Source organism: Galendromus occidentalis, unplaced genomic scaffold (assembly GCF_000255335.2).
Source record: "Galendromus occidentalis unplaced genomic scaffold, Mocc_1.1 scf7180000077500, whole genome shotgun sequence".
NCBI lineage: Eukaryota > Metazoa > Arthropoda > Arachnida > Mesostigmata > Phytoseiidae > Galendromus > Galendromus occidentalis.
The window spans coordinates 687,273-828,600 of NW_003805488.1; the positions used below are offsets into that span (position 1 = coordinate 687,273).

Genomic DNA, 141,328 nt, shown 5'->3' on the forward strand with positions numbered 1-141,328 from the left:
ACTTATTGAGGTCCCCGTCGCGTGACTTTTCTCTTCGGAATCTCCTGAGCTTTCCCAGGTCTCCCTCCTCAAGTGTTCTGTCAGCGCCTCGCGAGGTCCGCGTGGGAGTTTCCACGCCCCACTTTTCCCCTTTCACGGCTTTCAATTACTCCCCTTTATACGGACCGTTTTTTCGGCAAGCTTTCCATTTCATTCGCCTTCCGCACCCGTCATCAAGTTCTATCGTCTTTCCTTCGGCTTGCCTTGATGAGCTTCCGAAGGAGGAAATCGCGGAGAGCGCCCGCGGATGAACCGTTAGCGCATCTTGTAGCCCCTTGACCTGGATCACCCACCCAACTTGTCATCCAGCTCCAATTCGCCCGGAGCCGGAACTCGGAAGAGATTTCCAAAAACGTCATGAGACAGGGGTGACATCCCTATGGAAGACCTCGGGTGCGTTCGGAAAGTGCCGGGTCAGATCGATGCTCCGCGTGCCTCAAACCACCTCGTCGAGAATCGGGTTGAGATCGTTGAGATTGAGAAAGGGGGAGTCTCCAAGTCAGGTGGAGACATCCATGACTAGGAGCTGATATTGCGCTCAAGTTTCGTTCGGGGACTCCTCAGCTCAACGCCAGCCGTTACCCAAACCCCAGCAGACAGAGCGGAAGAAGAGGATGTGTCAATCAATATCCTCGTGAATCCACACGCTATTCCACGTGCGCCGTAACAATGGGGCGAGAGCCTACGGAGCCAGAATCACAAAATGGAACCCGTTGAAAGATAAAGGGCTCCCTATCTAGGGTTTCTCTCATCAAACCTGTTGATCCCGTCGAAGTGATGGAACATGGCGAGCGGGTTCCGAAAGTAACAGCGAGCCGTGTCCCCCGCTGCCGAGATAAGCTGGAAGCTCCTGTCGAGTGAGTGCAGCGCTGCACGGCAGAATGCACCTCGTATCAGTCGCTCATGTTCATGCGCTTTTGTTAATAAGTACGTTGTGGAGACGACTGGTCGTCCTTCGGATTTCTTCATCCGGAATAACTCGACCCCTGCCGACGAACAACTCAACCCTGAGGCAACCTTGACCTTCGCTGCTGAGTGAGTTGATTCGGCCGCGGTGGTCGACGAGACCGCTTTCGCTGCGGATTCGGCCGTCGTTATCGTGGATGTTGCCGCCCGGATGCGATTATTATCATTGATGTCGGTACCCCGAATATCGCGCTTGTTCACAGAGCGCTTTTTCGAGCAGGAAAATCGCTCGATGGCCATCTCTTGATAGTCGGTGCTCTCGTCTGAGCTCGCTTGTTGGCGTTGTATCGAATTGCCATTGTTGCGGACAAAAAGCTGCTGCTTTTCATGGAAGCGAGTCGGACATCTGAGCTCTGGTGAATCCGTCGTTGGAAGCGACGAGAGAAGTTGACCAGGAACGTAGTTCGACGCTCCCGAGGAGCATCCCACGCCACCGCTTCTCTTGAAGGGACTTCAGATTACATTTCTCACTCGGTCGTCGGAAGACCTCATTCATGAGGCCTGACAATGGGCAATCAGCTATAGTGAAGCACAAGATTGTTGAATCTCGTCAACTCATCAGAATGCACTCTTTGCCAAATGTTGATCGAAGTCCCGGCACAATTCTTCTCGATCGATTCGGTTTGTGAAAAATGCCCGCGGACAAACGCCGGTCGGGACCTCCGATTGAAGCTTCGTGGGACCGCGCTATGATGATTTATTCAAGCATCCGGATTCAGCCATCAAATTTTCCCGAGGGACCGCAAAGAGTGCGTCCAGCCTCCTGCGAGGGATTTGAACCGTGGCTCATGCGCAAATCTTCCGCGGAAATCCACACGAGCGAAGAGATTCGATTCGATTTTTATCGATAATCGGCGATGATTCGAACGAGCAGGATGACGATTGTTTTGAGAAATCTCGACCGCAATCATCACGGAAGGGGGGAGAAAGGATACGGAGCCTGTCTTGCGGCTCCGGGATCGGGTATAGAGCAACGTACGTGTCTCGCAACGATGAGCTAAGAGCCGACGGAGGCGATTCCTCGCATCTCGATATAAGAAGTCGTTCTAGGCCGATCATTCGCTCGCTGCGGATCTATCATGTTTCCTCAGATGCTCGTTTTTCCCTGGTACGGTCTCACGTGGAGTGGGACCGAGCCGAGCGGGGCTTCGACTACGTCGAGGAACATGGGTCTTCGTAGTTGTTCTATAAATTATCCGTTTGGACGCGCCGACAGCCGAATAGCCCCGACACGACCGAAGCTAACGGACACCTCCCTCCGTCCCCGGACCACGAGCTCCAATGTGGTCTTGTGGATGGCCAATAAACGACAACGGCTGCTCTGTAGTGGCAACGACCGCGATAGTCATGGTTCCAGATGATGAGCTGTCCTCGTTCTCGCAGGAAAGACACAATTCCGGTAACTCTAGACGTCGGCATAGAATTTCACGCTCGTCGCCTCCGTGCGGAGCGGCAGACTTTCAGTCACCGCGTAGGCTTGTCTCCGATCGAAAACGCGGCTGCGCCGTAGGTGATAGTCGCACGTGGCTGCTCGGATAGGAGCGACACGACGTCAGCCACGACAAGGTGTGATGACGGCTCGAAGGAACAGCGACGGCATGAGGTGGCATGGCGAATCGAGAGGATCATCCCTCGTTGTTTACCCAACGGATACAAAATCTGATTTCATTGACGTACGCTGGCGGCATCGGCGCAGCTCCGAGGGATTTCGGCCATCGTGAGCAAAGCCCACGGAAGAATGGCGACGTAAACGCCTCCGCCGTCAATGCAACACCCTCAGGAACAGACTTCATTCACAATCACTGCTCGCGTAGCAGTAGGCCCGACAGTGAAGCTCCGCTCCATCTATTCCGGCGAGCGGGAATAGTGAATACAGGTGCCGTCGCGTCTTGTTCTCTGTCGACGAGTGCGCTCGACATCCGTCAGAGAGACAGACTCGAGGGAAGGCGAGCCGTTTTGTAATTTGTCCCGCGCGAAGATTGAAACGCGGCGGAAAACGGGCTGCCGGCTCAAGCAAATGCACCCTCGCGTGGGCAACAGGTCATTCTTCATAAGCCCCTCTGGAGAACTCGGCCGCGTCGCTGGAGGGCAAAGCGCTCCAGAGCAAATCGGCGCGTCCCGCCGAACGTATACGGCGGCCAACGTAGAGAAAACTTGATGGATGGGGCTGCAAATCGACCCGTGATTCCAGCAGGCCGCCGAGTCAGGCCTACACCGTACGGGAATTGCAGCATTATACGCATCGTGGAAGAAGAGGAAAAAACAAGCCAGACTGAGCGATAATCGTGACGTCGACATCCAACGATTGGAATTTCTGATGGAATACTTGCCGGTGACGTCAGAAGCGAACTTGCTGACACCGCTGTCCCGGCTTACCGGGCTGGAAGTCTCTCTTCCCTCACTCGGTGAACTGATCTGCCTCCTTCAATCGTGCTACTCATCTAGACCACGCTCCCGCTCCCCCGGCGCTCGCCGCCGTCGCTCTCGATCGGTGAAGAACGAATGACCTGCGCGACTAATTTGAGTTCGTTCGAGCGAGCGGAAAGACCGTCCCGTCGACGCGGATGCCTACGAACGCGACCGAGGATCGTGGTAGGTAGGTAGACAAGCGGAGGGAAGGCGGAGGAGCGCGGCTCGGTCGCTTGACCCTCGTCTCATGCAGGAGCGTTGTTGCCGTCGAGACGACGTGCGGCGGCGCAGCGGGGACTATTTCGTCCACGATGCCTCCCACGCTCCGAGCTCTCGAAGAGTTTCGCTATCATGTCACGACAGCAGCTCCTTGTTCGTCCCGGTCGTTGGGACAAAATGTCACACAGGAGCAGTCAGGCATTCCTCGATGAGTTGCGTCGCTTAGTCGCTGCAGGCTCCGCTCTAGTCTCTCAATCTCATCAGCAGGGTTTCGTCGCTGTCAAGAGAGGATTTCAGAAGCTGACGCAGAGCGAGACTTCGGCTCAGAGCCCGTCTACGGCTCGATGCGCCGCGACGACTCCTTCAAACAAGCCTTGGTATGCAGCTGATGATATAAATAAATACCTCCGCAGATTAGCTATCCCGCACGTGATGCTAAGCGGGACCAACGAATAATTGAGCCTCAGCGTTGGCCAGACAAATAATTCGTGGAGGGAGCGTGCTTTCCTTGATTCCACGGAAAGTAATTGTTCCACTCCAATCCTCTTCCCTTCGGGAAGAATTTTTCCTGGAGGAGCGAAACGATCCGAAACCGCTACGAGGAATTTTTCGGAGCTTCCCAGAGAAATCTCGCTCTTTCAGACGAGAAGACGCTGCTATTAAGCTCCAGCGTATGATACCCATAAGGTAGGTGATACGTCCCATGCAAGCCAAGTCGAAGACTTCGGTATGGAAATCGATACGACCTCTCAATGGCCTGGTGTTGTAAAACTCGACGTTCTGCCCCGTCAAGCATGAGAGACCTCGTGGCGGGGCACAATTAGCGTACTTAGGGAAGACAAAAGCGTTGTCCATGATTTTTCCCAGGCCTCTGCGTATCGAGTGCCTTCGACCCGTCGGAAGCGCTGCTGGAGAGATCGATTGAGCCGCAGGCGTCTCTTGCCGAACCAGACGGCGCGCCGGTGCTCCAGAAGCAAGTTTCACAACCATTCATGAAACCTGCCGACATTTTGGAGAGGACCGTGCTCGTCAGCGACAGATTGTGACTGGATATAATACGTCCTTTAAAAATAGATCCCGGGAGTGTCTTCTAGATCTCTTCGTATTCACTGATCGTGAGACTGACTGAGCGGTTTCTGACCGTCTCGATGCGTGCTTGATCCTGCTCATCCTCGATTGGTGGTCTGTCGTTGAGTTCCTGGTTGGACTCAAGGGCAGTATTTTTCTCGCGAATATATCTGTTGGTAATCAGTCATTGATAAACTTCCGCCTGCGAGAGTGGGCCTAGTCTAGGTGAGCCTGAGAACCCAACGAGCCCCACCGACAGTTGCGGGTTTTCCCGTCGCCTCGAATAATCCGAGTACTGGGAGGAAGGCTCGTAGGGAGAGAATTAGATGAGGATTCGCTGACGGAAACAAGACTACAGCGAGGCGGATTCGTTGGTTACCCCGAACGGGAAGCGGACGATATAAATAAACACCAGTCATCGGGTTATGACCGAGAATGTGGCTCACGACAATTAGAGAGTAATTGTGTTGGAGGAGCGCGTCGCAAGCGAGGCGACTGCCGAATGGTCTGGGTGCCACTCCGAGGCGTACAGATTCCGTATGTGACGTCACAAACTGCTCGTTCTCGGGGCCGGCGGGGGTTTCTCCGACAATGAGGCCATTCCCATCGGCAGACGATCATTATCATGAATGCTATGGACAGGCACTGGCTTTTAATGGCGTCGGCCACCTTCTCAGAGAACCGATCGTGGAAATTTTTCGGAAACAATATAACAGTGGTGATCTATGAATTCTAAATCGTCTGGCTGGGATGAGCGAGCAGCATTCCGATGGTGTGGAATGCGTGGAACGATAAGCGGTGTTTCACATTTCGGGTGAGGATTTCGCGGAAATACCGCCGAGCCGAGGAGGCAGAGAGTCTCTAACGGGCTGACTGTGTTTGACGAGCGTTCAACCCGCTCCGAATGGACTCACACAATCGTGGAAATATTCCCGTGATTTCCTAGCTCCGTACGCTCTCGCGGGCGCGAGCGGGGAATTCGACGCCTGCACCGGTTATTTTCACGGCATGGCATTCGGCCTGCCGTTCCGCCTGTCTCTGCGCGACAGTTCCGCCACATCACCTCTGTGACCGCACAAAAGAACACCTGAATGATCGAAATCCGCGAGGAGCGTGGAGTCGAGTCCCGGGAGACAGCTTGCCAGCTGCATCTAGAGGGGGCACCTCTGAGAGAGGTTGAGAATGTTTTCCGCCGATAAAAATTAAACATTATCCCCTAGGGACAGAACCGATGCGTCTAACGGCGAAATGCGTCGCTCTCGTTGACTCCTCGGCCTGACGTGAGATTGTCGGAAGAATATCCGGGCGCGAAATGCGGGTTGCCTAGGAGTAGACCAAGGGACCCCGAGCGTGGTGCGTTTGCTTAGCTTTCACTGAATGAATTCTACGAAAAAAGAGAACGGCTTCGCTTCATCATGATTTACCTACTAGAGTTTCATGCTTTCCAGACTCATCGGACTCGGCGACGACCGTCGGGGGAATTGACCCTGCACGCTGGCAACAGAGGGTATCTGAGTGGAAACGACCGCGTCGGAGTGTTTATCCAGCGACGGTCTCGCAAATTGGAAGACGAAGACCCGAGCGCGACCTCAGCTTGAATAAAAGAAAGTCCTCTATGATTCATTAGCTTGGTTTCATTCTCTGCGTCCGCGACGACTCAGAGACGGTCCGGCAGAGTTCTTTCAAGGAGTTCTGACCTGTGTTTGACACTGTTCGCCGATCAAGATCAGCCCAATGAGATTCTGCAGCTTACACGATCAAGAAACCATCGGGCGTATCTGGGAGGCGAGGGGGGGGGATGGCCTACGGGGTCCCCTTCTCCATCGAGGATCTCAATGGAATGCTCGGATTGATAGTCTGCGGAAATCGTGGAGTTCGCATTTCTTCTAGTTCTCCTGCCCGCATCTCCCTGTTGGGAGCAAGAGCGGGTTCGAGAACTCCGGGTGTGACGACGGAATTCAAGAACTCCGACGACAAAGGACTACGTCGATTCTTTGAGGAAATTCTGCGAAGCTTCCTCGTCGCATATAAGACAAACCCGTTTTTCGAGGCCGGGACGAAAACAAGTCGTCTGGAGTTACAGGAAGGAGATCCCACGCACGCCTCCAGAGTTTCGGGTACGAGACGCAGGAAGAGAAAATTGATTGGGAGGACAAGGATGAAGCTGGTTGTTATTTGAGACTAAGTGCTCAAACATCCAAGGCGCTGAAGCCGTTGTTGTCGCAGCGGATGCGCTAGCCGCAACATGATCACTGTAGAATTGTCAGCTCGCGGGCTGATTTACGGGTTGGTGGTTTACAATTACAAATGAGTTCTCTCCTGAACGAATTGCTGTCAACAGTCCCAAGCGGAACAAGCAAAGCCTCCGTGCGTGCCGGTATCCTAGGTCCTGCGAAGCTCCGATAGAGGAATAGTATTCAGTCCGTTTAAGCAAACAAAAGAATATCTATATACTAGGTATTCCGAGGGGATAGGAGAAAAGTCGTAACGTCCGGAAGGCCGTAGAGACACCGCAATCACACGAGAGAACGGCGCGTATGCTTTCGGGACACCTCCTGTGCTCGACGGTCGACCGAATGAATGGCCCGGTTGATGAGGCGGCATCAGAGGGTATGAATCGAGCAGGTCTACGACGTCACGGGTTGAGTAATCAGGGAAATCTTGGATGACATCCCAAACTCCGGGCACGGGTCAGGGAGGACCGAGGGAGACAAGACATGCTGAAAAATGAATGGGGGATATCTCTCCGCTCATTGAATGCGTATTTACGATTCGGGGATATAGGCCTGCCTGAGGCGTGTATCGCACGCTACAATGCACGCACAAGCCGATGGTTAGATGGTGAGCTGGCAGATTACATTCCGGTCATCCTCGGCATCAGAGCGTAGGGGTGAAGTCGATTTCCGTTCCACAAAGACCGCGTGAAGCTAAAGAATTGTGAGATCCACCGCGGCTTCACTTCGAGGTCGACCCTGAAGCACAGACTCGGAAACACGAAAACATTGAATTCACATCCGAACTCGACCGAAACTTTCCCTCCTTTTCTCAGCTCCATCAGACCTTGTCGCGTCGACGACATTGCAGCGATCAGCCTCGGTGCGGCGGAATCGTTCGCCGCTCGACAAATCGTAATTGATAAGAACCAACAGGAAACCTAATGGTTGCGTCTGTCGCCGGTCGGTCAGCGGGTACTGTATGGGTCAACAAGCGGACCCGAATGCCGCCAGGCTTCTCTCGCTCTCATCGGGCATGAGGGAAAATGGAATATGCACCGAGGAGCTTCCCCGCTCTCCCCTGTCCCCCTCGTAGGCTCGTATTGTTTGGTCAGAAGCATGCTGCGCTGTTCTCCTCGATCGCTCCGAATCTAGACGAGTTGGTGAGTTTCTCGCCCTTCAGTCAGCGCCTTATCGAGGAGTTCCTCTCTGGATCACTGGATCTCCCAAAAAGGCTTAAGATCGAGCCCGCTACGAGCCGACGACCGGTCGCGCGTCGCTGTTAGTCCCCAACGGTACTCGAAACGAAGTTTGCATTGAGAGCTCCTGCGAGCGTTGCGCTCGGGAGTCGATAATAAGCGGTTCTCGAGCTTGGATGGCTTAATTGACGACAGGACGACTCTCATAAAAACTCACAAGATGCTTCAAAGAGAATACGGAATTAGAACATACGGTCCGCACGGGGCATGTCCAACAGGTTTCCCATCCGCCTCCGCAGATGTCGTCGATTCGGTCATTGAGTTTTTCTCCATTTGTGGGACGCTCGCTCCCCCGGAGTCGTCCTGATTCACATGTAGGCTAGTTGCAAAACTCCCCGAGGAGATCCGGGTCCAGATCAGGAACATTCGATAAATCGGAGAACCTCGGCTGCTTCACGGAACCGCTTCGGAACCCTAAGCCGCTGCTGACTGCGTCAAATTGAACGAGTCCGTAGAACACGTGGCTTGCTCGAGGAAGCAGCAATTTCGGGAGCCTATTCTTCCTGAAATGAGCTCGCGTTCACACAGGGTATAGACGTATAGAGAACCCGGGACAGGAAACTTGAAGGTCCCAAGGTTCCGCTGATCTGCACCCAGCTGGCTGAGAGGCTCGGACAGTGAATCGACTCCGTTCATGTCCTTCAGGGCAAGAAGTCGTCGAGGTACGAAGGTCACGATACGCTGTAGCCCCCGCTATGGCCGAATTAATCGACTTTTCATACGCCATGAAAGAACACCACGGACCAGAATCGGAATAGGACGAACGAAGCGAACTCGCAGTAGAATCGGCTTTCGCGAAAGTGAAGAAGATGAATTTACTCGCACTCCCTCGATTAATTCGCCTGGCGAGCGCATCAAGTCTGTTGTGAGTGCGCAGTCAACGAGAAAGAGAATTCTCAGTGCGCGTGAGATGTCATCAGCTGCCAGCCAGAACACCCACCCACCCAATCAATCTCAACGGAGGCGGATCGCTGATTCCGAATGGTAATAATACCTCTTCTCCTTCGATTGCCCTCGACGGCGCCGACGACTCCGGCGGCAGCAGCAGCAGCTATGAAACTGTGGCTCGGGATCCGGTCCCTGCCACTCATTCAGAGTCCGTAGACTCAATTTTCACTCCACTCTTGCATAAACGGGAGGCGTCCGCGGCGGAGCCGTGAGGAGGAGCGGGAGTTAGGCGGCAGTCGCGAACGATTTCGACTCGTTCCTCCCCTCGACAGCCTCGCCGTGCCTCCCGGAGGCCATCTCAATTTAAGGCATGATATATTTACCATCAGCTTCCCGAAGGAGTGAAACCGACCGGGACTGAATGCACAGCTCCCCGTAATGGACAGATGTTTTTCAGATGAACCCAAGAAGGGACGGGGGATTCACGGATTCTGACTCGGTGGGAAGACCTCGTCGAGATTAATCCGAACCTATGTACTTTCTGATTTAAGAGCACTCCGAGTCGACGGGTCTCCTATGCGGGGTTTCCCAGTGTTGGACGAAAATTCTCAACTTCGTCACAGGCGCGCAAATAAGTATCCAATCGTAGAAAATATGTCTAAAAATAAATTCGACCCTCCCCCCCTCTGGGAAGCACCGCTTGGGGACAGAGGTTGACGTGATCTCTATACTCGTGCCTCGAAGGGAGGTTGTCGTCGTCTCCGCTGCCGCCGCCACGGATCGAGGTCACTACGCTTCAAGTGCTTTGTATCGTGCCGCGTTGACGTTCTCCAGCAAAGAGACCGCGCGAGTATTTAATAGCAGGCGAGTTCCGTTAGTTAAGCCAAAATTGCTACCTCCTCCACACATTCGGGTTCGCGAAATTCTGGCTGTCCTCTGCCCAAAACAGCCTCCAGGACCTCTCCGCGACACTGCCCTCGGTTTTGTGACAAACAAGCGGGCGAGGGAAGATAATGTACTGTGCACGTGGAAATCTCCCTGCCGCGTGCCCGGGATACATAGATATACATAGCAAGATAGGTTTTCGAGAAGCGGTTCGACTCAAGAGGGAGAGAGTGCCCCCGCACGATATTCCCAAGAACGAGGCCAAAGAAGAGCCCCAGGCCCTGACAACAAGACGGGTTCCGAAAACGAACACTCTATCCGACACTGTCGTCAGCGATATGACCTTCCTGTCGATCTTGAGAATGTCGTCATGGACCCCACCCATGTTCTGCGTTACGCTCTGAAGGAAACCGTACTTGTCGACGCCGCGGAACGGTCAACTTGATCGCGCGACCGTCGCTGCGGCCGTCACGCGATGTTGGACCGTACCGGCCACAATGCTGGGAGCGTGTCACCCGATAGACCTCGGTTTATGCCGTCGACATAGAATCGGGTCTATTCTCACCGGACTTATTTATTTTCCTTGTATGCTTAGTGGGCTATAATCGCTTCGGGACCTTCTTCTTTCTCTGCCCCAATCTTGCGGTAGGGTGGAGCCGCACGTTCGGCGGCTACTTGAGCAATTATGGAAATGTCCAGGGCGGGTACGGAGAGACGTCGGTCGGGGGGAGACTTTCCGGAGATCGCTTCGAATATTAACTGTTTCATCAAGGTCCGTTCAGATATCTCATTATCGTGAAGCGATAGTCTATTGTAGGCACCCACGCTCAGCTTTCACTCATTCTGGGCTCGGGCGATCATCGAATGTTTGAAAAAATGTTCGCCTGACTCGGAGCGTAGTTCCGGGAGAACTTCCGCGGCTCTCGATGTTTTTGAAACCCCGCAGCCTGATCGACGCTGGAGAGAATCCCCGCAAATTGTCTCGAGTCAGTCAGGGAGAAGCGCGGAACTAAAAAGCAACTGCGCATTTCGCGAGCTAGTGTCGTATTCGGTGCTTGACCGCGATTCGAGCTCCGCCTTGTGTTGCACGGAGCCTCGGCGACGCGGGACTACCTATCTTCCCAATCTGCCTTCGTACGGACTCGAACGCCGAGGCACTCGCGATCCTCGTTCGTCTTGCTGACGCTCTGCCACCGTGGTTTTGGCCGTGAGACTCGCAGCTCGTAGACTACGATACAATTTTCTATACGATCCGAGAGCGTGCGAATCTCTACCGAGAGACCTCCGACGCAGCATCACCCAGGGACGAAAGCCGCTGACATGAGCATGATATAGAGGTGTCGGGACTCTTCTAGACGAATATTTGAGATGAAGATGATAGAAGGGGAGCGCAACGCCGGATTGAATGACTGCTCTCTTAGCTGCTCAGAAGGGATTCACCCATCGACTTCTGACGTGAGAAAACGCGGGGAATGCGTGTCAGGTGAGCCTCCGGGAAAACATCCCGAGAGCCGGTTACCCCGCTAGGAATCCAAGTTTGCATGGGAGGGAACTGAGCTTCGCGTGCCCTCAATGTTAGACGTGTCAATCGAGTTCTGATCCTACGTGACGTTTTTCCCTCCGAGAATCCAATGACCATGTGCAGCATCTGGGAGTCTCTTGGATCCATCGCGAGCAGCGTCTGCGAGGAGTCGCTGGCGATTACATCCCCTAGGTCTAGCATCTGGACATTTACTAGAGATTGCTCCCCTTTGCCGTGTCTCGAGGAACATAAGCGCGACTTCCCAGCGGAAGAATTATCAGTGTCGGCATACCGAGGGAACTATTCTAGAGGACAACGTAATTCATGACTCACAAGTTTAGATCTAATCCTGTAGGTATCGAGCGAGTTGATTCCTTTGCCAAGTCGATTGGTGGTGCTCAAAAGGAACTCCCTCCTGAGTTTGGCTTTTTCTTCAGGGCTCCGGACGATGGTCCCGTAGCGGCCGAAATCTTCTTCACGAGGCACGCCATCGATCTCAGCGGTCGGATCCTGGAAAACCAGTTCGCCCCCCTCGTCGTCCTCATGGAAGTAGCCGATGCCACCCAGGCCGACATTCGCGGGTGCGCGGGGTGTTTTTTGACCCGGAAGTACCTGGAACGAGTTCTTTCATCGAAGTGTTGGAAATTGAGAAAAATCGGAAGAGGAATCACGTGGATACCACAGAGCCCTCCGATTTGATCCGCGAACGAGCACGCCCCGAGTTCACTGGGGAGGCTTGCAGTGTGCTCGAAGCCCCATCTACGGGAAACTATTACTTGAAGCGCACGTTGAGATCGTTGAGGTCCGCGGTGTTTTCTGATTCGGCTCCACAGGATGAAACCATACGCTGCTCGCGTTCCGTCTCTATCCGCTTGTATATTCTCTCACATGCCATCATCCGCCTCCAACGAGAACATTTAAAACGAAAGCAGATCGCCAGAAGGACTTCGTACGTCACCCGACAAGAAATACGTCGACGGAGACCCGTGGGGCATTGATGCTGCTCCTCTTCACTTGATCCTGTAGCGTAACGCACACAACGACACTGCTCTTCTCGATTTCCCAGACACTGGAGCGCCTCTTTCCAGAGGAGTCGATCCGAGGACCCAGTCGGTCGAAACTCTCGGCACGAAATCGTGAAGGAGCGCAGAGACACTTATCGTACCCACAACCGTCTCCGATGTGCAATATGCGTGTCTCGCCAGAAGGAACTACTCAGCATGGGGACTTATTAAAAGCTGCTCGAATCTTTCGCTGATTCCCCCTTCTCGAGTGCACGGAGCGCAGTGGTCTGCGAAGTGGATGAGCACGTGATGTTTGTTTATAAATGTTTCCGACTGGTGGGAGTCGTCGCGGACTCCAGCTGAGAGTACAACGGAACAACCAGTGAGTCCCGAAACTCATATGAGGCAAACTCGATACGGACCAATCGTCGCTTGCTCCGACTCTTAATTACTTTTTATATTGCACCTTCGAATCGCCTTTGATCCCGGCCGGAAGGCCCGGATTCCGGAGGATATGCTTCGCCCCGGGCTTGATTGTTTCAGTCCGAATAATGGGAGCCGAGAGTTGCATGGTGCAGAAAAGGCGAACCGGGGGTTCGATCGAACAATCGATCACGTAGGCGTCCGTGACCACGAGTTAGACGACGACATTTACTCAAGTCACACGTTTACACTTAATTGATTGAGTTAGTTTGAAGTGGGCGTGGCATGGAAAGATTATTCACGGCTGCTGCTCCCCATCGACTCAAATCTTCGCACGGCTCTGAGGAGCTAGTGATAATGAGAAGAAATATCAACGAATCGCTCACCTGGTATTTGGTGTCGGCGGTTAAGGACAGGGAATCGGGCGGCGGCCGCTTGCTTTTCGTTTTCGTGAGGAGCATCCGGCCGAACGGCAGCGAAGCCTTCGGGCCTTGACGCGGGGGTGTCGCATGCCAAAACTGGAGGAATTTAGGAGCGAACGCGTATTCAAGAGTGTTGACAAACGATGGAAGTTGCTTGATATTGGCGTCTTCGGCGGCGTGGCGGATGATGCGTCGGGTGTGGCGCCACATAGCTCGCAGTTCGAGGCAGGTCGGTTCACGTTCAGCGGTAGTGGTCACAGTTCCCCATGGGGGAATTTGTTCTTTTCCTGCTCGTGACGATGATCCGGCACTGCTGCTCGGGGCTTGTTGGTTCACCTGAATGTTTCCATACTGTGCTTTCGCCGCCACCGAGAACATGACCACAACGCGCCAAAGCTGCTCGAGTTTCATCCTGCAAAGGAAAACCATCGGCTCTGAGTGAGGCGATGGACAAGGGGGGTATTCCCTAGCCTTTTCGTTATTTGAGTAGAAATAACTCTGACTCCGGTAAGTCCAGTCCGAAACCTTCAGGCTCTAGAGCCGCTCGATGAGAGGATCCGATTACCCGTATCGTCCATCGATCAGAAAATAATATTATGGGTACAATTGATACCTCGGTTCGCTGTTGCGCCACGCTATCTTTCGTCTATCGTTTGCCAAAAGATTTTCCTTTGCCGCGCTCGTCTGTCGTTCCCAGGGCCTAACGCGCCTCTCTATCGAGAATTCGCGCCGATTTACGAGAAGCCTCCTCGAGCGTTTCTCCAATGAGTCAATGGATCCGTTTTATCGGAACTTTGGGGAAGATAGTCGACACCTGTTGCATGGGCGGAGCGACGTACCCATGGACAACAGCCGAAAAAAGCACTACCCTGTTCGCTATCACAGTCTCGGCATTCGGAGACCCTGCGGATATCGCTAAACCAGTCCAACATTGGACCTAAGCAATTGGTTGAGTTCTGTCCCGCACGGAACCTCCAAATATTCTCTCATCCTACATCTTGAAGATCTGAAGAATCACCCCCAGGGTCGCCATTGGGGTTATCGGGCAGATACATCATGTCGTTTATGCCTGCTCGGTGTCTGAAATATTCTATGAGAGGGTTTCACGGGATCGCTCTACGAGATCCGAGCTCGAGCTCACCCGGAGGAGAGACGGCCTCGGCAGCATGAGTTTTTTTTTTCTGTGTGCACGCTAACGCGCCTGTGGATAATTCTACATTCTCAACACTACAGCATCCAACTCACTACAATCAAGGCGCCAGGGTGTAGATGTTGAATGGCTGCAGAGGAGAACAGACGGGGGCAGAATTGTTTTTTTTTCTCGTTCTGTGGGACAGGAATGTTCTCATGTGCTCGTGAAGTTTTCCCGGAGCGTCTCTGGAATCTCCTATTCCTCTCATTCAGCTCGAGAGTTCGTTCGCCTTCTTCTCGCCTCCAACACAAGAGAAATGGAGGATAGATAGAATAAGAGAAATAAGTGGTGGAGCGAGTCAAAGGTGAGGCACCTGAAAGAGTTCATCGGGCTCGAATGGAATGTCGTTCGTGGAACTAAGACCCGTCGAATCGTTCTTCTCGATGACTCCGGAGTGTCGACCCACACTCTTCGAGTGTCGAGCGGATGTTCTGATGAACGCTAGGCCGCCGACGAGGAGCTCGGACCCTTCCCGAACGCGACTCCTGGATTCAGCGTCTGCGTTCAACTGACAAACTTGTTAAGTACGACGACAGCATCCCTGAGTCGATGCAAGAGAATTTCAATCCAAATAATTGTCCCTCTCAGAAATGTTATGTCCATGACTCATCTACCGCGCACCACAGGCTCCATGCCTGCCAGCGGTGACTCATTCGGACGTGAGGTCCTCGATACCCGAAACCGATCCCTTGCGACCTCCACCGCGAGGAATGGCACAGGGTGCCCATTACGCCCCACGTGTACAGAATGTATAATTCATTCGAACCTCTGGTTGGCCTTTCGAGCTTCGAATGAGAGACCGCGGTTCAACAAGAGATGATTGCGAAGAAGGCTACCGACCAACGGGGGCAGACACTAGTCAGTGGCCGTAAGCCGGTTGGCTGGATTGGGATCGGGGTTGTGAGCATGCCTCATCGACTAGAATGTTGAGGAGATCAGTGGAACTCGATCTCTGATCTTGTTTCGGTGGCCAAAAAAGTGAACACTGCTCGAGCAAGTCAACTCTTCTAGCAAGGAAGAATGCCGAAGAGATTATCGACTATTCTGGGACAGCGTCGTACGCAGACCAATAAAGTTTGCAGATGAGACGATTTCTGGCGAAGGTGTATTCCGGGGATATAGGGACAGGGAGCAGGATATCTCCGAGAGGTAGAGGTTCCCGCCCAACAGCGCTTCCCTGCTCTCGTGTGAATGAGATTTTTTCCCACGATGGAACGAGTACTTGGACGGCGCGACGGTCAAAAAAAGTTTTTGACTCAGCAGAATTTCCTCCCAGTCCACCTCTGCAGACGAAGCTTTGATTTGATTTGGCTGACTTAATTAACTGTGATTTGGAGTGGGGTTTCCCTGATGCGACATCCCTCACCAGTCGTACGGGCAACCGACACATCATTGGATCAGAATAAACGTTTGCTGACTATTCCCGAGTTCTCTACTCTCTAACCCTTAATTTTCGGGGATTAGGATTCCGGAGCTATGGAAGCGAGAGCATCTCCGCCCAAACTCGAGCTCGCGGATGGAATGGATCGCACCAGAGGTCACAGCATCGAGGTCACAGCTGAGCAAATCATCGAGTTTGCGCCATTGTGATGACCACTTCCCGAGAATGAGAAATGCGAATATCCAGAAGGCGACTCGGATGACGTTTTTCTCTTCCTGGATATTTCGGGATCGAAATCCGCAGCTCCGACTGAGAGAAGCACGCGCCGACTCCGTCGAAATATCTCGAGATTCGATGGAAAAATCAACGAACAGCCGCGACTACCCAACACTCATGCGACTCCCGCGAAACTTCGCTTGTTCGGCGCACGTTCTCCCAGATGCCGATTGCGCAGCGACCTTCCGAAGGTCTCGCTTGGACATTTGCACTTCCCGGCTTCAATCTCTAACAAATCCGAATGCGCGTATACTCCTCGCACCTGGAGTCGACTCCCGAGGCGAAGTTCCCGGAGCGTTTTCGGCGCACGGCTTGCTCATTTCCCGATCATTAATCGTGGCGGAGTCGAATCGTAGCCTCCAGCGGCAGGAGTTCCTGACCAGATGTCGTGGAGCGGTCACGAATCCGTGAACTCGGATTAGATACGCATCACGATAAATTAGCGGCGGGCTTTCGGGCACCGCGGTACTCGGATTTGCCTCCGTCTTTCGTCGCGGCTCGCTGACTTCGAGTCCCTAACTGAGTCCGCCTCCGATATCATCGAGGAAACCATCGACACTGAACTCAAGTTAATCATAACATCGATATTCGGACGGGCCACCGAAGCGTCCTTGTGTATTGCTTCCATCGAGAAAGTTTCAATCCGATTCGCCCATGTACTGCGCCATGATTTCCTCGGATAGAAGGTGAGCTTGCTCGCTAAGAGCTGATGAGCAGTGGAAAAGGTCAATTTCTTTCGGGTTCAGAATCAAGCTGAACGAGCGACTCTCTTTTCGAACGCAAAATCACAACCGGATAGGAATTAGTCTCCGCGGGGAGAAGAGGATGAAGGAGAATCCATTGTTTTTAATTGAAGTGCACCTCACCGGAAACGAGGAAGGAAACCACTTTCAGGGCCAGTCGACATCCCACCAGAACAGACTTCTCCGACCTCGGTCACCGATGCTTTCCATTGGATTCTAGGAATTTCGGCCAAGTCCAACAGGCTCCCGCTCCACATCGAGTATGATTGCGATCTTCGTCTCCGAAACAGGGCGTGACGGAACGTTCCGACGGAACCGGCGATTCACTAGCGCTTCCGTCGGCTCGATGGGAGGTACTCTCTCGTCGCCGGGGGCGACCAACCACTTGTGCGTGCAACATACGGCTCGTTGCTATTTTTGTAGTCGTAGCCCCGGCATGGGAAGCGCCGTGACGGTGCGCGAAAAACGCGTAGAATAGTTACGAGCAGTAATGATATCTTTCCGTAGAACTGCCAGCGTTTCATAGCCGAATCAATGGAGGCGCGAGACGTTTTTCCGCTGGGTGAGTCCTGTACGCGCCTGCTCAAAACTTGTTGCAGGACGCTCCGATGGCAAGATTGAGAGGGAGTTCCAAAAGCGGGCGGTAGGGCGGACGCCAGTCCCCTATCACTCGCTCTCCAGCCCAGGGCTGGAAATCGCGTAGTCGAGCCGCGCGAGCCTGAGGGGAAATAATTCCTCCCCCAAAAAGGGGGCTAACCTCCACGGGAGGTCCCGAATTCTCCAAATCATTCCGAGACGACCCATCTGGGAACCGTGACTTCCCTCTCGTCCCACCCTCGATTTGCGAAGGAGAAGTGCTTGTGGCGACAATGTTCCCAAATTCCAGGCTCGGGTCCCTTTGTTAACGAATGCAATTTGCTTAATCAGCTTCATAAGTTATCGGAATCGAAATTTTTTTCGGGCCCCGACTCGGAACAGCGCTGCTGCGGTTTTCGGCCCACGCATCGAAAAACGTTCCGCGCGCCTCGGATTCGCAGTCGCGGGAGGAGCGAGAGCTTTTCCAGCCGTTTCGCAGCGCCCCGATCGAGCTCCATGTCGCGATTCGAACACGGACGAGATTTGTCGAAATACCGCTTTTTCCTCGTCATGTCTTGGAGAACGGAGCCCGCATTCGGGAGTTCGGAGTGTAATGAGAGAGGAACGAGGAGAGCCTTCATTGGCTATGCGGGAAGAATGGGAGCTAGCGGAATTGTCCAAGGAAGTATTTCAATCGGAATTATTCCGCTCATCGAGGCGCCGTACCTTCGGACGGCTGCCTCGTCTGTAGCCAATCTCTCCGGCTGCGTTCTTCTCTACCATCCCCCGGGAGAGATCGGGACCACTGTCTACTAGAGTTTGGTGAAACGGAAGCTGCTATAGCCGTCGTCACCAAGCTGATCATCAAACCCCTGCACGTGGACTCACCGACGTCCGTTTTGCCATTCCCACCTCACGGCTTCGCCTCTTTCTAGGGCGGGGAAATCTGCGAAGTCAGAATGTTCCTATGTTCCTCAGGAGCGTACAGCTGTGCTCGGAGGAGGTCCGAGTTTTCTCGCAATTCAAACGCCGATCGGTCTCCGATGGCTGCTTCATCAATGGGAGACTTGTCAGGCTCTGTGGAGGCGGGAAGAGATGCATATCGCTCTCAAAACAATTGAGGGAGCTTTTGTTCCATCCGAAACGCTGACAACAGCTGGCGTTTCGGCCTTCTCGATTCTGACGATGAAGCAGGTAGCACCCGAGTCGAGGTTTCGAGGCGCCAGAGGTATCATCGAGCGAATCGGGAATTTCCCGGGCCATACCATTGCCGCATTGGAAATAGGAGCCTCGCTCCGGCCAAAATCTTACGCGTTCGCAACCATGACACAGGGAAGTAGTATCGAATCGCTATGCTCAAAGATAGCATCATCTCCAAGCGAACGACACGGGGGAACGTATAGTGTTTAAGGTCTTGAGCAATGATCAAGGGGGATGAGGCGGCTGCTCTCGAAAGTTTCGTCTTTCCACGGATGGAAGTCCCGCGATTCGCATCTACTGTGGTCGGATCCATCTCCAACGCGGGAATGGAGGACCATCGGGGAATGAAACACGAAATATGCGCGGATCCCGTATTTCAGGGACCGAGCCGGAGAGAAGGAGCTCACGAAGTTCTTATTCCGGTAGACAGTGCACCAGGCATTCCAGTCGTCGGAACTTCGCACCGAGGCTCATGAAAGGCTTCAAAGGACTCGGAAGGAGCAGGGGCTCCAACGGAGGAGAGAAAAACTCCGAATGCCCGCGTTCCGCGCTCACTTCCGCAACTCGGGCTCGAGATTCCCACGAGGTAAATTTTCACCTTTGGAATTCTCACACCCTTGTCTTGAGGTCGGAAATTCAGGGGCCAAACGGGCGGTCTGGACAGCCGAGGCCCCGAAGAGAAACGTTCATTGTCCTACTCAATTCCTTTTGCGCTTCGTCGAGAGATACTTGGCGGCCGACATCGACCGCGGTGAGAAACGCTCACTGGCGTCACTTAAACTTCGACCGCGGTGAGAAACGCTCACTGGCGTCACTTGAACTTCGACCTTTCTCTCAGAATGACCGGAGGAATGTGATAGTTTACGTTTTCTCTGTGAGCACCTCCCCGCCGAAAGCGCGCCGGCGCACAGTGCGTACCGCTGAATAGGAGGAATGGGACGGAAAAAGTGACCCCGAGAGCGGAATGGTGTTTTAGCGTCGGTCTTCATTTCATCTCCCACCCATTCCTTCGGTCGGTGCTCCGTTCCCCTGCGTTATTCCTCCCTTCCGAAGCATGTCAAGGAATAAGTTGTATACCAGCTTAGTTTTCCAGACCCCCGAGAGCTTGAAAGGTTGATTCGGTTGTTCTATTTTAAGAAATCTACACACTCCTCCAGGTGATTCCTCTTGCCCGATCTACGCTTTCCGCTTGACTTGGGCTCATCGACTGCAACGGCTTTCCTTTCGCTCGATGTAGCCTATACGTCGGTCGTTGTAGCCGAGAATGGAAACAACCTGACAGCACATGAAAAACATCGTCTCGATTCTCTTCCATCGGACTTCTAGAACGCAAGTCGCGGCTCTTCTTGCGACCAGGGCGCAACGCCGTTCTATCCGATTGTTCCTCCTCCGATGCGCCCCAGCTTAAGCTCTCACAGTTTGTGCTCCTTTACCCTCAATCGACCGTGAGTCGGAAGGCGGAAGTTTCACGCTCGCTGCCCCTGAATTGGTATGAGCAGCGGTCTGCTCCAGTCAATACACGCTGGAAGCGCTCCGAAGCGAATCACTGTAATCTGGAGCGATATCAGGGCTCACCTCGAGGGACAGCGTAACTCATCGTCTCCGGAGGGACTTTTTATTTACCGATCCTTGAGACGTTATGAGAAGCCTTCCGAGTCGGCTTTCCGAGACGGCCGCGGCGTCGAGAGATGACTTCCGAGGAATGCCGTCCCGACCTCCATGTTTTCTCCACAAACAAACGTGGGCTCGTCGGAATGTTCCGAGGTCAGCTGAGCGACTTTGGAGCGGTGCTGGAAGGATCCTCCGAGAGCACTCGGCAGGAATCCTTGAAATCCCCGTGATTTGCCACAGAGCCTCTGGACAGACCAGAGCAAGAGCAATTGAAAGGTGGAGTTCCCAGGCGACGAAAGGCGATGGCAGACTCGAACGGAACGACAGCGAGACTTTCGGTGTAGGTACACCCCCGTTATCAGCACGATTCCGTCGACTCTTACATTGCCCAGCACGGGCATTGAGCAGCAGTTGATCAAAGATAGCCTGCGCTGGCCCCCGTAGTCATTCGGTTAGCCGACATGTGGCAGCGTAGCAGCGTTGGTCTCCCGTATACGTACGGGCCGTAATGACGGTAATCGACTAAGTACCTTTGCTTGTGACAGAACCGCACCCCACAGCGCGCCACAGAGCTTTCTAGTCTGCTCGCGACAACTCTTCAGTGCCGACTGAGAGGACTTTTGGCTCATGTTCCCCGGTCTAGTCGCGTCGATGCGCCCGGCCGGACGACAACTAATGTGCGCCCCGTCGGGCAGTCGGGCGGTCGCGCCCGCCTTGCACAAAGGGTAGTTATGTTTTACTGCTCTGACTTGAGGACGTTGACGAGATTTCGCGTCCGGCTGCAGCTCGTTGTCGTCGCCTCCTTTTTACAAGCTACGTGTTGTTCCCACGGTACGCGGGATGACGTTCAAAGTCCTGTTTCGACTACGGCCGAGACGCTATGCAGACCCACAACAAGGAATTACGTAAAACCATTTTGGAAACGCTGTCGATCTTGTTTTGCAACAGATATCTTCTGAAATACCGTAGGCGAGGGACTGCGCGTTGCCCTTACGGAGTTGAAGCCATCGCGCTACGCAGCGAGTGTGGGGAACGAGGGGACTATCCCGCGGGAATGACTCAGAGCCGAAAGAAGCTCGAAGCGTGAAGTGCCCACCTGAGTATTCCACGGCCGACTAACAGCAGTACTGGAAGAGCCCACAGAACAACGCTACGCTCTGGCGGAATTCCGCAGTCGCTCAGGAAGAGGCGCATTCGGCGTCCGAAGAGTTATTGCTTTTCAATGGCGCGTTTTTGCGAGTTGTTCTCTGGCGAATCTCTACCAAGTTCCGGCTTCCTAGCAGAAGAGGTCGAGAAGAGCGCAGAACGAATCGGAGCGGAACTTCCTGCATTCCCGGCTTCCTGCAATTCATGAATCTTCAAACCCATATTCGAAGCAGCGCCACGTGTGGAAATCCAAAGCATCTCGTCAACCACGCGACGCCTTGGCGCTTCCGCCAAAGCGTGCATACGTGGGCAGATTCCTGAGCAACAGGTTTGAAAACGCGTCGTCATGTCGCAGAAGCGAGCCGCCTAATTAGAATGCGTCGGAATCTGTGGCCTAGACATCCAGACTTATATACGCGTCCCAACAACGGGAAGGAACGTCCGGTGGATATCGTTGAACCAGGTGATGGAGCGATTCCTCAACATTGAAATCGAAGAGCTTATCTTGGCTCATAGATAGCAAACGACTTCGTCGAGTGTCGTTGACGGTACTCTGGATATAATGCTCCTGGCACTCTGAGCGGGAGGGCCTTCCCGATGAAAGTTTTCAAAGCTCGAGTGCCACAGTAGTAGTTTGAACGCTCTCCCCGTAGAGAAGTTTCAGTTTTGCATTCGTTTGATGGCGTCTCCGAAACATCGTGGGGTAGTTCTCGCTCTCGTCTACACCAGGTGTTCATGGGGTGAGTCATTAAGCCGGCGAAAGGTCCAGGGTGCGAGGAACAACATGGAAACTGTGGAGATCGCAGCGGATGACATTCATTGAGCCCCAGCAGTAAGTGGCTGAGTCGGAACAAGTTTCGGCTTTTAATCGACGCGCGGCTCGGACCCTGGAGAGTGAAGATTGACACGGTTTCAGCCTCCGTATGCTGATCGGCTTGTTGCCCGTCGTCTCGCTCTCCCCGTCGAGCCAAGTGAGCGGACGAGTGCTTCGCCCATGGAAAGTGCATTAACTAGATCACCTTACAGCATTCAGACATGGTCAAAGGCCAGGTCGGGTTTCGACGGATTATTCTGAACAGCGGTCTGATGTTTTGTGGCTGACCGACCGAACGACAGATGCTCGGGGACGCTGGACTCGAGCGACTTCTAAGCGCCTGGGGTATTTGATATCAAACCCGCGATAGGGATAGGACTCCCCCGAGCAATGATGCGGCTCCGAGGCTTTTCCCTACGCGATCAGAAGACCTGAGCTCCCCGTGATTTTTTCTCCGATCGGATCGAGAATCGAGACTTGGTCGGAATATTCCCACGACCTCGGGAGAAGAACGAATCTGCACCACCGGCTGTATAAGGAAAGACCGACGAGGATGAGGAGAAATTAACATCCCCAAACTGTAGTTGTACTCATACGAGGGCGATAAGCCGCTCTAGACGCTTTACAGAGTAGAATATATCCCGCGGGGGAATGAAGTCCTCGGCAATTATTCGAGGACGAAAATTTCGGGCAGCAATTCATTGAAATTCATTGCCATACCCAGAGCGTTCCTCACTTCGAGTCGAGTCGTCTACGATCATCAGGCCGGTCGCAATCGGCCGAGGACCTCTTTAACACCCGTTCCCACCGCGTCCGTTCCAGTTCTCCGGTATAAGCCGCTAATGCCGACCCAGCGAGTCGCGGTATGACCGCGAGACGGTGTGGCGATAATGGTGCCAAGAGGAAAAATATTAGCCGCTACGTTCAGCGTCATTAGATGCGGCTGATCTTATTGGTTTAGTTGTTTCGCTATTTTCTCGCTTGCTGTCGACTCACCGGCCGGCTCTTTGGTCGGTCCTCACTGGACTGAGAGTGAGATTCGCGTCGACCGTACCCCTGTGTCATCGCCTCGGGCAAATCCAACCAAATTCGTCGATTTCTAATCTCGTCCGAAAATATGCTCGACAAGCTCGAGCATAGCTGCCTTCAAAAACGCTCCGACGACTGGACAGGGGCGCAAGGCCGCGCATCCGCGCGTCCTCGACACGCATACTCCGGGGAACACTCGACGATATCGGGATCCCGATTGCATCCCACGTTCACGCTGAACGCAATCTGGGCTTCGTTCCGAATAGAGGAGTTCTCCTAGCCGGGGGAACGGATGACATAAGACGGGGTTGATACGGCATGTCGCTGTAGGCGATTTGTTGCTCTCCCGAGCAGTGCAATAGAATAAAAGCCTAATCAGACACATGGGACGTGATGAGAAATTCTTCGCCATGAGTATCCAATGGGTGTGTTTTTGTGAGTTCTGAACGGGAGCCGATAGCGTAATGGGTTGCAGCAGGCGATGATGCGAGTTACCCAGCCCAGTCATTAAGTTATCCGTAGCGATACCGTTCGGTTTTTCAGAAAGCAGACGAGCACGCAACTCAATTTTGCTGAGGTCGGCAATCCATCTCAAGCGCCAGACGACGTTTCGAGTAAAGCTTTTCCATTAAGTTCAGGCCGCTCTGTTCCTCTCAGGCACTGTGGCCTGTCCGCTGTACATTGACTCACCAGCCGCTTACGCGCCAGCCAGTCTCAATTCGGACCCAGTCATTTGACGGCTCGATTTCGTTCGTGGTGAGCGATGCGGGAGGAACGAAAACAATAACGTTTTACGATTGTTTCGTGGGATTGTCTTCTAATTGGGTGGCTTCCAGTGGGCGTCTCAGCAATATCGACAGAAAAACGAAGGCGTGGAGATTGGACGTTTCGAGACGCAATCTCTCAGCCGAACGTGCAGCTTGTTGCTCACCTCGAATCACTCGCGCGTGGCAAACCGTATGCAAACCGCTGGCTTTGAATAAGTCGATTAATTGAGATTCGAGTGACCCGAAGGAAGGAAGAAAAAGTCAGAATCGAGACGCAATAAGCGGCTCCTATCGTCACGAGCATCCGACGGATGCAGAACCCTCGCGACATCTTCCGAGCCGAAGGCCTTCCCGTAAGTGCCTAGTTCGTGTGTCGGCACAGAAAGGAAGCCGAGATAACATCAACGACACCAGTTGCCGCCTCCCCTTGTGCGGGCCGCACAAGGGAGCGCTGGCCCTATGGAAGACGTAGCCTTGTTACTGTCCATGGCGGTGGCAGTGATGTCCAAGTTCTCCTTGAGATCCCATGGCCGCTATCGCTTCTCCAGGTGGTATCATAACAACAACGACAAACAAACTCGGTCATCCAAAGTTACTAGCGACGACTCGCGATGGGGAAGGAGCTCCCTGTCTCGGAAGTGTTCGAAAACTAAGCACTTCGTACTTTGGACACGCAGCTTGCTTTGGTTGAATTTGCGGAGGATGTCGGGAAGGATGATTAGACGGGAGCGCATCGCTCGGACAGCGAACGGGAGGACCTTTTATAGCTCGAAACAATCTGCTTCAGGAGGGATTTCAGCCAAATCCTCGAAGAACAAATGAACCGGTGGGAGGACCTCGAGACGACGTGGATGTCGACGAAGACGACGCGAGGGAAGCTCAAATCCGCTCAAAGTATCTCCTCGAGTATCTATGGCCAATCGTGACCGATACGCTCACTGCTGGAGAACGCCGGCGAACGCGATCGAACTCGTGCATTTTGCCAGGAAACGATGAGCTACGTTCGTTGCCGCGTCTCCGGTTCGAGACAGGGTTCGAGCGGATCGAGGATTTTGACGTGAAACGTCTTTAAAAAGGTTGGCCTAGTATTTCACCAAAAGTGTGACGAAACTTGTCCATTTTCGACGCCTTGCAGCTCCGTGCTTTCTACACCGATCGACACCCGGTTGGTGTCTTTAGATAGCAAATTTACGGCACATCAATTTCATAAACTGCCTACGGAATTCCGACACACACAGATCAATTCCGGGAGGCAAGAATGACACCCTATACGCCCTATTCTCCCGTGAACATGGCTGCTCTTGGGAGAGGGCGATTTCAAATTTCCAGAGCGCGCGTAACAAAACTCAGAAGAAGATATTTTCCACTCGGAAGAAGATATTTTCCCAACTTCGGTGGAGAGTTCGATTTCACCAGCGAGAATGAGACCTAAAAGAGCCAGTTCCAAACGTCGGAAGTCTCGTTCACGGACTAAAACTGCGAGTGATTGTAAACGGCCACGTACAGGCGCTGAAAGGACAGCGCAATGGCGGGCGCGTCGACTGAATACGGTGAGCCAGTCCCACAGCAATGCGAGATCACATACGAATCAGAGAAATATGGGCATTGATGCGCTAGTCAATCCGATGGAGGTGACTCCCGATGTCAGCGACCCATCCTTGCTTACCTATGCGATCGTAGATTCCCATTGCGCTCGGGTAGGAGCTGAGTTTAAAGAAATAATAACGATGCTCGAGTCTTACGAATGGCCATTCCGAAGACGTTTCACGTCCTCTACACGGTAGTGGCTCTGCTGCTACCTCTGAATTTCTCTCTTGGGGGAAGAGTGGGGGAAGGGGGACGATCGTGATCAGTTCCCTCCTCGAGGCCCTCCCGAATATTATGACGGGTACATGTGGGGGGGGCATGGCTACTTGCAGCCCCTTCCCTTTGAATCCGCTTGTGATCGGGGACCCCACTCGAAAAATACGCAGGAGTGCGCAATCAATGAAGTTCGGGCTTCCACTCCGAATCAAGATGAAAAGTGACTATTCGTTTCGTAGGCGCCGTCTGCTCGCTCCGAGCCCCATTGAGAAGTAACCTCGGAACTGATCATCGATCGATCATCGCTCCGCACGCTGTCACTCCCGCAAAAAAAATTAAGCGAGCATCTAGGCGAGATCATCCCGCAATTTAATAGCCCTCGGACAGAGCGCATCACCTCGAAAGGATTGTGGTCGGCTATTGGAGTTAAGGAAACAGTTTTCGCGATCGCTTCCCGAAAAGGACCCCGTACCTAGTCTCTTCCCTTCCGTATTACCGCGATTCATCGAATCACATCAACAGAGAACACGGATAACACACGGAGCCCCCGAAAAATCTCCTCTCGATTTTTTCCACTCGAGGCTGATAATTCTCTCTAGCCGCGATTTTCGGCGTGCGACTCGACCCGAGACTAGACCTCCGAGTATTCCGATCCCTTGTCGATGATGATTCGAACTCGTATCAGCTTCAGGGAGAATCCTTCAAGCGAAGGAGGAAGGAAAGAGGTCCTAGAAGCGGCTGAGAAAACATCACCACATCGGAGGAACTCTTCGCTTCGCTACCTGGCTTCCTATCACAGGAAGTCTCCCATGAGAGCTGGCAAGCATCGAAGATCGTCGCGACCGAACAAATAACCGGCATCAACTGGCTCGTATTAGGACCAATCTTTGTGGCGAACAGGCAACGGAAGTCACTTATCATGAATCTAGGCGAGCCTTTTGTACCCGATTTAGCACTTGTGAGTGACGGCCCTACTCGCGTGTGCTTCGGAAGAAGCACAAACAAACTCTCAACTAAACACTCGCAAAAACTTCCAGCCGCTCAGCAATCTCCTGGAATCGCCGGGAAAAAAAAACACTCTGAGAGCTGAGGAGGAAGTTTTTCCTTCGAAAGATACAGGGAACGTTACCTGTTGATTCGCAGTAGTCGAACAGATGATGACCGGGAGCGCTGGCTTGATTCGTTGAGGTTGTGAGTAACGGCGGCGTGGAGTCCAACTCAGATCAGATCCTCGAGCAGGAAAGTTTCCTTCCGATCACCGGTTCTGCCCGAACGCAATTTCACCGATCGAATTGAGTTTCGTGTAATCGTGATGGAGATTCAGGAGAATTAGAGAGTGAGAGTGAAATGAGAGATGAGAATGAGAGAGAGGATTTTGTGGAGGTGATGAGCCGCGCTTCCTGAACCGTGTTAGAGTGATCTGTGTTCTCTGCAGTCTTCGACGATGACAAGACGCAGTCCGAGGGGGGAGGGGATCGACGGACGTGTTGGTGCCGAATCGTGACAACTCAGAATTTCTTGGAGACTCAAGACGTCAGTTAGTCGAAATTCTGCAGATATCAGTGGTCTCTGAAGACCCGCCACTTCATCTACTCGTGGTGAAGGCCCTCGTAGGACCTATAGCTTCACCCGCCATCGGAAAGGGCAGAGGAGGAGGGTTCTCGACCGCTTCGCTGGAGGATAGCCTGCTTCACTGAGAGGCTCCGCCTATACCGTCCTACCCTACCAGCAGTCCGCAATCAACGACGTCAACGTCAGTTTGCCAACTGTCCGTTGTCGTCAGTAGCCGACTCAACGACGACGTCGACGACGCCGAAAGCACTGCTTCTAAACCTTTCGAACAGGCAGCCGGCGAACTCCCTCCATACCTCTGTTTGCTTCGAGTCGAACCAACAAGTTGGTCCAGTGTCACCGGCCCACCGGCCGGCCGGTGGGTAGGTCGGTCGCCCGACGGGTCGCTCCGTGGGTCAGTTCACCAAACAGCAATTGACCGGTGGCCCTTTAGACGAGAAGACCCGAACTCGGAGGGCAGTATATTGCCGATGAGGACGAGGGCGGTGGCGCCTGCATTGAACTTCGACGAGACACCATCGCCAGAGTCGGCCAGAGGAAAAAAACGCTTTTTCTCAATGACGTCATACGGCGATTCAGGCTCCATTGAAGAGGCAACTACGCTACGCTGCCGTTCTTCAGAACGGCTGGAAGAATGCCTTCGCCGCTCTGCGCAACCACATCCGGCTTTTACGCTCCCTACCTCGACTTCGTTTTCCCGAGATGCCGGAAGTTTCCCAATTCTACTGGTGTTCCTCAACGATCCTTTCGAAATTAAATTATTTCCTGACTCCTTGTCGAAACTTCACTGGTCTCTCTCGAGGTCTGAATAGACCGGAGTTCTTTGAAGCTCCTTCTTCGACTGGCGCGAGATCGGAATGGAGTGTCGAATTCGAGAATTCAGGCAAGAGTACCCGCTTGAGGTTTTCTCCCGGAGCCGGAAAAATTGAAAATCTTCCCCCCGCTCCAAAACGAGCGGTACCGGCTCAGTATTGGACATCGCTTTGCAGCATCTCTAGAGACTTTGTTATCTCTCAATTTAGAAGTTCTCGAATCCTGACTGTACGAGAAACAATCCAGAGACTTCCTGTGCCCCGTATTGGAAACGATAGCGGAACAAGCGGCTTCAATGGCGTACAGTACCACTGTGATGCCAGGGCCAACGTCGCGTCCTTAATCTCAACGCTTGAAGCTCGAAGCCCCCTTCTTATTTCTTGCCGGCGTTTTCCTCACGCTTTCCGTTTTTCAATCGCCATCCCGGGAAATTCATTCAACGAGTCGATGACGCTTGACTCAAGAACTCTCGCTCTCATAGAGCTTCTCGACATTTCGTCGGGGCATTTCGATCACATCGCGATGTTTAGAATTATTGCGGGGACGTTCCCGACCCCGGAGCCGCCAGGTGATACCGTGCGAGGACATGGGGTAGACTATCCTTGCGATGGGGGAAGGCGTCAGGTAGTCAGAAATCTCTCCGTTCATCCGCTCGGTCTTCCGCTCACTCAGCGGCCAACGATGCGGAAACACTCGGCGGCGGCGTATCGGGTCGAGATATCGCAGCTTTGAAGTCTGACTGAATCATTCGATTCCATTCCGTAGCTCCCCCGCAAGAGCTTGCGCAACTCGTTTCGGGGATTCCAGTTTCTCCGACGCTGTGACCGTCAGGAAGGGAGGATTCCTTCCTTGAGAGTGAAAGGTTCCAGACGACAACATCCGCTCAAAAACACGAGCTCTCCCGAAGCAAGGGGATCATCATGAAGCGGATCGTTCGCGGGAACTTCGGGAACAACCGCGAATGGAGAAGAAGGAATTCCTCAGTGTGGTCAAGAGAGTCTCGTCGAGGTCCCTGGGAAATGGAAAACTCGGAGACAGTATTCTGCGCTCGGGGAACTTGCTCAAGTGAGACTTTCGGTGTCGTCGTTCGTTCCCAAAAAAACTGTCATCAACTTCCGTGTGAGACGATGGAGACTTGCGACCACTACCAAGCAAGAGCGCGGTGTTCTAACGAGTACCTAGCTCGGAAGTTTCGGCGACTCTTGTGGAGCAACACGGACGATGCTCGCCACATGGGTGCCGTGGAGGACAGTACGGCTCGGAATGATCCAGGACAACTCGGGGGAAGCATTTTTTCCCTAATTCAGCGACATGTTTCCCCAGCACTGAATATAGTGAGACTTCGGGTCGTCAGGGTCACGGCCGTCTTGTTACCGTCGCATCAGGAAGGGAACCTTCAGGAAGCTCTGAGCTCCTGAGCCTCCGACGAACGTATGTGTAGAGTACGAACTTCTCATTCTCGACCTCCGAGTGGGGTCTCCGTCGATGATGGGATCACATGGTATCCAGCTGCAGAGGGAACTTCGCCTGCTCTCCCAAGAGCTCCGCGTCCCATTCGTGTCGTGATGCGAATAGACCTCCATTCTAATTCAGACTCTCGTACGGGGTAAGCTCAATCTAGATTCAGACTGCTAATAAAGCGGAGTGGTTTCCAAATATTGAACAAAGGGACGTCGTACGGACGTGAATAATGATGACTCGCTTACTGGGGAAGGTGGACGGAGATAACACATTCGGGCTGGAAGTTTGAGTCGGGATAAGGAGTTGTGTCAGCTCTCCGCTCGTTATCAGCATGAACTCTAAAAATAAACCCCATATCGCCTCCGCGAGTCGACTCAATGAACAACACGCCATTTAGGTGAGACCCCCCCACTCGGCTCCCTTGACTTGCTCCGGCCGTAGCATCCGGAATCCGAGACGTAAGCGCGGGGACAGGTGCTGTATGGAAGTCCTAGTTGGATGTGGGTCTGCCGGACGGATACGTTTCGGGTCGCCGCAGGGTTCTTCAAGTATTTGGTGCATGAGGACTGTTGAGTGAATCGCGCCCTCGCTCGCTTCCGGGTGGGAAAAGTGGTTTAGACGAGCTTTAGTTCCTTAACGACGCGAATCTCGATCAGCTTGTCCCTCGAATAAGATCGTATTTTCGCTTCATTGACGATATCTCAGGGCGAACGAGATTGAATCGGGAAATCAAGATTACTAACGAGCCGAGATCGATTGCATTCCATATCAGACAACCTCCCGAGGAACCCATTGACAGGGTCGACCGTGGCGTACTACACACGACAAATTAAGCCCCGAAACATTGCATCGATGCGTTCGATCCGGGACGAAGACTCAATCGTGGGATTCCAATGTCGTCGGGAATGACTGCAGCGGAACGCACAAGCGGGGACTCGGGGGCAATACTCTGGGCTCACATTCCTGCCGCTTGATTCCCCATGCGTTTCCATGAGTTCTTCTTCATGAACTCTCCCTAAGTAATGAGCGAGTGCTATGTGATGCGGACGTGAACGAATGATTTATATGCGGATGATCAGCGACGAGCCCAACCCCCCTTCCCCTCCGACGAGCTGAAAATCATCGCTGAGAGCATGGAGTTTTGCCTCAATCTCGCAATCGTGAATGTCTACTGACACCGCCCATCATCAACCTGCTATTCTTCCCGCGATCCGCGGCTTCCTCACGACTCCGTTCCCTCGAGAGGACATTGAGGTTTTAACTCCCTCTACCCGACTCCCTGTTCTCACTCCTTGTCAGTCGGTAATTGTAAGCAGTTCTGTCGATTCCTTCCCTGCCCCTCAACTGCGACGAAACTGACCCAGGCCTCGAACGAGAATCAGATGCTCATGCACCTTGTCCCCGAAACGGTCGGTGATCTACGGTTCGAACTCCGACTAAACCTGATGCGATCGAGAGAAAACCGAACCTAGGCCCGTGTCCGCAGATAAGGGGGATGATAAAGACAACCCCTTGCGCGAAGATCGCGTCTTTAGATAACAATGATTCCAAGGGTTTAGGTGATCGGTGAATCAGCCAAGTCGCCTGCACCATCTGAACTTCGCTCTAAGGTCCACCTATCACTGATGTTGTTCCGAGCGGAAGATCGCAGCTCCGGGTTAAGAAGCCGGCTACTTATGCGAGAAGCGCGGGTCTCCATTCGGCTTTCGTGTTCCTCTCAATCGGAACCGACACATTCCGCGCCTAAAAATTCCCCGTTCACTTCTCAGAAAACCGTCCTCCGGCTGCTCGGAGGGGTTCAGAACATGACGCAACTCAAGAAAAGTCAGGCATGTTGGTAGTAGAAGGCCATACCACGGTTTCCTGCGTCCGAGGCAGGGGCTTCCCGAGAGCGTAGCGATCGGGGAATGAGCCCGTGCTCTGCATTCTCTCTACGAAGGCACCTGCGGTCAGATAGTGGGACCGCCCCAGAGTTTCAGCACAACCCATGATTATGATTGACATCTGGCATGCTTTCGTCGAGGAAACGACGAAGCAAAAAATAAGTTTCTCCTGATCCAAGTTGGACGCACCTATTTTCGAGTCAAGCTCCGGATACATGAGATCACAATGGATTTTTCAACAATGATGACTTCGAACTACGGTTACACGCAATTTGAGACGATCGACATTAATAATCTGGATCCGGTAAGTTGACGGAATCGGCAGGCCTCTACCTAGCCTATATATAGGGTCAATTGTCTCTGGTCATTGGGCTCGAATTCTGGCATCCTATCCGGTGAGAGTGAGAGCACGACGTCGCGAGATTCGGATGATAAAGTCCTCCCCGCAGAGGATATTCCGGGAAAAAAGACACTAATCTTTTCATGGCGAGCACGCGGACAATGGCGAATCAGACTTGCTATGCCAAGGACTTGAGAAGTCCGTTCGAAGCTTCCGCTGAATTTGTACGGAGAAATGAATGAATCAAGATGCTTGTAGCGGGCATTCCCGGCGGAGGAGCTGGTTTGAACCTCGAGAACCTCGAGCTGCTTTGGTATAGTATCGTGACACCATGACGCAGGACGATGCGAATTCTAATTCACTCGCTCGAGAGCGACTGAGCTCTGAATGCGGGTGAGCGTACTGCTCCGAGTCAAAGCGTCCGAATTGGAATGATGACACGCTCTCCCGAGTCTTATGCTCAGCCTTCGGGACCGGAGGATCTTCGTGAGCCAGGTTTTCCTTCCGTCGAGCGTGTGCTCGCGCCTCTCTCGCGACTTACGGCTGCTGATAAGTCCGATTTCGAAGAAAGACTTCGGTATCGATTCGGAACCCACAAGCCATTGGTCACTCCCCTCCAAGACTTCCTGGATTCGCCCTGTTATCGATGCGCGCCAGCTCGAGGGGAGCATTTGCGATTCGAGTTGCTTTTCCACATGCTCTCCATGGATAGCTTGTCACCCTTGCTACGATGCGAGGAACTCTTGGAAATAATTGATGGGCTATCGTTCCTGACTGTTGCAGTCCGTCATTGATATCTCACGCTCAGCGCGAAGGACTCGGTCGCGGGACGTCAGAAGGGAAGACTGTGCATAACAGACTCGGCCACTTCCGACGATAGTATTCACGTCGACGATAGTGTTTTGGACGAAGTGTTCGGCTTCCGTTATGGTTATTGGGTTCGTCCGGCCAGCAGGAATCTCGCGCTTCGATGACCCGCGGTTCACGGCGGCGGCGTACTGAGACAGCCGGTCGCTTTATCAGCCCTCTGATTCCCCCATCTCAGCTCGGAAACAACCGAGGGGAATTCTGTTTCCATCGACCCTACTCTCCCTCATAGAATCCTCGAATCCTAGTCATCCGAAGCTCAGCTCCCGAATCTTAGACCCTCGAACGTGACGACTCATGACGTCAGACGTCATATCCTCGGGGAAAGGGTCTCTTCAGTGAGCGAGGCTTTCTAGGCGAGCTCGGGTTCCAAAATCAGACCGCCCGGCTGGAATGGACAAGAAGGGGATAGCGCTCGAGATCTCCGAAGGTACCCCAAGCTTGCATTCGCGCTGTCAGTCCGATCATCATTTGCCCTTGACCGAACACTTCTCGATGGTGCCCGCCGTATTCGAATGAGCGTTCCACCGGAGTCTGAATGGATTGGGGTGTAGTGGGAGCGCTCGCGGAATCCGAAGCTCATTGCGCATTCACCGGGGACCGCTAATCTTCTTATCGGTATCGAGAATCATCCCAGCGATTATCGGTCCCTCAGGTATCATCATCTATGACGCTATAAATAGTTGATTCACCTATGGTCATCACACGGAGACGATATCATGAACCGGGTACTGACCTTCACTATACCGAACACTGGTCCCGAGAGACCTTGCTCTCCAGAAGGATCTCTGGTACGAACTCAAGCCTTAGTGACTCCCTGTACCACGGGCCAACCGTCCTGAAGCCTCTCCTCAGAACGATTTTCTGAGACGGACGTACACACATTCATCTTGACTATCGACCATTATTCCGTTATCCCGGAATGAAGCGGCTGGATGCTCCCGACGAAACAAAGTTCAAGCCTTCATGGAAGAATTCTTCCTTGCAGTTTTTATGCGGGAGGCAACGCTCTCAGGGTGCGAAATCCGAGAAAAACGGCCGAGTGGCCGAGGTGGCCGAGTGGCCACGTCGCACGTCCTCCACCCTGAGGGAATGACGACCAGGCAATTCTGCGGACTTGATGACGAAGCTAACAACGCACCGACATATCTCTTCCAGGTCATTATAGAGACATTCAAGCGCATTGATACGAATAACAGCGGCCGATTGAGCAGGAGTGAAATGTTCGAGGCCTTTTGCAACCCCGACGGAAGTGATTTCACTAAAGAAACCATCGTTCTGCTCTGCGGAATGTTCGATTCGGACGAGAGTGGCGGCTTGGACCTGAAGGACTTCGCTCATCTTTTCCATTTCATGGAGCAGTGGCAAATTCTCTATAGGAAATACGACTTGTCACGTCGCGGTCTTCTGAGTGTAGACGATATGATCAGAGCGCTCAACGACCTCGGTTACAGAGACATCAATCATGGCGTCGTGAATAATGTGGTCAGACGACTGGGGACTCAGACGACAATCCATATGGATGCTTTCATTCGAGTTTGCTCGGTATGCAAACGCGTAACCGATAATTTCCGGAAGCGAGACAAACACGGAACAGGACTTCTCCGAATCAGCTATAGCGACTTCCTAAGACTCGCTCTGAAATCTTGTTTTTGACGTCAGACGACGGGCAGACGGAATGGTGGAAGCGGGGTGATTTCCGAAATATGAGACTCGGGGGAAACTTCAATAAAGATGGCTGTGAGAACGACAAATTGTTGAGGGCTCCCGGCTAGCTCCACTGGCTAGTTTCCCTTGGAAACCGAATGAAACAATATCTCACTCTCTGAGCTCCCAGGTTAAGCTCATTTAATAGAAGACTTCATGGCCTGCTTGTTTTTCTCTTTTTCGCCGTGAAAAATCAGCAGCACATTCATGCCTGATGTAAGATAGCTTGAATGTGCAGATTATGAGCATGAATCAAGCTCCTCATGAATGAAACACGTCCGGGCTGCGGGCTGGAGTGTACGGGACTGTGTATTCTTTCCAGGATCTCAATATATCCTTAGGACTGTGTATTCTTTCCAGGATCTCAATATATCCTTAGCTCAGAGATCCTCCCGGATATCCGGGAGCCAATAGTTGAGAACGCCCCCGGGTGGGCATGTATTCTACCGTTGTAGGACTCGGGAGGGAAGATTCCCCCAAGCCACAGGCTGAGGAATCAAAGGATGAAGTAGTCCTCTCGCAACCTGTCAATCCGAGGCTTCTATGAATCGGCGAAAAAACGCCGAGCTCTCGCGGGATGAGTCCCGGCGGAATCATGTGTGTCACCGGATCGAAGGCGCTCACGTGCAACTTGTTTTCGAGACCGCCTGAATGGCATTATTGCAGTGTACCTATGGAAATGTCAACGCCGTGTTGCTCGTGTACGCTTTGATGTAAGCTTTTCCGAGTAGCATCACATTTTCTCATCGGTGGTAAGCGATATTTTCGTTCAACTCCAGCAGTTCAAAGATCTGCCGCCCGCTCGCTCCCCGCAACCCCGTCGAGTCCATGCCTATCACATCATTAGAGGACTCTCTACTAAAATCTCGATCAATTACATGTCCGATACATTCACTTTGTAGGGTATTTGAAAGCGACAGTCATAGATTGATCCAAATGCGGAGAAGGTCGGCATTCGGCGGTGGATAAGCTCATAGCGAGACCTTTAAGTGAATTTCTCGCCCGGAAACTAGGCGTGGACAGCAGCTGAAGTTTTTCCCGCCTCATGTGCCTGCACGTATAGCGTATTGAGAGCTTCGACTACAAGAACTCAGAATGGAATCTCAGATGCTGAAGGCCATCTGCTGCATTGTTTCTGGAACTTTTTGCACAAAGAAGCTTTCTCCCACTGTCTGAGCAGGCCCTCTCCGCCCCGCCGTGCTTTACTTGCTCCTTAGGCTACGCGAACGCCGCGTTCACTGCAGGTCTCAGAGTCTCTTTCGCCGGAGTATTTTCCCGCGATATCCTCCAATGTTGACAAACTCGCAAGTGGAATCAGAGGATATCGACGCTACTGATTCCTTCCCCATTCCCATTCCATACTATGGATGGGATGTCTGTGTAGAGATTCTTGGAATACTTTGCTCGGATTGAAATGTCTGTCACTGGAGTCGGGACGATGAGCAGCTAGCGGCTCGCGGCTTAGATCGAGCCGGTCATGCCCGCCCCGGCCATTGGGGCTAACGATTATCTGTCTTCGAATTTTAACAGAAAGTTTGAGAAGTCGCGATGAAGAACGCAAGGTAAACCGAGTAAGCCAGTATTCTGGTGGAAACTATTTCATTGCAGCGTCTCCCCCGATAGCTTTCTGATCGACATCGATTCCCGAGTCTCCCTTCCCTCGATGGACACCCACCCAGCGTGCCGCAAATACCGGGCGCCATCGATTCTCAGGATTTTCTTCCGACTGGTCTCCACGGAATTTTGTTTCGCGCATACCGAAGCGACGTTGGCTCGTTGTATTTTTTGAATCAGATACATACATAGTATGTATGTGGATTCAGATTGAGGCATGAGGTCAATGCTCAAAACCATGCGTGGATGTCGGCGATCCCTCGCGATGAAGAGCTTCCTCAGCGGAGGAGAACATGCAAGCGTCCTCGGGAATCGCAGGAAGACTCAGCGGCTTTGAGACAGCGATTTCGGAGACGTACTAAGAAGTCGAGTCTGGTACTAGTCGCGCTGACCGGCTAGATCGGAGTCGTTGAGCTCAGGCATCTGGAATGTGGACATATCACAATCCGAGCGCATTACAGTACTCGCGGTCGAATCGAGATCCAAAATTTTGTGAACGTTATCTCTCATCACACTTATCACCAAACACCATCACCATGATCATTATATCCTTTGTATCATATATACGGGTCGCCCTCAGACGAGACTAACATACGATTGTACAAGCTGAGGAAGGGTCATTAACATATTCACTCGAGAGCGAAAAATGCGCGGAAGGTTGGAAAATGACTGAGGGGTTACGCGGGACAAATAAGTTTGGGAACCCCTTCAGTTGCGGACCAAGACGGCAAAAGGCGACTTCACCTAGCATGAAGTTTAGGTTCCGTCTGTGATGCACCGGGATGAACAAACAGCATGGATTCGATAGAGCCTGATTGACTGAGAACAATGATCTCTAGTCACATCGCACCGCGATCTTCCTCCGGCGAATTCATTCGACGGGTATTCTATCGAATGACAACTATCTCTCCCTGATGGGAAGCATCATCTCAGCGAGAGAAGGCGAGAAATCAGAATATACCCTCCCTTTTGCCAATGCTTTCTGGAAAGCTCCTCCATTCCACCTGCCCATTCCCGCTCGTTGACGCTCAAGACTATCGCTTCGGCTCGAGATCAGCCGGCGGGGGAAATTTTTCCCGAAGGTCGATCGAGCGTTCATCGTCGCTGAAAAATGACTGGCATGAACGGGATATCTTCCAACTTGCAGCTCTATTCTAAGGGCCATGATCTAAGGTTGTCAAACTTTCAAAGCTCCTTAGCGAATCTTCGCCGAAAAGGGGAGCCCTCTGGAGCGAGCGCTCTTATTCTAAGCCCTTATTATTCGAGCCGCCGATCGGGAAATCCGCACTCTCCCCCGAATGCTACGCCGGTTACCATGCGAAAAAGAGAGCGCTCCGTCTCGCTCAATAATAAACTCCCTCGGCCGGGAACTCACGTGAGGGGGGAGTTTCCACAAGGTGAAAACCACCAGTGGAAAGCCACAAGGTGAGAACACTGAGGTAGGTGAAACTCACAATGAGAAAACCGAGGAAACCACAGGATGAAAACTACCCAGTGGAGGCCTCGTGGAAAAACTCTGGATATGAGAGTCACGAGGCGGGTGCCTGTGCCCGTTCACGGACTTGAGGGAAATGGACGCGGTTGGATACACTTTCGTTTTTGATGATGAAGTCGATGCACGTGGGCTCGGTCAGCAACTACATGAGTTTGTACCTCACTTATTTCCCCTGCACTCGATATAGTTTTGACTCGGATAATCGGCCCTGCGTTCTCAGTCTGAATCCACCGAAATACTAACGAGCTCAGGCGGGGAAGAGGGTCAGAGTCCGTGCATAACTAAGAGCGAGGTTTCACACCATCTATTGTTGGGACTTGGGAGGATGAGCCCATCCGCTACTTTGTTCGTGCGATATTCGGAAGAGGAATAACCGTAATGCGACTCGTCCGCCCTCCCGAGCGCTTCCCACGTAGACAGGTTGAATGTCCTTGACCATGACTCCCTTGACCATGTTGAGCCACCTCAGCACAAGTTCTTATGTTCCTGACGAGTTCAGAGCTTATCAGATCCACGACGAGCCGTACAGTGATCCATCACGTCTGAGCGCCGGTGGAGATAGCAACACCGTCCTCCTTGACCCTCGAGCACCGTATATGTACACCGCGATCCTTATATCGCGCGCGAAAGGCGACGCGACGATTATCCACAATCCGCTCCTTATCGAGATTTGCCAAGAAGTCTGATTCTCCTATTTTCGGAACGATATTTTCAAAGATTGAGACTCATTTGTCCTCGACGGACATCTCTATCTTCACTGTCTCTTGTCAAATCCGACCGGGAGCGAATCGTTGTGATATTCCTGAGAAGCGGCCGAAATGGGACTTCGCCAGAGGTGCTTGGGTCGAGTCCTGTTGGCAGAAAAGAATTTCCTCCAGCTTCTCCTCGCGGCGATGCTCAAATTCTCAAACGAACACGGCCAGCTGACGGTCGCCGACTTGGAACGATCTCGCCGCGATCTCAGATCACTATGATCAAAAGCTCGAATCTTCATGGTGCCCTTTGTACTTTCCTCTTCCTATACCCTTCCGGACCACGATGCCGATAGGGCATTCGGAGGAGACGGAAATTCTTCTTTATGCCTCGCTAAGGGGAACAACAAATTGTTCAGAGCGGCTTATCTGAAGCTTCATAAAAAGTTGCTCAAAGATGCCTCGCAGCAACCTGTATTCAGACGTTTCGTAAGCGTGGAGAGAAGGATAGCTGCTCTTTTTGGGAGATTTCTATAAAAACCATAGCGTTGCCTGCCTCCTAAGGACAAAGCTGAGCATCGAGCTCTCGGATTCCCCCGTAGCTACCAACTACCGTCCTAGGGGACCTCTCCCTCATACCTGAGAAAGGCTGAACTAATTGCCAGTGGTGATGTTGGCGTCGATCGATTCGCCTAGAAATGATTCTCTCCTTACACCTGGAAGCGACGTATTCGACTTGGAGAATTTCCCAACGAATGCTCCAGTGAGGATGTCCGTTCCAATAGACTCGCCAGCATTCGAAGCAATTGATGATTGGAATGATAGTATCCATTGCTCCTCCGCCCATCTAGTGTGCTTTCGCTCGACTAAATAGAAAACTCGATGGGCACTCCGAATGCATATGCATCCGTCTCGCATCACTGATCGAAATCGATCGAGGCTTGACACCTGCCATGCTCCGACTCCTCTAGGGTTGGGTGCTTCTCTCTCACCCGCCCCGTGCATGGCGTGCATGGTCCCGACATGCCCCAAAACACAACCCGACTCCTGGACAACGAAAAGCTCATTTGAAGCTGAGGGTCGTTCTTGCTTAGAGTTCAGCTCCTGCTGGTAGAGTCCCGCTCGAGTTGATCAATGCCCCGCCGTGTATTCCTATGAACTCGCGTCCCCGTAATAGGAATCTTCATTAGAGCCGCAGATTCACATCATCGGTTGCACGCGGCGATGTGGTCTAGCCCCTCGCCGAGTGCGAAGAGTTCTCGTCCATCATGTGAGGTCAGACTCATCTCTCCGCGGAAAGTTGCGCAGCTTTTGTACGTCTTTCTCGATGATTTTGGAATTCCGTTCTCCGTTTCCATGATGTGTGCTTCTGATCCATTTAGGTGAGGCTACCAGCCGCCTGCGCTCTTCGGATCAACCCATGCCTCGAATAATCGATATGGCCGAACCGAGGCTTCGGTGCATACGATTCAAGATCGGGAAAATTTGGGGTCTGTTCGGAGGTGGAGAGCTCTAAAAAGTGGTCCGGTGTCAGGCAGACATAGCGCTTTTATTATATAGGGGGATAGGGGGATACTTTCATCTCTATCCTGGCGGATCTTCCATTGCAAGAAGCGTGACAAGCGTGACTGGGCGCCCATCAGTCGACTTCCGAAAACGCCCCGTGGCTATCCATAACTACTGCTATCCGAAATAAAGTATGTATTCCTTCCCTGTTCACCTTCATGATTCATGATTCGCGGGTCTGTCGTCGCCGGTCGGTGCCTACCACGCCAAAGGTTGTACTCTACCCGTTAGCCGATCAATGATCAAGCGAACAGCTGAATTCGAATTACTCCCCTCCTCAATTCATGAGTACGAGGGGTGCCCGTATTTCCCGCAGTCGATTCAGTTGTGAAATCCGAGAGGGAATTTCTGTGCGCGAGCGGGCGGGTCTCGAGGCGTGCCCGATCAAACCTGACTCTGTGTAAATTCAGTGAAATGTCTGTTCCTGAGAGCACCGAAGCGCCGATGGAGCCATTTCGGTACACCCCATTCTCCTCTCAGATAGACTTGCATTTCTGGCACAAACTCAGTGACAAGAAACTACACGAGCTGAAGCTCTGTGAAGATCCTGTAGAGTTCCATGCGGAGTACGAAGTGAACCTCAACATCAAAGACGCCGTCGCTTGCGTAAGCTACGATTCGTTTGACGTTTCGGCTGGAAACTCTCGTGTATACCGTTTGGCGGGGAAGTTGTTGAACAAAAACAGCATCGAAACGTTCAAGAATTGCGACAAGAAGAACCTCCTGGAAACTTCGATGAACGAGATCATAGCGAACATAAAATCGGGCGCTGCTCTCGAAGATCCTAATCTTCTTAATCGAATTCTCCTGCTGTCGTACGCTGACATGAAGAAATATTTCTTCTATTATTGGTGTGCCTTCCCTTCCGCCATGCTCAACGATACCCAACACCAGCTGGGATCCGTAATTCCCGTGAGCGACAGGCTCTCGGACCAGAACCGCGAACGATTGGCGAAAAACGTTGGAAACCTACCATTCGCGCTGATAAACAAGACTACCTTCGAGCGGTGTCCCGTCTCGAAAATGAAGGACGATATCAGTGGAACGCATTACATCGTCTTCGCCGATCCTTCATCGTCCGAGACGAACGCCGGTTGGCCGCTGAGGAATTTTCTGCTCATGACCGCCTATCACATGCCGAACGAAACGTCGGACTTTGAAGTGATCGCCTTGCGGGGAACACCACGGACGTTTTTCGAAAAATCCAAAATATTTTCAGTCAGACTGCTCAAGGTGACGTTCGAGGAGCCCGGGTGGATTTACGTGGGCTACGAAAGGAACGAGAAAGGCCAGTACGGACCGAGACTCGCGAACCTCTCGCACTGCTTTGATCCGTTGGTTCTAGCTCAGAACGCCGTCGATCTCAACTTGAAACTGATGAAGTGGCGTCTGGCCCCCGATCTCAAGCTGAAACAAATATCTGAGATGAAGTGCCTTTTATTAGGGGCTGGGACTCTAGGCTGTAACGTGGCTCGCTGTCTTCTGGGCTGGGGAGTGAAACAGATAACCTTCCTCGATAACGGCAAGGTGTCGCTATCTAATCCCGCGCGTCAATCGTTGTTTAAATTCGCCGATACTCACAACGGCGGTCGTCCCAAGGCCGAAGCGGCTGCTGCAGCTCTCAAGGATATCCATCCGGGATTGAACGTTCAATATACAGATCTAAAAATCCCGATGCCGGGTCACGCTGTATCGGCGAACGACGTCGAACCTGTGCGCGAGGCGGTGGAGAAACTCGAGAAGCTCATCGAAGAGCATGACGCCGTTTTCCTCCTGCTCGATACCAGGGAAGCTCGCTGGTTGCCGACGATGCTCGGAGCTCGGCATGACAAGATGGTCCTCAACGCAGCGTTGGGCTTCGACTCGTTCCTGGCAATGCGACACGGTACGCTCAAGAACAAGCTGGGATGTTATTTCTGCAACGATATCGTGGGCCCCATGAACTCGACCAAGGATCGAACGCTGGATCAACAGTGCACCGTGACCCGACCCGGCGTGAGTTTCATGGCGGCGTCGTTCCTGACGGAGCTTTTTGCCACCCTCGTGCAACATGAACATGGGAACGATGCGCTCCCGGACAACGCCTTCAACGACGACGCGGATGAGTTGGACAGGAATGAAAGGGACTCGCCAAATAATGTTTTGGGTCTAGCACCCCACCAGATCAGGATGTTCCTCAGCAGACTGCACTTCATGACGCCGAACACGCAGCGTTTCTCGATGTGTACTGCTTGTTCTCCGAGTGTTCTCTCGGAGTACGGGAACTCGGGTTTCGAGTTCCTGCTCCGAGCATTCAACGAACCAGACTTCCTCGAGGAATTAACGGGTCTCAAAGAGATGCAGAGAATGGTGGATGACATGGACGTCTTGGCCCTGGGGGATAGTGACAACGACTTGTCGCCGTAGACGAACCTATTAATCTGCGGAGGAGAAACAAGGCTCTTCCCCGACTGGTGCGGTGGGAGATAACCAGATATCGTGATATTTGAAGAAAAATATTCTGCTCGCTGAGCATGATGAAATAAAGTATTATGATGATTATTATTTAATCGAAAATTGGTGTCTCAGGGTTCATGGTGATACATGGAAGGCAGCAATCACCTGCAGCTATTTCCGATCCTTCGATTCCGAGCTGGATACAGCCCTCGAGGGGCTCAGATGATTCCAAGCTTCGTCCAGCGGAATTTGTCCGGTAAACTTCTCCCCGCTCACTCGTTTACACAGAGCCGAGACAAACTGGACGAAACGCTCTCAGGAACGTGCAGACTGGAATCTATTGACTATGGATGCTCGTCTCCTCAGACTTTTTCAAATTCAAGCTTCAGACGTCAGAGTGAGTGAGACTCGCGGCATTCCATTCATTCGGGGAACGCGACCTGCCTTACGCAATCTGTCCCAAGCCTTCGAACTGAATTTGAATCAGCGATATCGTGGACAGGCTTTCGTCGTGGGCTCCGGGAGAAATCGTCCCTGACTCTGCTCCTGTCTCATGGTGATGATTGGGACAGATGACAATAAGGTCGCTCGTCCGGTCAGTAAGCGATTACGACGTGGAATCTAAGACATAGAGTGACAGGACAGCGGGCTCCGAGGCCCAAGAAAACGGGGCCGGGACTCAGTGAGCACTAACGATAAGAGACCGATGGGAAGCCCTTCCGATGACTTCGTGTTCCTTCGTCGCTTCAAGAGCGACTGGCCTCAATCCTCCGCGTTACCGTTATCAGACTCGAAATCTCGCGAACCACTTCATTGAGTTCAGAAGGAGGAAAATCCGAATACCTAGAGTGATTTAGAGTTAGAGTCATAGAGAGAACTCTAGATGCTGTCACCGCGGACCTATAGAGGGATCAAGCCCCAGGATTGGGGTATCACTCATGTCAGCTGTCGATTCCCTGGTTTCCGGAGGAGATCACGTGCAGCTCAGCTCAGAACGGGTCGGGACATCGCGGCGTCGCGAACCGTAGAACACTGGAGCCGCATCGATGGAAAAGGTGAATCAATTCTTCGTTGCTAATGCTCCCAGCGGCCGGACAAGCATCCCCTGACGCTATAGGGATGCGTCTATCTGAGGGGGAAATTCCACAAAAATACCGGGAGATCTGTAGCCGAATGAGCTGATTCGGATAGCTCTCGGGAGCTAGGGTCTCAGGTTGCCCGTAGAAATGTCACAGAGCAGTTTTGGCCCACCTGGAACCAGTTCGATGCTTTCCCACTCGAGACTTGGGCATCCGGAGCCGCGATTCTTGTAAACAGAATGCGCGCTTTGATCGACCGCAAGCTGATGATAATCCAGGCCCAAAGAAACGGTGCTGATGTCGAACGGTCGGAAAAGAGCATCGGCGACCACGTTCTTTCGGCCTGAGATATGACGGATGTCCGAGGTCAGCTCTGCTATGAATTTGAGATGTCGTTGTCATTTCGCCGGAAGCGGTGTTCCTTTTTCTTCCAGACTGAAAGTAAGACTGAAGAGACCGAGCGGCTGCCACGTCCCGCCTACGAGCTGCTGCTGGAGCACGGCGCCTACCACTACGTCCGGAGCATCGGTTACGATGGCGTGTTGAGCGTTTTCCTTTGGATGCACGAGCATACTCGCATTTGCCAGCAATTCGTTCGTCGCGAGGAAAGAACTGATTGTTCGGTTATTCCACGGTACAGAATCCTTCTTGGCTTTCGAGTCCACGTCCGAAGCCTCTATCGACGGTGCCATGATCCCTGCCGCCTGTGGTAGTAAGCGATGGTAGGATGGACCTTCTCTGCCAGCGGGGAAATACCCTTCGCCGAAGCCCGAGATGCCCGAGGAAATCGACGGCGGGAAGCGATGGTAGGATGGACCTTCTCTGCCAGCGGGGAAATACCCTTCGCCGAAGCCCGAGATGCCCGAGGAAATCGACGGCGGGAAGCCCGAATTCGCTCTGTTTGACTCTGTTCGACAACGAGTCCGTGGTCTCTTAGCCGGTCTAATGAGGTTCTCAGGGGCTCAAGGTGTTGCGTCCCATTTCTCGAGGCGACTAAAACGTCGTCAAGATAGACGAATGTGAACGTGAGGCCACTAAGAGCGGAATCCACGAGGCGTTGAAACGTTTGTGCACTGATCCTCAGCCTGAAAGGCATTCTGATGTACTCTCAGAGACCAAAAGGGGTCATGATGGCGGTCTTCGGTATATCGTCAGGAGCCATCGGGATCTGATGGTATCCCTTCACCAAGTCTATCTTGAAGAAACTCGTACAGCTGTGCAGGTCCCCCGAGGAACCTGAATATGTGGACGCAGATACCGGTCGGGTTTGGTGACGTTATTCACCTGGCGGAAGTTCCCACGGGGTCTAATGGAGCCGTCGGCCTTCCCGACTGCCTGAAGAGGGCTCGACCAGGGGCTGCAGGACTCCTTGATGGTTCCCAGTTTTTCCAGCGGTTGAAACTCTTTCTTTTCCTCCCGCAGTACGTCGGGAGCCAGCCGGCGCGCCATGGCGAATTTCGGTGGGCCTTTGGTAAGAACGTAATGCAGAACGCCGTGCTTGACCTCAGCGTCGAGGTGGGGTGTGAGAACTGTTGGGAACTCGAGAAGAAGGGCTTCGAAATCGTTGCTCGCTTTCGTCAGGATGCTTACGAGATTCCGGGTCTGTGGCAATTGCAGGGGGATGGATACCAGCGAGACCCTGTCGATACGACTCCTCTGACGAAGGTCTATAATCAGCTCCGTTCCTGAGAAAATCCGATCCCAGAATCGCATGCTTGACGTCCGCAATGATGAATCTCCACGTATGCTTGGAGGACATCAGCTTCAAGTTCTTTGTGCCGTATGTAATGATACTGCTGTGGTTGGCAGCCACGAGATGATGCTTTTTTAGACGGGGACTTGCGCTCGTTCTGCGACGGCGGGAAGACGCTTACTTGGGCCCCGGTATCTACAAGGAACTGCTAACCCGAGAAAACACAAGAGACAAAAAACCGCGTAAGCAATCACTGGCGGCCGGTACGGGTGTTTCCCGTGGTTGGTGCAGCGATCTTACCGTTCCGAGAGCAGGGCACGAGGCAATTTCTCGAGCTCTCGCCGAATTTGGCGTGGATCGACACTTGCCCGGCTCCTTCGGCTTCAGAACTCTGCCCTGCTTCGTTCCGCCCCTCGGAGGTCTCAGGACGGCGGCGTCAACCTCTGCTAGATCCTCTCCTCGTTTATGACCGACACTCGGCGCTGAGCGATAATCTTGTCGGCGATCTTCGCTAGCGCACGAAAATCAAGAGCGTCGCCCGGGTCTGACTGTGCGATCCGTGGGGGCGATGGCCGCAGTTCTCTTCTGCCCATCCCCTTCGAGTCGTGGCAGGCGGCTCGCGGCAATCATCATCTTCACGTTCCCAGTCTATCTATATTCGTATAGGATAGGAAGTCCCATCCTTGTGACCGTCATCATCGAAGCGACTGGAGCTATATCGGGCTCCGCGAGCTTCTCTTCCTGTCCCTTGTGCTTCTCCGAGAGGGCACGATTGCTACCGGAAATCGGGAACCTCTCTAGCGGCGTAGGTTTATTTCTATAGATTTCAGGGCAACGCGAAAAGGAGTGATAGGTCCCCAGAAAGACTCATCACCTCTTCTTTGCGACGAAGGCTTACCAATAGCCTACTCTAGGGCCGCTGGAATGAGCAGAGCGATGGCTCCCCCGTACCTTCGGTCAATCATCTCCAAACAGGAATTTCTCCCTGCGAGACTGGCACACCAAGGCTCGAGACGGAACTCGTGACGTCTCAGAACAAACCTCATCTCATACACTTTGGTAACTGATTCAGTGAAGGGGTTAAGATGACTCTCTCAGAGACTTGTTCTGTTTGAATGCAGGTCAGCTATCTCGATAATTGCTCCGCATGTAGATTGTGACCCAAATCTTTTCTGTGGACTATCCAAATGATTCCCAGTGTGATTAACATAGATATCAATCAATTTCTTCAACCGTCGACTAGGTGTTCTCGTCGCAGAAACGTGTCGACGCGGAGAAGAACCGACCGAGGAATTGACATCCTCAAGTTCCTTCCCTGTGCGCTCTGAAAGAGAATGAAAAATTCCGATACCTCTGCTCAATTGATCCATCTCGATATGATTCTACTCCCACTCTCACGTTGGGTGAACTCGTAAATGAATGGTGGACTAGGCTTTGCGACCGGATTTTCGAAGGACCGCGCCGGCTTAGAAACCGCGCTTGCGCTTTTTTAGCGGTTAGTACGCGCAAATAAAAAGGTCGAGGTTTCTCCATAATGAGGCTCTTGGGGGAGGTGTTTTGTTCAAAAATATGCATAGTGCAATATGTATAGAAGAAGGAATTGTGGCATAGAAGCTCGGAAATCCGATTCTTTAAGAAGATCGCAACGGAAAGTTCGATTTGGTCGAGCCATCTGTACGGATCATCATCATCGCATTCCAGGCAGCCGGCGAAAAAACCCATCTGCGAGGCGTTTTCGCACCTCGCATGGCCGTGTCCGAGGAGCCGAGGTGATCACAGTAACCGCAGAAACTGGCTCTTAAGCGCGGCAACGATGATAGAAAATATAAGATTGACAATTGACATACGCTTCGAAAGGTGAAACTGAAACTGTGGTGCTGGCGCAGATTTCATTGATAGACATCATCATAGACATTGGAACGAGAAACTCACGGCGTTCAGTGGCTGACATCTGAAGTCCCGGACATCACGAATCACGGTGCATTATATGGAAGCAAGTATTAGGTGTAGTAGGGTTCGATGTGCAAGATTGTGAAACAGTGTGATACATATTTGATATCTTCGAAGCGAACTGTCGTTAATGCCCGTACCTTGAGCGCGGAAGTCGAGGCCAAACAGTGCTTCCCCTGACAGTGTAAGACAGTAAGACCTGTTATAGGGCTGTAATTTGGATGTAACCCGAACTCCCGGAGCTTGCCCAAGGAATGCTTGGGACTTGAGACTCGTTCAGTCTTCCACGCTCTCAACGACGCAGCAGAATCAGCCCTCGGAGCAATGCAAGATGCAAGCCGCATTCGCACTCCTCTTGGTGCCCAAGATAAGCGAAGCAGCCAGGGCGGCGACGTCACTTCCTCTTCCGGTGTATTCGTTTGCCGACCGTGCGAGAGAACTCCGTCCACTTGCTCTGAAATGGGAGCTGACACTTTAAATGATGCTTGTTATTCTCCACGACGTAAGGATCGAGTCGACAGCGTTAGAGTAAGAGATATAAACCACGGGCCATCAATCCCTGCTGTAGCGATTAGCTGGTCTCGTCCGTTCGGCATTTTAGCTCGGTGGTCCATGTTCTCAACAAGGGAGCACCGAGGTTGTCAAGTCTTGAACCTCCATCTGAGATTCGCTGAGAGCAAGCGTGCAATGAAAATCGCTGGCTGATTCAAACTTCAAAAACTAGAGTTTCTCCCCGAGAAAGCGCTTAGTTTCCTCTCGAAGGGAGTTCCGACGGCCTTCCTTCGATCTCCCGTCGGGGCCGGCCCCAAACGCTCTCCAGAGCAATCTCGGATCCATGAAGAATATGCATGGTTCCAGCTCGTGCCCCGGCCCGAGAACCAGGAATCTTCTCGGTTTCCCGACTTCTTGAGTTCCTATTTTTTTTCACGGAGTAAGTTCGATCGGATGCCTGAACTAGGCTGCCCGAGTACAGGGTACCTCAATTATTCCCTCTGACTTCAAATCATGGCGGTGAATCGTCGAGGAGGAATTTCGGACTTCTGTTCGCGTCGGAAGTTGCGTCTGTCGGCTCTATTTACGGGGAGGATTTCTCTCTCCAAATTTTCTTTTCAATTCTGGTGCAAAAGCGGAGTTGGATGATTCCCTGCCCCCCTATGCATTGACATTTTTGAGCTGGACCACACTGCTAAGATTCGGGTCCCGGGTATCGCCGATGCTTCCGAGGATTCAGAGATTCAGTCCTCTGCATCTGCCGAGATGGATCAAGGCCGGGGACCTGATGGCAGCGGGGACCGAGCCTGCGTCGCGTCACCTCCAGCGCGAGAGGCATCGAAACAGCCACGTGTGCACGTTCGCACGAGTAGTGGCAAACGCCTTCCGCACTCGACCACCCGTCGGCGTCGGTCAGCAAATGGGAAAATCAAATCAAACGCTACAGTTCGCCATTGTTATGTCGATTCCGAAGAAAATTGGCCGGACGGTTCACTATGGTGTTCCTTTCGAGAAGGCTTCGAAAGAATTCCGGGATCGAACGTCAAGAAACAGGCTGGCGTACCTCCTAGCCGACACCCCATTACTGAGCGAACAAATTAGATTGAGGATCGGCGGAGCGAAGACCGAAGCTTTCAGGGACCACAGTGCACGCTGGGAGCAGAAGTTTGCAGACATCGACTGCGACTTCCCGAACACACCCGCGATGAAAAACGAATGATGGAAGGGACTAAGGTGCTCACGCGGGGGGCCATTCATGGCTTCCACCATCTATTGTGCGGGAAGTAGGAATTCGATCACGCGACGAGCGAAGATTGTATTCGTAACCTCTTGGCTCGGTGTTTGGAAGATATCATCTGTACGGATGCTCCAAATCAAGCGAGATCGACTGGGGAGAACCAGGGACCCCCTCTGAGCTCGACATCTGAACTTACTCATCTAGTCTGTACATACCTAGTCTGTACATACATTCAAAACAAAACCACACCAGAAGTATCGTCACTCTTTATGTAACCGTTATGATTATGATTTGGACTCCAGTGCATCGAGCCTACGCAGTGTCCGAAATGCTCCATAGCAGCTCTGTGATAAGGACGCAACGCGCATTCCGATCGCACTTCAATCTCGAACGTCAGGATCCAGTGCCTCACGCGAAATCGGTTAAGGACTGGATGAGAGAGTTAGACGCTACGGGTTCAACGGGAACGAAGAATGGAGGGACCCCGGTCGACATCGTGATGTGCACAGACGAAGCGCACTTTCACCTTTATGGGACCAGTAATCAACAGAACAGTCGACACTGGGCCCAGCAGAATCCCCGCGAACTTCACGAACGTCCTCTGCACTGTCCGAGGGCACGTTGCAGTACACTGACGTTTTCTGCGTCGTCGGGAGTTTTTGAGTTTGGGGCCCTCACTTCTTCTAGGAGGGCAACCAGGCTGTCACCGTGAACACCGAGCGCTGTTGCAGCGCGCTGCGAGATTTCATCGCACCGAGACTGGATGCTCTCAGGGAGCAAGGCTCGGGGAACGTGTGGTCCAGCAGGACGGAGCGACATGCCATACCTCAAGACCATCGCTCGCGCTCTTCAGGGGAATGTACCCCGGCCGCGTGATTTCCTTGCGGGGGGACATTCCGTGGGCTCTCTACTCGCCCGATCTCAACCCGTGCGACTTCTTTCTCTGGGGTCACTTGGAGGCCTGAGCGTTCATTCACGATGAGCAAATGTTCGTTAGCCGGACCGAATACACGACGACGGCAGCAGAGATGAGTTGCTTCATATATCCGCGCGGTCGTGTTCCTTATAGTTCTTCCGAAGATGGGAAATAACATCTCACCAAACGTTCCTCAGGGCGAATTCCTAGATTCCTTCTGGGGTTAGGTACCGCGAGACCGAAAATTCGAAGCCGGAATCCTCGAGGCCGACACCTGGGAGGCCGAAACCCTGAAAGCCGGAATCAAGTTTCCGGGAACCCGTAAGAAGGAGAACTTCGCGTCTGACTTCCTGAATTACCACGCATTTGGTATGGAGTGTAAAACATGTTCGAAGGACGGCTCGGGATGATCAGGCGGCCGTATGGTCGCAGAGCTCGAAAATAATATCATGTCACCGGCGAATCGACATAGTTCCCGCGTTCTTTTTGGGAAATATCCGGAATTGTTTAGATCAGAGATAACTTCTCACCCTCTCCCATGCATAGTCCTGGATCTTTATGTTTTATCGAGAGGTATCATATAGTTCTGATGTGATTCGAAAAATGCATTTGATATATCGATGAAACGCCAATGAACACTATATTTCGAAGCTTGAACAATCATTGCTCAGGAGCTTTGTCTTGAATTCTCGGAGACTCCGAGAGGTGATTCGTGATGCACGTCCCTCAAGGTGGCGAGGGAGATATCATCCTTATTCGCCGTGAGATTGCATGAAGACGTCGAAGTTGGCCGTTGACTATTAAGACGATGAATGTGTCATAATTTGCCTCAGCGAAAAGCATTCACTTTTCGTAGTCAATGACTACATATTTGCGGTAGATAAGCGGGTTTATCAGAAATTTTACAGCCGTTGCATCCGTAAAAAGCAGGAGGGTTGCTCAGCTAGGGCATTAATTGCTAAGGTACATCAGAATCTGGATGTCATGTGAACCATCCGCCACATTTCAATCTGCACCTACATATTTCACGATCATTATACTTGCTGGGAACCGGATCTTGGCGTCATACTGCACAAAATAGGTCTCTTTCTCCAACACTACGTTCCGGCTCAGGTGATCGATGGTGCGCTGCGATTGGCTCGGAAAAAAACAATGGCAGCGAAACTCTACCGAAGACTCTCGGCATCGATGGACCTCCTGGAATTTCTCGCGACGAACGAATGGGTTTTCGACAACACGAATACCCAGAATCTCTTCGCGGGTCTACACAAGAGCGACAAAGATGGATTCAATTTCGATGTGCGTGCCATAGATTGGCCATCGTATGTGCATACCTATTGCAGCGGAATCCGGAATCCGGCGATATCTTCTCAAAGAAGACTCGTCGAATCTAGAGCAAGCCAAAGCCGTCCTTGGCATTCACTGCCACCCACTTGAGCACCCCAGTCTTATCAACCGAAGTGCTTGCGCAGAAATGAGAAAAGAACGGTGCGGATCATGCCAGAAATGAGTCTGCGGGAAGCGTTTTCCAATGCCTTGGCCATCGCAGTGAGCTCATTGCGAGACAACCACGATGACGAAGAAATCAGAGCCGCGATACCGAGCATCGACAACGTTGCGAGCATGCTACAGCGAGTTCGCACCGGAGGCCACCTGCAGGTCAATGCATTTTTTACTATGGCTCTTTTACCTTTTCCTCCTACCTTCACCTCAGTCCCCCCCTTTTCGCGCTCGCAGTTCCTTTTGCGAATAGGGTCCCCCTTTTGCGAGCTGCTCCACTATAAAAAAGAAAAACCTTCACCGTCTACACGTCAAGATATTCACCTTGAAGATCAGTGGATTAGAACACTTACAGGAGCAACTTTCTTACTTTTCGACGATGGAGACGAGGACCGGATTCTGGGCTTCAGCACCAATGATCCCATGATATCGCTCAGGAACGCTCCGACCATCTTTATGGGCGGCACTTTTAGAGTTGTCCCGAAATTGTTCAGCCAGTTGTATACTCTTCACGGATTCTCCAAAGGACAAATGATTCCGTTCGCCTACTTCTTATCACCAGATAAGACCAAAGAAACATATGTCCGGATGTTGAATCTCATACGGAATGATGCGGTCCCCCTCGGTAGAACCTTCAATCCTCGAGCATTCCAACTTGATTCCGAGGTTGCGTATTTGAAAGCACTCGAACAAACCCTCCCAACCACGGACTTGAAAGGATGCTTTTCCCATTTCAACCGAAGTCTTTGGCGCAAAGTGCAAGCCCTGGGACTCGTCGTCCACTACGGAGACCCCGAAATCAGGCGTTCCATCCGGTCAGCGGCCGCGTTGGCCTTGGTGCCACTCGATCGCATCGACGACGGTTGGCTCCAAATCAACAGCGAATCGCCCTCATCTGAGCATGCTGCGTATGACAAATCGGAGGTTTTTGAATTCGGCGATTGTTGAATCATGATCGGAACTCCGGCGCCAGAACCACAAACCATGTAGAGGGCTTGCTCCAAGCCCTGAACAGAATCGTAAAAAAACACCATTTGAATATCCTTGAGATGGTACCTGCAGAAACAGGAAGAGATATTGCGATTGGATATGCTGAGAGTGCGTATGCGACAGCCCCCGCCCCCGATAAGCGAAAAATACCGAGTCCTCAACGCCAGACGAGTCAGCCTCGTTCAAGAATTCGAGACAGGAGAAAGAAGCTTGCTCGAATACGTGCATGGAGTCGCGTACATCATTCCATAGAATCATTTGCCGGCGGTAGACTTCTTGAGCAGCACAGCGTGAACAAGATATTCATTCATAGAGTATGTTCAAGTCAGACATACTGAACTGTGGTGCGTTACACAGGGAGCCTTATGATATCGAGAGCTCATTGTTGATAATTACTGACAGCCTGGAATTGAGTGGAATTGAGTAAGTCACATACTATGTATAGCAGCATTGCGTGGTCAAGAAACACAGTCAGAGTATCTGTATCTAAAAGTATGGAGATAAAGAGTCGGAGTATACACTAGCGACGGAAAGTATTTTGAAAAACACGTTTTCGGAATCCGGCCGAGTCAGTGAACGCGAATCCAGGAACGTCATGCCTATCGAACACCTCTCAAGATTGCACACTCGATGATACGGAAGAGCAGGACGTCTCGGTCTTCGCCGTCTCGGAATCAGCGATTGTGCGCGAAATGCCCGTCAAAAAGTTTTTTGACGCCTCTGTAAGTTGAGGAAAAAAATCGAGTCTACTCTGAGATGATTGATATCACGGTGGATTTCCTTATTCGAACATATCAGTAGTCAATAGCGTATCCTCGATCACCTTCGAGCATCTGGTGGGGATCGCTGTCCATGCTTCTTCAAAGCGACGATGCAAATCACGCTTATTCGAAGCTACTCTGAGCCTCACGCGTCTATCGAGGGAATTCCATAGGTTTCCGATTGGATTCAAGTCTGGGCTCTGACTTGGCCAAGTCATTATAATGATTTTTCGCGTATCGATCAGCTCTCGAACGTGCTTCGAGGTGTGTTTGGGATCGTTATCTTGTTGAAAGATCCAATCCGCGAGAAGATGGGTCCTTGCGTAGGGCAGCATCGTGTGACCGAGTATACCGGAGTACTTGAATCGGTCCATTGTACCTTCGATTTCGATCAATGGACCGACACCTGCGGATGTAGAGCAACCCCACACCACAACGTGGCCTCCGCCATGCTTGACTGTCGGAACCTGGTACTTCGAGTGGTTTCGTGCGTTCACGGGACGTCGCACGTAGCGGATCCTATCGGGAGAAAACGAATCAAACTTGGTTTCGTCGCTCCACAAAACTCGAGATCAGTCTCTCGCAGTCCAGCATCTGTGCTGTATGGCGAACTCGAGTCTGGCCTTCCTAATTTTGACTCAAATGAAAGGCTTTCGACTTGGACGCCTCCCATGGAGGTTCCCGGCTCTCAGAATTGATTTCACCGAGCTCACCGATATCGCCAAGCCGCTAAGTAACAATTTATTGGCGAAGAATTTGGTGGATGAATCATTATGTCTGAGAACAGGCATGTTGATTCGCAGAAATAGCTTTCTTACGAGACGCCAGAGACTCGACGCTTTCAAACAAGCGCTGAGTTCATCATCAGGTGTTGACCGCGGAATGATTGGTAGCGACTGCCGGAAATCGCCTGAGGAGAGAATGAGTGCCTCGCCGAAAAGATTCGCGTTATCCCCTGAGTCTTTCAATAACCTATCAAGAGCCTCCAGTGCTTTTTCGTGGGCCATCGTACATTCGTCCCACATGATTAGCTCACCTATTTGAAGAATTCTACCCATACTCGATATCTTCGTGACTTTACGTGTAGGCGATTTGCTCAGATGCAGACTCGGAGGCAGCTTCAATGTTGGATGCGCTTTTCGCCCACCATCCAGAAGAGTTGCTGCGATTCCTGATGAGGCGATTGCAAGAGCAATCTTATTTTGGGACCGAACTTTTGCTAAGAGCAGAGAAATAGGGAAAGTCTTGCCGATAAATCTGGGGTGTGAACTCGATTTCAGAATTCAAACTTGACGTTCGAATGCGATGAAGAACATCATCGCTCATATAATCTTTGAATTTCTCCCAAAGATCCCGTGGGTCGGATGGGGAACATGTTGTTAATATTATCGAAGAAAAAGATACGTATCTGTTGAGGGGTTGCTGAGCATGATACTTCGCTGAGTGTGGTCTCCAAATGCTCATCGTTTTCGAGGAAATTCAAAGCCTGGCGGGCATCACTATACGGTGCGCAGAGCTCGCCGCCCACCTTCCTCAGACCGTGAAACATAGAAACCTCCATACAAAGATGAGATGATTTCTCGGTGAAAAAAGCCCACCTGCCGATCGGGCAAGTGGCGTTTTTTTTCTTGACTCGGGTCGACCTACAAATCCCGCACTATCTGGTCAAAACCGCGGGGAAGCACTTCTGGTACCCCCCTAGTCAGTTCTCCTTTACTTTTCCATTTCGAGGGCAGAGATGCACATGCACATATTCATATATGTGCAGATATGCTTTCTGAATATGATTGTGTTCATGAAATCTATCGAATGCAGATAATGTAATCGTTCTCGTATTCACATCCGTATCCGTGTAAACAAAATATTCATTGAATAAATATATATATATGCGCTGCGTCGAGGGCAGAGATGCACATATTCATTGAATTCAGCGGGGTCGAATAACTTATGACTTATGCTCTCGCGCAAACATGGAAGGATGATTCATCATGTATCGAGAACCATCAACAAGATCTCATCAGTCAGTCGTCGGCTCACACAGAAGGCATTGCACGGCAATCTATGCAGCTTGCCCCATGACCGCCGCGCCGGCCGGTAGGAGAACCGCGGCGCCGTTTACCACCAGGAAGGGTCGCGATTTACCAACGCATGTTGTTTTTTGGGGTTCAGCCTCTCTGACGGTTCGAACGTTTCATAGAATAGTGTGTTCCGTAACTCACCATCATGACTTCAGCAGCAGAATCTGAATTGTTCGAAGAATTCTATTCATGGAGAATGGAAGATTCCCCCGAGCTTGCCACAATGGTCGGCGACCACAGATACGACGACAAGGTAAGGAAAGGATATGCTCTGCTCCTAAGACAATGTTAATGTCTATGCAAGCATCACTATTCACATTGAGCTTCCACAACACGGCTGACGCCCCGAGCATCATGATTCCATCGTCGTCTAGAAAACGAACTGAGCACAGAAGTTTCTTTCATTCCGCCGGCTCTTTTTGTGGATCGATCTTCCCGACGATTGGCTGAATGATTCGTGCGGATCGACCGAGTTGCACGATTCTCGAGGATTTCTCGAGCTCTGAATACTTTCAGCTCGAGAGCTATGACTTGACCACCTTCGAAGCACGAAGACAGAAGGTCGAGTCGCTTCTCCGCCGAGCGAAAGATATTCGCGCCGCCCTGACATCCGTCAACATCGAAGTTTTCATCGAGATGCTCCAAGCGTATCTAGATGGACACAAAACTATGTCCTACGTATTTCCTCTGTGCCGCATGGAAGGTAAGCGTTCGCAGAGTTCTCTCTCCCGTTCTCGCGCAATTCGGATCCCCGTAGGCGGATCAGTTTTCCGAGCTTTTCGGACTCCGAGGGAGTCCGAGTGATACAACATTACTCCGGCCTCAACATCGTTCGACAATGGTCTCGAATATCGACTGAGCCTAAGCCCTCGCAATCCGATACATCCGAACCCAGGATGGATTTCGATCTGGGTATGACATCAACGACGTTCCAGGAATACACGTGGATCTGATCCAGACCGTATCGTATATGAAGTTCGAGAACGAAGAAGATTTCGACAAGCTCGCGCGACGACTGGAAGCGGCTGTTGAGCAGATTGACGGCATAATGTCCGTTATGACCCTCGGTATAAAGCACAAACTGACCATGCACTCAGTATCGATGGTGAGACATTCGGAAGCTCGCCTGGTTACTTCGCACATAGCTGCCCTGTGACTTTTCCCCATTCATATCGACGATTCCCGCGGGAATGGCACCTTATCTCCTCGGCCGTCAGATCCGGGGAGCAAGGAGATTAAGTTCGCGATTTTCGCTCCAGGAAAAGGTGGCAGAAGCAATCAAACGTCTGGCGACTACCGATCCTACGGGGACCATGTATTACAGGCAAGTTTCCCGAGTTTTTCCAATTCCATCGATGGATATTCCTCAATCGGGGGATCATCCCTTAATCTCCTCGAGGACGTCTAAGCTCATTCTCTCAATATATTCTCTCACGGATAAACGATTTCTGGTAGATGACAAAAAAAGATTGAAAATGATGGAAACTCCGGATTTCTTTGCAGACCCGTTCAAGAATACAAGGGAGAACTGTCCGATGGAATTAAACAGAAGCTTGTCAAAAGTATTGAAAAGCTTCAAGCTGCTCTCGACAAGCTAGCCGTGTTTGTTGAAAACATTTACGTGCCATCATGCAGGCCTGATATAGACATTGTTTCGGTTGGCGGCGAAGCTTACTATCAGCAGTGTTTGAATTTCCATCTCGGCTGTGTGATGACACCCCAGGAGGTCCACGATATCGGACTTCGAGAAGTTGAACGCATCAATGGCGAAATACTAAAAGTGCGTGGTCGGCACAGATGAATCGCCATGTAAAGAAACTACACCAGTGGTCAAGCGAAATCAGGAGCGGATGCTCGATCACGCTTTCGTCGAGCGCATATTATTGCTCAAGACTGTATTTGCAGGACATCAAAAACAGGGGTTCGACGCTCACCCCGAAGGAATACGGCGACCAGATGCGCGAAGATCCGAAGTTCCTACTCAACAGTGCGGAAGATATCAAGAAACGATATGAGGAGATCCTTGAAGAGAGGATTCAGCCTCAATTACACAGATATTTCCGGAAACTACCCGAGGCAAAACTGAGGCTCGTCCTCGTGGACGAATCCCGGGCTGCCGGACCCGCCGCTTTCTACATTCAGGTACCCAAGCTCCTAATTCGCCCACGACTTCATCGCGGGAAATCGAGAGTTTCATGACATCCATCGCGACGTGCGGGGACACAGATCAGTCAAGCTTCTTCTAACCAGGGTTCGATGGACGGCTCACGACCGGGAACATTCTACATCAACGGATGCGATCCTCATCGGACTCCCTCGTACATTCTGCCAGCATTGGCACTTCACGAAGCGAACCCGGGCCACCATCTGCAAGGATCAAGGATGTTGGAAACTCCGGATCTGCCGAAATTCAGACTCCTGATGGAAGATCGAAAATATTCCGAAATGCCGACCCATTTTCCAATCCACACAGCATACACCGAGGTATTTCGCGACGCCAACGGCGTCAGCGAGAGCATGTTCCCCTGCCTACCGACGGCGGACTGAGCCGAATTATTTTTCCCTTCTCTCATCCATCGGAGCTTATAATGAGTCACTCATTCCAGGGTTGGGGTCTGTATTGCGAGTACCTGGGTCACGAAATGGGTGTCTATAGAGACGCTCATGAAAGATACGGTCACTACTCGCAAGAGTTGCTGAGAGCTTGTCGATTGGTCGTAGACACGGGAATGCACGCTTTCAAGTAAGTTTCGCGCATCACTTCTGCCATCTTGGAATCATCATCGAGTCGACGAGCTTTCGGAACTCGCGCTCTTCCAGGTGGCCGCGTGAGAGAGCCATCGCTTACTTGGAGGAGAACACTGGGGCAACCCACGCAGAAATCGTCTCCGAGATCGACCGATACATCAGCTGGCCAGGCCAGGCGTGCGGCTACAAGATCGGTGAAATCGAGTTGAAGAGGCTGAGGAGCGAAGCTGAAAACATCTTGGGTGAGGCTATATTTTTTTTAAGGCGAAAAAATCGATTCCGTCTCCTAACCAATCCGTGAGGATATCAGTGACCTCGCTCCGACATTTTTGCGATTTTCAGGCAACAAATTCGACATCCGAGACTTCCATGAAGTGGTAATGAATAATGTCGGTACCATGGCATTCCTTGGAAAAGCTGTGGACCATTACATCAAAACAACTTCAGCTCTTTGATAATTCGATAGTCTTTTGCTTTACCCAGCGGCCAAAAGGAAACTGGCGGGTGTCGTGAGATAATTCACGGATGATCCGAATAAACTTGCTAAATGCTGCTTATACATGGCACCGGGAAGCGATATTCATTACGGCGGAACCTCTGGACCATTCTTGTGATAGACCCTGCGTGTTGGCAATATACGCGGCAAAAGGGAACGCGCAAAAGAAACCAGCCGCGAAATGACGTCATCCTTCGAAAACAGTGACACGCGCCTATTCCTCCGAGATGGGAGAGGGAGGCCGCAGCAGCGGCGGCCGCCACGCCGCAGGAGCAGCACCGTCATAGTCGTAGCTCTCAACCATAACAGAAACATTCTCTCATGTCAACTGCGCAGTTACTCTGAATTGAAGCCAAAGTTTTGCGAAGCGCGGCAGGAATCGTCGTAGGACTCTAATCGTCTGATCGGCAGCTATGGAATACTCCAAAGACGATCTCTACATCACACTGGATGACTACGCGATGCAGGTTCGTTCCACACTATCCGAGCTGAAACAGCTGATCCCAAGTCTTGGCAAATGAGCGCGCCTGTGACATACCACGGCTCAGGAATGAATCATGGACCGATACAGGAGTCCCGAATTCTTCCGCCGACTCGATTACGGGAGCTCGATGATGCGCTGACTCTGTGCTGTGTGATGTTGCGGAAGCGCGGGATGTCCATCCCGAGTGGACATGGGAAGATGCGGGAGCAATGAGCGTATGCGTATCACCATTTCCGACCGATAAGTCCTTCAGCTGATCACGTTGTGATTATGACGCTGATAGACCTCGTCGATATCGTGGGGAAGCGGGGCAAGTGCTCTGTGTCTACTCCTTGCTCCCAATGGAAATTTTCTCCAGATGATTACCCGACCGCGCACCGCGCGCCTCGGCATCGGAGTTCGCCGCAGGGAGATATTTCAGGCGAAGTGAAAAGTGCGATCAATCAAAATATTCCTGGAGCAAGATCCTTATCAAGAGTCACCAGGAAATTCGGTGGAGTTCGCTGAGGTATTCTGCTTGTCCTCAAGTAATCGAGTCAATTCTTTTTCGTTTCCAGGACGATGAGCGCGATCTAGATTTCAGCCCTGGACAGAAACGATCTCGACGAGGGGTTCGAAAGAGCAGCAGCGGATCAACGATGCCTCTCTCGACATCGCTCCCGTCTACGTCTGGAATTCACATGCCGAAAGGATCTGAGATGAAGGTACGAGATTACCATCACGCAGCTGCTTTGAACTCAGCACATTCGTCCGCCGGCCATCCAGCTCCCTATGTAAGTTCAGTCCGAGCTGTTCACTAACAAAACGTGGAACAAGCGCACTTGCTGAGGAGGCAGCCGAACATTATGACCATCGGTTCTGCTGCCAACTCCATACTGCGCTCTTAGCAATGCAATCTTCCTTGAGGAAGCATCCCCTCGTTCTGGCAGGGAGCGGTCATGGATGGTCGTGGTGGAGCAGATTTCTCTGCTCTTCTTCATGTGCGAATCCATTCACTGAGCCTGTCGACCTCAGTGACGTCACGAAGGACACCTCGTTGATAATCGATGCGTGAGCACATCTCCGTTCGCACACTACCTGGCAGAATCACTCATTGCTCCCGGAATACTAGGGGTTTGCAGATGAAACCGGAATTTTTTTTCAGAAATGAAAATATTTTTCCGGAAAAACTAAAAGGCTGACTTTATTCAAAGTATTCTCCCAAGGAGGCTATGCACCTCTCCCATCTTTCCGGGAGAGCCCGGATTCCTTTACGGTAGAAGTCTTCCTGTTTACTGCCGAGCCATTCATATAGCCATTTTCGAACGTCTTCATATGTCGAGAAGCGCTGATTTCTGAGTTCGGTGGCCATCAATCCAAATGGGTAGTAATCTGAAGGAGCTAGGTCTGGTGAATGTGCCGGGTGGTCGAGGACTTCAAAATTCAAAACAGCAAGCTTTTCCCGGACGGCTTTCGCTTGGTGACTCGAAGCATTGTCATGCAACAAGATGACACGACTTCGATCTCGGTCGCTTTTTGGACGTTTCTGGGTGATAGCGCTGTTCAATTTCATGAGTTGCTCTTTGTAGCGATCCGCGTTGACCGTTTCACCGGGTTTGAGCACAGAAAACTTCCTGACCGGTCTTCCACGCGGTTCATTTTCTTTATCGAAATTCCCGGCTTTAAACTTTTCGTACCAGGCGTAACATTGACTCTTGCATAGTGCGCGATCACCAAAAGCCTGAACGAGCAGAGAATGTGCCTCACTCGCCGTTTTGTCCAAGTGGTAGCAGAAAATGAGGGAGCTCCGGCAAACTTCCTTATCTGGCACAAAAGTCGACATTTTCGGTCGTATTTATCGAAAATTCCACAAGTTGATTTTCGAACGCGCGCTATCGTTTCGTAGAGCCTGGGAGGCGATGTAAACAACGCATTGTGGTTGGCGCGAAAATATGAACCAAAGCCGGAGCGAGCGCCAACTAACGGATTTTCCGGTTTCATCTGCAAACCCCTAGTAGTAATGAGAATCGCAGATCTCATGATCTTGACTCCGATGAAACTCGAAATCCGGGACACATACGACCGGCGAAGCGATTTCTTCCTGTTTCGTGGCTGGCGACGTATTGTGCACGAGCCTGCTAGTAGGGAGCCGTCCGTATCCCGAGGTTCCTCCCGTCTCCAAGGGCTGCCGTCTCCAAATACCCAACCTTTTAGATTATGATCGCTGAGTTCGCCGTCCTCAGATGCATTTGCGTGTGCCTACTCAAGTGAACATTCTCTTTCTCTCAGGTTCGTCTTGAAAGAAGTCGGCAAAGTGCGCGAGAATGCCGTGCTCGTAAAAAGCTTCGGTATCAATACCTTGAGGAAAAAGTCAAAGAACGAGAAAAGGCTGTTATGACCTTGAGAGAGGAGTTTGCGAAGGTGGGTATGCTAGACCTAGACTGTAGAGCTATACTCCAGAGCCGGTGAAGGGTCCATCGTTCAATATGTATCAGACGCAGACGACCCGCACAGCAAGGGGATGCAAGCAAGAGGATTTCCGAGACAGGCTGCCGGACTTCGCCAGAACATCCGTCTCAGGACGGGAGCAAGGCTACCGAACCGGGCTGTCGGGGCTCCGAGAGACTGTTCTCACGACTTTTTCCGATTTGTTCTAGCAGTATTTGGAAATGTATCGACTACTCGAGAAAGGGATGTATCCGCCCGAGATCGACATGCTCCTCAACGAGCAGACCGAAATTTCCAAGGCTTAGACTGGAATCGTCCGAACGAGCGATATCTCATTCGCTACTAGCCGCTTCCCCTCCCGCTAATCTGAACTTCAGTCTTCGGAATATGTAGGAGCTCGTTATCGGTTGCTCCCATCTCGATAGGGGAATTCCATCCTGCGAGCCATCACCTTGGATCTAAGCTGGAGAGTTTTGTACATATCTTCTGTTGTGAAATAAAGAGAGTCTCAGTCGACCACGCCAAAGGAGGATAGGTCTCCGTCATTGGTGACTAAATGGTTGGAGATTGACAGGCTTCGACAAAAAAAGAGCCTTCGACCAACCCGCGTTCATCGTCCTGAATCGAATCAATCGAGCCCCGATATTAGGACTGGATTCTTCTAATCATCAGTAGTCTCAAATGATCTCTCAAGAGAGATGAGGAATTGAAGCTGGGGCAAATGATGCAATCAGGAGATGGGAGCGCTGGGAACTGGGAGCTTCTATGACGATATCTTTGCGGGGGATAGATGGTCACGTACATCGCAGGCTCTGAGCGATGCACGCAGGGGAGGACGAGCCTCCCTGTCGGAACCCACGGCGGGTGCATTCACGAGTTTTCAGAGGATCCTGGAGAGCAACGTCGATGGCGGTATTCCTTTCCGCTGATTAGGCGGGACTCTCGTTGGAGCGTTCGATGGCCGTCATTTCAGAGGAAGATGTAAGAGGGATGAAATTCTCTCGTGCTTCCCTGTGTAATGTCTTCATTGGCTCTGTCACTCACCAAAGCGACTGACAGTGAGCTCATTTCGAGGAAGGCAATGGCGAAGCTCCCATGGAGTACTGAGAATCCGTCGACACATATCGGAGGTATATGTGTCTACGGATCAGGACACATGGGGAGGAGCTAGGATGAAACCTGTTTGCAGTATACGGAAGTTCTGTAGGCGTGGGCCGCGAATCGCAGATGGGTGTCCGGATGCTTCGGATTTTCCTGGGTGTACTTTCGTATACAGTAGTACCTCGATTTACGATCGTCTCGACTTACGATTTTTTTTAGAAGGATTTGTTTCGACTTACGAACGATTAATTCGACTTGCGTCCGATTTTTCGGGACGAATAATTCGCGGTTGGCGCTCGACTCGCGCTGAATTAATGTGTACACAACTAATGAACAGAGGTTTTGTTGTCGATAAATACACATTTCGCGGTCCTTCTACTCCGCTCAGAGCTGATCAATCGCCCCTCTATGGGCTCCTATGGGGAAATCTGTTTCGACTCACGATCTTCTAGACTTATGATCGGTCTCCGGGAACGGATCAAGATCGTGAGTCGAGGTACCACTGTACACTGCATCGAGGTTGCATTGAAGCGTTTCGTTTGTCCATCTCTCCGAGGGTGGTGCGGGCTGACCCGGATATGTTTAATTCCCAAGCTTCGCGTGAGCGCCTGAGTCAGTCGATCCCGCCGTGGAATTTGTTCCTTGGTCACTAAGGAAACTGCCCGGAATGGAATGCCCCATGCAAGGACCCGACTGTGGACGCCGCTATCTGTCAGGATAAGTTCCACTCTCTAAGTAGGAAGCTACTGTGTCTCCGCAACAACAATGCCCAAGGAATAGAGGACAACATATCCGGGCGAGGGGCAAAAGTGAATCTCTCATCAAACTTCCAGTTCCGGAAAAAAGTCGAACTTGATCACGGAACGCTCATCATACGCTTATCGAGGTCGAGCTCGGGTCCGCGCCGCCCGCGCGGAAAACAGAGAGCACCACAATGCTACCCTGTGGTACGAGACTTGAATCCATAGAGAATAGAGGGAGTCGTCGGGGATCGGGGCATACTCCTCAGGTACAACTCTACGAGGAGGGTGACGGCTTCCACGACATCAGATGGTTCAGAATCGATCCAGAGTCGCAGACCTGTTTCGTGCGGAGCTGAACAATCGTTGAAAAACTCATTCTAAACAACGCTAGCTGACAACAGCTGTGGTACCTTGTGGTACGCACTCGTTTGTTGTTGTTTTGTCGCTGGTTTTGTTGATGTTCTCACAGTCGCCGCTCCAGAACCTGCGGTGTCTGGGGAAGCGGGTCGAGGAGGAGATTTCTTCATAGGAAAAAAGGAACTCCAAGCTTTCTGGTTAGTCGGTGATCTTCCCCAATCCCTGAACTACGATCGATTTTTCTGAGTCACCCCGTGCGAGGAAGAGGGTTGCATTAGATTGCTAGCTGCTGTGAGTGCTGGTGACCGAAATTTTGACATGAGCTCGCAGCAGCGTTGCCTCACTCCCAATCTAATAGCTAGTTATTCGGCTCTCCCATCCATGAGATCGAATCGCGATTTCGTGACTCGTGACTCGTGAGCTCCTATCTGTTTATTGCCATTGTCGCTATCGGGTAGGAGAATAGTTGCCTCTTCCAATCGTCCGTTGTATCGAGCGATTGGAGGGGGGACGCGAAACTCTAAAGTCATTGCCAGAATCAAGCAGGAGAGAATGAGCTGAGTTCCTCCCCCCAGAATGGCCCCGGTGAGCTCACGCGGCCGTCCCGGCCCGCTGGACGCCTGCGAACCGTTGAAGATCACTCCGAAGCTCTTGACAAAGCTCAAAGAATCTCTCTCTGATCCATCCTACAAGGAGATGATTGAGTCGACCGCGAACGTCAACACCCGGATAGCCATCGAGCGGAAAATACGTCTTCCCTTCCTGGGTTTGTTCCTTCTTGAAATCTGTGCTAGGATATCGGGAAATTCCTCCCATGACATTGATAGCGCATCGAGCGAGGCACGCGGGGGATTCACGATCGATTAATTGATTCCGATAAATCGAGCTTATCGACGACTGTCGCTTCTCAGATCAACAAACAAATCTGGCCCAGACCCACAGTCATCTGAGCTATTCACGCATGGAGCGACTGCCACCACGGAGAGACGGTCAATTGGTCTCATATCCCGCTACAGCGTGGTACAAGAAGAAACGACAATACCTCATGAATGACAGGTGAGCGAGAAGCTTGAATTGACTTATTACTCTGACGAACCAATCCTCGGGGTTACGAAATTGGTCCCATTGTCCCCTGTCGCGATCCCTCATCCCTTTCGAGTTCAGAACTTAACATTGTTTTGCGTGTGTGTCACTTTGGTAGATCCTTTCGCAGACTTTCGAAAGCGCTAGCCGCGAAAGAGAAAGGGGAAAACATCGAAGGTGAAACTGCTATCTCGCTGGTTGAAAACACCGGTGTACGAGGGGGCCCTAATCCTGATGAGGACGAGACGTCGAGAGATGCTGCTCTGAAGAATGACGAGAGTAACCAGTCTTGGCTCCGCGAGCAGGAGTTCATGGAAGAAGGTACCCCCGACGAGAGTGCACACATATACTGTACCAAGAAGATTGAATTGCGACAAGGAATAAGGAGGAAGAGTTCAATGAATAATTTCCTAACTATAATGGGACGATTCCAGCATATCTCTTGAACTCGGACGTTTGGGAGGACCCGGAATCGGATTACGATGATGATCGTGACGACAGTTATGGACCTAAGAAGGATCGTCGGAAGGGGAAAACCGCGAAAGCACCGCGAGCGACGGGAGCGAGGAAAGGGAGACGAAGTGGACGGGGAGCCGCCGACAAAGACAAAGACCCGTCTATGTCAGGCCGAGACGACGATAAACCTTTCGTGTGTGACATATGCGGGGCTAGGTACAAGACCCGTCCTGGACTATCGTACCATTATACACACACGCATGGATCTCGTCAGGACACGCCTTCACCGGGCGCGCGATCTACCTCTCCGGCTCCACCGCGGGAAGACTCTCGTCAAGGGAGCGAGGCTTCGCCTCTGGCGGGCTTGCGAAAGTTCCAAGACAACTTCCTGTCTTTCCTCAAGTCTCCGGCAGACAAAGATAAATCGACCGAGGGTACCCCCGAGACTTCTGATGGTCCTGCAGCAGCGGAACGACAACCATTGTATTGCGATTTCTGTCTCGGAACCGAATCGGAAAACAAGAAAACCAAGCAACCCGAAGAGATGGTGACCTGTGCCGACTGCGGACGTTCGGGACATCCGACGTGCCTGCAGTTCACCGATGTTATGACGAACAACGTGAAGAAGTACAGGTGAGACGAGGACTGAGAATTATGATCGGTCGTCTTATCACGGGGTCTGGAACATCCCGGTTTCCGGAATGTCCCAGCCCCGAGTCGAATGCGAAACTCGATGATCGTCCCCGTCGAAGTGATGAACTAATGTTTTAATGTTCATTCCCCATCAGGTGGCAATGCATAGAGTGCAAAACTTGTACTTTATGCGGGACGAGTGAAAACGATGACCAAATGCTCTTCTGCGACGATTGTGACCGCGGATACCACATGTATTGTTTGTCGCCCCCTCTCAAGGAACCGCCGGAAGGCTCCTGGAGTTGCCACCTATGTCAGAAGGAGAGCACCGGACAAGCGGTCCATACAGCGGCCGCATCTGTGTCATCTAAATAGGACAGAAAAAATTACTTCGACGGAGATTCTGATGAAGACACAAGAAGAATGATTCCATTGGGTCCTTGCCTGTTGAAACGAATCGGCAGGGAGATTTTCTCGCGAAAGCAGGGAGTGGACGGCCACGCGTGTCGCTGAACATTTTTTTCCACTCTTGTGAATGAGTTCGTGAGCGATATCGGTATCCATAGCGCAGGACGAGATGATACCCTCCTTCGATACGGCTTCCATGACTCGGCCCGCTTTCGGAGGGAAAACGGATCCCTAGGGCTGAAATATCCAGCGCTCCGATCTCGCTGTGACGCTCGTCTCTTTCGGCGTTCCGAATTCGCCGGAATTCTATTTCTGAGACCCTGATGACTTGACTCGAGAGAATCATTAAGTGTGCGACTCCACATGACCGATGCAAGGACACTTGAAAGTGGATCTAGGCGACTTCTCCGTCACCGGATCCATCTGAACCTGAAAATTTGCGTATAAATTCCAGAAAAAAACGACTAATCGAGAATGGCGATACGCTGGCTATTGTAATCACCGAATGCAGATAATTATGAAAGCCTCGTCGCGAGAGCGAACTGTCGTGGAAAATACAAATAGGTTTTCGGGGGAAACAGTGTAAAAATCTTCTAAATACCTGAAAGAAAAGTGTTCAATGATGGAGGGTATAATTTATAGTATTGTAATGAATAAACAAGACTTTCCATGGCATCTGCTCTTCCTTCTCTGGGTATGTGAATTAATTGAATGAATGAGAATATCCGGCTATCCCTCGTGAATATCCCGTGAATGATGAGAGCAGCATCCAAGTGTGACCTTGAGTTCCACCATCCGGAATTTCGGGAAAATTTTTGGGGAGGCCGGCGTTCCCCTCGCGGCAGTCTAATCCCGTTAGAGAAACGGAAAGCTACTGCAATCATCATGATTGGCATTTAGCCAAGCTACGGGCTTGAGCCCTTCCGCTTGATGGCATACTCGAGCGTTCGCCCTCGAACGATCACGACGAGCCTCCAAGCCGAATCTTTTTCAGCAAGATCCAAGCCATTGCGAACATGTTCATTGCCATTGTCGAGAGCGCGGAGCTTTTGGCGCCATATTTCAAATTTGAACGCTTGAGACACACTGTTGGCGGTCTTGGGACCGCCAGCTGATGCGAACTCTCAACCGATCGGCGCTCAGAAACGAAGCTTTTCTCCTATTGATCGTGACGGTCCCAGGATCGATAGCTCGACTTCCGATTCTCCGAGTCCTAAAGCGCTGCCAAATAGTGACAAGCGGCGGGGCTCAGTCTGATCAACGTGTCGAATATCGATATCCCGATATTCAATTTTAGAGTCAGGGAGGTGCCGTCTCTGTAACAGAATAAACCCGTTCTTCTTCTCGGGAAGTTGCGGGGAGTTGCTGCTCACCATGTAAGACGAGATCTGTTAGCATCTCTTCCTTTCCCATTTCCGCTAAAACACTCTGTTTCCGAATCCAAGAGCTATCGGGCTTCGTTACAGGGATCTTGTGAAGAGACTTCATCGTCTACAGTCTTGTGACAACGCTCAGGTTGAAGGTGGGGTGAATCGCCGATTCTCGTAGCCTCACGGGGACTCCAATGCGCGAAATCTCCCCTCGATCAAGGGATCCTTTCGGGTGTCCGCCCGGTATCTCTCTCTTTCTCTCATTGGCTCCTCATGAATTCCAGAATGCCTGCACGAAACGAAGGCTTTCTTGGAAAGAAACGCCTCCATCGAGGGGTTGGCCCCCCCGGTGCTGAAACCTACAGGAGGATCCACCTTCGAAACCCTGAAGCTTCAGTCTGAACAAATGTGAGATTCGTCTCCAGGTGTCCTCCGATCGAAGTTATTTCCTCTACATATTGAGTTAGCGTCTTCTGGGTCGCCAAGTCGGGAAATGCCTTCCCTAAGATTCGCGTATCTTCCAGTTTGGCGGAGACGGAGGAGACTTCTCGAATTAAGTTCCTCACGAGAGTCCGTGACGAGCGATGATATGGCCTAGGGATTCGTGCCCGATTCGGAGGAACTCGTCTCACGGGAAACGACGACGGAGAATGATTCGCCAAGGGTTCGACCTCGCTCTGGCTGAAAACCACAATGCTCGCGGATCTCCTGCTCGATGATCCCGCTCGCTTCGTCTGCATTCCGGTCGGGTTAGGGCTCCCGAGGTTTCCCTTTTTAATTGTAGAAAAAAGAATAAAATTCCAGTGTGAGATATAAGAATCGGTAAAGAGTCTTTCATATTCCCCCGGCGAAGATCAGCCATTGCGGATGGCGACGATAGATCCTCACAAGCTTGGAGCTCCTCTTCTATGCGAGTCTGCTTCGCTCTTTCGCCGTTCAGCGAGCAAGTACGCCCTTCCTATCTACTAAGGGTGTCAGGTCGCGGAGCGCACATAGGGCTCGATGTTGAGAGACGGGAGAAGACCACTTATTCGAGCTACGACAGCAGCGCCCATCGCGAGATTTACGACTTCCCAAGACGGTCTGGAACATCCAGAAATTACTGATGACTCTGCTGAGGCACCCATTGTCCCGGAGATCACGCATGATGGAAATTCGGCTTCCTCGATCGGGAGGATGAATTCACTCTCGGGGGTTCCAGCATCTCCTCCACAGGACACCCGGAGTACCATATCCGCCGAGAGAAGGCTCAACCTATCGGATTCTCCGCATGCACATACATGTGTTTACAAGCGACTTCGATATTCGGCATAAGTCAGCCTTTGGATGGAACTACAATGAAATCACTGGGCGTTTTTTTCGGCAACCAAAATGAACGGGCTGGAGTTCCGTTTATTATCCAAGCATCGAGACAAACGGAGACGTTCCTCGCGATGTTGTGGGCCGGTCGTTCAGCTTACAGCTTGAGCTTAGTTCTGCGCCAGTGACGCCTCTTCATGTTGTATCTGGAATCAGAAGGGAACAGTCCGCGTCATTCGAATCGACTCCATGGTCCACGTTGAAAGCTCGGTTCACTATCCTTCCCCAGGTCGACAAGAACATCGCCCGAGGTACACTATTGAGACCTCGCGATAACATCCCCACTCGGGAACCCGTTCTGTCGTGAAAAAAAGCGGGACAGCGCCGAGACTCCCTCCATACTGCCAACTCGAGATTTGAGCCCCTGTCAGGAGGACCTCCACGACATTGCATGGGCATAACTCACCGAATCGTGTTTCCTGTCCTCATGCGAATCCATTGAGGAAGGGGTCTGTTCTGCTTCGCCGCCTTGGCCAGCTTCTGCTTTATCTTGAACGTCTTGTGGGACGCCTGCAACAGGGAACAGATTCAGCGACTCACGAAACTCGCATAAAAGGCCGCCTCACTTCTCCAGCCGAAACACCTTGTCCAGACGAAGATGCGACTTCGCCGCGAGGACCATGGTAGATCCTTTCACAATTTTCCGCTAATCCCACATTTCCCCCGACCGAGACTAGTTCCCCCGTGGGACCAGCCTGAAGTTCGATCTCTCATACCGGCATGTAGTGAAAATCGCCTTCCTCAACTCACCATTTCCCCTGCCGATTCCGGAAAGCCTTCACACGAGGCTAGATGGAACCGAAAAGACAACTCGTGGTCAAAATGGCGGCCGGCTCAGCCGCCGCCATCCGAGAGAAAGGGAAAGGCGCGAACTTTCGAATGGAGCGAAGTGACCGGGGGCACTGCTAGTCTCAAGCGAAGGGGAGGGGACATTTCAATTCTGTTAAGGATGTTGAGATTCCGTCTCTAGAGAAATCCCGCTTAAACTTGGGATCTTATCAGGAAAGGGAGTCTTCCTAGGTCCGAGTCGCACTCGTGATGCCGCTCTCGCTTGAGCGACACTTCATTCGGAATGGGTCGGGGAATCGGAGACTTCGAGTTAGAAGCTTTGCAACTGTGATGGCTCATTTATTCTCGCTCGAGGCATCATGCAAGCTTCGATTTCAGGCTGCTCACACAGCGATGGCGGAAAACTCCCTCAAAGTTTTCGGGAAACGGGCAACGGACATCTCTCGATCTCTCTCGCAAAATCTAAATAATATTTAATAACGCTACTAATCTACTAATAATAATGCTCGTATCCTTGGTCGGAAGGTATCTCGACTGCATTGGGGAGTAAAGCAACGATCATGGACCAACCCGGCCCCACAGAGCAGGCACCCATCGATCACATGATGCTGTCACGGACCGCGGGACTCTCCCGGGCACTGTCCATGCGATGTGATCCTCGATATTGCGGGGAAACTTTGGATCTCGACAAGTACCGCCAAAACGGCGGGACCGATCAATATCTTCGTGAAAAAAGAGCTCACGAGATGGAACTTGCAGGAAGAAACACGACCCACAGCGTCTTTGCCTCGAACTTGGATATCCTTCCGTGGGTGGAAACCGAGGAACTCCGGATGCCATGTTCCGAGAATCCACAGAATTCGAGTGAAGACAGCTGCGCAGAGCCATTGATACTGCTCCACAAGTCGGAATAAGAAAATGATTTGAAGCTTTTCTGCGAACCGAGGGAGAAATGAGCCCCTCCTCATGGGGCGCCTCCGCTGGTCAGTGACCCAAATCGATACTCTCCTCTACCTCTTCTTCATTCGGATTTTGTCAAGAAGGCCTCCGCATTCGGGGGCTCGAGCGAGCCAGGAGTCATTCCATTCAGGTCTTCGCGCGGTGTCGGAACCTGCTGTGCCTTTCCACTCTTCGCGGGTACTCTACCGTCGAGAATTCCAGGATTTGATTTTTCCCCCGAGATGAAGAATCGAAACATCTCCATTTCCATCTTGATTCTCGCGGCGACGGCGGGACTCACTTCCGGCCTGCCAGACCAGGAACAGATTCAGAAGCAAGTGCTGACCGCTCTCTACCGAGTGTTACCGAAAGGTTAGTGTCTCTCGGTTTGGCGAGAATATTCTCTCAGAGAGCTCTCGCATCCGCTCAATTTCGTTGCACCCCATCTGCGAAGTCCGGCGATGCCACCGAGTTCGAAGGTGAGGTCTTCCTTGTCGATCAACAGGTTTACTCCACGGCAGTCGCTTTGCACCGTACCTGCAAGCGTTCGTCGGAACCCCGCCCGAGAGCGATATCGAAACCACGACAGATAGAATGACCACCGTGTCCACTACTGAACAAACCACCGAATCAACGACTCGTATCGCCATGCATCCCTTTCTGTGGATCCTGGGTCGCGATTTCCTGAACAGCAGCTCAGAGCCGCCGACAATCGAGGAGATCAACGTCTTCGAAGATCGCGTCGAACGGTTCTACAAGCAGGGCAAGGTAGGATTTCTCCCTCTCCAGGAATAGATACTGACAACATGATGCCTCCCACAGTGATTGATAATTATAATTATCATGAGTCGATCATATATCCGTCGTCTCATCTGTGGCCAGGAGATGATTCACGAACTCCGCAAGGAACGCAAACGATACCAACTCCAGCAGCTGGCGAAGCCGATCACCAAGAAACCGGGGGACTCGAGCCAATAGGATTCAAATAATTCAAGCGTCAAGCCCTCGAGGTCTTGTACGGCTCGAAGCCCACAGCTGAATTCTCGACGAGAAATATATTCTTCCCCCCAAAGTTCTCGTTTTCACTCCTGTGTCGATGAATATCTGGCGATCCATGTTCGACTCACAATCATCGTGTAGGCTGACCTAAAAAACTGTTGACCCTAGTATATCCCCGGAAGGGGGCCACAAGGGAGTCTTGCAGCAACCGCTACCCGGGGAAGGTCTTTCATCCGTCGTTTTTCCCGGCTGAGCCATCCCAGCCAGTCGAGTCATGCCGGCACTATCGGTGAAATCGATCGCCGATTCCCGTTTTGATCGAGCACGGGCACGTCGGTGCTTTAGAGACTTCGGTAAACATCTCTGCTAGAGATTGCAGTCGATCCTCACTTTTTCAGCTTGCCCCCCACTCTTCTTGATGCTCCAAGGAGTAGCCTCCCTGACTTTGCGGAATTTCCATGCCGGCAAGGACACTCGAAGGAGTTTATCCATGCCCCTCTGAGGCGGGGCTCGACAACTTATATGCATAACTCAACCCTCCAGTATGCGTAGACTCTCTCCGAAAACTGAAATTGCAAGGAAACCATGAATTTTCAGCATAAGTCGGCAGCTCTGAAAAGGAACTCACTCAGAGACCTCGGATGATGCAGCCCGCGCGAGGCTCCATTCGAAATGAGACTCACACACGTCGCTCGAAGAGGCGAGTGTGTGGGCTCCAGTATGGTGTTGTGTGTTTACCGCTCTCACCTGACTTATGTCACTTTTTTGGTGAGGGATCCCGGAGCGACGGAAGCGGTAGATGACTCAAATTGTGCTTGTCGCCCCCCCCCCCGACCTTCTTCAACCTTATTATCGACAAAGATTTTAGGATTCCGGACGAAGGTTCTCACTCGGGGAGGGACGATAGACGATTGCTGAATCTGCTCGTCTCAGACACTCGGCTTTCATTCCGCAAATAAACTCAAGCAGGTATGAGCCGTATGCGAGCAGGTTGCAGGCTGACACGGCGTTCACGATAATCGCCCAGGTGTCGATGAGGAGACATGTCAAACTGCGTATCTCTTATTTCAATCCCACCAGCCATCTACGCTGCCAAACAGAGATCGAGGGAGAGGGCGTTCGTGTCTTGGCGCGCTACCTCTTCTGATTCGAGCGAGAAGCTCCTCCTCCTCTTCTAACAGCGTTTCCCTCCTTGGCCGTGATCCCTGTCGATCTGGGCTCTAGCTCTTCGAGACTTTTGAACGCCCATGTCGATTTCCGGGGACTGGGGGCCTGTGTTCCGAGCTAGCGCCCACCTGACAGAAATTATGACAACATACAAGGAACCAAAAGCAAAGTCGCCCAGGCGGCCGAGGGTCCGTCGACTCCCACCACGGTACGAGAAGAAACAAACTCTATGGACCTTCGGTGCGCCATAAAACTTTCTGATCCCGACGACGAGTTCCACGGGACATCATCAGTGGAGCATTATTCTTTAACGGTATCCAGTCAATCTTCCCCGAAGAAGCTTGACTGATTCCGATCAGATTCGACAGAAGAGTACTAGAATAGATCGTGGATCCTCCGTGAGCGCGCGGCTCGTGATAGATAATATGATCCGGAATTAGCTAATCACCCGTCGGATTGCGCTCCCCGGGGGGCGTCTGCATATAAGTTGAACTCAATCGATTTCCAGAACCGATTCTGCGGGCATTCCTCCGGAAAAACGAGCGAACAACCAAGAATGGAGAGAGAACACGAGACTTGTCTACCTTTTGGGTAGGTCATTAGTACCAATCTCCTGACTGCACGGGATTCCCGATGACATGCCCCATGGACCTGAATTCTCACGGTGGTTTCACGAAGCTTAACTGGAAATATTCCGGCACGGTGGAAATTCGCAACCTTCCAGGGGAACGCTGGCGACCTCGAGTGGAGGCATCGTCGGTGATCCGCAAAAGTGGCTGATCTTCTCGCTGGTCAAACCGGAATTCCTCAGAAAAGTCCGCCTATGCTGCGTGTTCAGTTCGTCTGCCACTGAGGCATTATTGGTCACTGAGGAAGATGAGGTAGGGAGGGTAGATCATATTTTTCATGCTCACGGGCATGAGAGGCTATCGTTTGGGGTTCATCGAACGCGTATGTCTTTTATCCATTCGAATGATCGAGATCCGATGGAATTTTCGTTTTCTCCTATGCTCCAGGTCTGGGCGATGGGGAGTAATGCGGCGGGGTGTCTAGGAATCGGCGACACAAGGTCATGTCTGAGCCCGACCAAGGTAGGGATGTGTGAGGTCGCTGTACGATGCGCTGTCCTTCTCGAGGGACCCACGGCTTACGAGAGTGCTCCCAATCGAGAATCCTTCCATTTAAGGTCGAAGGTCTTTCGAAAAAAGGTGTCCAGTCCTTCGCCTGCGGCACCGGACCTCACGTTCTCGCTTTGACCGCCAGAGGTGAAGTGTACGGTTGGGGTCACAATGGCTACTCTCAGGTCGGAAATGATCAGAATTCGCAGGTGAGTCCACCTTCTGGTCGAGAGGGATTGAGAGACTTTTTGGAGCTTAACTTGATAACACATCTTCTCTACCGACAGGCCAATTCACCCGTGCTCGTTTTTGACCGGCAGCCCGTCGCTCAGATCGCTTGTGGCGGTTACCATTCTGTGATTCGTACGGTTTCGGGAGGAGTGAGTCTCCAGCCGTTTCTTTTCCATTATGAATCCTCGTATCCGGAGATATGTTACGTGGATGAAGCTGCAAGTAACTAGTCAGCGTCTTTTTTTCTGCTTCGTTACATAGACCTCTCTTACGCAGGTATATACGTGGGGACAAAATAATTGCGGGCAACTGGGGCTCTCCGCCTCGGTAAATCATCAATCACCGCGCAAGGTCAGACTTCAAACTCTACGGTACAAAAAGCGGGAATGAATAAGCGGATCGAGTTCTTTTCACGAGGGCCGAATCCGTGAGCATCCATTCGAACAATCAGGTTGGCGGCGCCATCGCGGAAATGAAATGCACCGGAATCTCGTGTGGACACAATTTCACTACGGCTGTTTTTGACACCGGAGAAGTCTACGTTTGGGGCTCGAACGGTACGTTTATGGAGCTTCAGATGACAACAAACTCCGCTAGGATCCACGGCTATTCATCATGGACTATCGATAAATTTGTCGCTCGCCTCGAATCCAGGCAACGGGCAACTCGGCCTAGGATCGTTGACAAATCAACCCTTTCCTGTGAAAATCGAGCAATTGAAGGATGTCTTCATCAAAAAGGTGATCGACCTCTCAGCCGGTCTTTATCATTCCGCCGAGGGAGGCTAACTTACATTTGATTTCATCACATTTTCCACTCTACTACAGGTCGCGTGTGGGTTTTCGCACACTCTCGCACTGACCGATGAAGGCCTGGTGTACGTGTGGGGAGCGAACGCTTTGGGTCAGCTCGGCACTGAAAACAAGACAAATCAGGCAATGTTAAAAACATGACATAGTTTTCAATGTCTTTATCAATCATGTCACGAATTTTTTCACTTCTGATGGACCACGCCTTCATCCCATTTCTTATTCTTCCAAACAGTCTATACCCGTTCTCATGAAAACGATTCATGGGCGGATCAACGAGGTAGCTGCCACACAGTACAATCAGACCTCAGCCGCCATGACAGAAACCTCAAAAGTCAGTTCCTGATCTCTTGATTCTCCTGGAGATGATGAGAGCTCGGACGGTCTGCTGTCCGAATGGGTCAACTCGATTCCAGATGACCGGATCGGTGGATCGAGCGAGCCGCGATACATTACTCTCTGAGCAACCCCCTAATTTTCCAGGTTCTGATGTGGGGCTTATGTAGGGGCCAGCACGTGACCGTTCCGACCGAAACTCCATTCGACTCCGTTCATGACGTTTTTGTAGCTTTTTCGTCGGTGCCCGTGACGCCCGTCCCAATGATAGTGAGATCAGTGTAAGTCCCTCGAAAAGCTTCCTAAATGGACGACGGACTTCTCCCTGTGTCCCGACGACCGGTGAATACTTGCACCACAGCAGGAGAAACAGGGTGATAATCCGTACCCTTGTGTCGAGACGGCGAGAATGTGAATTCATTGATTTCTTCAGATGGGAGAACAAGTTAGCCTTGGCTATGGCCGAGCACTTCGATAATCCCGCTCATTCCGATTTGAAATTCCTCGTAGAGGGCAAGAAAATACACGTGCACAAAACGGTGCTGAAATTCCAATGCGAGTACTTCCGAAACATGTTCCAAGTGAGAGGAGTCAATTGAAATCCTTATCTCAATCCGGGGAGAAACTTTCGTACCTAGCGATGTTTCCGACTCATGAGTGACATCAGTGTTCGCCTGCAGGGGCCTTGGATAGAAAACGACAGCGATACTATCGAAGTGACACAGTTCAGCTACCCTGTCTACAGAGCGTTCCTTCAATACCTGTACACTGGTGACGTCGATCTAGCGCCGACTGAAGCTATAGGGCTCCTTGATCTGGCTAATTCCTGCTGTGAAACCAATCTCAGGGTAGGATTTTCTTCTTACACGAGAGGAGACGTCGCAATCGGAATCATCATCGAGTTATGAGTGCCACGTTTGTCGTCACGAGTAGTCACAGCTGATATTCCGTACCGAGAATCGAGCCCTCGGTTGGAAGGAGAAGAAAATCTCATTGCGCCTATGTCCCCTTCCAGGCTCGATGTCAGCGCCTATTAAAAAACGGATATCGATTGACAACTGCGCGAGTTTCTACATGGCCGCCGTGCGGTATAAGGCCGAAGATCTGGAAGACTTTTGCTTCAGGTAATCCAGTCTCGCTACGAGATAATATTTTGCCGTCTGCGTCAATGGGTGCGTCCGAGAGAAAGATCTCAGTCACTGATGATGGTGATGAGCTCTCCACTTTCGAATCAGGCTCACGTTTACTATTGCTATACTCTCTCCTGAAGGTTCGCCATGAATCACACAACGGCCGTCGTTCTCACGAAATCGTTCGCTAGTCTACCTGAAGATGTATTTAAGATGTTCATTGATCGAGCTGCGAAGAACGGGGCATTCAAAAGATGAACAGTCGCGTATGACCGATGGGACCAATGGAAGTGCCTCGATGTCTCCAGTCATCCTGTCTCCAATAAACATCTTCGCTGGACACTCGTGGGACTCGCTCAATTCCAGCAATGTCTCAGGATCGCTTCCTACATCTCTTCCAGCAACGAACGTGGAGGCAGGAGCTTGGGGTTCCTCCGACTGAGCCTCAATTCCGCTCAACTGAGACGAAGTCGCGAATTAGAATCATAGCTATGCCGAGGCACCGGACCGCGCTGAAATATACTCGGAGTTTCCAGTAAATTCGGAAGCATTTTTCTCCCAGACATCAGGATCCTTATAATCGGACTCTAGACATTTGCTTGGTCATCAGTCTGAACTCGTGCTGGTATATCTTCTCCACGATGAATACTCACTGAAATCCTTCAAATCGAGAGACGAGGCAGCCCATTCGTCCCGGAATCGGCTGAACTGGGACCATCTACGTTCTTCCGAATGGAGTTCAGGGCGCCTCAAAATAGGGGGGGGCTGAGGTTGGTGACGATTCTCCGTCTCGCGAGAGCTCGTCCTCAGCGAAGAAGTAGAGCGTGGGCAATCTGCAAATCATGCAAATAGAAGTATTGAGGTACCGAGAGATGAGGAGATCATTGCTCGATTCTCCGTTTATCCGTGTAGCGCCTCTACAAGGCGCTTGGAACAGCTGCAAAGATCCGGGCAAAATCCCATCGAGAGCCCCTTAGGCATCCAGACCCCAAAGCACTTAACCTGCTTGAAATTTTCCTGCTCAAAATCCTCTTTTGGGCCCGAAAATGCGTACTGGCCCAGCGAAAAATAGCTCGAAATTTCAGAAGAGCGCGTGATCATAATAGCCACTGGGGTCCGGAGGAGAGCTTCTCCATTTGATGTCGAGGGCCAATCAAGAGGTGCGCGGGAAAACACCTCTGTCGTCACAGCGGGGCCTCCTCCAGAAATAATGAGATACCTTCGTCAACTGGTCGAAGAATTCGTCTTGGCTTCGATGATCTGAGGATGCGGAAAGATATAGTTCCGAGTGAGGTAATCTACGATACAAGCTGTGCAATCTTCCCGGACATTCCAAATGGAGTTATTCCGTCCGGAGAGCAGTGAGGGATGAAACGCGGTACGTGGGGTTCACAGCTGACCCGTGCAGCCAGCATCGTCCGGTCTAATAAGTCTCAGACCAGAACAGGAAATCAGAGATGGGGCCGGAAGAAAGAAGAGTTATCCGCATGAACGCTCAATGAAGTATCGAAACTCGCTTGATTCTACCCTTCAGCTTCAAATGGAATCGCTTGGAATCGCGGGATGACACCCGCATATTCCGCCTTAGTCCGAGATAGGGTCGGCTTCGAGAAAAACTCGTCGCGACATCTTGGTGAAAACATGGTGCTACCATGCTACGCGGAGCATGTGAGACAATGTGACGTCATGCGTTCAGTTTTTCTCGTGGTGCCCCACGCGAAATGTCCGATGACCCTTCCTGACAGAAAAAAATTCGGTAACTGCGACGCCGCTCTTACGGTACTTCGGGGACGATGCTTCCCAGAGGGAGCTTTCCAGAAACTCTTTCGTTCACTCTCGTTTCCGCTATCTTCGAAAAGAGCTCCGAGATTCCGACTCTCCAGAGACTTCGCAGAACATCGCCTCGGCTTCGGACTGCTGACGAACTCGCGAGCCTTTCCATTGACAAGATCCAGGAAGGCTCCCTGGACTAGGTTGGGTAGTCTCCATTCGGAGTATTGTCCGAGGCCGGGGTTGGTGAGTGTGAGCCCATCGAGGAAGGCAGGTGATCTCATGGAGGAGCTCATTTCTCGCGGGAAGCAAATTCAAGCGGAGAGGAGGGAATGACTCACACGGAGAATACCGAATATAGGAATCTTTTCCGAGTAGCGAGAAGTACGGCGACCGAGAGTAAGTTCAGCGGAAAGCTTCCACAAGTCTGCGATGGGAATATTCCGCCGACAATACCAGCTCTTCGTCTTTGATGACTGCCCCTCAACCTCAACTGCCAAGGTGTATGACATGGGAGAATTACGGGGTATTTCAAGACTGGAGACCGAAAATCCCAGTCAAGCACTCGATACAAGCAGAGAATTCACCTCATGAACGGATCGTAGATCTCATTAACCCTTCAATCCCGACTCGCAATTGCGAATGACCAGTACGGAGCTTGGAGGCTCGTGCTCTACATCAGGTCATTCTGAATCCGCCCCTAGGATCACTTCGCGCGATACGCCTATCTCATGCCCGAGGAGAACCTCAATCGATTCCATCCAGCCTGAAGTCGCGCTCGACAGTCTCTAGAATCGGCTCCGGAGCCCCGACAAAGGAATCGCGAAAGCGCGAACGCGATCGAGGAAAGCACCCATCCAACACTGGTTTGGTCGATGCCTCCTCGACTATTACTTTCTGATTGTTCCGTATACGAGATCCAGCTGTTACCAGAATTCCGGAGTACGAAACGATTGCGTGACATTTTCACGCATCTGCTACGTTCTTATGAGGCTGACTTCGAAGGAAAATTCTGAGAAGACCTGACGAAACCGGGCGAAGAAAGAATCGGGAAGACACCATGAGCGGACAATTATTTCGGGAGCCTCGTGGAGGTGCTGATGTGGCTGAGGTCTCACAATATCTGCCGCGCGTGGAAAATGTCCTCAAGCAGGAAAAAGCTGAAAAGACCAATAGCAAGCTCCCCGTCTCTGCCTCGTCTCGGTCTAGGGAAAACGAATAAATATGCAAATGGGTCTGAACTTTTCGCGATCTGGAACATCAGAATTGAACAAGAACTTTCCGAGGATGAGGGGCATCGAGAAGACGGTTTCCCCGTCGTCATAGTCCGAGTTGATTGAGATGGAGCCCTATGGAGCCCTATGGAGAAAGGGGCTCGACGTCGTCGTTGTTCCTACCTCATCCTCAGAACCTCGACGTCACATACGAAAGTTTCGTTTATTCATACGTCATAAGCGTCGGCGTCGTCATCGTCATTAAGAAGAGCTCAGCTGCATAAGGACGTCGGAGAAGCGTCGTGACAAGAGCGGTGTCGCCGCTACCGCGGCTGCACGGAGAGAATCGAGTGGAAGGATCGGAAAGGGTCATTCTTCGACGATACAACGAGTGCTCACAACAAAGAGCATGATCTAAGAAAGAAGAGAGAATCGTCGACGTCGTCCATGTCATCGTATTCCAGAAGAAAGGAGGTCTCATGGTCTAGCTCTTATCTGCGGCGAATTTCTTCTATATTCTAACTCGGTACCGCGGTCGACGCTGCATTACGCATTATTATTCGCGTTACACTGAACGAATTCCAGCGTTCCGCAAAACGATACTCCTCCACGCCCAGAAAATATCCCACTTGATGAACGGCAGCGGAAAGTCCTGTCGTTGATAGTAGAGCGCTGTTCCAACCGCGAAAGTTCGACAAGCCAGGAAGAAGACTGACCAAGTGGCGGACCCACCGCTGAGTGAGTGAATGAGTGAGTGAGAAGGTGAACTGTACTAAGACCGGACTTCGGGACTCACGCATGTGAACTTCTAGTGCTGCTTATCTCTGTCACGGCGCAGCGACAACCCTCGGTTCTTTCAGGAGGAACTCTGTGAGCCACAGATCGGAGAAACGTCAGTCGGACGTTCTCGGGTCAGTTCTCAGAGCGGTCAGTTTCCTCTCGACCGTGGCGGCCACCGGTGTTTCTGTGATCGCCGTCTTCCGATCTGAAAAGTCCCAATCCTCGGAAGGGTCTCTTTCCGAAAGGGCAGAGCGTACTCAGACTGCCTTCAATCGAAATGGAAAAGTGCATCGTGATCTTTGCGGTCCTTGTGTCTGCGCTCTGTGACGATGGAGGTAAGTGATTCAGAACGCCAGATCCGAGCCATGCCGAAGAGGAAAATCGAGTTCTGCTGATAAGAATGACATTCCGCGAGGGGCACTTCCATTCTCGGGGGCTTCGCGGGTCCCGCACTCAAAGGTTTCAGCGCCGCGATGCTATCCGGTGCTCTCGGGTATAGATGAGTGCACCTATGGGATCACAGTCGGAGGCGATCTTGGGAAATAGGCCAACGATATCGGTCCTGCGCGTGCTCTGAGCTCTGACCACATGTGTCCACCGGTAGTTTCCTTGAGTCGTTTCCGACTCGATAAGCGAGGCTCTGATTCCGGGATCGATGAAAATTCTCTCATGGCGCCGCTCCTGGGGACAAGCACCTTCTCCCGCGATACATTGCCCGAGAATTTCGCGAAATGATCATCATATGTCGTATTTCTCGCTCCTCCTTTTCGACCATGAACCCGCCTGGCTCCATCGATTTTCCCAAGAGCTTTGCCGATGCCTTTTAGCGGGAGCTCGAGAAAGTATCCGATCGGTCTCGGATTCGCGGTCCGACATACAATGTAGTAGCAATCCTTCGCGGAAGACCAGAAATATAATGATGGCTGAGAAAACAAAGGCGGGGAATACCCAGGAATTGAATCACATGAGGGTTCTGAGAACGCTTTGTAGCCGGCAATTGCGGGCGCTGTTCAAACACCCAGCTCATGAAGCGCCCAGCCTTTGAGAGACATATGGTTGTTTATCGGGATCGAAAGGAGTCGTCTCGATCAAGTTCATCCCTTATGCTGGTCCTTTGCCTTTCATTCGGTTCCCTGGTTTCAGGATTGACGGGGACGTCGAAAACAACGATGCGAAGTGCCACAAGCGGAGCACCTCTCAATTTCACATCGATCGCCTTGAATTTCACTTTGGACGCGAACTCAACAGGGCCCGAAGAGATCGAAAGCCGCTCGCTGACGCCCGTGAGATCCAGCGCGTCGCAGGGCTGCCGCTCCTACCAGGGCGGCGTCGGTCGATGCGTTCCCTACTCGGAGTGCAGCGCCTCGTTCGAGAACGAGTTCATTGCGCGGAGCAGTCTCTGTGGTTTTTCGAATCGCCGCCCCCTCGTATGCTGTCCGCACGATACCTACGGCTTCGGCAACTCTCTTTTCCAACCGTTTCTACCGGGTTTCCAACAGAATTTCTTCCAACAAAACCCGTTCGCCAACTCATTCTTCTACAATCCTGTGCGCAGTTTCTATCAGCAGCCAGCGTATAGCAATGCCGGCTTCGGTTTCCAACAACCGTCCCCGTTCGGTTTCAACAACAACGGCTTCGGGGGGGGAGGCGGATTCAATAACTACGGTAATGATGCTTATGCGTTCAGGCCGGGCTTCCGCAAACCCGCGTACAGTCCCGCATTCCTGGGTCTTCCCGAGTACCTCTCGGCCCACATCCCCTCCAATAACAACCGGTTCCAAAATGGATACGCAGGTGGACACCCTCCATCGGAATATGTGCAGCCCCGACCCACGAGCCCACCAACCTATGTGGGTCAACTTCCGGTCCAAAATACCAATCAATTCGGCTTGCCGAACTTGCGTCCTCCATCCCGGAATGAAGGCGCTGGAAGCAACTTCAACGGCGGTGGCGGTAGCGGCCTTAATTTGAATAGGCCAAGCGGAAGCGATCGTCTCCTGAATTCCCGATGTGAGTGCAACGTCCGCATGCGTTCTTTGAATTTGGTCGACGTAACAGAATAATTTTACGGTGAACTTTGTTGTTTCTCAAGGAGTTGGGCCCTTCGAGACTCGGGCTTCCACCTTGACGCGGCACAGTTGAATCAATCTCGCTTAGGGCTGCCTCGTGAAAATAACGTTGAAAAAAGTATTTCCATCTTGATAGATTCTTTAGTGGAGAGTCTACGATCGGATTGATGCTTCCGGAATATCATTAATTCGAATCAGAGTCCGTTCCACTTCGCGTTGACTTGTCAATGTACCCATTAATTCTTATTCTATTCCCGAGTATTCAGTTCCTTCCTGGAGAGTCGCGATCGTAGATCCTGAGTATGCTTGAAAGAGTCCGCCTCTCGCCAGCGAGGAACTTCGTTTCTGATTTTCATTTCGTTCGTATCTAGGTACCCGAAAGCTGATGGTGTATGATGTAATGACTATTTAGCACGCTTCACGCTTGAATGACGGAATCGTACCCATTGTCTGTTTTTTTCCGATGCTCACCGTGCAGCTCGTCGCGACCACTGTTCGACCTGTAGGCGTCGCATTTCGCGAATGATAGAAAAACGTAGCGATAGCAAGCATCAGATGGTATCAAACGACGTGATGTCCCGAGAGGGGAGTCCCATCGAGCCGAATGAGCGGACTATTCGTGTGCGGTTTAGGCAGGAAGCGGTCCTGCCCTCGAGGAATGCCGAATCTTTGGTCCGTCTCACGAATTACGCGGAACAGAATTTTTTTCTCGCTTTCGAGGCAGAGCGAATATCGGAATTCATTTGTCGGCGGGCGGACACAGAAGCGAACGTGTTTGATCCTACACTTCCGCCGAGCGCCACAGACCCTCGAACGTCGATAGGTCAAGGTCACCGGGCTAGAAAGTTGATGTTTTTCTCCCCGTGTCGTTGCGCTGGATCGGCTCTCTAAAAAAGGCCGGTACAGAATCTCTGAGGTCTTTACGTATTTACAGATTGTGGACTGACAAATTCAACCTCAAAAAGGATCGTCGGCGGCAGGGAGGCCGCTGTAGGAGCCTGGCCGTGGCTGGTGAGTTCGCATGCGAATGTTGGGCGAAGACTGATCGCCGAGGACTAGGATTCCCAGAGTCGGTGGAAGAAACCCGGATGCGGGGACCTCGGAGCTGCTCTGCGAGTCAGAGGGTCGCTCCTGACATGAAAGTTTTTGCCTTATCACCGTAGAGTAGAGATATCTATCTCGAAGAGAACTCTTGTCCGGACTCACTCTCCATGTTTTTTCAAATGGATTTCATTGCATTTTTACAGGCGCTCCTCTTTGTTGATGTCTCCGGCAATGGATACAAAGCTCCTCTGTGTGGAGGTGCTCTGATAAGCCCGAGACATGTTCTCACAGCGGCACATTGTGTTAACCTCATGGGAAAAGTGTGAGTTCATAAATAAGGATCAAGCCATGGCTCTTACGCAGCCGGATTTTTCCATACGTTTGACCGCCACGAAACGGGAACGGACTCACTCGTCGACGCCGAGTGAGAGTCCGCGCATACGGGACCTGAAACAAAAGACTCCTATTGAGGGCGCAGCTCCCAGAGCTCTGTTTTCAGAACTTTGGAGGCCAACAACGGCCGACGCGATGATTGGTAGAGGCGAAAAAGATTCGGCAATTTTGTTTCTCTTGCAGACTACCAGCGAATCGATTCACCGTGCGTCTCGGTGAGCACGACTACTTGGCTACCGACGATGGAGCGAACCCCGTCGACATAGACGTCAACCGAGTGAACAGCCACCCGAACTTCAATAACCGTACCTACTTCAACGACATCGCCATTTTGAGGTGAAACTCTTGGTTCTGCTCCACGATGATGTGGAAGCTGTCTCCAGACTCCAACTCGATGCCAAACTCAGGGTCGGACCCCGAGTCGACCGTTTGATATGGCGCTGAAGAGAAAACGATGCGAAATCTAATCGTGTTCCAAAACGATCTCAGTTTACGGCGAGCCGTGTCATACGGTCAGGGAGTGGCTCCGATATGCGTTCCGGACACCGCTGGGGACGACAGCGAATACAAGGGACGAAGCGCAAATGTCGCTGGCTGGGGAGAGTTGTATTACGGTAGGTGATCCGAGACGAGCTATGTCACGATCGACATAAGAAGAGTTCGATTTCGGAGTTGACCTCCGATTGCTTTTCGATCGCTGGCCGGGTCTCGAAACTTGTTGACTTTGGAGTATATAATGGGACCTTGGGCTGTGGAAGCTCGGAAAAAATAGATGGGTGCCTAAACACTATCTAATTTAGGGTCGAACCCTGGGGTATTGGTCTCTGCGTGCCGTCCACGACCCGCAGGACGACGAATTGCGCCGCACCAATTAATGATATTGGTTCGCTATTACAGCTGGACCAGCAAGCTCGGTTCTCCAAGAAACCACTCTGCCTCTTCAGTCCTTGGACACCTGTAAGGAGGCTTTCAAGAGGACAGTGATCCGTTTCAACGACAACTATCTTTGCGCCGGGAGTCTGCAAGGCGACCGAGACACGTGCAGGGTGAGGACCGACGCGACAAACACGCATTGGTTCCAGGGGCTCTCCTCTAGCAGAAAAAATCTTCGTAGCTTACTTCAGTCCGTCTTTGGAGAGAAACCAGTTCGCCTCCCCTATCCCGACGTGAATGAGCGCCAGTTTCCTCCTTTCTAACCGATTGAACCGACGAGCCCGCTTACATCACATGACGGTCTGCGGTGTTCCAATTACATTTGAGCGATTTCTCATTTTGTTCTGACAATGCTCCTAATTATAACGCTTGATTGTATCGCGGGAGCGGCACGTAGGGCTCATGGCCTTGGTGCCATTAAGCACCGGGACATCATTTTGAGCTCGAATGGGATGAAATCACTTTTTGGTCAACGTGCGGTTCCTCGACGCGCTGATTCCGCGAAGGCTCGGAATGTTTGTCTGGAGTCGGCAGGCCGTTCGCGGTTTGCCAGATTCCGGAGCAGGGCTCCGTCCTTGCTTCTGGGTGTAGAGTTTACATCTGCGCGGATGGCTAGTATGGAGGAGCAGAACGATGTCCAGCGGATTTTCTCGGAAAGAGGCGCCGACTCGGAATCTAACTTAGTTGGATTCGAGCGGATCGTGTCTGAGGACGTCACCTTATCTGAAATAGAGGGAAAAGTGGGGAAATGCGATGACTTGACTGCAGATTTATTTTCAGGGTGATTCAGGGGGACCGCTGATGCTTCTAAACGAGAAAGGACGCTACACAGTCATCGGGGTCACGTCCTTCGGTCGTCGTTGTGCTGAAAAAGGCTATCCAGGATCGTATACCCGAGTTGCCAAGTACTCTGATTGGATCCAAACAGTGCTCAACTCTTCTTAGATCTGTGTAAAATCTTCTGTGAAGAAGAAAAACTCATCTGTGATTGAAGTATACTCGAACAACGTAATATATGAGATGCGATTCAACATGCTCACGTCGGCGAGAAATTTTTCCTCAGCGTGAGTTTCTCAATTTCTGTAGATCGCTTATTCATAGCCTGACGGCTTTCGCATCGCAAGACATTTAGAATCCATGAGCTCATTGCTCCGGCTCCAGGGAATGAAGGAGGGGCGGGAACATCAAATAATTGTGAGTCCGGGTCGGGAATTCCTTGTTCTCTCTTTGCCGGAAAGTGAACCTTAAGATCCTCAGAGCCGATCATAACCTAATCGGCTCGAAGTAAGAACTTCCTGCGGGCCGGGGGGATGGACTTTTTCTCCGACCGCGTGAATCGTGGAAAAAAAAATGTTCGAACCTTCGCGGGAGCCGATTACGACCCTCTCGTGCCCGCTAGCAAGTTCAAACCCTACAAGACCAGGGATTCCGAGTCCTGCAATGCTCGGCTGATCGTTTGCTCGGAGGAGCAAGTGACGTGGAAAGGCTTTTGCGCCTGGCCACAAGCCGAGATCCATACCTTAGTAGTGTATGTATTTGGAGGTTTTCCGGTGCAGTGTATGCATTCCAACCCCGGAATCGACTGCGCACGGTTCTTTGCACCCTTTGTCCGGGATCCGGTGCCTCCCGACTTGAAAGAATTCTAGATCTTTGCAGGTGGGTCGGAATCGGAAGAAAATACTTATCCGTCGAGCTGTGAGCTCTCATAGCTCATGCATTCGCTGTAGCATTTCAGCATTTTTTTCATTAGCTTTGAGCTTCGGAACTCGATATCTTTCTCGATTGCCGTCATTTCGAAGTGTTGCGCGAGGATATCGGTGATTGATTTCGGTATGAAGATCTCGGCCTTCAGCTATGTCTTCGAGAGGCCCACAGGACGATGTACTGACAACTATAATATTTTCTTGACTAAGTCACCAGACACGTCTTCCCCTCGTTATACCGACCCCGAATTCGACTCGCGAAGATCCTCTGGAAGGGCAAGGAGATCTGCGACTCGATCCGAGAATGGTACTCGATTGCTTTGAAGTTGAATATATGCTCAAACTCTCGCTAGATTCGATCGAACCCGGTTGCTCTCACAGCTGAAAGCTGCGTTATGCTAGCTAAGCGGAGAGCGGATGAGCTACGCTCGGGTCGCAAAGTTTTGACGACCCTGCTCGATTGAGGTCGAAGCCACAATTCTCTGGCGCTTGGTGCCGGAGGAGCTCGAGTCCTTCACCTTGTCTCCGGAAATACGAAAATAAGTTCGGATTTGCTGTCGAGAGTTCGTTAACCGTAGCTTCGACTGCTCGCCATGATCCGCTTATCCTCCTTTCGTTTCGAGCTCGTCGGTGTTCCCGACCTTAGTCGACGACGCGCTGCGCCGACGACTCGCTGTCGGAACTTTTGAAGCGCCCACCCCCACTGTCGATAACCCCACATCTCATATATAGATATTTATAGTCGAGGGGCTCATCGAGGTCTCTCCTGGTATAACCCATCATCCAGAAAAGCATTCTTTATTCACGAAGAGTCGTGATCGATTGCCACTCCCTACTTATCTGAGTGAGAGCGTCTACGAACTTTTCAAGGAAAGCTAGTATGGAAAGTTTGACTGCAAAACATTGTTCATGTTACTTCGAAAAGGCTTCGCAGCTTCGAAGCAGCACAGTTTTACCGGACGGTATCGAAGCGCGAAACCACTACTCACTTCAGATGCCGGCAGCTCCGTACGATCGAGCCTCCCGACTCCAGGAGCTCAACTCTGTCTGGCGAGCTCAGTGAAGCGAGAATCAGGCGTTTATTCCAAGATGTGCGGGATAACAAACGTCCATGCGCGTGAGACTCCCTTACGTGGTGATTGGTGTCCTGGATATTTCTCCGATCCCCGTCGCATCTGAGGAAAATGCTCCCAGCTCGGCTGGCTTTCCCGAGTCGATCGGAACTAGGTTCGGACTTTCCTCCGGCGCTCAGAGTCCAGGAACATCGGAACACCCCCTCATGGAGAGCTGGATGAGTATTTCATACTAGAAAAAATCAGGCCGCCGGCAAACATGCGCCAAGAAAGGAGGAGACCGGGAGAGACATCGAGTCGGCTTTCTGACTCAGGACCCCGACTCGACGTCTAATGCGAATTACTCAGAACCTCTGGGTGATTCGCGAGTATCGCGGAGGGTCTTCACGTCATCGCCATCCATCGAGCGACATAACATCTTTGCGAAATCGCGCTTAAGTACGTATGAGAAGACTTGTCGAGATCGAGCACGCTCCACAGAATTCTGGGCCAGGTTCCCCACAAGATGCCTGCGAAAATATTTCGCTTAACATCTGGTGCTTCCGCCGTCACTGGCAACCGGAGGAGACGGAAGCCATAAACATGGCGAGCCTCTCGAAATCTACATACCTGGTACGCACTTAAAAATTCCGACGAAGAGAGGAGAAGCGAGGCATCATCTCCAGAAGGCCATGTGCGTGTGAAATTCCTGCATGAAAACACGAGCTCTCGTTCATTGTCTTCCGGAAACAGGAAACCTCGATGTTCGGATTTCGTCGTAGGATGAAATCTCATTTTCCTATCTTGTGCTTCCGCATCTTCCGTAAGCAGCTGCTTGAAGAGATTTCCCGTATCTTTTTCTCGACTCTCCGTGCGGCGAATCCGCGGTGAATTATTCCGAAGACCCATCAGAAGGTGAGAAGAAACAATATTTGGGTACCGCTCGTCGCTCTGGCTGCGCAGCCGCCGGCCATAACTCGTTCCTTTCTCACTCGGAAGTGCTCGGGTTGTCTCGTGCCACTTCTCCGCACATTTTTCCCGCGAGAAGAGCGTTGATTCATGAGAGTGTGAGTTTCAGCGGAAATCCGAGTCTCTTCCGGTGGCCGGCTGGGGAACGCAATACTTTATTATCAGTCTGCGAGATCATCAGAATCGGCAACGAACTATAGAGAAAATGAGATCGGAATTAAACATCATTGTACTTTATTGGAGATCTGTTTTTCTCTCGTAACCGAGAATGTGCTATCTATTCGTAGCGCAGTGTCTACGCTGAGAGCTCACAGAGCTCCTGTGGACCGGACTCCCTCCGCGCATGGAACCGCGTGGCTCGCTCAACAGCCAGTCAAGAAGGGATGTCGAGGAGGGAGGGAGGGATGAGGATCCCACGATATGATATCCGTTTCAGCCTATGCGTGGATATTGTGCGGATAATCTCGTGAGCTTTTCTACGCATCGGAAGTACCTGTCGAGCTTGTTCTCGGCGCGATCGTTGAGGACGCGAGCCACGGCCTCGGATATTTTCTGACGCTGTGCTTCCAGGTCGAGAAAGAACTCCCGAGCGCCAAAAGTGACAATCGCTTCCTCCACGCGATTTTTCCCGTTGACCACTATTCGGGCGAACTTTTCACATTCCTCAACAATGTCGTCTTTGCTCGAAACGCTTATCCGGAGAAGGAGCACGTCCCCGACGTCTTCCGAACTCGAGTTTGGGATCGTCTCCGGCGGAGGATCCCTCGAGGCTTTCTTCGTGTCTGGCGCTCCGCTGCTCATCGTGCCCGTCGTCGTTTCCGTCGGACGCCCCCGGACGGACACGACGAGCGCGGAAACACTCAGAAGGGTGAAAACGAGACTCATAGCGTGAACAAACTCGAACTCTGCGCAAGCATTGCGGATATGTGTCCGTCGTTTCCGTCGTCACTGAAGATTGTGGTGAGGGCGATGTGTGGCAACGGAGAGATCAAAAACGACCGAGCAGAAGGGTCAACTGTCTCTGCGACCCGCCACGCGAATTTACACTTCACAGTTCGGGGGTCTAATGTTCATCCTTGTGTTGATCGCCGCGCAACTTCACCTCGGATTCCCCCTCGCCAGGGCTCACAAGCTCTGAACACGCAGCACAGCGTTCGGACCACCGGAGACCCTTAGCGTCGCATCGACGAAATGGCCCCTGTGCGGCTCAATCATCGAAGGAAAGGGGGAATGCATCTGCCGCGCGCTATTTCGTGCCGATGACGTATTCCAACGTCACTCATGTTACATCCTGATGGTCGGACAGCATACCAGCATACGAAAGCGATATCGGAAATACCATTCGAACCTGCGAGAAGAGAATGCTCCGCATGCGTGCCGCCAAAAACAGGTGCCGAATTTCAGGGACCAGAATATAAGTTTCCTCGTCATTACTGATCATCATTAGGATCATCACGGTGTTCTCAGACTGTCGGACCCTGGCCCAAGTCACCCGATACTCTGAAAAGTGTCTGCTCCATTGACGGAAGTCGAAATGGGCGAATGTGTGTTCCTATCCGCCGATCGAGTAAAGGCAAATTGACGTCTGGCCCCTCGCGTTTTTGCGAGCACAACGTATGGCGGTGCCGTACGAGCTCGGATGGTCATTCCGAAAAATGATGTAAGGCGTCTTCTCCTCCGATTCCGGCCGTGCATCAAGGCCACCAAGAGTGAAGAAATAACTTTCGATTTTTAATTTCCATGCGCGCTATCCGATGGTGGAAACATGCCAATGTATGCTGTGTTGATGAAAAGGATGTCTTCTTCCGATCGCAGGATCGCTTGCTACCGACTGCTCGACGAATGAAGTCCGATGAAGGGCAATCATCACGACGGCGAGGATAATCGCAGCAATGCTTATTCGAATTATTCGATGGTGAGGGGCGTCAAGTCCTGTCGGCTCGTTCTCGTTTTCTGGTGCCAGGCCTTCCGGGTCAATCGGGGGGGGGATCGTGTGGGGATGTTCAGAGGAGGTCCGAGGTTGCTACGGTCGCGGGGGCCGACGACTGCCTTGTAAGTTCGAGAACTATCAGCATCGAAATCGTTTCCCCGAATTCGGGATCAGAGAAGATGATTTACCAAAGCGGGCTCCACCGATGAAACGTCTGGAATATCTGCTCTTAATTCGTCTCCAGTATACCGTCAACGCAGTAACTGCTGATTTCTTGACAGAATCTCGAATCAGTCCGTTTAGAGCCTGCGCGTCATTTCTAAATCAGCCGAAGACAGAACAGATCGCTGCAGTGCGGCACAACGACCGGCTAATTGCGTGAGCGGATGAATGGGCGACTGTGCGAATTGAAGAATATGATCAACGAATCAGTACACTCATGCTCCGATTTAGTGGCTGACAGTTGAGACCAATCTCGGTTCCATCCATTAGTCTCAAATGGCTCGTCCGGCCGAGGCTCGCACAACTCGAGGGGCCGAGACCCCACAATCAGCGGAGTCCTGAGTCAGGACTTCTAAGATTCCACTATCAGCACACGTCTCATTGGCTTTCCCGGGAAGCCCGCGGAGTCAACATCGCTCAATCCTGGGAGAGTCAACGAGACCCGAGGAACAATGCGTGTTCGGGCATTCCGCGAATATCTAGCGGGCGATCCTGGACCATGTGGGCTCCACGTCGTGTGACCATCTCGCGCGACCTCCGGTGCTCTTCTCCGGATCGCTCCAATCCGGGTCAAGGACTCAATGCACGCCGCAAGTATCTCCGGACAAGATACGTCAATCTTCGGTACTTTGGGCATCCAGGATTAGAAATTCGGACCACTTGTTCCCGCTACGGTCGAAGCGCCCTGCGAAACGACTGAGAAGGACCCGCACCCAATGAATAGAGCCCGACACAACTCCTCCGGGCGGCAGAAACAAGCACGATTATTTCCTGTGGATTCGGGAAAGTTGCGCGAGGCTGGCATCGATACAGACATCCAGGATGGGAGGCCAGACGCCCGTCAGGACCGGGGCGCACACTCGGTCACCCCTCTTTGGGGTGTCCGCTATTGCGAAAGCTGTGACATGTAGCTCATCTGACCTCCCTGCGCCTAAACGGTTTATTCCGTCGCAGCGGGATACCCAATGGCACGAAGGTGCCAACCATCCCCGCCCCCTCCACGAGCCGTGGGGGGAACATGCGCCCAGGCCTAGGCTAGAGAATCGATTACCGAATCAACCGAACGCCTCGTCGGCCTAACTTTCCCACAGCCGATGCAGAGAATTGTCGCTCTGTCCTTAGCTGCTCCGAAGGGTTTGGGAGCCATCGAGGAACTCCGAGTTTTTGCAGAGCTGGAACTTCGCTGATTTCCCGCTTCTTCCCCTCCGCCAGGAACCTTGAACTTCAACTCGCTAGGCCCCGCATCGTCCGGTATTGGCTGCATAGAACACGGATTCGAACATCATCTTCGAGGTCAAATGAGTTGCAGGGAGCCATTTCCACGGTTCATTTGCCTTGCGTAGGGTATTGCGGAACTTTCGACATACGAGCGATGTAGAGTCGAATTTCCGAATTTCCCTCGAATTTTCCCGGAATCAGATCTGTGATGACTCCCAGACAGAAGCCGACTCGGGGGACGAATCAGTTCGGTTTCCATTTCGTTTTTCTGTGGCCACTTCTGCATGTGGTTCTAGACTTCTAGTACCGGGTGCAGGGATGAGGTCATACATTTTATTCATAGAACCCGCTCAGGGAGCGTGTGAATCCGCGGGCCAATGGGATGAATGGGAGAAATGACGAGAGTCTGAAGCCTCATTATACGATTCGCATTTTGATTCTCATCAGGTAAGCGGGTATCATGGTGCTTCCTTCTCGATCCATTCCAATCGCACCACAATCCCCATGCCAAGCCAGCCGAACGGAGGGGAAAAAGTGATGGTCCTATTAGTAGTTGTGAAAGTGTTCGCTGTAACGAGATTGCACTGTATTTGCAGAGTACACTCATGTACCATGTCCCGAGTAGGCTCTGCGAACAACCGCGGCTCCTGGAAACGCGACGTTTCTCGATTTCAGCGATACACAAGCATGCAAGGGGAACGAAACGAGATCATGATCGATGAGATAAGTCCACTCCCTGCGCAGCTCCGTGTCGTAGCTGCGCAATCCAAATAGTCGTTTCATGCACTGCTCAGAACGCGCTTCACGAGTCTTTCAACAGTACATCATTCCGTCATCCTCTAGCTCGACAGGACGTTTCAAGAAAACTTCAGCACAATGAGCTGATATCGGGGATATTTTCCTTTCATTCCCGACCCTGGAGCAAGTTCTTCCGCCGCTCACGTCGACTCGGGTCGAAAGCGAGCAACGTGACCATTTACCAGACAACTGGCAAGGCCAAGTCGCTGACTTGTTCCTCAATTCCGAGAAGGCCAGATTTCAAACGAATCATTGTTCTTCTCTGAGAAAAACTCTCTTTACACACTCGCTGAGTCGGGATTTGACTTTGGGCATCTCGGGAGCGCAGCACGTTATCGCGATCGTGCAAGCGCGATGGTCGATTATTCACAAGGGGCCCATCGAAACCGATCAGAGTTATTGGATGAGGAGTGGATGATCCCTCGGGAAAGTATTTCGGGGAAATCTATTATTATGCGATTCTGCGTTCTGGGGACGGCGGCCCCGCGTTCCCTGCGACTGCGACGCATCGCGAGAATCGAGGCCACCCATCGCAGAGTTCCCGAGGTTGGGGGGTACTCTAGACAGCGTTCCAACGCACGGATGTATGCGAGAAGTTTTCAGGACAATTTAGAGTGTCACCACAGCCTGAGTGGAACGTCAGCTCTCTCGACTCATGCCTGCACTTGTGGACGATCTATGGGGTGGGGAAACATTTGCTAAATGGACGGAGCGTGCCGCACCAAGCTTACGAAGTTCGGACTCGTTTTTGAATCATTGTGGAACGCGGGCGTACATGGCAGAGAACACCTCGAGCGAGAAGACGCATAAATCATCGGCTTGTCCGCCCGCTCTTATAGTCTGCCGTGGAACCGGCATTTCTCTACTCTAACACCTGTACGCGGACCCGTTGTATTCTGCAGACATACCGATAATTACCAGGACGCTCCCAGCCATGACGCCGGATTTTTGGCAGCCCGATGATCGCGATCTGCTTGTTGCAACATGGTAATCACTAATCACAGAGCTAGCGCCGGTGCCGCTGCGCCGGACGTGCGTCTGAAAAGACGGGAGGACTCGAACGAATGCCATCCGCCGGGAGCATGTGGAACCGAGAAGACCGCGACATAATTCGACGAGATCACTCTCCCGGAGCACCTCGAGAATCGGGATATCGTTGTCGATTCACGCCCCCTTCGTCAGTCTATGGATAACCCATTTCCGGCAAGTCCAATGTGACTGCCAGAATGATAAACTCGGTCTGGGCGCCGTCATCAGCGGCGCTACCGATGGGCCCCGTCGCGGTCGTTCGTAGCATTCACCCAATGAAGTATCAGCCATCAAACCTATCGACTCACGCAAGCCTCCTCTTTGCCATGCGTCTACTCTGAGCCTCCGAGCGCTTCTTTCATGGCTAGCCACTACGAACGAAGCATTGGCAGGTTGCAGCTCCCAATGCAGGTTGAGGGACAGCCGTAAATCACACGTAAGTCCTTCTCCACGGAGGCAAAGGCCTGTGACGAAACACGAGCTGTGAGCGAATGATTCGCTACTTTCCCTGGTCCGGGGATCCTTATGCGTTCCCACAGCTGTTTTCCCGAAAATGCCAACCGCGTAGCTTGACCATGGGTGTGGGGATGTGACCCATTCCGTAGCCATACTCTTCACCTGGAAGAATGTCTCGAGGCCATCGATGAAATTGTGTCTTCCCTTCCACACGAGAATGCAGTTCAGTGGACCGTTCTTCCTACACGAGCTGATTCCCCGCTCTCAGGGATATTCTGCGGACATGATCGAGGTCCGAAACCTGAGTCATCGAAAGAATTGCGCCAATCCGCGAATCCCAACAACGGCGAGATTCGACCGTCCGGGCGGCGAATTCATCCAGGATTGGCTACCGTGACACCGTCAGGAGTGGCTGACGTCATACGGAGTAGATGTTCGAGAAACTTCTCTGGATGTTCCCATCCTTCATCCCATCTCATTCCCATCTTACAGAACATATCTTCTTTCTTAGTCTCGAACAAGGGAAAGATCGGCTGTAGAGGAACGATGCTCTTCAGAATTCTCACATTGCATGTCGACGGAACGGGAAACGAGAATCCGCACACGCGAGCCTGATGCGCCGCGCCGGCCGACAACGAGTGAAACGCTCGTTGAGAGTAAAAGTCGGAAAACGTCAGACGGATACTGAGCATGCGCAGGTTGGGCGCTCCAAGTTCGTTCCACATGACGGCTCGCCTGCTCTCAGGCTCACTTTAGGTCCTGTTGTCTATTAAGAGCGACCGCCGCGCCGCAGCGTCCCAATGATCGTCTGATCTGTGACGTTCGCGAGAATTCTTTACGAGTTTTCCCGTCTACGACCAAACTACCAATCTGCGAAAATTAGATTGACCGTGAGGGAATCCCCGCAAACGCATCGCGCGACTTGTTGGTGAGTCGATCTCGGGAGCTCAACCCATCTCCCGTGCATTGCAATATTCAGATGTCCCGCATTACGGGCATCAACGCTCCACGGTAGGCACGACTCGCTCAGTGATGCGGGACCTCGAGTTATTCGAAACTGTTGTCAGCCTGAAAATTGGTCTTGACAGAAACCCGATCAGAGTTTATTAGCTCAGACCTTGACTGTAGCGACGACTCAGAAGTCGCCGGGCGACGCCCGGAGAATGATTTCCAATGAATTGCTTCCCGCTCCTTTTCCGGAGCGATAGTGGTGGGGGAAGGTCTCTGAAGGTTCGTTTCCGACAGACTCATTGCAGTTCTCGGCTTGGACTTTGCCTCAGGTTCCGTTTTCCCGGGGATCGCCTCGGCTGTTTTCCCTCCTAGGTGAATCATGCTTGCGTTGTCTTTCTCCGCATCATCCCTCCGAAGTATCACTTCAAGGTCATGGAGATTCTCGACGCATTCGGATTTGTCCAGCGGGAGAAAAGTTAGACCCTGATGATTCCCGAGGTCTCGGCTCGCCTAAGCTCCCTGAATGAGTAGATCGGCTCTCTCTGCAAAGCCGTTGACGCCGCGAGGTTCTCCCACGCATTTGACGTCGGCGTCGTCGAGCTCTCGGTCGGAGCTGAGCCACGATGATGAATTCGGGATAGCGTTTGGCGCCATCTGCTACGCAGCTCAATCTGTCTGATGCAAACTTTTGCGTCCGCTCATCCCTTCTCTATTCGCGTATGATGGGACTATTGTCTGAACTAATGCAAATCGGGTGGGAGTTCGGAGGATGAAGGAATCGGAAGCATCCACCATGATGATAAGTTATCGTAATCATTGCATTCACGAAACTCTCGAGTCGTGATCAGACCCGAAAACCTCGATTGACTTTCATTTTCCTCCTCGCGGACAACTTCCTCGGAGGCTCGAGCCGAAGGTGTTTTCAGGCCTCTGACAGTCGACTTCCGGTTCACATGATTTGAAGTCTGGGTGCAGTCGCACCATCCGAGCTCTTGAGCGACGATTCCCATCCACGCCGTCCACCGTCACGAGTTGTTTCGCTCGACGTAGCAATGCGGCGAAGCACGCCCCATCGGAAGTTGTCTAAGGTTGTCCTTCGATAGATCTTTACATCTTTGTGAAATCGCTCTCCTTCCCTGTGAATATTTACATGAGCAACTCCTGAAGGAAGTCCATAGGATCCTGATTACTGAGTAGTCTCTATCTCCGTGGGAATTGATGCTCTGGTAAGTTTTCATCACGAGGAACGTTTGTGTGATCGACCTTTCCCCCAACGGGTCGATCGAACGTAGACTACGAGGAACGCAGACTACGTTAATTATTGTGGAATTATCGAGTCGCGGGAAATCCGTCGCCACACATCGTCCCTCGATGACAGTTCCACGGCGGGGAGATAAATGCGATGCATCGTCTCGAGCATCTTGCGGGCAAATGTCTCACTAGGAAGCGTTCATCGCGGCGAAGTCGTGCTCGATCGTTTATCTGCAAGGCAGAAAACCTCCTCTGTCTTCCTCAAATCTCAAGTTCTATTGGCTCAGACCTCAATGCATACTACTTGTCTTGGCAGCATGAGCTTTGAAAATGCTTTTTCATCAGATCCAAATCCTCGGATATCTAATGTCTCTGCCCCTTGGAGAATGTTCCTTCGAGTGAGGAGGAGGGGGGCTAGCCGCCTTCGCCGCAATGGAATCCGGGGAAGAACCTCAATCAGCCTTGTTCAGTTTAGCTCAAAATTGAGTTTGGAAGGTACATATGATCGCAAGCATAAGGCCCGGTCCAGACGTGCTACCGCATCGAATGCCAGCCCTTTGGGGGGTCTCTCTGGCCGAGAAAAATTATAGTGATCCGATTTGTTCCGGGAGAGCCAGACACGTTTCCATGGACTGCAAATACGATCCCATCCTCGCACTCACTTTAGGTAATCGCCGTGAAAGCATAACAGCACGACTTCCGAAGCTCGGACGCTTATGACTGATAGTGGTACCCTGGAAAGTCACGCTTCCGTATCCAGGACTGCGCTCGACGCGCATGGCGCCTTCGGATTTTCGAATGCCCCGGCGGTGAGCTCGAGGATCCTGCTCGGTGTTTCCGATGATCAGCTGTGTGGCATCGCATCAGGACCGCGAATTGGGCTCGATTGCCGATGGTGCTCACGACAGATGATGTGCAGCGGACTCCGATTTGCGTCAAACGCCCGGGAGTCGTATTCTGAATTGTTCGCATGCGTCACCGTCGTTTGCAGCGTGCTAGCGTGCACACTCGAGCGTGATCTTTAACGAAAGCAATTTGCTCTTGTCGAACAGAGGCTTGTATCAAGAGCTCCCATTCTATCCGAACATACCCTGCTTACCTCTGCGTTCCTTCGCTAAATACAATACTTTTCAAGACATTTCTTCTTCTCCCGGAAATCCAGAAACTCGAATAGCTTCCCTTTCGTCCACCGAGTCCCCGAACCTCAATGGAGGGCATCCCACTCCCGGTCTGCGGAGAGAGTGAGTGCAATGTGATCAGGTTCGACAAAACGCCCATCGTTTCACTCGCGAGCCTCTGAGCCGCTCCAAAAGTATTTCTCTCTTGGATCAGGCTCTAGAGCGGGCACCCGCTCCTCGGAATCTGGTCTGAAGCTCCGGCTGACTCAAAGAGGACGAGAATGAGGAATAAGTGCCGTCGTTGTTTGCAGCGCTGAACCCGTCACTCTATTGTGGGAGATCAGCCAGGAAAGAGAGAAGAAGCGTTCTGCGTGAGATGGATTGCAGTTTCTTCTGGCGGCGGTACAACGAAACAGAGCGTGAGTGAATCCGAGTCGACATCTCCCCCTCATAACATCATTCAATCAATTCTCGGGGTTCATGCCACAAAAGTTATACCTATTTCGTTCCTCTCTTGCAGTCTCAGCTTATACCGGAGAGGAGCTTGAAGAGATCGTCGCGACGCTGAAGATGAAAATACAAGGTGATGCCCCGCCTCAATGAATCTGTTCGCATAGGCGTGAAGTCGGGTTCCGACTCCGACTTTATTTCCACCGCTCCTCCCATACCCATATCCCCATATGAACCTCCGAGCGTTCAAGCTCATTTATCATCGATCCGTCCGCTGGCGAGTGCAATCGAAAGAAATTCTGTATTTTATAGAAGCACTGTGGGAGTATGACGAGCTGGACGAGGAGAACACTTCGTTGGACATGCAAGCCTCGGCAAGGCTCGTGGTCATCGATCAGCTGCTCGACCTGCGCACGGAGCGTACAAGAGATATGGACCATTATTTCCGAGGAGTTCAAATGTCGGTCGCAGGCGTTAGACAGAAGCAAGCTAAGAAACAATCGCAAGTCAAATCGATCAAAGGCAGCTGACTAGCGGTCTTTCTCCTCCGATTGACCGAGTGGTTACCGCTTTGGCCGAAGCTCAAGCTCCACAGCTGATTTCCGTCGGAGAAGAATCAACCTTATCTCTAGTAATGTTCCTCAAGCGAGCGGCGCAGACTTCGGGGTGACGCCAGGAGCCTATGGGTTCCGTCCGCACAAGTGCTGACCAGATTGAATGAGTTCCTTCGGGCGGGTATCTGGAGTGCGATCGGAACGCTCCTCAGTCTGTCTGTTACGAAAGTTTCGTAGGAACCTCTTTTCGCATTCTCATCAGCTTAAATCAGTCCATGATAATACCTGTTTGAGTAGGATGCTCGAGTACTCCCCAGGAGAATCCAAGTCCTTAAAAGCGGATCGAGATCCACTCACACTCAGCAGCTCATCATAATAAGCGGGTGGAACACTCAGAACAACTTGAGGCGAGATGTGCTAGTCCTGAAATCCCGCTAGAGACGAGCTTTCACTTTTGCCTAGACTCCATGTCGAGAGGAAGCTTCTCTCTCATAGACTCAACTGTCGAGGTTCCTCATCAAGGAGGATCGTTATAAGCGGAACTCTATTGTGAGGGTATATAAGAGAGCACGATTCAGTAGAATAAACAATTGGAGATAACGAAGAGTCTTTACTGGCGCAGTCGATTTGGAGAATGGCTAGGTCACCGTCCGGATCTATGCCGACAGATCTGTTAGTCACGCAGATTCATTCATGGAGAGTTGTTGGAGAACTTCATAATTCAAGGATCCCGTCTCTGTCCGAGACAAGGCACTGCTCAAAGCTGCGAGTCGCTCAGTCTGGCACCGTAGAAATTGAGTGCTGGTGTAGGACGTCAAGAAAATCGGAGGCCGGAATGACCTTACACTACAGTCCGAGTGGGGTCCCCCTTCGAGAATCTCGGCCCCGTTGGATTGAAGTTTTCCAAGAAGTGTCCGAATGATTCCCATTTTACGCTCAATCCCAGGAGGGATTGGATCAAAAGTCCGGGGGTGTGAGGGTATATAAGAGAGCACGATTCAGTAGAATAAACAATTGGAGATAACGAAGAGTCTTTACTTCTATACATGAAGGGGATCGAGCTGAGTGAGCTGCGAGACTGAACGGGCCGGAATGATTCTCCTAGGATCGGGTGTATGTACTCAGGCGAGGTCGAGAGTGCTGCGGGTTATGTTTTCTAGAATAATATTCTCTCGCGGTCGTCGTGTTCTGCTTCGATACCATACGGAGTGGGCAAACACCTGGAAGCTCCCACGAAGCTCAACGTGGCTGAGAGCTCTGCTATGACACGAGTAAACGATTCTCGCGTCCAATCATTTCGCAGTGGACTCTCTTCAAGCAATGCTCTCCATCTTCAGACTGTCCGCTGTTCTGAGCCGAGAGTCCGCTTCCCCATCGATCGGGACTTATTTCCTGTTCTTCCTCCTTCCCCCCCTTTTTCTCCTCCTTTCCTCTAGCCACAAGCTTCTCTCCCTTGGTGAGTTGATCAACCGTCGAATTAGAGCGAAACCGATGACGATGTGGTCCGAGCAGCGGGAGCTCTCCTCTTCCTGTTTGCCTCCTGGTATCCGCTGGGTGATAGGACGTGCGTGCTCCAGAACGTCTCTGGGGACACCGACTTCCCCGGAGGGGAGAGAGCTTTCTAGTAATAAGCATCGCAAAATGCTCCATAAATCGGATCGTGTGTGAGTGAAATATCTTTCTCTTTTTTCGTCGGCCTGGGCGACCACCGGTACGATGGAAGAGCCGAATGAAAAAGTGCTGTCGGATTTGCATTCCCTCATCTAGGAACTTTTCGAAAAAAAAAAAACACACAAGCTAAGGGATGTCCTTTCGTTCGCGATCCTCGGCTTCCTTTTTGGGACAGGCACATCAAGAGTGCACCATTGCTAGTTTTGGAAACTTTTGAAAACAATTCCCCGGACGCATTCCGTCTCCTCGGAACGTCGTCTGATACCTCGCGTCTCCTGGCCCGAGGAAACAGCGTCACAGATTCAGATATAAAGGTCAGGCGGGGAAGAAGAAACTCGAAATTCTCTGCTCTACGGATGGTCGCACCTTTAAGCAACGGGTGCATTCTGGAATCGTTCATTTCGCATTCTCGAAATCTCCATCCTGTCGTGCCCAGGCACAGAACCTGCTTGAAGAAGACTTCCAATCAGGCAGTCAGCTGAATATTTGTGTCGATGTCCGGATCCAGTACTCATGGAAGAGGTGCCAATAGGTATACGCACCTCTAGTATTCCTTATTCTTTGTCAATGATGGGACCAGGATTCTCCCCCTGACGATAAATGTCAGAAGGAGCAATCATTGGCAATCGCAGCTTGGAAACGATATTATGCAATGCCACCATGAACGAGACGCATTGCGAGAGCGTCTGCTCCGCGGGCGTATGGATTCATCGATTTTCTTCTGTTTCGGATTCCTACGAGCTACCCTGCTGCTGCGTGCGGGATAAATGAATGGAGAGCATGGGGAGGAAAAACGAATCGGACCCAGCATCTTGCGAGCGTCAGCCGTCAAGGTCTGATGCGCATTCTCGAAGCTCTCCGAGAGTTTCTCAACATTCGCAGAAACCGAAGGCAGAAAAATAGCTAGCCCGTAGGTCATGGGCAAAAACTCCTCTCGAAATTCGACCCAGCCATTCATTTCTCCTCCGGTCATCATGTCCCTTTTTCGCGAAAGAAATAGCGCCAGTGTTGTGAAAGCTGCGACGGAACCGTGTCTCCGATCCGCTCCGACGGTTCCCTGAGACGACCCACGTCTCGTCTTACATTCGCGAACTCTGCCTCCCTCATGGGCGTCCACTTGAATGAATCAGAGCCTCGGAATGGGCTGGAAAACACTTGGGGAAGTTTTTCTGACCGAGAGTCCATCGGGACAGGGTCTAGCCTGCCGCGTTCAAGCTCCGAACAGCCCATGGACAGAAGCCACAGACAAGTAATTGAGCGCTCGACTCAAAGATGGCGGAGGGAGAGCCATCCTGGTTTTCGTGTATCGCGGAAGAGAATCCATATCTGCGCGAAGCTGAGCCTGGCTGGTTTTGCTTCTGCTATGAATCGAGAGGAAGAGATCAAAGACGGCCGCGCCCACATCCAGGCAGAACAAGGTGGCAAGCCATGCTCGCTATCCAGAACTTCCATTGATAAAAACACCAGCAGTCGATAGCCCTCCTGTTTGGGGTAAATAGAGTGCCTCTGAATTATTTGCGCGCTATGAATCACACGGAGATTTTGCTCCTCCCGTTGATTGTGCGGGGAGAGCAAGGGGAGCCATCTTAAGGTGTTCCTGAGAGCGAGCGGCGTGTGTTTCGTGGAACGCGATGCGAGTCGGTATGCCGAATTAACACCGACGTCCCCCGCTGGCTGGCGAGACGGCGCGGCGACGGGGTGGAGTAGCCGTGAAGCTATTCTATACTAAGTCGCCATGTCTCCCCGCTCTCCCTTTGTATGTTCAGTCATGGCGGCCGTTCTAGCTCCTGATAATGATTCGCTCTGACGGAACTCGATGAGCGAAGGATCTAAGTCAGAGTCTGAATTAGACTGTCTCTTCAATATTCTCCGAACTGTACCCCCTCTCTAAACCTTGTGAACGAAATCGGAGACGTATCAGGAATGTGAGAGCTCTTGCAACGCAATCAGGTAAATATTTTCGAGCCGCGCGCTCCGACGAGCAATCGAGGGCTCATTGGTCCATAATCAATGTGTCTTCCCCTCTTCCTGCCCAGACTCTTTGGAGATGCGTCCTCTCCCCCCGTTCGCGACTCGGGTGTAATCGGAGTCCTTCGAGGAGAATATGATGTCCATGTCAAATGATGAACATCCATAGTCCCGAATCGGTGCTACCTGCGTTCGTGGCTTACCGACAAGGAAATTGTTGCTGGAGCGTAGTGATTGATGAGCAAAATTACTTCATGCTTAATGGCCGCGACGAGGGCTCAAAGCGACAGATGGGGAACTGTGAGTCCTGGCGGAAAGCGGTGCGGACTTCGTAAACTATTCCGAATATGGTCTATGCATACTCGTCCCCATACTCAGCATTCAATGACCGCGGGTAGGGACGTCCAATCTGGCTCGAATTCAGCGGTTCTGATGAAATTCTTTATTCGTATCTACGTTATAGAGGGGTGAACGATTCATACGGCTCCGGAGGGGAACCCACACGGGGATATGATGGCGAAACTTTCCCCCGCTCCCGATGGAGCGACGAAAAGTGCTATGACTGACATCGGGCACATTATGAGCGGTGTAGCCCCGTTCGTCTATGTCAACGTTTCCTTAGCACCGAGAGCTTCTTGAGACAAGGGCATCGGGGAACTAGTGCGACCATATTGGGTGGAAGCCGTACCCGCCAAGCGCGTCAACAGTGCTGAATGCGACGGAAGGTTCATGCTACTCCGACCGCTACCCTCACGTTGCAGGGTGAACTTCCCAGGAACAGCCATCCGTGCTCATAGCAGACTCCACATGAGCACATTTTCTGCAATACGGAATCTGTGCTCACGTGAGAACTAACGGATATACGAGATCAATCAGATCACAGAAGCGAATGGAGATAAGGTCTGTGTCATCGGAGGAGGACTCCGATCGAGGAGCTCGGTCGTCTCTGTGACCTTAGAATTAGATTCACGGCTTCTGCGGACCGGGTCTCTCCATGTCTCTAAATCCCAGGGACAGTCATAGTCTATTGCCGATTTCTGATTACTCTAATGAAGTAAAATGGGGACGCCAATGACGCAGGTGATCACGACGGAATTTTCTGGGCTCGTTCGTTCGCACTGCAGGCTTAAGTTTCCTGAAGTCGATGACGATGGCTAGAAGCAGAAGCTTGACGCCGTGGAAAAACCGCATCGTTTAGACGCTGAGCGGATCGTCGAGACCGATTCAGTGTAGAGAAGATCATAAAATCATTGGAGAAAGAAACGAGAGCAAAAGAGCAGAGAACATTCTCGAGCAAATGAATACCACTCGCGTGACTTCTCGCGATTCGATGACAAAGAGATTATCAGCTGAGGCAGACCCGTGTCAAGTCTAGTCGAGAACTTCGAAGCTAAGCACTCGCGCGTGTAGCCTCAGGGGAGCTTCTGAAGTAGCTGATGGCATTCAAAGAAATACAGAAATACGAATAATTGTTCGATAGCGTTTATTCGCTGCACCAAGCCTCCCTGAGCATCTCCGGATCCGCGATAGCTAGATCATGAAGATCACGGATCGAAGACCCGGTCACTGCTTCAAATTCGATCGGTCAAGGCGTTTCCGTTCGTCTTCCGACAGAACGACCATGGAGACGGATTCCGGATCCGGTTTCGCCTGTTTGTCGTTCTCAAGCGCGAAGTGCCGCTTAGCGCTCGGCCCAGCATCGATTGATGCAACTCAAGAGCCCAGCGAGCTTTTTTCCAAGTCAGTTCGTATCGGTGGGGGACCATTGATCTCCGAGAATCTCTCCGACGATCTTCGGGATCACGAAACCGGTAGATCTTGAGACTTCCTTGTTTGGTGAGGTCTCGCTCTCAGATATTCCCGCCGATTATCTGGTATGGCTTGAAGTGAAAATTGGGCTCGCTGCGGCTCTTGAGGAATTCCACTCCGAGGTGCATAGGGATCTGCGTGCCCTCCCGGCAATAGGGATCCGGCGCCTCTCGATGAGAACCATATTCGGTCAAAGCAAACTTTCTGTCACGAACCCACGAATTCGCTGGGCGCGCTAGTCACCTCTATCAGGTCGATCGTGTGCTTCTTGTGCGGAGAGGCGCTCGCAAGAGTTCAGGAGCCGAAGCGGTCCCTGACAATCTTCGGAATGGCGGTTCGGAGTCAGGGAACTGCGGAGATCGTTTGACCTCTACAGCTGTTCGTGAATGAAATCTTCGACCAACAATCGTCGGGAAATTGTGGGTCTTGAGGCGATGTATGCCTCATCGTGCTCGACTCTCTTTCGCATTGGACAAAATGCAGCAAGTTTCTGTCGGGAACTTCCCGCGCTCATCTTCGGTAACAGCCCACTTCCTGGCTTTTCGTCCAGAAGTCATCCGACGATTTGGCCAACGTGGTTGTTACTCGAGGTTTCGGGAGATAATTCAAATCCGGTGGCCTGCGGGAAGCGCAATACCGGTCGAGCACGAGTGGTAAGCATTACAGAAATAAACACATGATTTCAGCTTGCTCTGCGAGAATGGAAGAATGTTTCTCCGGGAGGGAGTCTCGGACCAAGAAAGCTGTTACTCTTCGAAATGGATGAACTTTCACTGCGAGGGTTCACGGAGAGCTCACACCATGTAAGTATCCTTCGAAAATTCGTGATGTGCACCACGAGGGGAGAAATTGTGTGGCTCGTGAAGAGGACATTCTGCGGAATCCATGCAGGGACTCAGCAGCATCGGAATTTCCCCAAAAAGCCCACCCTACATGGATACCGCTCAAATATCATCGTCGAGTCCCGCTGAGCGGTTACGTCTCCTGCGGGGCTCTCTCACGGAATGCGCTCCGTTGATTCTGCTGTGAGTTATCTTCTCCGGAAGTCTACTCGGGAGACTCAGATGGCAGGATATCGCGAACTTGTCGATCCTTCAGGTAGGGCGCTGTATCGAGAGCTGTGACCGGAACAGAACTCATTATTGTATTCGGGTCGCTGGGGACTCTCTCCTGTGACTGGAGAGATTCAATGTATAAGAATTCTAGGAAAACCATCACTGTGGCTAATGACGGAGCATACTTTACAATCGAGCTCCCTTGATATTGTCCCCTCTTCCTCAGACAAGCTCTAAATCCCTGATGATGAGCAGACCGGAAGCTACAATTCCGCAGCCTCTCTCAATTCAGTGCATCACACGCCGGTAGAATCGTCTTCCGATTCCTCAATCAGTGCAGATTGAGGCTTGCCGAGTTCGGAGTCTAACGATTAACGGGGCTGTGGGACCGCATTCCGCCTGGAATACAATCGGGAAAAACCTTCGCTACAGCCGTGAATCAGTTCAGAGCATACACATGATCGCGAGCGGTTCGCTGGAGCCGAGAAACAGTGGGAGAGAGAAAGAACGAGCATTTTGCCGATAACTTGTCACGCTCTGTGATTTTTGATGAGACTCAATTTTTATTCTGTTCTCTCCGCTTTCCGTCATGAATCCACCAGCGTAAAGCAGGGAGCCGACTATGCAATCGCAAAGCTCAACGAGTTCGAGTTCTTCGTTCCTCGGATCTCACCGTAATCTTATCGGAGCGAACGAACGCGAAAACAGAAATCAAATGTGCGTGGAGAAAAACTGCCCGAATGAATCCTCCCATTCTACTTGCATCTATCCGAGAATCGCTCGAGTCATGTCCACAAAACAGAAAAACAGTTTGCATTTTCTGAATCAATCTTCTGAGCATCGGCATCTTCGGAAACCGCTCTTTCGTCACGTGAGCGCCTGGCGCGTACCGCCTTGTATTCCGCTCATTCATGCTGTATTCAAGCGCGCTTCCCGCGTCAGGTCCTGATCTCTCGTCCAGCGGGGAAATGATGATAACTAACTTTGACAAACGACATTCGGAGAACTCTGACCTATTGCTGTTGTCGTTCGGTCCCCGAACACTCGACGTCCGTCGAAAGCGCGGCGCTGGCAGTGTCGTTCGGTGCCCCAGAGCCAATAGCACCATCAGCTAGAATCATAAAGCCTCCGGTCAGGTTCATACGCTGAATGCGTCTGATCTTTCAATCCTACTTCTTCTGAGTCGGAATCATTTTCTGTGACTTTCTAATGAGCAATCCGAAATTTCAATCGATGTATCCATAGTGTGTGATTTTCTCGGCTGGTATCTCTAGTCATTCCGCATACGAGGTGATCGTAATTTGGATTTTGAAGATCGAGTCTCCCTTCAAAAAACAAATTGTCCGGTTCCGCGGAACTATTCCGATGAGCATCGATATCCCCGAGGAAATTCCCTGATTTTTGTTCAAGGAGCTTTTTTGTAAAAGTTTCCGGTAATACGGACAGCCATCCTCCTCGAATTTCTCCTCCCTCATACCACCTGGTAGTGGCTCGTCAATCAACGCATCGCCACCGCCTTCGCTATGTTCGGAAGCTTAGGGAAGCTTACTTCGGCGTAGACAACCCCTGGCAAGATCAATAATTGTGACTAGAAACATCAGTGTGTCTCGTCGCTTCCATCGGAGCGCGCTCAGTCCCCCATCTGCGCTTCGCCATAGCGAGTGACAAGATCGGTTTAGTGGGAAGATTTGTTCTAATGACGAGAAAAAAAACGGTTTTTCCTTCAGCTATGCCGCAGTGAGAGCATGGGAGGTAGCTCCAACCTTGAATTGAGATATTTGCGAGGGCCCGAAGTGCACATGGGCACTCCTCGATCGATGGGAAGGGTATCTGTGCTCCTGGGCTCGGACGAGGGGTCCAGAATCTTGCTAAAAGAATGTCTTGCGGGGAGAACCTCACCGACCCGATTCGAGCCCCTGATGATGACCGGGAGATGGACGTCCATATCTCTCGATTCGAGCTGTTCATACGGCTCGGACGCGGCTCGCGACATCTTTCTTGGTGCTCCGGGGAACGAGAACTCGCTTGAAGATTCATCGCACAATGCGCAGATTAGTGACCCGTCATTGAATTTCAGTGCAAGAGTGATGACTTCCAAATTAGGCTCTATATCTCGAGCACAGTGCAGAATGAACATATACCTGGCGGTCAGCATAATTTCTTGAGCAATGGCCACGGCTCTGTGAGCTCGGAGCCACGGTGATCTGAGCTCATGGTATGGCGTCTTTGGCTGAACATTCTCGGGTAATTGATCGCGTCGGATGCATGCGAGTCCGAGAAATCTGCTCGCAGAATTATCCTACGCCCGGGATCAGGCATCGCGCGTCTCCGTGGCGAACCTCTTGCCAAGAGTTTGGAAAAAAACAATTTCATGCCGCCGCTCGCTGGGCTCCCGGTTCATACGGACCCGGCAGCGCGGCGACAGCGTAGAGTCGATCCGTCGCAGGTGATAATCGTCTTAGTAGCGAAGATTGAAAAGTCTGCGTTCCTAACTCGGAAGACCTGCTTGACCGCTCGATCAAAGATTGTTTGAGTGGAGCCGTGATTTCATTAGGTAAACTTCTGTTCGTAATCGATTTGAATAGCTCTCGGAGTATGGTGTCCAAGGATGCGTGGATGATCGATTGTGTTAATATGATAATGAAAATGAATTTTGCCTGCAGAGAAATAATCCCAAAGCGATATTCGAAGGTCGAGCCCATCCGACTGAGGGATTTTGAAGGCGCGGCGGCGACGGTGTGCGAAAGGATGCGAGCGTCCGTTTGTTTTCAACACCTCAGATCTGCATTGCCATTGATGGATTGATGAATCGGGATGGAGAGCGTCAATACCAGACTTCCTTCGGGGAGGGGAATAATTGTTAGAGAACAATCAATCAAAATGCATGCTCGCCGAGATCCCGGTGTGGCGTTACAGGAAAACGGGAAACACTCTCGCTAGAAATGGGAGAAAGCTGTTCACGGGGCGCTGCGGTCAATTACCGAATCATTTTTCAATATTCTGGCGGAAATTCTCGTAGTTCGGTGCCCGCATAAAAGAACGCCTCACAAAGGAAGGAGTTGAAAAATCATCAGCTTGCATCTAGCCGGATCTGAATCATTACATTTTTGATTTGTTCGGCTTCTAACAATGCATGTTATCGATATCCATGGTATTCTAGTTCCTCCGGGACGTTACTCGGACATCCGCAATCGCGTCGTCAGATTTCACCGACAGTCCCCAACACTATATTCCGATGCAAGACGACCCTCGCTATCCGATATGCGTACTTTTTCAAAACGGTTCATTTCCCTTTTGTTGATTTTCCAAGCTGATATATCCTCGATGAAGTTGCCTAAAAAGAAGTTCCGATAAAACTACAAACACTCTCGCGGCTTCTCATCGCCAGAATTTCGTGCTCCCGCTGGAGGATCGTGTCACTTCTTCATAATCACACACACATTCATCATTGTACCTGCGACAATAATACCTGTCGAGAGCCCGGTGATTGCCCTCCGCAACATCGACTCCTGGAATTTTCTCGGGAGCAGCCGACCACTCCGGTGCATCAGACGATCGAGTGAATTTCTTCATAGAACAAGCCATCAATATTTTCTTGATGACTTGCAAACTTCGAGGTCTCTGATTCAGATCAATGAAATATTATCCAATTTATTATCAGGGCTCGTCGTACGGGGATAACCCGATTTCGCCCCGATTCGCGACAAGGATGGCAAACCTCTTCGTCCCTCTAGGCTCATAGAGGCCTCGAGTGAAGCTTGCAGCAGATTTTCCGAAAACTAGATCGGATACCCCTCCGGGGAGTGCAAATGTGCTTTCAATCGAGGTCCGAGGTTCTTCAGTCAGGAGAACTCAATCCGAGTCGCTTAATCGCCGATGATTCCGTCGATTGAGCCCGGCTACCGAGTCGGACTTAGCTCGAGTTTCCTGTGGAGGACACAGGAGTTCTGACAAGCGCGGAAGATCTCTTCGCCGAGTTTCCCGTCGATGAGGCCCCGCGCGACTGACGAGTTACTGCTCGTCAGAGGCTCGATGTTCACCACGAGAAAATTATTTCAGACATCATACGATCTCATCGATTCAGTCCATTCACTCCATTGCATGCGACATGTATGCTATAAATGTGATCCCGGAAAAAAATGACGGGCAATTATATAATCATCGTTGAATCTACATGATTATTTCGAGTGGACCGATAGGATCATCATTAATCAGGATCCTACGCCGAATTGAGCTTGGCTGAGGGGATGCTGATGCCGTTTTCCTGCACACCAAACTTCCAACTCGCGCGCTCAGTCTCATGGTGTGCTCGTCGAATGTAGTCGCGAACTGCATCTTCTTCGCAACCACTCGACGAGCCCGCACGGAGGGCCTCGCGATCGAGGTTCGAACCAGCTACATTTAAAATCTGGACGCACCACGTGAAGAGGGCAAGTTTTCGAGAGCTTCGTTCGCGTCGAGTCTCCGCCGCTCCCCGTCGCTTGCTTCCTCATCCCCTCGGGTCATTGCGTAGACATGCACAGACACTCCCCGCTACTTCTCTTGTTCTATATATCGGTCGTTTTCTGGCTACTCCCTCGGACACTACTTTCGCAAACGAGTCGAACAGCAATGAACGGATCGGCCTCACGGAGAGTCGTTCACCCCGGAGAGTTTTAGGGCTGAGAAACACTGGGCGATTCGCAACAGGCTTAGAGGATTTGCGAGAGCTCCCGAAGCAGAGTAAGTCGTCTACGCAGATCTTGAGCATGAGCTCGACTCCCTCGAGCGTCGTCGAGCTCTGCCGCTCACATGTTTACAGTTCAGAGTTGTTGACGGAGATAATCTCAAGGTCCTTGCTCATATTGGCTTTGACAACGTTTTTTCTACTCCGTTGCTGTACACCTACTTCCCCATCAGAAAAAGTCATTGGTTTAAGCGAAAACTTTCCATGATCAGACATGGAGGGGAATACTCAAACGGAAGTAGAAACACCGAAAGCTCCAACCGGAAGGCGTGAGGCAACGAGAATGAAATAGAATTACCCAGCTTGCAAGGATGTCTTCATCTCGACGGGGTTAGAACAGGACAAGAGCAAGCAATCATTTGATCGACGACGCGATCTAATCCCACCAGCTTGTCGCAGAATTAGGACGGCGATCTGGGCGTCCATGCAAGTGGATTGATGAGCTCTCCTTCTCAACAGCTCGCACGTCGATCATCGCAGAGCTCATCGACACGGGAGTTGAATGACCCTAATCCGACCGCGATGGTGACAGTCCGACAATAGTAATGTGGTGCCTGGTTTCCTAGAAATGAGTGGAATGGCGCATTGGGGCCTGAGGCGAGAGAAAATGCTCTCAGTTCATCGACCATGGCGTAAACACGGGCTCGAATCGACTGTGTCCGATTGGCCAGAACCTCCGAAAGGAGCGGAAGGACGTCGCAGTTGAGTTATTGGTGGAGACTCCAGTCGGCTTCCGGCTTAGAGTGGTACTACCAAGTGGCGGAGGGGGGGGGTTAACTGGAATCAACCCGAGATCAGCTCCTCTGGCATGCCGCTTCCGACAAAGGACCGAATCCGAGCGATTCCACTAGAGTTCTGTGGAATCAGCGACCACCTCTAACGCTGATCCATTTCGCGGGGAACCTCCTCCCAATCTCAATCGGCATAACTTATTCAACTCATCATATTAGCTACCTGAATCCAATCCCGCACACAGGCTCAATTTGCTCAATTCATGTGACGGTTCACAATATCCGCGGACTCATCGACGTTCCGGGCACGAGGTCATAAAAATGTATGGAGCTGGATTCCACTGGATACGGTTGTCGCTAGGCAGGGAAGTGTCCATATCAGAAGGCATTGAGCAACAACTCTCATTATATCCATCGAGTCGTCAATCTCCCCAGACAACGCGCTACCGTACAAGTCTATGACAACCGGCAGCTGGCTCAGCTTTTGAAAAGATTATCTAAGATTCAGAAGAAGCAGCCAGCAACCGAAATTAAGCACTCAATTACTTCCGGCCGAGCATTTCACTCAGATTTCTCTGGGAATCGTCGCCGAACCCAACGCTCCGCCGTCGTAGCGCTTGCCGCGCAGAAGAAAAAAAGACAGAAAACAGAAAACCTTGCGTGCCTGGAAGCGCAGTTTCAGGAAAGCTCCAGAGAGGCGATGTTGTGCGGGATTACGAGAAGTCTCGCAGCCAGGAAAAAAAAGTGAAAATCTTTCAACCGAAGTATGAGAAAAAAATTGAAGCAAACGGATGGGAGACTCCGAGACTCAATCCAGCGCAGATCGCCGAATCACCAAAACATTCCCGACACCATCCGCGTATGTGTTTTTGGCGGCAAACCCGATGGGGGCAATCACAGGATGATTGACACGCGGATAGCTTCCCTTTCTTTCGAGCTCCGCATCGTCCGACTCGCGAGGCTCATTCTATGGATCACTTCCCTCCTCTGATACGCTACGCTGAAGCATCGAGCCGGATCAGGGCCTTCAGGGAAGTGAAAACAGCAGAGCTCGAGGACTCGGAATTAGGAATGGTCGAACACAAGCGGGGAGGATCGCAATCTCGCTGACAATGACCCTTAATGATTTCCATTTGTCTGGAACTGGGCCAATTCTTCGTATTCGTCGGTCTTAGGAGAGAAAATAAGAAAACGCAAGCTCTTGGGGTGCGTCCGCCTCTGACCGAAGATTAATGATATATCGGGAGTAAGCGTTTGACGATAGGTTTAGAGCTCGGTTTGCGAGAGCATCTCAATGTCCCGGAATCCAATATTTTGCTCATGTCAGTGCGCTGACACCGGATCACTTGATCCGGTGATTGGTTGTCGATGGAGCAAGACCTGGATATCGACCACTCGCTGCACATCACACTTACACATAATCCCTAGAAAACCCCTTCCTCTGCCAGAAGCTCAATCTCTCTGTTCTCTGAAGACCGCGTGCCTGATCCATTCCTTTTCAGCCTTAAGCTCAATGGAGTGGGCTCATTTCGATAGCCTAGAAGAGACCCCGGGAGGAACTCTGGGCGCTCAGAAACTCGGCCTCTCCGAAGTCCGGCGCTTTAATCCATTTGGAGCAACCTATGAGGATTTCCCGGGGCATGTGGTACGGCGGCGCGTAAGTCCACGCAGAAGCTCTCAGTGTGATGACCGTCAACACGACTTCTTCAGCGACACCAGAATCTTTCGGTGTACGGGGAAATGCCGTTTGGGTCACTTCGGAACCTGTTCGAGTAATCGGCAAGATCTGCTGAAAGCAAGCGCAGCGTATCGAGCAAGGTCAGTAGAAAGCTCCTCCGACCATTTTTTTGATCACTGCTGACGTCGTTCCGAGACGTTGCTCGGCCGACCGGTCCAGTAGGGAAGAATCATGCGATAATCGAACTGCGATAGGGATTCCATTGAATCGACGGTGAAGGTACCGAAATGCTCAGAGTCGGACACCGCCTGACAACGAGGACTTTGGGCTAGATCCGGGGTAGCCAATTCAGTCGTGTCGACTCGCTGTCGTAATGATCGAGAGAGTGTTCTGCAGATGAGCGATTAACATTCATTTCTTCCACTCACTGGATGGAGAAGTGAGGTCGGGGATTGACCTTGCTCGAGGTCAATGTTCTCTGATAAAGAACTCCGAGAATGCAACAAAAATTCCTTTCGAGCCGACCGCGATGATTATCATGATTACCTACATATTAAATCAGAAAACGCCTGGTGCGGCTGACAGTCAGCGTTGTTGCACCAGCTCGTGCTTCCATCATCACCGTCTCGCGAACTGCGCATCGATTCGCGAAATCGCCGAGCACATGTCGATAGGTTGAGCGAGTCAATAAGTGTGAGTGTTTCCCTTCCTCCCCGAGTTTCAGGAAAGCACCCGGTCAGACGTCCCGAGTATCACCGAAGAGGCATCCATTTCTCAGGGGACGCGTTCTGTACACGGAAAACGGAAAAAAACGCGCGCAACTCATCAGATCCTGTTGAAGGCGACTATCTCGGAACTTAAGTCTCCTATCCTCGCTCCCCTCTCATCCATTCAAAGCATCTCTGATTTGAGCCTCAGACCTACCCTACCTCTCGCAACCCTCCCCCCATCTCGAAGCCTCGATCGAACCGCTTCCCGGTGCCCCGGTGCGCACGACTTTGAGTTATTCGAATGACTTCGGAATGATTACGATCTCCTTTCGGTCCATGATTCTTGTCGCGCGCTGAAGCAGGTGGGAAAAAACTTCCCGATCGATACATCTCAAACTAGGGATTCCCGGCTCATTACGTGGTCAAGAAACAATTCCCACTCAGTCTTCCGATGATGGTTCTCTGTTTACTCTCCAGAGCGAGACTGACATCAAACTTCCGATTTTCTATCAACAGCGGATGGTTTACCTCTCCGGACTCTCACCCGGCTGGCTTCGATGATTTGCAGAGACGTCTCCCCGTCTTCAGAAACGAGAGCAAAATCCCAAAGAGGAAGTTTTCTTTGTTGTACTCGGTCAAGGAATCTTTCCAGAGGAATGTGTTCCAGCGACCCCCAGCGCTCCAGTTGGATTGATTATGTGCTTCCAGGTTCGCGGATTTTCCTCCAAGTTTTTTTCCCTCAAAGCCGTCTTTACGCAGGCGTCCGGGCGCGCTTACATGATCGATGCGACCCACACAGCGAAGTATCGGACGCTAAGTCAGGGGCATAAAAAGCAGCTCGTTCTCACGAAGTTTCCGATCAAGTTAGCCCTCTCGACGATCTCCGGAATTTCATTCGAGCTAATGAGACAGATGGGAGCAGCGGACGGGCTCTCTCCCCTGCGGTGAAATGCTCGAGTGCACGGAAATCTGGAGTCGACGGCCCTCCGGGCTTTAGATAGAGGCTCATCCCTGAGCGTGCCCGGGTATGAATTTCGGGGAAAAACATTAACACCATGAACCAAGAGGGCTCTAAATCCAAGGCTGCAGAAACTTTGGCGCTCTTGGTCGATCGCGCACCTCCTGAGGATGAGGGACCATGGTGGCTCTTAGCGGGCATCAACCAATAAAATGCAATGACACCCGGTGTGGAGCCCTAACTGTGTGCGAGGCATCTCATGTCTCCGGGCGACAAACGTGATTCCTCCTCCCCAGCCAGTCGTCCCTCGTTGCCGCGGATGCTCAGCTCCGTGACAAGTGAATAACGATTGCTCGATCGATATCGAGCTTTTAGCATGAAATAAGTCGTACACCGGAGGCTCGTCAATCATTCTGGAATGTATACATCTCTAGCGGGAGAAAACGGCGAACCTCTCCTCGATGATACTCACCGGCGTCTTGAATTTCTCGACTCACTTCCAGAAACCCGAAAGGATTGACCGAATCCACAGCCAATCGCATGTCATCATCGATTCTTATTCCATGAGGGCCGTGACCTCAGATATTATTCCGGATAAGAGATCCAAGAATGAGCGCTATGAATGTCTCCGTACATCACCATCAGGCGCGAGCCTAATGTCACACTGTGAGACATCAACCTCTTCAGACACCAATTCGAATTTGGACTTCTGTCGCGATATCGATCTTGTTGGGATCACTGCAGTGATTTTCGCGCGGCGGAAGAGCGTCACTCAGATCGCGGCGAGGTCAGCTAGAATTACGCGGCATTCCCGGACGACAAGGCAAAACGAGTATGAAGACCAACCTGGCGCTTGAATGATAAATCAGACAATGAGGATACACTCCTCTACTTTCCCTCCGGAGGGGGCTTCGAGCTCCATTGGCGTCCTGGGTGCCATGCGTTCCGGCTAGTGCGAAATTCGCATCACTCCCGCATAATACGTGGCTCGAGGCTGAAACCTCCGCTGATATTCCGAACTACGGACGTCTTTTCCAAGTTTGTAGCCTCAGAGGTCTACTGCTCCGTCAGCTGGTGTTCCGCTTGTTAGACAGCAGATGCGTGATTTTCCTGCGAGCTTTCGTTTTACGGCTCGCTCCCAGCTATCGCCCCTGGCCCGAACAGGAAGCTCCGAACAAATCGTTAAAGTCGACGCCTTACTACAGATTGTAGCTCGATCATTGATTCCACGAAGATAAAATGAGAATTCCGCGACGGGTGAAGTCTTCTCTGATCGTCTGCGCATCCGCCGCACTTCTATCATTCAATTTTTTATCGGCGATCATTATTCACCTCTCTGTGAGAAATATAGAGCTCGTCCTCAAAACCCTCGCGGGTGAGTAAGGGTCGTGATTGCTAATAATTATAATTTCCCTCCTTTCCAGCTCCGCACTGCAATCATCCGTCGAATCTTGTTTCTGTCCTCCGTCTTCTGCATAACGGCACCACCTGCATCCTGTTGCGATAGAAGCGGCTATGACCTTGTGATCTGCCACAAATAATTGCTCTGTGGGAGCGGGAACCTGCAGGTTCGCATATTGCGTTCTCATCTGGTTTTGTCCTCGACGCTGCGCGCGTACACGGGGTCCCCCTCTGAACATTCTTCAGCCACGAGATGCGCTGCCGTATTTTTTTGCCCGGCTCTCGGTATCCCAGCTCGCATTCGCAGAAGGGTATTTCGCATGGATGCCGCCGACTCAAAATGTGACGTCTCTCCGCGAGTGCTCAAGCTTTAGATTACTCCGTGCGCCTCTCGTTTTCCGGGAAATTATGTGAAGATGTCGGTCTTTGATGGGAGGAATTCGAATTAGAGTCGCTGACAGTCGATCGTGGAAACTTGTGATCGCTTTACACGGGGATTAGGCTGTCGTAGCTTATCTTCCTCGAGCAACGATCAGTTTTTATTGATTCGTCCTTCGCAAGCGAGCGCCGAACAGAACGAAGTCTCAACCCTTCCGGAAACGGATTCCTCATAGTCACAAGCTTCTCATCATCCGGATATCACCTTGGCGGTATACATCATCGAAAATTAAAATTACGAATGAGATGAGCGGAGTAGGAATTCCCAATCCGGAATCTTGAAGCTCTGGCAAATCGGTTTCCTGAAGGACGGGACAGCCGATGTATCAAGAAGAACTCGCCGTCAAGAGGCACATCGAGAAGGGAGCGAGTAGGCCCCCGATCTTCGGACTCCTCGAGAAGATGCCCCGAATCTCAGTCACGTTCATATCCTGAAAATCCCGTCTACCGAATGGAGGTCTGAGTTTTCCTCTTTCTTCCTACGTTTCCACAACACACGCCGGGGCGACTGTCATCAAATGCTCATCCGGAATAGATTCCCAGAATCTTTTCGGATGGAAATCGTCGATGAGGGGCTCTTACAAAAAAAAATTGTCTTTTGTCAGCTCGAGACTTCGGCTTGGCTACTGGGTTGTTCCATTGGAGAATCCACCACTGAACCTGGTTATGACATGACCCGGTCGAGCAGCTGATCGATCGATCGATCGATCGATCGATCGATCCATCCAACCAACCATAGCTTCATCGGTCACTCATTGACCAACCTCATGATCGGTCAGTACGATCTTCGGTCGCGGAGAGATGTGATGCTCGCCAACTTATCCGTATCGTACCGGTGGGCAATCGTAACCCACAATCATGCTCCATCACTCACTTTGTCAGTCAATCCATCAGTCAGTGAGACTCGAACAGAATTTTCTGTCACAAATTTGGCGAGGGAAAGCTCTAAGATGAAGGCAGCCCACCGAAAGAGAGGATGAAACGATACAGGGCAACAAATGGGCTTAGTGGCTTCTGGAAAACTTCTGACCTCGACATCCATATTGGAGAATGGATCGCATGTTGGAGCATCCGTCGCTTCGCCGCGGCTCCCGGATTAAGATTTCTTCCACGAGAGTGAATTGAAGTTCATGAACATCTCGGGACAAGAAATGAGGAATAACCTCTTACGAATAATTCGATCGATTTTCTACACTTCCTCTCGGATTACATCATCGACGTACTTACCGCACCGCGCCGCCACCGACGCTGATGGTCATTCCTCGCTCAGCTCTTTCACTCCCATCTATCCCGAATCGTAATTCAGTATCAATGTTGCAAAGGGGGAGTTTCCACGGATACATGAATGAGTCCCACGTACTACTGGAGCATGCAAAGCGCTCAAGAGAGCGAATCCAGCACTCAGCATATCCTGCCTATGGCATTGGCGGGTGACATAATCAGCTGAAGACCACTGGCGATTCGCTGCTTTATCACCCAATGGTTATTGGACGTAGCGAAAGTAAGCCGGCCGTGGGATTTTTGGGAAGTCCGTCTTGAAGCTTCCAATCCGGAACCTTCATCCGATTCCGCCTCTACGCCTTCTCTCGGGAAGCACTGATCTCCAGGTCTACAGACCAGCGGAACGAATGCTCCGACGAGGACCGGAAAATCGCTTTGGTTCTGCATTTCCAATCCCTTTACCTATATCGTTCAGCTGTGTTTACAGCATTTTTACGTGGTACGCATAGTGATTCTCTCTATCGCGAGGAAGATCAAGGCTGTAGTGTATTGTTGAATAATATAGAAGGCCTGGTACGATTCTTCGCTCTCTTCATTACTGAACGGAGATGAACATCCTATGGAAATTGTATCATTGAATTGACACCTTATAATTTCTGTGCGACGTCGCCGAAGGTAACGATAACATCCGGACGCTATTCCGAAACAGGGCATATCGAAAGCTACCACTGAACGCACCGGATGACTTGCCAGATACGGATAATTTCATCAAACGCTGAGATTGCCCTCACCCGACGTCTTTTCGGTGATGAGAAAAACCCGCAGTTTTCTCATCACAAGGCTGAACTTGAGTCACTGCTAGAGTGGACATATCAGCCAGGTTGATTTTTCCATTGCTTCAAGATGGAAATTTCAAACTGAGATTTCCATTGTTACATGTGCCGGGGAAAACAACTGCAACAAGCGAACTCGGTTCCGGCAGACTCTCAGTGGCGGTCGGCGAGGGCACTGAGGACTCTCTCTCTTTTCTGGGAAGGGACCCGATCGAGCGCGTGGTCGCAGCGTCTTCGCACTTCAGCTTGTGTGGTGAGGTCTACGGATCTCTCGATCAGTCAGTCAGTCACTCAGTGAGTCACTCTGTCAGTCAGACAGTGAGTCTCGTGTCAGTCGTCGTTGTGCACCCCTTGTTCTCGAGAGGATTCATCAGGACAAAAAAAATTGACCGACAGAGTCCCTCTATCCGGGTCAGAGGGATCCGCGCATCGGAGCGCACTTTGAACAGAAGTTAGAGGGTGTTGAGTTTATCTGTCAAAGAGCGTGCGGATGGTACGCGGCAAGTCCCGAATGGAGTCTTTCGCAGGGTAGTGCCTCTCTCAGCGCTCTCCCTCGGAATTTTGAGAAGTCGATTTGTTGTTAAGTGGTGCTTCGGAATCTTCACTGAGTTGCTTCTGGCGCAGTGCATCGACGGTCGGATTAAATTAGCCCTTCAAGTTCACGTTTGCAATCGAACATTTTCCTCTTCCGAATTCGTGGTCTGCATCGATTATCCAATCGTCAGGAATCGGGAAGTTCGCAGTGAGAAAGTCGTTATTCGACCTCAGAACTCGGCCTTCTTCTGGGAGAGTGCGAACTCGGAGATAAGACACCAGGAATCTTCTCGATATCGGAATCACGGTTGCAATGCCGCCGTCTCCCGTCGATCGGTAAGTTCCCCTTTTTCGCGAGATTGACTCGTGACCCCGCAGGTTTCGAGTTTCAGAGCTCAACGATCCCATCGCTTTTTGCGGGACCTCGCATGATGTGGGAGTTTCGCGAATCACGCGGCAAAGAAAACTCTCAAATTGAATAGCGCGAGTTTCCTGCCTCGAACATTCAAGGCCCAAAGATACGTCCTCGATGAAAACTGAGCCAAGAGGCATCCGCCGCCGACAAGGATGAGATCCCTGCAGCATGGAAGCTCGCTCAGAGGAACAGAGGTACACTCCAAGCGAATCTCCTGACCTACTGATAGAAGAAGACTGGTCCTCGGGGGGGGAATGTTTGGTCATCTGCGCGAACTCTCCGAGGAGGCACCGCGATACCTACGGATCATCGTTGTTGAGGGATACTTATGGCCAGGTCTACCGTTCCAAAAAATTGGTCAACCTACCCTAGGTCAGCTTTTCTCGACATTGCCATTCATTTTCTACAACGGCATCTGTTCCCGATCCCCATCTCGATCACGTCGCCTCAGATGACGGAATTCCGTCGAATACATGCTCGTGGAATCCCGATATCAGCACGATGGTTTTCACACGACAGTCTTAGGATTTCCGGACCCATTCGGGTGAATTTTCGGGATCGAGGCTCTCTTCTGTCACCAGGGCGAAGCTCTCGACTCTCGCGTGCTATGATCGAGACTAGGACTTAGCTTCGACACCTCCTTGAGGAAGACTTCATCGAGGGCTCAGACGAAGATCGCCGGGTATTCCCTGTGCCACGGAGTTCGGAGATCTATGTGAGGAGTTTCTCGCCTCTGAAGCCTGCTCCTGACCGCTGGTATTCAATGATAAATACCCCGACATGAAGGAATTTGGCGCTAATCTCGAGTCCAGATCAATGGATACAGCCCAAGTAATCTTCAAGAAGTTCTTGGCCGCGGACCGTCGGCAGTCAGGCCAGTAAGTCATTTATTCGGTTTCTGCTGCGTAGAACGTTTGCCAACGCGCAATCGTTACTACAGAGCACGACCATAGACAAACAATTTGAATGACAGCGAACCCTCGTTTCGGAGCGACATCGAGCACCGGCAACATCAAAGATAAAGAAAACAGCTCCGAAAGACCTCAGGGGAAAGTTTCTCTTTCGAAGAGAGACGCCCCGCGTAAAGTTCGGATCACGCGGGAATCCCAACGACGTGCTCAACGCCCTGCCAAGATCACCGGGGTCTCCGATCCGGCGGATATTACAGTGAATCATTTTCTTCTGGGTAGAAACTTCGACTCCGATTCGGATGCCCCACGAATTCCGCCGTGATACTCGTAATCGGAAGACTTCATCAGAATGCGTTCCACGATGACTCAGCGAGACTCATACATTGGAGACTCGTCCATGAAGACGAGCTCGCTGGGGTTCATTTTCGGGATTACCTGGTTTTCCCTAGTTTTTTCACATCGGAGCGCCCCACGGGAACTTCTTCAAAGATCACTCCACGCATCCTCGTGCTCGCGAGAGGAAGGCTGGATATTCTTGAGCTCCAAATCTGTATCCATTCTCTAATGATCCGAAATCGATCACGTGAGACAGTCTTGGGATTTTCGGGCTGATTCCAAATGGTGTACGGATTATGCGTCCCTTGATCATCGAGGGAAATGAGCACGATCGCATCGATTCGATCGCCTTCGGAACAGAATGAGCAAACCCGTTTCCCGAAGCTACAGGGGAAACGGGAACCGTCGAGGACATCGCACTCGGTGTCTCTGTGATGATGATTCCGCTCAGGAATGGGCATGGAACCCCCATAGTGGGATGCCGCTAGGAGGTGGGGATCAATTGGATGAGGTAGAGTAGCGATCTCCAGAGTCGCCGACTCCTCTGGCGAGCGGGATTCCCCTCTGGAATTACCCGATTCGTCGTTTCGTCGGGTTTTCCGGTCGCACAACATCGCCTGGGCGAATATCCACAGAATTGCAGTCGTTTCCCGCTGAAGACACGCTTAAAACGTCAACAAACCCGTCCAGCGCCTGCCCATGAGCTTTCGACACCGATCGCTTTCTGGTGTTTTACATCAGCCCCAATGCGGAGAAGTGCGCGAAATCATCGCAAGCGAGCGGATCGTTGCGCCCGTTCCGCAGAGTGGAAGTCGTCTCGTGAAAAAAGTCCGAGAATTTCCAGCGGCGTGATTCATTTGCCGTGAGCAACGAATTGTGTCGTCTCATAAGGCGCCCGGAAAAATCGGCGTGTTTACACGTGAGCGAGGTGGCGACGAGGAGTACTGCAGAAACTAAGGAATTAGAATAGACACTTTTCTTCGCCGCAGTCGGTGCTCGCGAGCATCGTTAAACCTTAGGCGTTCCCCTCCAATGAAACATTTCCGAGCTCATGTTTTGCTGCGCAACTGCGTGAGCGGGATGAACGAGCCTCACCAATGGCTAGTCATCATGTAAGTCCGAGGGTGGAAGAGCTAGGCAGCGAATTATTATTACAGCTATATCGAGATTGCGGCCCTCTGAGGGGAATAATTCTGATGAGGGTGGATCATGACTCACAGCGAGGATACGGCTCTATATCAAAAGTCAAGGGGGTAGATCTCGCCAAGCCGTCTGAATGCCCCTCGGCGTCCTGAAAGGAGACTCGAGCTCCATAAGATCCTCACGTGCCGCATTTTCTTCGGCAGTCGTCTCATCCAGCGGCGAAGGTTGACGAGCTGGGAAGAATAAATCTAGATGGCGATCACGGCTTTCCTAGTCTTCACGCACCGTTAAACTCGCTGATTATCATCTAAGGTCTCATGAGACTTTTTTGACAACATCTACGAGCAACAAAACGTACAAGACCACGGAGCGTCTCGTCCGTTCTACCCGAAACAGTCGGGAACTTAATCTACCCGGGATCCTTCTCCTCAGGTCCAATGTTTGATGAGAATTGCATCATCAGAAAATCCGTCGCGACTATCACGAAGGAAAGTTATCTCGAGAATAAGATATGGCAGCAGAACCATCGACGGACTTCCAGAAATTCTTGGGTCAGCTTTCCAGTTGGGAAGCCCCCGCGGACCCCTCGAGTGCAGTCTCCGGAGGATGCCGCAGATTCTTATGCGGACACTCCACTGACCTGTTTACGCGAGAATTTTCACTACTTCGAATATGGGACATCGATTTTCCCCTCGGGGAAATCGCCCCACTCACTTCCTATCAAGTCTTTCCGGCGAATTCTCGGCGATATTTTCCACGAAATCCCATAGATTGCGATTCGGTCTTTTTAGCGACCCTTCGGACCAACAGCAGAGAGCCGAATAATGCCATGAAATCAGATTGCTAAGGAACTTATCGGATTACCTCACTGTGGGACACCGTATGGGGCACGGTATCTTCACGGATGTTTTCGTACCAAAAGGAATTCCTAAAAGTCGTCGAACCTGTCTTCAATCTGGATGTAACCTCTTTCCTTGCTAGGAGATTCTCCATAATGGAGACGGCTTCAGTGAGTCAGTCTACCTCATCGCGAGACGTCTTTAATCTGCGCTTCTTTTGCGATAAGAGCGAGAGGTCGTATATCATGGAATTCCGAGGGCGCTCTCGAGTCAATCCTTTCGGCGGAGAACGCCTGATGGAGTTTTCTGCCCATCACGCATGAGACGCGATCGTCAAAGCGCGAGAAGAAACAAACGGCGACTGAGCTCTAATAGAGATTCCGCATCGGATCCGCTCAAGCGAAGTATGTCGGCGCTTGGGTAACTTGGGGCCTCGCACCGATGCCGTTGACGAAGCCAATACGGGCAATGTCGATGTCGTTGGCGTTTTCGGTCACGCTCTGAGATACAAGAACAGAGATTCAAGCTTAACGATGCCGACGTCCATTGGTTTTTTGTTTCTGCAGACTCGACGTAACTCCTCCCGTCCAAACTAGCGTTCGCGGGCGTCTGCGCTTCTCGAATCCTAGATTTACGGAGCCTCGCCTCGAGATCAGTCGCGTCTTCTCCTTCAACGAATACTCTCCTGATAGATCGTCGGAGACGTCAATGACAAGTGACAAGCCACCGGAATGTCCCGTTCGAGAGTTTTGGGAGAAGAACAATGGCAGAGGGAATCATTCCATTGGAAAATCTGGCTTGAATGAAGAGAGTAGTTCCTAGGGGAGCTCGAGGGGACCGAGATCCGATCACTCAGAGGTGCCGAGAGAGGCGCTTCGTGCAGATAATGATCGATGCTACCGCCAGAAACCATCGGAAAATCGCTGCGCCGTATTCCTTCCGACGCGACGCGTTCGCTAGAGGCTCTGGGCAGATCTCGTTTCTACATGGTTTAACTTACTCAGAGTAGGCCCAGATTTCTGAATGCGAGTGGCGAAGGGAGAGCTTCTCGCTAACGATCAAGCGTGACTTGCTGTATCATCAGCATACGTGACTTCCAAAGTTGGGATCCTGAACCCGAAGCGACTCCCACTATCGGGTTCACAGTCACGAACCCGGGAGAGAGAAGTCAAGAGCTTCGGAGAGGGGCAGAAAAGACATCCCGAGGGGGGGACCATGTATGGGATAGAAAACGACTACCTTCGAAGCTCGGAAGAGGAAACGGAAACAAGACGTCTTGCAAGGGGTATACGCGGACTGGCTACGCCACATGACATTTGGTCAGGTCACTCCGAGGGCTTGCGAATTTCATTCCGGAACGCCATCCGGGGAGCACTTTCGAAGATTGTCAGTTTGCAATCGCTTGTCGCGGTCCCTCCCGAGCTCGGCTCCTTTTTCGCTCCCATTCCGATCGGATATCTACTCGAAGTTTTGTTTTGTTCTGATCGCTGAGAGCTCTGGAAACGTTCCATCCGTGGGCTGTGACTCATCCACAATTAACCCGCATCGGAAAGTAATCTCGTTCGAGTGTTCTCTCGGCGAGCGGTGGCCTCCCGTCATGTACAGAATCGATTCTGAGGCAGGTGAAATCCGTTCGGGAGTTCCCGGTCATGTTTACGGGTTGAAACGTTCCTGAGTGAGCGCGTTTCCAAGCTAGTGACCATGACCCAATGAGTGTCGTCGAAGAAGTCCTCGGCGTTGGACGTTCCACCGGGGAAGTCCTCCACTAACTGAATATCGCCGCAGTTCCTCAGTGCGTGGTCGGATGTCTGTCGATGCCGCTCACGGACGACTCGCCAGTACACTCGATGAATTGCTCGGGACATGCCTCATTATTCGTCATTTAGGGAATGTCTGGCTGAAGATGTCGCTCTATAATTGGAAATAGGAATCAGCGAGAATACTTTCCATGCTTGTATGCTGGGGATGAGAATTCGCACACAGAGGAATACTCTTGTCTGGGAAATCAACATCGGCATCGGAATCCTTCGCGTACATTGTGATCGAAATTGGGCGAAATCGAATTTAATCCTTTCTATTCTGGTCTGCGTGGAGTCGGAGTAATGAATATGCGAGCTCCAACGATCTCAGATACCCGGGGGCTGCCCTAATTCGGTGCGTCGTCGCGCTTCTCTCGGAATCAATGGCGGAGTGCCGAGGTATCGGGACTTTGGGCGCTGCGCGTGGGGCTTTGCTCCGTAATAACTAGTGACTTATCCGGATACTCTTGAAATCTGCTCCTGATTCGGATGCATCGTGATTTCCGCTTTCAAACGAGAAAATACTCTGGTCGTGTGCGACTGAATCATTTGTCCGTATGTAACACTTCACAACATCCCAAGGAAGGGATGCGCTCCGAATAAATCAAGGGCTGATGATTACTTATCGATCACGGATATAGGATCCCGTGTTGAACCCTCCATTTACCAGAGCACACTTACCGAGGAAGCATTCGATGTCTCCGATTTTTTTTCTGTGCGCAAGGAACGTGCCGGTTCGCCTCATCCTATTCATGAATATTGAAAGATATATTTGTCGGATTATCCGCGATGGCGTTTTTCGGACGATCATCTAATTTGAATACTCTACTATAAATTCACTCTCAACATCATTACCCGTCTACAGACTCCGTCTCCGTGTATGGAATGATGCCGGACTGAGCGAGACGATAGGAAGTCGAGTCATTCGCTTTTCTTGTCGGACGAGATCACCAATGCATCAGCATAATGAACGCGTAAACGACCGCGACATGCCGCACAAGTCGCCAACTACAGCCAGCTCCGGCCCGCGAAACAATTTTTCTCTTGTGCTGTTCGCCCTCGATGTCCCAAGCTGATGCAAAAAAAAAAAACGAAGTAGATGTGAGTGGGTGATCCGTGACTTGAAGAAAAATCACAGGATTGATCGACGACAGTAGCGGCGACTCCTGTCTATCAGGAGAGCAGACACCGATCACGGCGATTGAATTCCCTCCGATTGCATTCCGCTTGATTAATGAACTCGAAGCTGCAGCTGACGCTCTTTTGCTGTCACAATTCTCACTATCGAGGAGACGATGGAGCGGCCCTGAGTTCACTTTTGGAGCTCAATACGTAGGTCACGGATTGCTTCAATCAATCAATCATATCAACTCCGTCCTATCGACTTCGATCAGAAAGGCCGTTGCTTGACCGACTCTTTCGTTCTTTCTTTCTTCGACCATCGACGCTTCATAATTCATGTGTCCATCTTTGTTTATATATGTATACTTGAACCAATATTTGTCACCGTTGAATATTCAAGAAAGACGGATTTCGTTGCCGTCGTGGAACTTTTTCTCTGACCAGAATCGAGAAAAAAAATCGTGACTTGGAAGATATAATCGATTCAGCCCTGATAATTCGTGCTCGGATCGGAGCAGAAGAGATAGCTGGGATTCGCAGCTAATTTTCAACGAGAAGGAGAGAGGAGGAGTCTTTGCCATTCGGGAATAGATTCCTTTGATGTTCCCTCTTGGATCGAAGCAAGAGACGCCCGCCGTCGCCTTTTTTCCATCTCGATACGCAGAAACGTCGGAATTATCAAATACTCCGTCGTCTTCAGCTGCCGCTCTCGTTTTCGGCTTGAGTCCATCGTTCCGATCTTGTTTCTCACACCTCCGAGCACTATCATTTCCCGGGTCCCGCCTCATCTTCGGCTATCCGGATACAGCTGGTGGGTGGATGTAACGGGCCCAGCACCCGGCGCTTCCTTAGGAGGCCGCTCACGATCGAATAACGGTCACAGTCGGAACGCACGCACTCGGTCGTCAGTTTGCCGCGCGCGATTATGCCAGCGTGGCATCTCTCGATCGTTTCACTGCAATCGATGTGTGTTGGACCGATTGATCGTCGGATGAATGGCTGTACACAGCAGCTGGATCCGAGGAGAGAGCGACGTGGCTCCCTCGTTGTAAAACTGTGTTTCGGGGAAGGCGCCGCGCCAACATCCGCGGGAACAAGAATTTTTATTACTCGTTCGTCATCTTATTATAAAAGTCTCGCATGCATGCATCCATTTTATCGATGCTCCCTATCAGAGACCCAGGTCGGCGAATCGAGCCAGGCCCGAGAATCACGGGAAAGTCCGGAATCACCTATGTCTCCGAATCAGCCGTATACCGAAGCGACGTGATGACAGGCAAGACTCCCTGACCGGGGAAGATCGCTTCGACAAGTGTAAGAGATACAGCTAGACCGATACGACAAAAGACGCCCGGAGTCAGAACGCGGAATTCCCTCCGGACGTCGGGATAGTCCCCCGTGCGGGATGAATTTGAATCTCTCTAATTCTCAATCACGAAACTCGCATCGCTGAACCCTCGACGTCTCGCGAGTCTCAACGACAGATTGAGCATCCGCTGCCTTCTTTGTTGATATCGAGAGATGGATCAAGTTATCTGAGTGAGGGGAGGCGGGAAAAATCGGAACGCACGACGGGGGGCGACCCCTGCTTTTCCAGACAGCTCGATCGACAAGCGTATCAAACTCGCCCTTCTCGGATAATGCCCCATTGAATCGATATCATTGTCAATCAGTCAGTCAGACAGAATCGGATAGAGCCTGCCTCAGAACCTTGAAAGTGAGTGAGGGCCTTAGTTCGCAAGAGCGTGAGCTGCCAGTGTTTTTTGAGACTCATCCATTTTGTCTTTATGGCCGTCACTTTCGCTAAATATTTCGGTCACTCAAAAACGATGATATCGTGACAGGCCACATCGGCTTGGAGATCTTCCCAACGGGGGAAGACCCATCGATTGCAACACTTTGTCCCCATTCCGGTGCAGTCCTCCGTCGAGGAAGGAATTCTCTCGAAACCACGAATTGGGGCAACCGAAAGATATTTTTTCCAGCCGAATAAGTCAATAAGAAAAAATGCTGGAAAACTCTCCCGGTCGCTGCCGTGTCCGACTTGTCACGCTCGAATTGAGTTTCATGGCGAAACCATCTGGAACCACAGCCAAGTTCGAACACGCGTTCTAACCGCGCTACTCTGGAGGATTTTCGGAGTTGTCCTTCCCACCCTTGTTCGAGCACGCCAACGGAGATAGTTTTGCATCGACGTTCATATCGTTTCGAACACGCGAGGAATTCTGTTCTCCCGTCCATAATCCAGAAAACGTAGCGGAGTGTCGTCGGGCTGCACTTGTTTTTCTTCTGCGATCGATGGCGGCGCTGAGAAAGGAGGAAACTAACTGATTGGTCGTTCCAGAAGAGAAAGAAAGACACTAATGCCTAAAAACGAGAATCTCATTACTTGTTGACAAGAGATCTCGAGCGAAGTCGACGACGGCTTCTTTATGGCGCCCGGTGCTTCTCGAATGAGCCGAAAGCCAGATGATCTCGCAGAATGCGACTTCCCTCCCCCTTTTCTCGGTCCATCGGAGAGCCGTCTGTCAATCTGCCGTCGAGGCCTGGAAGGAGAATAAAGAGAGAACATGACTGAGACGAGCCACTTGGCTCATCAAGGCTTGAGGTTGTTCGTCCGAGGCGGTTTCAAAGCCGATTCGGTTCGAATCGTAAAAGTCAAAGGCTAGCGACAGATTCACGAGAAGCGCAGGCGGAGGAGGCCTAGTCTTTGAGATTCAGAAGGCGTCTGAAATTGTTTTTCCTTTGCCAAAAAGACAAGCAGTCGATCAGCCCACCAACACGTGAAGAACGTAGAAATGATGGGCTTCTCAGGTTCTCTACTAGAGTGGAAGCCTCACTCGATGAGCGACCGCGGCACACTTCCGGATGCTTCTTACTCTCTCAGAGTTTTCCCTCCCTCCTCGCCGGAAGAGAGACTTCAGGCGCGAAGCGCTTCAAAGAGTTTTCCGCCGTGCTCTGCGTGGCGAAATCGAGTGCGGCCGACCAAAGTCCCTTCTGACACCGAAAGACGCACGTCAGTGTTTTCCTTTGTCGATTCCAAAAGCGGGTCTTCTCATGCCGATTCTTCCGCTCATCCGTGGATGTAATCTGCTTACGAAGAGGTGATCTTAGCCAGAGAGAGGGCCAGGCGGGCCTGACCTCGACGAGAATTTAGCATGCGGTGGGCTCGCGTTTTCCACGAATTTGACCATCTCCAGGTTTCGACTTGATCTGTCGCAAAACAATCAGTCAATCAACATCGAAACCGGAGCAACTACAAACTCATGTTCGCCGCGGAGGAAATCCATATTGATATCGAAGAATACCGTCATCTCGTAGAGAAAAAGACCAATCCTCCTGCCTGGGAGTCATCAGTGGGTAGCTTCCCGTAGGGGAACCCTCGCCTCTCCCTCCATTTCTCCATCAACAGTTTCCAATAAGTGGAAACTGATTCAACAGGATTCATTACGAAGCTGGGAGTTTTCCAGATACTTACCATGAGTCCTCCGCTCGCTTTCGTCGATTAAGGGACACGCCACTTTCCTACGGGTGATCAGCGGCTCTCCAGTCCTTTGTTCGAAGCTTATGAATCTCCGTAAGGGACAAAAAGCAATTTCTCGATATCAGTCCTTGGAAGGGTGAAACGAGCTGCTCTCATGAGGATCATTCGAAAAATTGGGGAAAATTAATGATATAATGTTTCCCGCGTAAAATGATTTTGGAGCAAGTCCATCTTCAGAACAATCACTCACCGAGTTCCCCGCGTTCCCGGAAATCTTGGCAGGGGTCAAACGTCTTTCATCTACTTCAAAAAGAAATCACTCGTATCTCGAAGACTATTCTCTGACAGCGCAAATATGCCGCGGTTTATGCGCCCCCAGGTGTTGTTTGTTCAGAAGGCTGTGTATTTATGTTTCCGGAACACCGGAAGGCATTGCACAGAAAGAAGAGAGCTCTAAGGGCAGAAATTCCTTTCGCTATTGACTGGCGGAGTAGCTCAAGCGTCGACTAGCTCTGCGTACAGCGAGGATGGTTTTATTGTGGGTCGACTTGGAATATTCGGATCTTGACGGACTGTGGGGGAGTGATTTCCAATATCAAATCCGCAATGCTGGACCTCCATGCTGTTTCCAATTCCCCGAGGTCCTGCACGGAGAACTCTCTCTGGAAGCTGGCTTGCCGGTTCCAGATTATTTATCGGGGGATTTCCTCTCCACCCAGACGACGTTCGCCCTGATCAAAGAAAGGCCCTGACGCTTCATGCATCGCGTGCTTGCGCCCTAATCGAGGCTTGAAGAAACTTTCTTCCGCTGTCTTTGATCAGGGTCCCCCTACTTCAGACTTGTTGTCATAAAACATATTGGAACATCGTCTCTAACTGAATCGTCGCGTCCTGCACACTCTCTTCGTTGATCAAGGAGGGCAACATGAGTGCGGAGTTCAATTCCTCTATCAACAGGAATAATTGAATGGAATCGTGTTCTACTAGAGTTTGAATTTGATCGGTGATTCCTCCGTGCGTCGATCTCAGAGCATGAACCGTACAGATCACACGACAGCGCAGCAGCCGATGGATACCGCGATGTGAACGTGAATACCTTGTCTGACAGAGTATCATTTGTCTGGGCAATCACGCTGCCAGATTGTTAGGAATAAATGAGGAGAACCGACACACGTAGAGGACGTAAACGGTTTCTCTTTCTGATAAGCGTTCCTATCTCAGCCAGCAGGACTTCGGCAAGCGGCCGCTGGAGTAATCAGACTCGACGATCACGAGCTCCCTCGAAGATTGGCTCGCTCATGAGGGTGATCAGCAACCTGTCATTTGCATGTCTGTCCAAACCGCAGCACCATGAAAACAATATAAAAGGAATTTCTGTAATGTGGCAACATCTGCCCGCCCCCGACGACTGTATCTGCCTTTCGGAGAAGCTCTCGTGTCTTCCGGACGGAGGCGAATCGACTCGGGGAGTCGGTCATTAGGATTTCTCGTTCAGTCCGAGAGCCATTCATCATCACCTCGACGGGTAGAAAAGAACGTTCGCAGGTGAGTGTTGGCTCGACAGATCTTGAGTTCCTGTCAAGATTCGCCGAATGTTCGCGGGCAATCAAGAATCTGAGCTAGAGAGGAATCGAATGGAGTCACAGCGAACGGAGGGAGACCGAAAAGCTGGAATGTTCGTTTGAGATTACTCGAGTGGACCGTGATCAAGAAAACGAACCGACTCGTCTCGAGAGTGTCGACAATCTTTCTATTTCGCGTTTGTCCTTTCGTCTGTCGTGGACAGCCTCGATTGATGGCTTCTCCGACGCCTCAAGGTTTCGGGGAGTGAGTCGAAGAGTCGAGCCAATAATATTCTATCCCTCGCCGACACCCAAATTAGAGTTATCTTCTCTGTCTCAGGTTTCACTGAAATCAAGTATCCGTCTTTCGACCGTCCCACTGACCCTAATTACCGCTTCCGTCGGAGGTCTCTGTACAAGAGAATTCCATGGAACGTGAATTCATTGCAGCGTTCCCGGAAGTCATGGAGCTCGGAGGAATGACCGACGAGGAGCGATTAAAACTTCATCTCTTTCTCTTGACACTCGGTTCTCCAAGTAGAATCTTCAAAGCCCCGACAGTAAGAAGGTTAAAGACTCTCAATCAGAATCAGAACGACTACGGATCGCCCCCTCCCGGACTTCATAGATGGGAGCTTTGCGCTTGGAGGTCTGCGATTTTCAGACTGCGACCAGGAGCGAATATCTGAGAGTGCAGTCATGACCACCGATGGATATGAAACTCGAAACCAGAATGGGCTCGAGGTTTAGAAACTTCCCCTGCTTGCTGTCGGGCAGACTGGTGAGGAACCGGCCAAAGCCGCCTACGAAAGATTTTCAAGCGAACATTAGTCATTCCGAAACATACTCAGTCGTTCGCGGACGCTGTCTCTCGAATCTCTGTTCATTGTATCCTCCTTTCGGGGAGCTGGGCTGCGCACAATCACAGAAGAAATTATATCAGGTACAAGTGAAAAAGTTCAGCGGTGATTCGACCGGCAGACAGGGGTCTGAGCGGCGGACGATGAAAAGTTCTGCATGGATACAAAACGCACTCAAGCAAGTAGAGACGGCGCTCGACGACGCTTACATGGTCTTGTCCCATTGTCAAGGTTTTCCCCCTCCACTCCGATGTCTGGACCCTTTCCGGGATCGGACAAAGGCATTGTTGCGCTTCCGAAGACTTTCTCTTGGAGCTTGCGGGTGGAATTCCTCCCCGGGGCAGGTTTGACGTCGTCTCGGTCGCTTGCGACTAATGTAAGGCTCTGTCCGGGAGCCCACAGACGGCGCCGCCGCGCCGTCGGCTTAGTAATCGTCTACACAAGATTCCTCGGCGGTGGATAGGGCTGTCGCGAATTGATGGACGAGCCGAATCTAATACTGAGGCTCTGTCCCACTCGGTAGACGGTCCCCAGAGATCGAACCGCAATCACGTGGATTATCTTTACTTCGTGAATTAGTACTTCTCCTTATCGATCTGTTCTCTCTTCCTTCCGTCACCCGAGACGAATTAGGTCTTGCAGCACTGTGACTCTCGAAGACCGATGTGACCTGCATCCAGCGCGCTTAGTCAAGCTCCGGAGAGAGCACGCTCACTCTTCCCGAGCTGGCCAGGGTCATGGTCTCACGCCGTGAACCTCGGCCTAGGGTCAACTGGTGCATACGTCGAGCTCGATCAAGAAATCACAGCGGCCGACAGGAGCTGAGTGAGTCAGCACAGGACCCGCGAGGGCTCGGGAGAGAGCAGCTCGACTCGACTCTGAAACTCCGCGCATTCCCTCGATTCTGCCCTCGCAGATCTCGATCCGAAGACGGACGTTATTTTGTCATGAATCATGCATATTCAGTGCGAATCAATCGGAACTCAAAACATACCGCAGTGGCGGGATATCTATTTTCGTTTGTCAGTGGGTCGGTGAAATCGCGCCGGAATTCGGCCCGCCGAATTCGTATAATCCTGCTGCCTTCCTGGGGCGGGGAATTCCGTTCGCAGCGATATCGAAACGACTTCTCTATGATTCTGAGTCTGCGAGCGAAGTCCGAGTGACGATAAAACGCGGAGGAGCAGCAAATGCGAGATAACTCTGGCCTGTGAGGCGTATCGTTCCTGAATGTCCTCCGGGTCAGACAAGCGTCATCTTCCTCTTTTCGGCTCTCAGTGAGAAAAATGGGATGTCTACCAGGAATGAGAATCTATTAGAATAAGGGGAGGAGTTAAGAGCATACGGCGTCGCGTCGTTGTTCCACTCGTTTGGCAGACATTCGAGTCGGGCGATGCGACGACGACGCTGCTGACTTTGTCCACTGGTTCCTCGAGAAGTCGCAGCCTCCGCTTAGGGCTGACGACAGCTGAGCTCTTCTGTCGTTGTGCCTCCTAATGGAAATAAATGTCATCAGGGACTCATTCCGAAGGCTTACTCCTACCAAAGCAGGTCTGTCTGTCTGTACGGAACAATTTTAATGTACGCTTTCTTTTCATAGCTGATATGATCGTACACCAGTGCCGGATTTTCGATCTGTGAGAAGCGAAAGTCAGTGGGGGCCGAGTACCCCTGTACACCGACCGGAATTCCGAGGACGGTGCACCATGAACCATGACAATCATAATAGAGGGCGCGATATCAGAGGGGTCACGATTCCATCATAATGGTAGAGGGTCGACATCAGACGGGATGAGAAAGTCACTAGGAGCAGACGGGTCTCGTCTGAGATTCGGCGAGAATACGAAAGGACTCCTGATGTCGCCGATTTGTCGATCGGATGAATGTAAGGGCATGTGAGAAGTTATGATGTAAATGGCCCTCCTTCCAAGAACGGAAATCCTCGGCCATGAGGCTGCAGATCGGCTCTCTAACGCTCGATCGGAAGATTCACAGCTGCGGTAATTGAGAGATTGGGTCGTTTGGCAGTTTCAGTGCGCGGCTTCGTTGCTCCACTCGCTTGTTTCCTCCATCGTTTCCAGGTTTGACGTCAATCACTTCGCTCTCTCGCCTGTTCCCCCGAGCTTCGTTAGCCAAGGAATGTTCCTGGTACGATCAATAATGGTAGGATAGCCTCCAATGAGGACACAAAGACACATTTGCGGAGCCATAAAACGAGGTCTAATCCGAGGAATGAAGGAATTCTGCTAAGCAGAGCTTGGGAACCATCCGGAGTAGCAATGACGCTGGGATTCCCGCATTTCCCATTGGTCGACATGCCTCCGCGTCAGTGGTGACCGACCGTTGCTGAGCCAAGCGTCCCATTAGGCCATCGGAGACCCAATTCCACCGCAGCAGAGGCTGAGGCACGTTCAAGTTGAGATGAATGCGATCGAGCCAAGCAGTGTAAGCAATCGACAGCATTAGGGTCAGGAGCACCGCAGAAGCAGCGAAACTTCGGCGGGATCTTGCACCACAGTTCCCACTGGAGCACCGGACGAGGATGTCGTCCCAGTGTTGCTCGATTCCTCCTCGGATCCGAATATATGGTCTCTTTCACGACTGTATCGCGCGCCTCGTTTGTAGGTACCCACGGGGCATATATAAATTGGCAGACGCAAGCTCATGAAATTCATTCATATCCAGAGACCTGTAAAATGTTTCACCTCGATAGGGTTCTACGCGTTCATCCTCGTCACATTCGCACAAATTCATCGCAACGAGAATTGCTGCAACCCACTTCGCAGCAGCTCGTCATCTTGGGAGCGATCGTATCATGTTGACAGTGCTATCGTAAGTTCATTGTCAACTTGTACCAAAGGAGCCTGAGACCTCGGGAAGCCCTCCTCGGCGAGTCTGCCCGAGAGCAACCGTAGGAGGAGGGACCGGCCGAAGAAATTCCTCGGAGGGGCTGGCCCGCTCGCTTCTGCCTTTAAGAGGGATCTCAAAGGCAGAAGCGAGTAATTCGGGACATTAAGGGGAATACCGAGCAAGGTGGGATGTTTACCATCTCTCCACCGCCATCCTCTCGCGGCGTAAAATTTATATAGGCCTCAGGAAGGGAATCGAAGCGGTGTGACGGGTCAGTAACAATGTTCTTTCTGTGGGAAGGCGCCGTTCTCGTCTCAAGGACGAACACCCGTCGAGCTCTCTCCGCCTCACTGAGCTCCACCCAGATGAAGTCAGTGAACCCGAGGAAATCCCGTAAAATTCGACGCTTCCCGACACGACATTTCGCATGGAGGGAGCGAGAAGGTGTCTCTGGAAGGCTCGCGTTGCACTGCGTCGGAATGGTACATGCGCAAAGGACGTCGACTGGGAAGGCACGTGTCTTTCGGCGAATCGGAGTTGAAATTTCAGCCTCCGGGTGAGGGTCACGAGCGATCTATGCAACCACGATCGTCACATGTTCATCCTCGATAGTCCGTCATGTCGGTTTCCGGAGCGATGCCACAGCATCTCTTGTTGTGTGAAATTGAAGACAAATCCCTCCAGCCGGAGATAATGACGCCGCCAATCACGAGAGATCAGGAAGCCTGTCGGATCAGCGAAGACCCACGGTCGATTTCGGAAAAGTTCTGCGGGGCAGACCGCTGTGCTCAAGGCGAATGATCCCTATCGACGCACTCCGTCAATGAATAACAAAGCCGGCGGGTCGACTCATTCAGCTGCATCCGGCTCACTCCCACATCTAGGTGCTCCGGTGAGGGACCAGCTTAGCTGAGGGCTCTCCAAAAACAGCATTATACAGCCGCATCAGCGAACAATGGGACTTCGAAGACAGAGATTTTCCCGGTATCCGCGCGCGGCGAATATGCGGATATTCGCTATTTCGGTAGCGAGTCAATTGCAAACTATTCACCATGCTCTCACAACGGTAGAAATAGAAGAACTGAGTTCAGCCGATCGGTAAACTGTTTCCGGCGTCAATCGATGCAAGTCGTCTCTTCGAATTCCGCCGGCTCGAATAAGATCCTTAGAAGTTCGCCGGTGGTGCCGCGGCTCCGAACTCCGGCCGGAAGCCGGGGCTCGCTGAATCCATTCGTGCGAATTCCGACTACTTCCGATCATTGATATGAGTCTGTAGAAACACGCGCTCCGATACGAACTGAGAACTCTCCGATCACCTCCTCGCTTGCCTTTTCCCTATTCCAAGCATCTCGAACTCACAACCACAGATTCCGCTGCAATTTTTCTCCCGTAGATAGTCTAGCTTTCACTATGTGTCATCGATTTTTCGTCTGTCATGTTCGCCCCGGGAAATCCCCAAGCACAGATATCGTGTGATGGACATCAGCAAATTTCATCTCCGCAACTCGGAGAACGCCACGGGAGACTGTGGAAGAAGGCGTCGAGTGATTTTTTCCAAACCGGGGAAAGTCTCCGCGGTGGCGCGAGTTCAATAAGCTGGTAGGGAAGAATTCGACGAAATCTTTCATCGACTCTTGCGCGCAACGGGATCGGACTCACGACTCCGCGTTCGAAAATTCTCCCATTTGGGGGAAACAAGTTTTTCTTTACTTTCAATTCGTATTCTGCCAATCGCCGGGGTTCCTCAGGTCGGCGTCCTCTGGATTGGGATCGCTCGGGAGCAAATCCCCCGGAGAGAGCAATCAGTCACGAAAGCATAGTTCTCTGGGGGGGAAACTTGGGCATTTGCCCATTCCTTGACAAAACTTGAAACATGGCTCAAGTTGCAGAAGCATCTTAAGATGAATCGCGCGGAAACACTCGCCGTGCCGAGCGCAGTCTTCAGACTGTGGCTGTGGGATATCGTTGCTGTTCCCCAGGGTCCCTCGGGTGGAAAATCGACTCCGATGTTTTCCCCGGCGTACCTACAGACCAGCGAATCGAAATCGGGAGGAACTATTGTTGCACGTCTGAAGAAAATACACTTCATCACCAGATACGCTCCTTTTGTTCCGACGGCCGTCGCGACGGAAATGTTCCCCCGCACCCCGACCGAGGAGAAATAGAGGGAGAGGCCTCTGAAGAATCCTTCGATGACTCCGCAGGTTATCGCGCCCGCTCCCTAGCCGGGGCTTGCCGTGACTGTGGACATCGGAGAGAAATCGCGTCTAATGGGTAGAATTTCTCATCACATCCGAATATTCGCTCTTGCAACGGCTACCACGAGCCCGATCATGGATCGGAGGGTGGTCGCTGATGGTGACCTCTATCGGTTCTCCAATTATGACCCCGACTCACGTAAGATCAAAGCTGCGTCACAGAGCCGACTGCCGACTTAGGTCTCATGGTCGGATGCGGATTCATTCGATAGGGAAAAAACTTCCCCGGACGCTTTTGCTGAAGTCGAACATACCTTGTTGCATAGGAACGACCCCGAGATCATGGCACCTGGGACAAAACAGTGACACTGAGGAGAAAGAGCGTGCGGGAGTTTCCCAGAGGAGCGCCGGCGATGACCACAAACGACAGTAGCGAGCCTTCGGGCGCTGGACAAAAATGAGATAGCTCCGAAAGAGGTCACGTCAATCCCCACGAATGTGTCCGATCTGAGCTCGTTGAGCCAAGGAGAAGTGCTCCGAGCGCTCCGGAGCAATTACCCCTCCACAAGAAACTCTGTTTTCGGCGCAAACGACGCTGAGTGGCAACTGAAAACGTGCCTGACATACTCTGTCGGGACTCAAGTGGTCGTCGGCGGATGAAATATGAGAAGTTTATGGTGGATTGTACGTGAAAAGTCGGATCGTTCAGAGGCTTGCGAACATCGAAATCCTTCCGAAACGTGGAGATGATCGGCACAAGGCCATGGTGGAGCTCAAGAATAAGGGACGCGCTCAGATTGGGGTCCGTCATATCGAGCGAAACGGCAGTAGGGGCGAAAACGAATCAAGATAAGGGGGACCTGCCTGAGGCCATCGACCTCAGAGGGGATATTTGGCGATTGTAACGATGGTCTCTCAACGGCCGGTCTCACCAGAATTCCGCGTTCGATTATTATCGATTAAAAGCCAAGCGATGATGAGTACCCCTGGGAAAAAAGAGTGAACGAATATCACTGCTCGACCGAACACGCATCGGACGAATGTTGGCACAGAATTCATGGATGGAATCGTTCTAGGATAATCTGATCACCCGCCGAGCGAAAAAACTGTATGCCGATAATTATGGTGAGCTCCACTCACCGGGAAAAGTAACGTTTTCGCTGTGATGATCATTCTTCTGTTTCGGGCCGCAATCAAATCGCCGTATCAGACCTCACTCTTTCGCCGACCAATTGTACGGGTCGTGGTACACAATATGTGATCGGCTCGAAACCTTGTCCGAATAGATTGGATCGCGAAAACCGAGAACGGGGTACTCCCATGCGACATATTGGCAGCGATATTCGTATCTCTGGCAACTCGAGCAGCGTTTCGGCCTATGGAGGTCGTCTTCACTCCGAGATTCGCCCCGAAAAGAACAAGAACAGAAGCCACCGGAGACGTTGCTCTGCCAAAAGAAAAACAGAAAAAGTCTAGAGCGAGTTGTCGCTACGATCATGCGCGATGATCCATAAATCTTAATCGCGTCTGAGCCTACCCACTCTGGCCGATAAGCGCTCGATTTCTGTTTTCGATTTCTTTCTCTCCCAATGTGTCTCTGTAGAAAAAACCCGTGACAAATTTGCCCGCCGTGGAGAATTTGATCCGATTCGGAGACGGCAGCTGCCAATTTGGGAAACTAGAGCTTGGACATGACAAGTATCAAGAATTCTGTTTACAACTACCGTTTGCTTCAGACTTGGAGGAATTCTCCAGAAATCTATGCTCGAACCCTTACCTACCCGAAGTCCGTGGCGATGCTCGTTGGTAGGGCCCAGGAGCTCATTCATGTTCATGTGCACTATTGACATGATGGATGAGCGAAATGACTCTTCCCCCTGCATCTTTTCTGTGAGCACGATGTAGTATTTTGCTGGTGAACTGAAGGGTCCTATCGCAGGTGCAAGGATCTTCGATGAGCTCATGTTCGGCGCTTGAATATCCGGGAGCTCCCGAGCATACAGAAATATGCTATGCTCATGCTGGATCAGGAAAATGAGTGAATGACTGAGCTTCCTTAGGGATATGGACGAAAATAGGCGTTTCGAAGCTACGACGAGCAGAGAAATCGCTCTCGGGAACTAGCCAGAATTCGGACTTTGGGACAAGATGTCCCCCCGTGACAGCGTTCGGTCTGAAACTCCAGATTCAACCTCAAGAGCTGCTCATCCTTTATCGGGATGGGAATATTCTTCGCGTCGTGGATCTTGAAAATAGAAATGTTGCTGCGTGTCGGATTCCAATCGATTCCCTTTCCGTAGTCACAAGCGTCGCTCGATATTCCCTTCTTTTCTCAGTTGTTCCGCTGAATGAGTGCGGCGCTCACTACAGACCGTAATTACTCAGTGACTGTTGAGAGAGCCTCCGTCGAGCGAGTCTCGTTTATCAATCGGAAACTGTGCCAACGAGCGGACGTGAGCTCGACGGAATGTGGAGGATGACCGAGGGTGGAACCGGTCACACAGAAACTCTCCGAGACGTCACACTCCATGTTGATGTAACTTTGACTGGATTGTCGCCAGCTCGCCGATAGCGGTTGCTGGGCATCGTTCCTTGACCTCCGCGAAACCAGAAGATGGTCACTATCTTAGGACCCTTTTCGATTCATCCGCCGTACCATGCCATTGCCGGCGTCTTGGGACGCCAATATTACTGTTTTTGACAGCTCTCAGGTTCTCGAACATGGGAGACTCCTGAAAGCCCTCACGAATCAAGGATTTTCGCGGCCTTTCCCGGGTGAAGTCGGAGAGAAATCTCCAGAAACCAGGGAGTGAGAGCAATACGCTTCGGGAAATCCATGAGGAAAGACCCTGCTCCCAGATCGATAGACCGCTATCGGGTTCCAAGAGAGGGGAAATCCGCTGCCTCCGGCGTAAATGAGTCGAACTGTAACGGAATGGGCCATTCGCCCGTTTCTTCATCCGGCACCTCGGAGGTACGGAACGGAGAGTCTTTTGAAGGCGCGGCTATCAAATACGCGTCTCCTATAAGAGGGAGCGGGGTAGAGTCCGCGGACAGAGTCATGTGGAGCCTTGACCCAGGGTCACCGTGGCAGCGGAAAAATTCCCAATACACGCCCAGCTCCGGGACTCCGAGAGAGCATCGGGTAGAATGTTGATCATAGACGGAGATCGCTGTCACCACGGAGCGGAGAAGGTCAACCCCTCCTTGAAGTAATGTTCATTTTATTGTTCGCTTTCGCTCCTGACCCTGGAATTTCCATGAGTGAAGAAAACACCAAGAACGTTCGGTACCCTCCGGAGGATTTTCTCCGAATTCACTCGATAGACGGAGCGTCCCCAGTTAAGTTCGCCCTCCACGGTATGCGGGAACGCGTCAGTAAAATCGCTCGAGCGTCAGGCACGTATTGATCGCAGTGCGAGCCATCTCAGCAAGAGTCATTGCTAATGATAGGGGTAATTGAGCAGAGATCGAAGGCCCACAATTCCTTTTGGAAGCCGGATCGCGCCTGAATCGGATGAGGAGCGATCAGAGGGCATTCGTTCGAAAATCTCCGCGTAGGAGCGAATCCGGTCGAAATAACTCGTATACGAGGTGACTTGCCGATGTTCAGAGAAGAGCAGGGAAGGATATTTTTCACGTTTCGGTGCGCGAGCCGAAGTATCAGGAACATTGCGAGAATTCTCTTATAAGTGATCACTCAGGGGTCATCCGTTAGAAGCCTTCGGTTGGTGGCTCCTCTCCACATGAAAAAGCACGCCCGTTGTAGAGACGAACGAGAGGATGGATGCTGCCTGAATGTCATACGGGATTCCTTCTCCGACCCCGAGGCTTTGCCGGAGTCCCTCGGCGTTGTTTTCCTGTTCAACAATTTTCGCTCAGCATAACTTGACACACGGTGGGGGCAAGGAAACGTATGAGCGGAGAGAAACGGTGGCAACGACCGATTCTGTGCGTTCGAAACGAGCCGCTGCTCCTTCAATGCCGAGCCGCCCACTGAATTTGCTCCATCTGCATACTTAAAATAGGTCTCGGGTTTCGAGTGTAAATACAAACAGCGAAAACGTGATCGAGTTTCCCGAGCCTAGCGGCTCTATTCGATAGGATAATATGTCGCCGTATGGATCTGTCAGAGGTTCGCTCCAGTGCTCGGGATTTATTCGGAGATCCGCCGGGCGTAGCGGAATCACGGTCCAGATCCCGGAAGGATGTGTGCCCGGATCGTGTGGGATTGAGGAAACGTTCCCAGAGAAGGGATAGCATGCATGTGCACTCAAAGCAGCTGTGGTTTATTCGAGACCTCACCGGATCGGAGAACGCGGCCCGTTTGGTGTGCCCAACCCGGGCAGCAGGTGCATTGTTGTCGCAATACAGTTCTAGGAACGATTATAGCGTCTGCCTGAGCGGCGAGTGAGCGCGGAAACGTGACGGGGATTCAGATCAAGGCCGAAGTACTCTCCATCTACATAAGAACTCCCGACGCCGATCGTCGATAGGGGTCTGTGGGCTTGTCCCTCGCTGAACGATGATGATACGTTTTTATGGCCATCAACTTCCGCAGGGAAAAAAGGGCTCGTTCAGAGGACTCCTCTCAACTGACGAGGGTGCACACCTTGGCAACGAAACTGCGGCGGTTCATGAATCTCTCAGCGTGAACTACTGACCTTGGGGAACGACGGGCGACCGTACTTTAGAAGACTCGTCTGGGGGAAGCCGGACGACTTCGCAGCGCTCTTTTCAGGATGGATGACGGCTCACCGCTGCGATGCGTGTACCTGCAAATTGTGTACACTCGTCCTCTTGGCCTCGGAAGAGTTTCTCTCGGAACCACTGCCGTTCCCGCAGAAGGCGGTGAATCAAAGCTTTCTTCAAGCGATGCCTTTCCTCTGAATCCGAGCAAGTCTCGATCGGAGAGATAGGAGTTCGCAAAAAGTTCGAATCTTTCCTCTCCTCGAAAGCTCAGATATTCCTCCAATAAGTTACCGGGAAAGTTCACGGAAGGTCCGAGAGGAGTCGAATAGACTAGTTTGCTTCTTCTCGAGCTTGAATAGATCGCGCCGCGTGAGGTGGAGTCTTCGAAGAAATTCCCGACACCTCTCACAATTGCCGAGATCCGCCGCAGACGGGAACCGCCCCGCCGTCGCCTTACCTCATGCTCCTTGGAGATTATGTTCCTGTGTATGGAGATTTCGAGACCGCAGGCGTATTCAAACGAAGCGAGACGCCCATTGAAGGCGTACGCTGCCGATTGCGTACTTGGGAATCATCTATCCAGACACGCGAGACCCGTGATCCTCCGCCGAGAGCCTCACCGCACCTAAATTCGCATGCTATCGTATTTAGCATTTTTCACGGGAATTTTGCGTCGGAGGCGACCGCGTCGGACCATCGCAGGCCTGGCCATCTGCTGTCGCATGAGTGAGCGGAGATTAGCAAATCCATGTGCAGGGGAGCTCGAGGCTCTACTCGCCTTCTTCGATAGGAATTACTTATGCTGTTTCGTCAGAGACTCGTATGTCGGAGAAATATTCCCTTCCGGTAGAGGAGTCGGTCCGAATCAATCGGTAGGTACTTGACTTAGTGTCTTACAGAGACTGCCGGACGGAACTTACATCGCCGGGGAAACTCATTAGAAGTTTCGATTCTCGTGACAATCTTGAACAGAGGAGAGAGAGATAGTCGTGAATGCGAAATATCGAACGTCGTTAGTATATTTCTCCACGGACACTTCCCAGTCCTTGATGCCGATGCTTGCGGCATCAAAATCCATGGGGGAATGAAAAGAGGAATGTCATAGGGATCAGGGCGGAAGACTGATAGTTTCGAACATGGCCATCGAAACTCTCAACTTGATTAGGCTGATGGACTGGCGAAAGATCAGAGGTCGCTTACGTACACGGCCGCTCCGGGAAACGTCTCTAAAGAATTGGTTGCTTTCCATTTCAGACCTGTGTCCGAACAAGTTTGAAGCTCAGGGCATGGCCCCGTTGGC

The 141,328-nt window shown here is 51.6% G+C and overlaps 9 protein-coding genes across 9 annotated transcripts in view; all 9 read left to right on the forward strand.

Moving 5' to 3' along the window:
• Window positions 1–31,828: 31,828 nt before the first annotated feature.
• LOC100908466 (peflin-like) lies at window positions 31,829–34,447 on the forward strand. Its single transcript, XM_029112415.1, has 2 exons — window positions 31,829–31,888; window positions 33,950–34,447. Exons 1-2 carry the CDS (start codon window positions 31,829–31,831, stop codon window positions 34,445–34,447), a joined length of 558 nt encoding a protein of 185 aa, XP_028968248.1.
• Window positions 34,448–40,279: 5,832 nt separating this feature from the next.
• LOC100908606 (ubiquitin-like modifier-activating enzyme ATG7) lies at window positions 40,280–42,397 on the forward strand. The gene has a single exon (XM_003746682.3). It carries the CDS (start codon window positions 40,280–40,282, stop codon window positions 42,269–42,271), a length of 1,992 nt encoding a protein of 663 aa, XP_003746730.2. The 3' UTR covers window positions 42,272–42,397.
• A 12,645-nt stretch (window positions 42,398–55,042) lies between these two features.
• On the forward strand, window positions 55,043–58,307 carry LOC100899515 (uncharacterized). Its single transcript, XM_003746620.2, has 10 exons — window positions 55,043–55,250; window positions 55,514–55,700; window positions 55,933–56,102; window positions 56,257–56,321; window positions 56,501–56,777; window positions 56,903–57,139; window positions 57,248–57,481; window positions 57,604–57,740; window positions 57,818–57,987; window positions 58,088–58,307. Exons 1-10 carry the CDS (start codon window positions 55,143–55,145, stop codon window positions 58,198–58,200), a joined length of 1,698 nt encoding a protein of 565 aa, XP_003746668.1. The 5' UTR covers window positions 55,043–55,142; the 3' UTR covers window positions 58,201–58,307.
• A 236-nt stretch (window positions 58,308–58,543) lies between these two features.
• On the forward strand, window positions 58,544–61,678 carry LOC100899658 (cAMP-responsive element-binding protein-like 2). Its single transcript, XM_003746621.2, has 4 exons — window positions 58,544–58,708; window positions 59,283–59,429; window positions 60,994–61,125; window positions 61,365–61,678. The coding sequence occupies exons 1-4, from the start codon at window positions 58,655–58,657 to the stop codon at window positions 61,455–61,457; spliced, it is 426 nt and encodes a 141-aa protein (XP_003746669.1). The 5' UTR covers window positions 58,544–58,654; the 3' UTR covers window positions 61,458–61,678.
• A 1,783-nt stretch (window positions 61,679–63,461) lies between these two features.
• On the forward strand, window positions 63,462–66,359 carry LOC100908887 (zinc finger protein DPF3). The gene is made up of 6 exons (XM_003746683.2): window positions 63,462–63,550; window positions 63,929–64,119; window positions 64,265–64,409; window positions 64,555–64,757; window positions 64,871–65,525; window positions 65,681–66,359. Exons 2-6 carry the CDS (start codon window positions 63,930–63,932, stop codon window positions 65,898–65,900), a joined length of 1,413 nt encoding a protein of 470 aa, XP_003746731.1. The 5' UTR covers window positions 63,462–63,550; window position 63,929; the 3' UTR covers window positions 65,901–66,359.
• Window positions 66,360–72,111: 5,752 nt separating this feature from the next.
• On the forward strand, window positions 72,112–76,637 carry LOC100909175 (RCC1 and BTB domain-containing protein 1). The gene is made up of 15 exons (XM_029112410.1): window positions 72,112–72,358; window positions 73,065–73,147; window positions 73,281–73,437; window positions 73,573–73,647; window positions 73,743–74,054; window positions 74,182–74,256; window positions 74,357–74,462; window positions 74,560–74,645; window positions 74,733–74,840; window positions 74,950–75,048; window positions 75,198–75,331; window positions 75,484–75,631; window positions 75,731–75,898; window positions 76,066–76,174; window positions 76,321–76,637. Exons 2-15 carry the CDS (start codon window positions 73,113–73,115, stop codon window positions 76,329–76,331), a joined length of 1,623 nt encoding a protein of 540 aa, XP_028968243.1. The 5' UTR covers window positions 72,112–72,358; window positions 73,065–73,112; the 3' UTR covers window positions 76,332–76,637.
• Window positions 76,638–80,070: 3,433 nt separating this feature from the next.
• Window positions 80,071–85,400, forward strand: LOC100909318 (coagulation factor XII). Its single transcript, XM_003746686.1, has 8 exons — window positions 80,071–80,279; window positions 81,088–81,954; window positions 82,948–83,024; window positions 83,261–83,379; window positions 83,634–83,786; window positions 83,940–84,064; window positions 84,348–84,496; window positions 85,164–85,400. The coding sequence occupies exons 1-8, from the start codon at window positions 80,222–80,224 to the stop codon at window positions 85,326–85,328; spliced, it is 1,713 nt and encodes a 570-aa protein (XP_003746734.1). The 5' UTR covers window positions 80,071–80,221; the 3' UTR covers window positions 85,329–85,400.
• Window positions 85,401–94,526: 9,126 nt separating this feature from the next.
• LOC100899800 (uncharacterized) lies at window positions 94,527–98,136 on the forward strand. The gene is made up of 4 exons (XM_003746622.2): window positions 94,527–94,688; window positions 97,392–97,499; window positions 97,601–97,663; window positions 97,843–98,136. The coding sequence occupies exons 2-4, from the start codon at window positions 97,457–97,459 to the stop codon at window positions 98,058–98,060; spliced, it is 324 nt and encodes a 107-aa protein (XP_003746670.1). The 5' UTR covers window positions 94,527–94,688; window positions 97,392–97,456; the 3' UTR covers window positions 98,061–98,136.
• Window positions 98,137–141,164: 43,028 nt separating this feature from the next.
• Window positions 141,165–141,328, forward strand: part of LOC100897211 (neuropeptide CCHamide-1 receptor-like) — a 2,257-nt gene continuing 2,093 nt past the window's right edge. The window contains 2 exon segments of the mRNA XM_029112416.1: window positions 141,165–141,219; window positions 141,283–141,328. The exon segment at window positions 141,283–141,328 is cut by the window's right edge and continues 117 nt beyond it. Coding sequence (XP_028968249.1) covers window positions 141,165–141,219; window positions 141,283–141,328 — 101 coding nt within the window.

Bases quoted from the DNA above. Each gene is read 5' to 3' on its own strand.
- LOC100908466 (XM_029112415.1), top strand. From the start codon at position 31,829: ATGACTTCGAACTACGGTTACACGCAATTTGAGACGATCGACATTAAT. The intron at 31,889-33,949 runs GTAAGTTGACGG...TATCTCTTCCAG, and splicing joins ACATTAATAATCTGGATCCG to GTCATTATAGAGACATTCAA.
- LOC100908606 (XM_003746682.3), top strand. From the start codon at position 40,280: ATGTCTGTTCCTGAGAGCACCGAAGCGCCGATGGAGCCATTTCGGTAC.
- LOC100899515 (XM_003746620.2), top strand. From the start codon at position 55,143: ATGACTTCAGCAGCAGAATCTGAATTGTTCGAAGAATTCTATTCATGG. The intron at 56,103-56,256 runs GTGAGACATTCG...TTTTCGCTCCAG, and splicing joins CCATGCACTCAGTATCGATG to GAAAAGGTGGCAGAAGCAAT. The intron at 56,322-56,500 runs GCAAGTTTCCCG...ATTTCTTTGCAG, and splicing joins ACGGGGACCATGTATTACAG to ACCCGTTCAAGAATACAAGG.
- LOC100899658 (XM_003746621.2), top strand. From the start codon at position 58,655: ATGGAATACTCCAAAGACGATCTCTACATCACACTGGATGACTACGCG. The intron at 58,709-59,282 runs GTTCGTTCCACA...TTTCGTTTCCAG, and splicing joins TGGATGACTACGCGATGCAG to GACGATGAGCGCGATCTAGA. The intron at 61,126-61,364 runs GTGGGTATGCTA...TTGTTCTAGCAG, and splicing joins TGAGAGAGGAGTTTGCGAAG to TATTTGGAAATGTATCGACT.
- LOC100908887 (XM_003746683.2), top strand. From the start codon at position 63,930: ATGGCCCCGGTGAGCTCACGCGGCCGTCCCGGCCCGCTGGACGCCTGC. The intron at 64,758-64,870 runs GTACCCCCGACG...GGACGATTCCAG, and splicing joins GCAGGAGTTCATGGAAGAAG to CATATCTCTTGAACTCGGAC. The intron at 65,526-65,680 runs GTGAGACGAGGA...ATTCCCCATCAG, and splicing joins AACAACGTGAAGAAGTACAG to GTGGCAATGCATAGAGTGCA.
- LOC100909175 (XM_029112410.1), top strand. From the start codon at position 73,113: ATGGAGAGAGAACACGAGACTTGTCTACCTTTTGG. The intron at 74,055-74,181 runs GTGAGTCTCCAG...TCTCTTACGCAG, and splicing joins TTCGTACGGTTTCGGGAGGA to GTATATACGTGGGGACAAAA. The intron at 75,049-75,197 runs GTCAGTTCCTGA...CTAATTTTCCAG, and splicing joins CCATGACAGAAACCTCAAAA to GTTCTGATGTGGGGCTTATG.
- LOC100909318 (XM_003746686.1), top strand. From the start codon at position 80,222: ATGGAAAAGTGCATCGTGATCTTTGCGGTCCTTGTGTCTGCGCTCTGT. The intron at 80,280-81,087 runs GTAAGTGATTCA...CCCTGGTTTCAG, and splicing joins TGCGCTCTGTGACGATGGAG to GATTGACGGGGACGTCGAAA. The intron at 83,380-83,633 runs GTGAGTTCATAA...TTTCTCTTGCAG, and splicing joins GTTAACCTCATGGGAAAAGT to ACTACCAGCGAATCGATTCA.
- LOC100899800 (XM_003746622.2), top strand. From the start codon at position 97,457: ATGGATTGCAGTTTCTTCTGGCGGCGGTACAACGAAACAGAGC. The intron at 97,500-97,600 runs GTGAGTGAATCC...CCTCTCTTGCAG, and splicing joins GCGGTACAACGAAACAGAGC to TCTCAGCTTATACCGGAGAG. The intron at 97,664-97,842 runs GTGATGCCCCGC...TGTATTTTATAG, and splicing joins GCTGAAGATGAAAATACAAG to AAGCACTGTGGGAGTATGAC.